Here is a 115929-nt window from a genome sequence, read left to right as displayed (position 1 = left end):
GGCTGATATCCAAACCATTTATTTGTATAACGTATGTATCCATAAACAATGTATAGTATTGTTTGTTTTTATTTACACAAATGCTATTCTGTACGTAATACTCCTGCAGGTTTCTTTCCTATGCACACAACATTGTTTCCAAGATAAATCTACCTTGATGCCTGTATATCTGGTTCAGTGTTTATCTGTCCTCCTAACAATATATTTTTAGGTTGTTTTCAGCTGTTGGCTATTTAAGCAATGTTGCATACACACTTCACAAGAGATTTTTGTTTTGTTCATGCTTACTTTTGAGTCCCTAGAAGTGTGCCTGGCACAAAGAAGTCGCTCAGTAAACCTGTGTTGAGTTAATGAATAAACGAACAGCCTCATACATGTTTCTAGGTTGCTCACATGCAGACTTTGCCCAGAATATACATATAAAAGTGAAGTGGCTGAATTTTCAGGTGAGCTCAGCATATTACTCTCCAAGGCTATTGTTCCATTTTATACATCCCCCAGCAAATCTGAGAGTTTTCATTTCCCCTTAGCTTCGCCAACCTTGGTATCTTGAGATTTGGTGTATATGTGCGTCCAACCTGATGTATATCAAATCATATCTTCTTGTGCTAATTTGCATTTCCCTAATTCCTTTCTGACTATCCCCCCACCTCCCGCCACCAATTGACTTCCTTTGTGGCTTCCAGGTTATCAGATTAGCAGAAGTAGGTTGGGGTGGATCTAGGGTCACTCTTAAACTCTCACGGGAGCAGCCTGACTCCTGAATGGGTCTGGACCTCTCCATGTATTTCCAGCCTCCTTCCTGTCCTGGAAGGTTTTGAATACATGTGCCAGATCCAGGACCTCGGGACTGAAGAGCAAAGTTGGAGACCCAGGGCACCCTCCCCACCCAGTCCCACCTTGAGCTCTGAAGCCTCCTGTGAGGGGTGGGAGAGGGCTCTCTGGGCGCCCATGCGGGTCTGTTATTCTCCAGGTCTCCAGCTGGAGAGTGTCAGCCAGGAGAGCCTGGGACCCAGGGTGCTCTGGCATTTGTAGCAGCCTTGATGCCTCTGAGGACCCTGCATGTTCCCGTGGTGGGAGCTGTCTTTGGCGTCCCTGGCACTACCCCTCCTGCGCACACACCTTGACCTCCACTTACAGGAGAATATGCCATTTGGTCTGTTTGGCTCCTCTGTATTTGACAAATTGAACACTATTTGGAGAAAAGAAGACAAGTTCAAAGGTAAGGGGATAGATGTAATGGGAGAGAGGGCTGGGGAGCAGGGGTGCAACTGAGGAGGAAAGTTTGAACTCACAGGGTACCCCTTGGCCTTGGGACAATAGGGAAAAATACTGGGCCGCTGGGCTGAATGTAGCACTGGGAGTCACCACCCCTGTAGGCCTTTGAACCGGATCAACAGCCCAAGGTGTAAAATGTGACACCAGTGGATCAGCCAGAACAGTGGGTGTGCAGGAGCCACTGCCAGCTGCCATTGGAAAGGCCCATATTTCTAGCATGTAGGGATGACACGCACTTGAGATCCTTTCCCATTTGAAAAGCATTAAAAAATCATAACCTGCAAGCCCAGAGAATGAGCACTCTGACTTAACAACCCTTTTACTTTCTTTTGCAAAGCATTAAAGTCATTAACTTCCAGCAAGCAGGGACAGGTTCTTACTTAACTCTTCTCTTCTGAAAAGTCTTAAAAATCAGCCGCGGTAAGACCTTGTCTCTCACTGGCAATGTTAAACCATAAAGCACTGTACTGCTGCTAAGTAATGGGGCCAATCTGTCTCTGTGTAACTTAAGAAAAATGGAATCTAGTGACATGTCTTCTGCTCAGAAGCCAGTGGTGACTCCACACTTTGGACCAGATATGATCCCATTGGTGTGAGGTTCTGCTGCCCTTTCACTGCCTTAATCTAACCATGTGTTTTCTGCTACCCACTGGATGAGGTTTTGCCCTCATCCATGCCAGCTGACTCCCTACATCTTTCCCTCTCCCTCACTGCCACCCATTCATCTTGCCCGTCTCTCTCTCTAAGCCCCCCTATGTGGACCTGACGTATAACATTCGTATTTTTAATAACATCCAAATTTGTATATTCCTTTAGGCTATCTGACCACACCCTCCACATCTCATTGAAGGTTCAACTTTGTGAATTCTACCAGATGCACTCCTCTTATCTTTTTAATCACTCCATCATTAAGTATTTATACATTGCATCTTTTCTAATTGTATGTGTCCATCTTTGCATGCACACTTAGGGGTGTACACGTGTAATGTATTCCCCACTATATTATACAACTCCAAAGCTTATTCTTTTCTTCCCATTTCTGCATCTATGTGCAGATACCCAGGCAGGTGACGGCATGTCAATTAGTCAGTTGCCACATGCTTATTGAGCACCCAGGGGCCAAGCATTGTGCTGGATGTTATGGGTATGGGCACAGTCCTTAGACTCTAGTAGGAAAGAGAAAAATTAAACAACTGTGTGAATTATTATAAGTGAGCAGAGAGCTGCAAAGTAGAAGGACAGATGCTTTGGTAATATGTATGAGTATATGTGGAGGTGGTTGGACGCCATTCCCCAGGAAATGATGTTAAACTGAGACCAATAGTAGGGGTAGAAGTTGGGAACTAGGCAGAGCTGGGGAACAAATCACTTCAGGCAAAGGGAATAGTATGGGTCCAGACTGCCATGCAGAGAGAGCACAAAGCATCTGGTAACATGCAGGAAAGGGTTAATTCAGCTGGCGTGGGTTGCCCCAAACTTGTACATTCCAAAGGTCTTCAGGACTGCCCCTGGACCTGCTCCTGCAAGATGGCCTCTGAGCTCTTGGAATATCCTGCCTGATAAGAATGCCTTTGTATATCTGAGACCTTGGGCCAGGTCAGATAGTCTATGCTAACAAACAGACATGGTGAATCCTTGTTTTTATATGCTGAGGCTGTTTGGGGCCTTCCATATCAATTTGAACTCTGTTGGGGCTGGAGACTGAGGAGATAAGGTCAGTTATACAGGTGTTGACTACATGATACATGATGACCCTCAACAAAAACCCCGGACACCACAGCCCGGGTGAACTACCCTGGTTGGCAATATTTCTTATGTGTTGTCATACATTGCTGCTGGGAGAATTAAGCACTGTCCATGCAACTCCACTCAGAGAGCGTAACTGGAAGCTTCCACCTGGTTTCTCCTGGACGCTACCCCACGTGCCCTTCTCCTTTGCTGACTGTAATTTGTATCCTTTCACTGCCTTAAACCATAATGGAGAGGATACCAGCTTTTCTGTGAGTCCCTCTAGCAAATCATCACAACCAAGGGTGGTCCCGGGGACTCCCAACACAGGTAGAGCAGAGAGAACAAGGGCTGTGGGGGGAGGGGAACGACTGAGGTGAGGAAAGAGATGGAGAAAGAGACTGGATTCCTCAGAGACTTATAGGTCATGATCGAGAATGACATGGTTCTGCCTGTGGGCTTGATTCCAGAGTGGTTACTTTATTTCATTCTATTCCATGGTCCTAGGCTGCTTCCAGCCCTACAGAAAACATGCCAATCAGTGAATTTGCTTGGTGTGGGGTTGGGGTGAGCCCAAGGGCACATAAAACCTACTGGAGGAGGTGAGCAGTGTCACCCGTCCGGATGGCTGCACCCATTATTTTCTGTATGGCTCACCTTGGGTTTGGAGCAGTTACTACTCAATATATATTGGTAAAGAAGAAACAGTGGTGTGTTTATTATAACAGCTTGGGGGAAAAAAACCCAGAACTGTTTTCCATACTGAATCCCACATAATGAAAACTCAGAGGTGACATCACCAATCTGTTTCATGATCACATATCCATGGTGACAGAATAAGTCAAGGGAAAAATAGGGTGAGAGAGTGGTTGAAGCGAAGTAAGCAATTTGTTGGCACAAAGGACTCAGTTATCAAGGTTGCAAATAAGTCATCAACTTCAGGCATGGACGGGCACCAAAGTGTTTCTCAAATTTCTGCTTGCTTGAACAAGCATGCTGCCTTCTCAAGAGTACGCCTTGAATCCTTAATAGCTGGAGAAAAATTTTAAAGTAATGGAAGAAGTACTTATGTAACTCATTTCTAAATCAACAGGGGACTATATTTTTGATGGTGCAGGAGGCTTGAGGCAGAAGCCTGTTAGGGATGATGCCGGTGCCTGCGGCCCAACACTCCCAGGTCAGAGCGCTGCGCCCGAGGCTTGGGGCAGCAGCAGGGGGTGGGGTAGCCGTGTGATCTCAGAGCCACACTGATGGCCCCGTAAGCCAAGTGCCTCGATTCTGGAGAACACAAGATGCTGTTATGCAATTTCTAATTACAACGAACTCTCTTCTTTCTGTTCGCAAGAGGGAAGGCAGTTTATACTTAAACACAAACCGAAGTTTGAACCCTGTTCTAGCTATGTAACTTTGGGTGTTATTTAAACTCTCTGGGCCTCAGTTTACTCATCTGTGCACTGGTCATTATAAGAAGACCTTGTTCATAGGGTTGAAGACTCGATGAGGTAATACCTATAAAGTACTTGGCACAGTGCCTGGCATGCATTAAGGGTTCAAACAACAACACCACAACCAGAAAGGACGTTAAGGTGTTTAGTAAGTCCTCAGACATAAAAAGACATTTTCGAGGGTTCGATGCCAGTCACGTGTGCCTCAAGATTGTCAGGCTGGCTGAGGACATCTACATGCTCTGAATTAGATACTAGTAGATGTGACAGACGTGCTCTAAGGAATCAGCTTTACTATGTTGTCCTTCAATGCTTGGGCAGCATTTTAAACAGCAGCCCGTAACTCAGGTGCTGCTGGCTTCAGGGTCGGATGCAGCGTTGTTCTTTGGCTTCCTAAGATGATGAAGAGAATGGATGTCGGAGGCTGTGCTGATAAAATGGCCCTCGAGGTAAGGTTCTGATCATGAAGACAGACCCCTGTGTAACTGGAACTAGGGGGAGGTCTTGGCAGGTGTGATGCCTGGTGGAAGGAGAATGAGTCTGGAGTTACCACTTGGGTTTGATCCCAGCTCCTTTACTACAAGTGTATGAAGCTCCTACACTGCAAGCATGAGGTGTTGGGCAAGTTACTACTGGTCTCTAAACCTCAGTCCCTTCATCTGCACAAAGGGGAAAATCCTTGACTTGCAGAGTGACTCTAAGGATAAATTGATACAGTGTAATGTATGTAAAACACCTGCTATCTGGTAGGCACTTCATAAATTATGATATAAGCAAGCAAAGTACAGTCACAGCAAAGCATGAAATGCATTAGTGGTAACTGATATTGTTTTGCGACAAAGCAATCCTGTGAGACCAAATTAGTTTCTTAGAAAGAACAGCAAGATACAGACAGCAGGGTTGATGTGAAGCTTGGCAGCTGAGGGCAGTTCATTCTGGGAAATGGCTTATGGTTTGGATCAAATCCCTGCCCCGGGTGACATGTTCATCACTGCCCTGGCAAGTATCTGGGGGATCATGGGGGACAGATGGAGAGGGTCTGCACGAGGACCAGACCTCTTAGCCAGTGACGAGCCGTCCTATAAGGATGATGACAAAGCACAGCTCCAAGAGAGGTGCGGGGAGCCGCAGTGAGTGTGCAGGATGTAGCCCTATCTCTGCAGCGGGAAGCTGTGTGCTGGGACACGTGGCCTGGAGGCAGTCATGGAGCTTGCCGCCCAGAGAGCAAGTGGATCCCAGTCCAGGTGCGCTGCCGGTGAAGTGGAGGTGGGGAAACAGGCCAGGGAGGAATGGTCTCAAAGAAGGGGTCCTCCTGTCCTGACACCAGTTGCTTCTGCATCAGAACAGTTTTCGGGGAGAGGGACCCAAGAGGTGACGAGGGCAGAACCCAAGTGATAAGGGGGATGTTTTCCACACAGAAAAGCCTCCATTCAGCAGGGAACTCAGATCACATGTCAGAGAATAAACATGAATGAAACTTTAAAAACACGGGGGTGGAAGCTGACACTACAGCTATGCCCACCAGCAACTCACTGAGAATAAAGCCCTCCTGCGTGTAGAAAGTTAATGGTGTCTATCACCCTCTTGGAAACCCAGCCTGGGGAGAGGAGAGGGACTGGGGACAGGTACCAGACACTGCTTGAAAAGGTAACGGTGTGTGATGGGGTTCGATTGGCCCTTTCTCCCCTATGAGGATGTGTGCGTCCACAGGTGAAATCCCCACGTACGCTCCCACCTCTACTCCCTTAGGAAATGAAAGCCTATGGTCGCATGTGGCGCTTGTTGGTCTGATGAAGTGGTTTTCAACTGGGGCCGATTTTGTCCTCCCAGGGGACGTCTGGCAATGTCCGGGGACACTTTTGGTTGTCACATTTTGGGGGGGGGCATGCTACTGGCATCTAATGGGTAGATGTCACGGATCCTGCTAACTACCTTACAGAGCACAGAATGGCCCCCACAGCAAAGAGTTACCCAGACCCTAGCGTCAGTAGTGCTGGCGTTGAGCAAACCTGGTCTGATGCGACGTGGAGGTTCTTTGTCAATGGAAGTGGCTTGTTCCTCTCACCTGTCATCTCAGTGTGGGGTAGAATGGGGAAGGGTCACAGCTAGTCTGCAATCCCTCTTTGGTGGCCATATACAGAGGAGGGTGTGGTGTGAAGGCAAAAATTTGGGGGTGGGGTGGGAATGAGCCCAAAGAGAGACTCAGGCTAACCTCTCAAGGTAGATGGAAGGCCAAGGGCAGAGTTTTTCATTTCAAGTCAACTCTTACTTATTTAAAAACCAATTTCCTTAAGCACATAATTGTACGTTTATTTCCCTGAGGAACTCTTGAGGCAGAGGAGACCTGCTGAAATTATGGGGATGGAGGCTGCACACAGGGTTTTAACGGGGTTAGAAAAAATTTTCCTCTCCTTTGAAAGAGGGTTGGGAGAAAGAGAAGGGCAGGTTCCTGTCCTGCAGGGCAGAGGATGTGGGGGGATGGAGTTAAGATAGGAACGGAGGGGCAGACAACGTGAGGAACGGTTGTGTGACCCCAGCGGGTTGGGATCAGAGACAGAACTCCGAGGTGCAGCTTCAAGCCTGCTTCTTCTCTCCCCCCACCCTGGTAATTGGAGGGAAGGGATCAAGGAAGTGGGCTGTTCATACCCTTCCTGCCCCACCACCTTCGCGTGTACACACAAACACGCACGCGCGCGCACACACACACACACAATCAAAATACTCCTTTGGAAGATGCTCTGGTTTGCATCAGGAAACAGAATGGGTCATGCTGTTGTGGGAGGAGCGGGTGGGTGGGCAGGGCAGAGGGGACTTTGACGAGCAGAGGGTAAGGGCTTCAGTGCTTCCCCTCTTCTGCTACTTCTCACTCCTCTGTTTTAGCCTGAATGCTTGGAACTGTAGGCTCTTCTCTTTGAGAGATGTCCTCGCCTGGGTAAGCTGGGTGGAGACCAAGGGAACAGAATGAAGGAACTGATTATCCAGATTCGACACACAGAGGAAAGGAGGAAGGGGCGGCGAGGGCACTTTACAGTCTTTCTCTCACTGCTAGATTGGCAAGACTCTGGCTCATACTCCTTTTTTTTTTCCTTTTGTGCGGTACGCGGGCCTCTCACTGTTGTGGCCTCTCCCAATGCGGAGCACAGGCTCCGGACGCGCAGGCTCAGCGGCCATGGCTCACAGGCCCAGCCGCTCCGCGGCATGTGGGATCTTCCCGGACCGGGGCACGAACCCGTGCCCCCTAGCATCGGCAGGCGAACTCTCAACCACTGCGCCACCAGGGAAGCCCAGGCTCATACTCCTTTTGTCTAAGAGGGTTGGAGGGGGGTTGAGTTGGGTGGGCGGCAGAGGAAGGAAGATGCAGTGAGGAGTGGGTGGCCTGGAGCTGGTGGTGGCCTGGGCTACAAAGGCTGGGGTCTGCAGGGGGACCCTTGCCTCCTCCCTCCATGTCTCCATTGGATGTGGAATGCATGTCTGCCATGGTACCTATTCTATGTGGTTGGACTCTGTTGGGCTCCCCACCTCCAGCAGGCTGTGAATCATGTCCCCTTCAGCTGGAGGGCCTCTGCATCTAACAAAGCCTGGTATACAGGCACTCAGTACACATTTCATGATGAATTCCTACCTTATCCATCCCGGCCTGCCATTACAGAAGAGAGGACAGGAATTCAGGCAGGAGTTATAGCAAAAAGAGTCCACCTGGCTAGTCTATCCCATTCATCCTATCTCTCGAAGCTGCAGGCGTGGTGGTGGTGCTGGTAGGATGGCATCCAATGGGGAAGTGAAGGTAACATCTGAGAAACATGGCCAAGGTTCACAGCCTTGAATGTCTTCATTTAATCATCAAATATCCTCTGCATACCTGCCCAGAGAGGCTGGGCTCTGGCATTCCTCAGCCTCAGGCTGTGGGGCAGCATAATGGGCTGGAGGTCACAGGTGAGCGGAGCAGCCTGAGGCTGGGGAGAGGCACCCAGCCCCTGGGAGATGGAGACAGTGATTATCCGTGAGCACAGCATCCAGGCCTTCTCTGTCTTAAGAGGGCTAAAGGGATGACACACGTGGGGCATGCGGGCCTGGACTGAGGACACAGGGGTCCTCCTGGCCTGCGAGCATCAGAGACCTTGGGCTGCCAGGGATTTGTTTCCTTTTCATTGACCAGCTCCCCAGAAGACACATCAAGTATTATTAGAGAGCAGATACATAAGAGTTTCAGCATCTTTAAAAGGCTGAAAATATGTGCCGTAGCCTTAGCCCATACTTCCACTTTCCAGAAGTGTAACCTTGCGCCTTTCTGAGCCTTGGCCGCCTCATCCAAAGAAGGGATGGCCCTTCTGTCTTCCTTTATTATGGGGCTATTGTGAGGCGCAAAAAAAGTCGCAAAGTGTGGGAGCACTTTGTAAACTTAAAGTGCTATGCAATGTGAGCTGGTTCTTTATTTATTCAAGGCAGTGGCAGAGGGACACCCCACATTGGTGCCTCTCCAGCCATCCTCCTACCAGGACCTGCCTGCAGGGAACGGCTACTTCTGTCTTTTGAGCCAGCCAAGCGAGCGCTGGAGGGCTTAGCACTTTTAGTTCACTTCCGCGTCTCTGGCCCCATCTAACACACAGGTCAGGGCCGCGGGGGGCCTGGCAGAAGAGTGCTGAGGTCCCTTATTTCCTTCGCTGGTAGAACTGGAAGACCGCCTTCTCTTGCTCATAGGTCTCGATGGAGCCGGGTCGAAGGCGCCGGATCTCAGCGATGGCGTCCCCTGCATCCAGGCCCCGCTCCTTCACCAGGTAACAAGCCAGCATGGTACCCGTGCGGCCAAAGCCCAGGGCACAGTGCACTCCCACCGCCTGCGAAGGGGGAGCTGGGTGGGGAGGGGCTCAACGCCCTCCCAACACTCTCCTGACCCTCACTTGTAAAATACAGCCAGGTTTTAAAGATGTAGGACAATGAAGAATATAAATATCTGGTTAAGAATTTATTTTATATTGCTTATGTGTTAAATGATATTTTGGAGTTACTGGGTTAAATTATATTATCAAGATGAATTTCTCCTGCTTCTTGTTGACCTTTTTAAAATGTGGCTCCATTACATTTGGACAGAACCTTGCTCTGGAGACTGCTCAATACCCCCTGACTTCAACCCCCATCTCTCCCAAGTCTGTTCACCCTTTCTCCTTCTCAACTCACAACATCAGCTGGTTCTTCGTTGCCTTTCCTCGAGCCCAATTCACACTGCAGGGCCTCTTCATACTCCTCCCCCTTGAACCCCCGCCCCGCCGCCCCGCCCCCCTTACCCCCGCCTCCGCCCCGCTTTGGCTTTCTGTTCTGGTTGCGATGGTCTCCTGGCCCCGCCGTCTTCCTCCAGTCTCTCTCCCGGAACCCAGCTAAGTTATTCCTGGCCCCGACCTCCCCAGCTCCGCTTGTCCCCGCTGACCCCTCCCAAGTCCCTCCCTCCCGGCGCTAACCCCGCCCACTGACCTCTCCCCGGGCGTTGGCCTCGTCGACGATCTTCACGAAGCGCTCGATCTGCTCTGGGCCCGGCGAGCAGAAGTCTGGGATACGCAGTCGGTGCAGGGTGAGGCCGGGGCAGCTGTCGCTGTGCGGGGGCCCGCGCTCCGTCAGTGACACCAGGTGCCGCACACCCTGGTCCAGCAGGAACTGGTAGTGGGCGGGGAGCCGGGGTAGGGCCAGCCCCGCCAGCCGGCCGGGGAGCACCCACGAGAAGTTGGGGGGCTGCACGCCCATGGCTGACGGAGGGCACAGAACAGCGGGTCACCGGGGGCGAGGCCGGCCCGTCCCGCTCCGCCCCCGGGCCGGGTAACCTTCCACCTACCTAGCACTGGCGCCTCCTGGGGCCACGTGGTCTTCGGGACACATCCTGGGTGTCGTCCTGCTCCGCCTCAGGGGATTGGCCGAGCCTCCTGGGGGCGGGGCTAGAACACCCAATTCTTGGCTCCCAGTGACTGTCGGAGCGTTCTGGTCCGGCCCCAAGCAGAACACTCGTTGATTGGTTGGATCGTCAATAATGGGCGGGATTACTGCAGCCGTGTGCACGGGGATTGGTGGACCACGCAAACAGCCAAGACAGAACACCTAGAAGGAATTAAGAATTCTTTTCTGTGGATGAAGCAACCCGGGTCGAGCTCTGCTGCTCCCTGGCGGTCGGTGGGAGTTATTGCATCACTGGCCAACTGCCCCTGCTGCCCAAGGGCCTGGCCTTGTCTTAACTTTCTTCACAATGGATGCCCAAGGATTTAAGAGATGGCAAATCTACATACGCTTTGGGGGAGGAATCTTCTGTACAATAACTCTAAGGCATTATCAGTGACTTTTTGAACTCGTCCAGTAAGTGGGAATCGCCACTGTACAGGGGACTATTCTTGTTTTTCCACTGCTGGAATTATTAAAAAAAAAACAGGGTTTCTGCCATCTGGTGCCCTGAAATCGTACCCGGGAGAGTAATTATGTAATAATAATAGCAACAACAAAAACAGCAATAACAACAACAATATAAGAATTAACAAATTGAGCATTTACTATGTGCCAGGTATTTTTCAAACTGATTTAATTGCCACAATAATCTTACGAGGCAGGTAATCTATTTAACTATCTTACAGATGAGAAAACCGAAGCTCTGGAGAGGTTCAGGAACTTGACCAAGAGATGACTGGTGGCGGGGGATTTGAAACCAAGCAGCCTGGCTCCAGAATCTTTAACAAAACGGTATTGTATTCTAAAGTTAAATAGAGGGTTACTGCCTCTTTACCTAACTATCCTCATGCCCCTCACCTGGGTTAAACAGTTGCAGGATTTGTTAATTTTTCTTCATATTTCCCGATTCTCAGGTTCTATGAGTCACCCTTCCCTGGGGAGGCTAGAGTTTCTCTGTGTCATTCATAGCAGGTGAGGAACTAGATCTGAATACAGTGTCATAACTGTGATCTGACTGGTTCATATCCTCATTTGAACAATGTGCTTCTAGTGATCACACTAATTATAATTATGAAAATAGTTAACCCTTATTGAATTTGCTTATGTACCAGGCACTGTGCCAGGTGCTTTCTGGAAGAGCCACACTGGGAAGGTTTTTTGTTTTGTTTTGTTTTGTTTTTTTTGCAGTACATGGGCCTCTCACTGTTGTGGCCTCTCCCGTTGCGGAGCACAGGCTCCGGACGCGCAGGCCCAGCGGCCATGGCTCACGGGCCTAGCTGCTTCGCGGCATGTGGGATCTTCCCGGACCGGGGCACGAACCCGTGTCCCCTGCATCGGCAGGCGGACTCTCAACCACTGTGCCACCAGGGAAGCCCCAGGAAGGTATTTTTATATCTCTTTTGCACATGAGTAATCTGAGGCTTAAAGAAGTTGGTTAACTTAGTCAAGCACACATAGCTAGTAAGTAGCTGGGCTGGTTGAGCCAAGGTCTCTCTCATTCCAAGCCCAGGGTACCTAGTCATGAAGATGTACTTCCCTCCTTCTGTCCCCATCTACCCCTGAAAAACACATTTGGTTCCAGCAAAATGAAAAGGAATTTTTCTTCCTCCAAAGATCAAAGCCTGCTCTGACCCTGTGGAAAATGCACTTACCATTTACCCCAGCAACTCTGAAGCATCGCCTCTGCCTACTCCGCCCCAGGTTCCAGGAGCTGCCAAATCTACCCTTTCCCTTTCTTCTGTACAATCACAGCCCTGATTAAGCCCTTCCTGTCTGCACTTCCATTTCCCACACAACTACCTATGACTCTTTCTAGCCCATCCCAATGTATTCCTATTGTGCCCTTCAGCCACCAGTCACCCCTTCTCCCCTCCCAGCAACTCCTCTCAATCCCTTGCTCAGGATTTCTGGCTGCACTGCCTCTGGAGACAAGACTCTAGCACTTGCTCCTTTCAGGTTGAACTTTTCTTAGTCCCTTTTCCTTGCTCTCTTTTCTTTGCTCCCTCACTCATAAGGGGAAGACTTCCCACATCTCTCTCCACTACCCTATACCCCTTCCTTGCCTCCTTGAGATCCAGCTCAAAGCCCATCTTCTTCAGAAAGAAGACATTTCTGGGGGGGAGACAGAGATTCCCACGTGGGTCTCTGCAGAGGTTGGAAGTGCATCCATCAACCCACCTGGGCTTCCTTTGTAGGAATTCCTCCCTCTTTACTGCTCTGCCTCTGGCTTCCAACAGGCCCCAGGTGAAGGGATCCCTGCCTTGGTCTGTGTCCCATTGTCAAGAATATTATTTAATTTTCTGTCTTGGGCCCAGGGGGCCTCACACTGAAAGAAAAACTCCTTTCTGATGGTTTCCTGGCTAGGATCCCTGCAACTAAACAATGTCAGCTGCCCGCACGTAGCCTCCAACCTCATGCAATACTGAGCTTCTTTTCCTTTCTCTTCTGTGTTACCTGACGTTCAGTAAGATTTAATCTCCATACTCCCATCTCATTTTATATAAATATGTACTCCTAGGATAGCAGTTACTTTATTGGATTGGGGTTATCTGTGTCAGAGCCAAGAAGGCATCATTCCATCTTCAGATTTCACACATCTAATACAGAGCCTGATACACAGTGCTCAAAATTGTTAAATGAATGAAAAAATAAGTAGAATGCATAGGCAAGACTGTGAAGGTACATTTCTGGGAGTGTAGGCGAGTCTCCAGGACTATGTGACAATGTGTGTTTATGTGTCTTTTTTTTTTTTTTTTTCCACCAGCAAAGTGAGTTTATTCAGGAATAGTAGAGAATTGCAATTCGGGACAAGCAAACTATGGCAAACCATAAACAGGTTCTGGGAACAGAGGAGAGGGGCTTGCTTTTATAGAGGAAAGGAAGAATTGAGGAGGACTGTGATGGTTCTTCATTGACTGCAGCCGGTGTCAGCTTGTTGTTGATGGGCCGGAAGGAAATCTTTCTTCCTGCTGGGGTGTTTGTGTGTCTTTTTAATTGCATGAGTTTGAAGACTATTTGAGTGTGGTGTAGCACCTTCTTGAGATGTACTTTGTACATGTGTGTGCTTTTAAGGAGAGAATGACTGTGTCAGTATGATCCTGGCTAAGTCTAATTACTGTTTTGTAAAAAGGGAAAAATAAGCCTTGCTCTTTGCAGAGCCCTGCTCCTGTTGTGTGCATGTATTTGATCTTGTGTGTATGTAAGTGTGTTGAGGGAGATATTTTCCTGGAGAACAATCTGTTGACACTGACGGTGGGCTGAGTGATAAGCTTAATTTCCCTGACTTCAAGGAATTTACAACATGCTGAGGGGGATTTAGACTCAAAAGTAATTGTTGTCGTAACATATAATAAAGTACTAAATTACTCATCAAAGACAATCAGATGATATATATTGAAAAGTTAATTGTGCAGTAAAAATAATAAGCACAAGAGAAATCAGTGGGGGAAAGATAAGTTTGGGTTGGAACCACCAGAAAAGTCTTATGAGGACAGCTGTCTTCGTTCCCTTTTGTTCTCTGCCCATTGTGAAATACTAGAAATAACATTATTTGAACGATCAACAGAACAGTTTTAGAGCTTCCTAGCTCCCCCTTCCCCAGCTGATAAGACTGTTTTGACCTAATTCTCTTTGATGTTGAGGCCCCAGTTCCTTGAGGGCTTGATGCCAGTGGCAGTTGGAGGTGAAACCAGAGACAGAGATTCCTTTCTCCAAGTAGGTCCCTGTGTCCCACCAAGGCAGAGGATTGCTTGGGTTTGGGTTCCTGTGGCCCTTGGACTGTAGTCAGAGCTCTCAGTGTCTTAAATGTTATGATCTTTTGTCTAAACACATTTCACACCTGGGACCCAATGATCTGGAAATTGAGTTACAGAAGGGATGGTGTGGTAGCCAACCTCAAAGACCATCTCATGTCTTTTCCACATTGATAGGGCTGGTTTAACAGCCCAGCTGCCATATTAGGAGGACACTCAAGGAGTCTAATGAGAGATCCATGTGGGGAGGCTTCATACCAATATCACGTACGAGAACTTGCTATTTTGGAAGTGGATCCTCTGGCCCCATCAAGACTTTAGATGACCTGCCCAACACCTTGACAATAACCTCACAGATTCCCTGAGCCAGAATCACCCAGGTAATCCTCCCTTGAATTTCTTACCCACAGAAACTATGAGATAATAAATATTGATTATTTTAAGCCATCAAATTTCGGGGTAATTTCTTATGCAGCAAATAGGAAACCAATACAGATGGGAATATTCAGATAAAAGGAAAAAAGAGAAATAATTTCTAATAAACTTAAGAAGCGAAATAAAATCAAGTTTATTTTTCAAAGAAAAAGTTATACTATAAGCAGTTGTAGTCTAAATGTGCGTGTGTGTTTTTGGGGGATAGGGTGTTGAGATAGGTCAGTGCAAATTTTCCACATCTGGAGAACCATGCTGTGTAGAGGAACCAAGCAGAATAGTTTGGGTGTGGGTTTTGGGTGTTAATGGTGTGGGAGGTATGGAGGTTTTATGTGGTATTTGTGTAGTTAGGGACAATATACAAATTATTTAATAACTGACCATGGCACAGGAGGCAAGCAATCAGAATGGACCCTCTACCAATCAGCACCATTGCCTACAAACAAATGGTGATGCTATCCTGCTGTCTACTGGATGCACATTGGTGTCAAGTGTAGAGGCTTTGACATGATCTGGGGTGTGGTCAGCTTCCCTTGGACATTTTAATATACGTCTTTCCACAAGATGGCACTGAAAGCCTGATAGCTTTTCCTTGTTTCGCTTGCTCTTTCTTTTTTTTTTTTGTATTTGTGATTTGTATACTGTTACAGAACATACCATGACTGATAGCTCACAATTTACTAGTTGATTTCTTGTACTTCTGACAATTCTATCACCTTCATGGCATTTAATATTATGTTTTTTCTTTAGACCATTCCAAGGGCACATTGAGACTTCCTGTTGGGATGTTAGGGGGGTGGTGCCTTATACTGGAAGCTATGATTAGGGGAGCTCGAGCTGGAGCTGGACTTGGGGGCTTTGGTTTCAGTTAGGTAAGAGACACCTTTGCGATGAGAACAGTTTTGATGAACTATCTCACTTCTAACATTCATGCTGCTACAAACTTTGCTTTGCCTTGGATCCGAAAGGAAGAAATTACTGAAAATCTTGGCATTGCAATTTTCACTGCATAATTGTAAAAATTGGAAAGGACCTCAGAGATCTTCGGGTTTAACCTCTCCATTTCTGGGTGAGGAAACTCACCTCATTGAGTTACTCAGTTGGTCTAGACTAAGACTCAATCCACACTATCAAATGTCACTGGGTCACTGAACTGTGTGACCTGGACCAAGTTACTTTAAATTTCTAGGTATCCGTTTCAGATGTCTATAATGATATAGATTATTAAGGATTATTGATATGGTTAAATAAGCTAGGAATATGTAAAGTGTGTAGCAAAGTGCTGGCACGTAATTGGTGCTCACAAATGGAAGCTACTTCTGCTATCACCATCATCATAGGATGATTTAGAGCCAGATGGGAATAAATGAAGAAATTACACTTATGTTGATATATCTCTAATGTGAAGTATTATCATAGGATGCTGTGGTTAGTGGAATTTTTTTTTTCACATCTTTATTGGAGTATAATTGCTTCACAATGTTGTGTTAGTTTCTGCTGTACAACAAAATGAACCAGCTATATGTAACATATATCCCCATGTCCCCTCCCTCTTGAGCCTCCCTCCCACCCTCCCTATCTCACCCCTGTAGGTCGTCACAAAGTATCAAGCTGATCTCCCTGTGCTATGCAGCCGCTTCCCACTAGCCATCCATTTTACATTTGGTAGTGTGTATATGTCAATTGTACTCTCTCACTTCATCCCAGCTTCCCCTTCCCCTCCTGTGTCCTCAAATGCATTCTCTACATCTGCATCTTTATTCCTGCCCCGCCACTAGGTTCATCAGTACCGTTTTTTTAGATTCCACATATGTGCATTAGTATACGGTATTTGTTTTTCTCTTTCTGACTTACTTCACTCTTAGTGGAATTCTAAGATGGGCCCAAATGACCTATACCCTTCGATGAGAGGCTATCACTCCCATGATTATGTCATGTTACACGGCAAAAGGGGGCCACTCAGTAAGGTGGCCCTGGGAGCGGAGAGTGATTCCCAGTTGACAGCTACTAAGAAAGCAGAAGCTTCAGTCCTACAACTGCAAGGAAGTGAATTCTGCCAAATGAATGAGCTCGGAGGAGGACCTGGGGCCTCCGATGAGAGTTGCAGCCTAGCTGGCATCTTCATTTCAGCCTGATAAGACCCTGAGCAGAGGATCCAGCTAACCTGTAACTGGACTTCTGACCTACAGAACTGTGAGATAGTAAATGGGTATTTTTGTAGCCACTAAGTTTGTGGCAATTGGTTACACAGTAATACACAGTAATAAAAAACTAATACAGATGCCTTATTTACTTGCTTTATTTTCTTATTTTTAATATGCTGGTTGCAATACTAGAGCTTTGAGCTTTCTAAAAGGCGGTCTTATTTCTTGTCTCTTTTCCCCTTTAAGTCTTCCAGTCTTCAAAACTCTAGACCACACAGGTCCGTTTTCCAGGGCAGATGCAATAAATACAGTGAATCCATGGAGCGCAGGAATTGTCACTATCTCATCCCCTCTAGGCACCTCCCCAACCTCCTGGCTTATCCTCCAACCACCTTTAGACCAGTGCTTCTCAAAGTGTGATCCACAGTTGAGCGGCATCGCATCACCTGGGAGCTTGTGAGAAATGCAGAATTTCAGACCCCATCCCAGACCTGTGGGATCCCAGGTGGTTCACATGCACACCTATGCCTGAGAAGTCCTGCTGTAAAAACTTTGTCCTGCAGCTCTGTTTTCCCTTTGCTGGACAGACATTGGTAGCACCTAAAACACAGCCTGATCACAAGAGGTGGTGCCTGATATCTCCAGGTGTCTTTGGCTGAGCAGGGCTGTAGGCAGAGGAGCACAGTGAGAAGCCTCAAAGAGACTTAACTGGCCTGGGTAAAAGCCTGAGGTCAATTACAAACACCCGACTGTCCCTGGTTGGAACAATCTACTGCTTTACCTACTGGTTAGGAAGTTATCCAAGAAAAATATGCTTACATGTACGTTGTGAATTTCCTGTTTTTGTTCCGAGAAAGGGCTTGGCTCCCAGATTTCCTTTCTGTAGGAACTCTTGAAACATCACTTTCCACTCTCTCCACCTTTAAAGTACGTTCCAACCATGACTGAAATTACCTGATTTATCATCCTTCAATTTAAGTGTGCCAGCCTCCCTCCAGTTTTGGGAAGAGGAGAAGGAGCCATTGGACCACCTCCCATCACATCCGCTCAACCACCCCAACAGAAATTCCTCCCACCCAGATTCCATCCTTCTGCAATCTCCTTAGGACCCATCACCTCCGTGGCTCTGTGGACTGGCCCCCATTATTCCTGCCATTACACATTTCCCTTCTGTGCAGTTACGGTGCCTTTCATAGAACACAGACCTTACTTTCTCAGCTCTTCCTATTGCCTTCAAGAAAAAAAAATCCCAACATTTGTAGACTGGCATAAAAAGCCCTCCAGGATGAGGCCTCTTGCTTCTCTCTTCAGCCTCATCTTACCTCATTCCTCTGCAACAATGTGTGTCTCCATCACACAAAGCAAAGAGTAGAGCCCTCTCTCATGCCTTTGCACATGCTATTCCCTTTACCTGTCCTGTTCTTACCTTTACCCTGCAGCAACTCCTCACCTCCCTCAAGATTCAGTTTGGAACACAGCACTCTCTCTAGGAAGCCTTTCCTGTGCCCTTACAATTTATGTTTTGTATCGTGCTTCTGTAGCATTTCTATGAAAACATTTATTACATCATATAATGAAAATATTTGAAAGCATTTATTGCTTTATTATACAAATATATTTTTATTTTAAAAGCATTAACATATATACACACAAAAAGAAAAAAAAAGATTACCTATTACCTATTTATATTAGTGTTCAAAGAAGACACTCTATGTTCTTCAAGTATGAAGGGAAGTGATATAAGAAATTAGAGGCTTACACACCTATTAGATGGACTGTTGTAGCAAAGGTCCCAGGGGATTTTAGCCTATGACATCTAAGTGACAGACTCTCAAAGACCTTGCCTGGAAGCCACTCCACTATAAAGCTCAAGAACTTCTAGAAAATTCCCACCAATTATCTCAGTCTGTAGCACTAATGTGGGGAATCCCAAGGCTGTTCTGAACCTCTCATCTGCTTATGCATTTGTTATCTCTGGAAAAAAATGGCTTCTCTGTTTTGGAAATATTGTTCCCCACATCTCCTCTGTGGTACAGAGGTCTTAATAATGAGGGGCATTGATGCTAAGTTTACAACAGACAATTCACCTAAAGATAACTACATTTGGGTGCACCACCTTTCATACGTATTTGTGTGTGTGTGTGTGTGTGTGTATAAGTGAATAATATATAATTCACTTAATATATAATTAATATATATTTTATATTAATTAATTAATATTAATTATATAATTAATAAATATAATTATTATTTTATATTATTATTCACTTAATATATATAATACATAATTCACAATAATATATAATTCAAAATAATATATAATTCACTGCGCTTCCCTGGTGGTGCAGTGGTTGAGAGTCCTCCTGCCGATGCAGGGGACACGGGTTCGTGCCCCGGTCCGGGAAAATCCCACACGCTGTGGAGCGGCTGGGCCCGTGAGCCATGGCCACTGGGCCTGTGCGTCCGGAGGCTGTGCTCCGCAACGGGAGAGGTCACAACAGTGAGAGGCCCGTGTACTGAAAAAAAAAAAAATTAAATAAAATTAAAATTAAATAAAATTAATTAATTTACATTAATTAATTTTATATTAATATATATAATAATAATATAAAACTCTCTCTTTACTATGTGCTATCTTTATACCTATATACATTTCTCCCCTCTGGCTCCTTGAAGCTCCTTGTTTCTCTACTTTTTAGAGCAAGGATTCCCAGCACTGGTTTGATGACACCCTGGAGTGTCTTCATTTATCTCAGGGGGTGCCTTGAAATTCACAAAGCAAGATTAATTTAAATTCATTTTCATTTAAAAAAGTAAACAGCCATTATATAGTAATTACAGGTACAAGTGTGTGTTGAAATCAAACTAATAAATGCTTGCCTCAGAGACATCAAGAAGATGGGGGTGGGGTTGGAAGGGACCAGAAAGGTGGTTTAGTTAGACTCTTTCTAAAAAATCCCCTCTAATACTTCCAGGTTGGTATTTCCCCCAAATTAATCATGTTTCTCAAATTGGAAGTCAGGGCTAAAGCTCCCCGTATGCAGGTCTATATTCTGTGCCTACCATGGAAACTGGCATGTGGTAGATCCTCAGGAAACAGGTTTTGATTGACTGTGTGTCCTCAGGACATAGTGTTGGAGGCTGAGGAGGGTGCACGTCTCATAAGGGTTCCAGCTCTGTGGGATTGGAGGCCGTGAGATATCTTCAGAGATAGTGGTCTGGGTACCAATCCCATTCAAGTTCCAGGAGAATGTAGATGCCCAGACAGGAAAGGATAAAAGAACCTAGGCTGAGATTCACTGGCCTTATATGACTGGCCAGAAGCTTCTATAATTGCCTTTCTTTTAAGAGCTTGTGCGGATCATCAGAAAGATAGATCAACTAACATCATGCATGTATAAATGTCAGTGACTTGGTGCTGAAGGTACAGTCCCAAGGTCCTAGATACAGGAAGGAATTTTGAACTCTGCATGAGACCAGATTCTTTGAAGCAATAGAGTTGATGGTGGGTTCAAATCCCGACTCAGCCAGTTAAAGCTATATAACCCCGAATAAATTGCTTTACACCTCAGTGCCCTCCTCTACAAAGAGATAGTCATAACACCTACCTCATAGGGTTGTGAGGATTAAATGAGTTAATCCATGTAAAGTTCTTTGAACAAGGCTTGGCACAGCGAGAGATCAATAAACGTTGGCTCTTGTTGTCATCATCATCACAGTAGGCTCTGTGTGCTTATCAGGACTAATTGGTAGTAGGTGTTTCAATTGGAGACTAAAAAGGATATCCATTCCTCTCTGCCCTCAGCTTGGAATGCTTTAGTGACCCCATCTGGTCCCAAAGAATAGGCTCAAGAATTCCTCCCGCTGTGCCCTAGATTGGGGTAGGAACATCATTTGCAGTGCTAGGACTGGAAACTTAGGCAGAGGGTTAAATAGTGTAACAAGCCAACAAGCAAACAAATGAAACAGAACAGAAAACCACCACATGCAAATAAGTCTCAGTGAATCCTCTTGTCATACTTTGATGGGATATTCTGCTTCATGGGGGAAAAATAGAGCAAACATATCTGGATTCTTAGAATCACAATTGGTAACAAGGGAAGAATGTGTCTTTTAGCACAGAGTTTTATGGCCTATCAATCCTTGAAGGCAAGGAATCATTAATCAAGAGAGTTTCAAAATGTGTTCGTCATTACCCACTACTATTATTTTTTTTGCGGTACGCGGGCCTCTCACTGTTATGGCCTCTCCCGTTGCAGAGCACAGGCTCTGGACGCGCAGGCTCAGCGGCCATGGCTCACGGGCCCAGCCACTCCGCGGCATGTGGGATCTTCCCGGACCAGGGCACGAACCCGTGTCCCTTGCATCGGCAGGCGGACTCTCAACCACTGCGCCACGAGGGAAGCCCTACCCACTACTATTGATGAAAAACCCCAACCTCTTCTGGAGAAAATGATTGATGGGAAGATAACTTTTGAGGCCATTAAAACACGTTCCTGATTCTCTTTATTTTGGTAAAAAACTAAATATACCTATATCCCCTCAGATGAGAAAGACAAGTCAAGTTTCATGTCTGATCTAAGGAAAATTCAAATACTGGGTTTGAAATGCCAATAATTCTATTCAATTTCTTTTCTCTTGTGCAAACACTGAGGAATATACACTATGTGATTATTCTGATGTTCACACAGTTGTTTAGGATCAGAAAATTTTCAGATACATATATAATTTATTTCTGGGATTGCTTATGACCATAATAGAAACAAGATTAATCAGTGAGCTTTATTTATTTGAAATTCATGACACTCTAAAGACCGTCTTTGGGCAGAAATATATTTGATTCACAAGAATGTGGAAAGATAGTGGGAAGAAATTTCTCTTAGTGGTTAGCTTTGTTTTATAGTATTTTGATCTCCAAGGATATAGTAGTCTTAGCCTTTCTGGTCCTTTTGTTTCCAAAACTCTGTGCCTCTTCAATTCAGTTAAACAAATATATACCAGATATGCCTAGGTAAACAAAATATATTGGGCTATACACTTGAATGAAGATACAGAGAAAAACCCCAAACTTACATTTTAGTGCTGTAGAAGATTGTTATAACCATGACCCCAATGAGTCATACCTACCAGTATCCACACCCTTATACATTCTTCTGTCACATTGACATTGGGCTCAGCCACGTGACTTGCTTTGGCCAATGGACATAAACAAATGTGATGGAGGCAGAGATTTGATAAGCACTTGCACATTGAGGCTTGTCCTCCTAGAACCCTGAGACCACCATGCAATGAAGAAGCCCAGAATTAAATACTATGTGGTAGGAGAGGCCAGTTAAGTCCAATAACCAAGGGCAACCCTCCCAGCTGAGTGCAGTTGCATCAGTGACGCAAGACATGACCAGCAGAAGAATGATCCAGCTAACGTGGAATAGTGATAATCATGAGGTCAAGTAAGTTTTGGAAGAGTTTGCTACCGAGATGGAAAACTGATATAAAAATTGATAATGCAGAAGTGGCACGTTGCTGTATTAAAAACCTAAACTATGTAGCATTGGCTTTGGGACTGAGGGTCTGGCAGAGGTTATAGGGACAGCAATTAGAGTGCTGGTGGAGACCAGAACACCTGAGAGGAAACTGTTACTGGAGGCTGATAAAGGGCACCCCATAGTATATAATAGTGACACAACTGGCAACACTGTTACCTCCAGTAATTGGAAGACAGAAAATGTACTTAATCAAGTTGTGGATGTGGCTTAAGATTTCCACTTAGAATGCTGAGGGGGTGAATTAACTTTTTAAAAGTTATATATAATAGAATATGAGGAGAGAGAAACTAAAGAAAGAACTGCTCCATTTGTAAGTAGAATTTAAAGTACATGTGGAGGGTCCAGGATATGCTGAGCTGGGAAATAAAACCATTTCACATTTCCAGTCTCTTCAACCTGCAAAAAATTCTCAAAGTAAGAAATGACCTCAGGGAAGATGGCGGAAGAGTAAGACGCGGAGATCACCTTCCTCCCCACAGATACATCAGAAATTCATCTACACGTGGAACAACTCCTACAGAACACCTACTGAACGCTGACAGAAGACCTCAGACCCCTCAAAAGGCAAGAAACTCCCCCATATACCTGGGTAGGACAAAAGAAAAAAGAATAAACAGAGACAAAAGGATAGGGACGGGACCTGCACCAGTGGGAGGGAGCCGTGAAGGAGGGAAGGTTTCTACACACTACAAGCCCCTTCGCGGGCGGAGACTGCAGGTGGCGGAGGGGGAAAGCTTCGGAGTAGCGGAGGAGAGCACAGCAACAGGGGTGTGGAGGGCAAAGCGGAGAGATTCCGCCACAGAGGATCGGTGCCCTCAGGCACTCACCAGCCCGAGAGGCTTGTCTGCTCGGCCGCCGTGGCGGGGGGGGGGGGGGGGGGGCTGGGAGCTGAGGCTCGGGTATCGGCTTTCAGTCAGAGCGCAGGGAGAGGACTGGGGCTGGCGGCAGGAAGAGAGCCTGAAGGGGTTAGTGCACCACGGCTAGCCCGGAGGGAGTCCGGGGAAAGGGTCTGGAGCTGCCGAAGAGGCAAGAGAGTTTTTTCCCTTTTGTTTCCTGGTGCGCGAGGAGAGGGCATTAAGAAGGCTGCTTAGGGAAGCGCCGGAGACAGGCGCGAGCCGCGGGTAAGGCGCGGACCTCGGAGACGGGCGTGGGCGGCCGCCGCCGCTGCCGCCGCCGCCGCCCGCGGCCCGCCGCCGCCGTCGCCGCGGCCCGCCGCCGCCGCGGCCCGCCGCCGACGCCGCCGACGCCGCCGCGGCCCGCCGCCGCCAACGCCGCGGCCCGCCGCCGACGCCGCCGCGGCCCGCCGCCGCCAACGCCGCCGCGGCCCGCCGCCGCCGCCGCTGCGGCCCGCCGCCGCCGCCGCCGACGCCGCGGCCTGCCGCCGCCGCCGCCGCCGCCGCCGCTGCGGCCCGCCGCCGACGCCGCCGACGCCGCGGCCCGCCGCCGCCGCCGCCGCCGCCGCCGCGGCCCGCCGCCAACGCCCGCCGCCGACGCCGCTGCCGACGCGGCCCGCCGCCGCCGCCGCTGCGGCCCGCCGACGACGCCGCCGACGCCGCCGCCCGCCGCCGCCGCCGCCAACGCCGCGGCCCGCCGCCGCCGCCCGCCGCCGCGGGGCCTGTGTGCGGGCGCAGGTCGCTGTCCGCCCCGCCTTCCGGGGGGCCTGTGCACCCCGCCACTGCCGGGGTCCCGAGACCCGGGGACGGCTTTCCCGGTAAAGCGCACGGAGCGCCACGGGCTGCTGCAACGTCACGCCGACCTCTGCCGCCGCAGGCCCGCCCCACACTGCGCGCCCCTCCCTCCCCTCTGCCTGAGTGAGCCAGAGCCCCCGAATCAGCGGCTCCTTTAAACCCGTCCTGTCTGAGCGAAGAACGGACGCCCTCCGGCGACCTACGCACAGAGGCGGGGCCGGGTCCAAGGCTGAGACCCGGGAGCTGTGAGAGCAGAGACAGGGGAATCTCTCTGTGCAGTCTTGGAGGCAGTGGATTAAAGCTCCACGGTCCATTTGATGTGCCCTGCGTCTGTGGAGTGCATGAATGGACAGCGAATCATCCCAAATTGAGGAAGTGGACTTTGAGGACAAGATTTAAGACTTTCCCCCCTTTTCCTCTTTTTACAACGAATTATTCCAAATTGAGGAGGTGGACTTGGAGAGCAAGATTTTTGATTTTTCCCCCTCCTGCTCTCTTTTTGTGAATGTGTATGTGTAATCTTCTGTGTAAGATTCTCTCTGTATAGCTTTGCTTCCACCATATGTCCCAGGGTTCTATCGGTCCGTTTTTTTTTTTTTTTCAATAATTACTTTCTAATTTTAATAACGCTACTATATTTCATACTTTATTCTAATTTACTTTACCTGCTCTTTCTTTTTTTCCTACCTTCCCTTCCTCCCTCCCTCCCTCCGCTCCTCCTTTCCTTCTTTCTTCTTTCCTCCCTCCCTCCCTCCCACCCTTCTTCTTTCCACTTTCTTTTTCTTTCCTTCCTCCCTCCCTCCCTCCTGTCTTTCTTTCTTTCTTTCCTTCCTCCCTCCCTCCCTCCCTTCTTCCATTCACTCTTCCTTTTGCTTTCATTCCTCCCTCCCTTCCTCCTTTCTTTCCTTCTTTCTTTCCATCCTTCCTCCCTCCCTCCTTTCTTTCTTCCTTCCTTCCTTCCTTTCTTCCCTTCTTCCTTTCTTTCCCTCTCTCTTTCTTTCTTCTACTAATTCTTTCTCTCTACCTTTTCTCCCTGTTATTCTGAGCCGGGTGGATGAAAGGCTTTTGGTGCTGCAGCCAGGAGCCAGTGCTGTGCCTCTGAAGTGGGAGAGCCAACTTCAGGACACGGGTCCACAAGAGACCTCCCAGCTCCACATAATATCAAGCAGCGAAAATCTCCCAGAGATCTCCATCCCAACACCAGCACCCAGCTTCAGTCAACGACCAGCAAGCTACAGTGCTGGTCACCCTATGCAAAGCAACTAGCAAGGCAGGAACACAACCCCACCCATTAGCAGAGAGGCTACCTAAAAACATAATAAGGCAATAGGCACCCCAAAACACACCACCAGACGTGGACCTGTCCCCCAGAAAGACAAGATCGAGCCTCAACCACCAGAACACAGGCTCTAGTACCCCCCACCAGGAAGCCTACACAACCTACTGAAACAACCTTAGCCACTGGGGTCAGACACCAAAAACAACGGGAACTACGAATCTACAGCCTGCAAAAAGGAGACCCCAAACACAGTAACATAAGCAAAATGAGAAGACAGAAAAACACACAGCAGGTGAAGGAGCAAGATAAAAACCTCCCAGACCTAACAAATGAAGAGGTAATAGGCAGTCTACCTGAAAAAGAATTCAGAATAATGATAGTAAAGCTGATCCAAGATTCTATTTCCAAGATCCATAATCTTGGAAATAGAATAGACAAAATGCAAGAAACAGTTAACAAGGACCTAGAAGAACTAAAGATGAATCAAGCATCGATTAAAAACACAATAAATGAAATGAAAAATACTCTAGATGGGATCAATAGCAGAATAACTGAGGCAGAAGAACGGATAAGTGAGGTGGAAGATAAAATAGTGGAAATAACTGATGCAGAGCAAAATAAAGAAAAAAGAATGAAAAGAACAGAGGACAGTCTCAGAGACCTCTGGGACAACATTAAACGCACCAACATTCGAATTATAGGGGTTCCAGAAGAAGAAGAGAAAAAGAAAGGGACTGAGAAAATATTTGAAGAGATTATAGTTGAAAACTTCCCCAATATGGGAAAGGAAATAGTTAATCAAGTCCAGGAGGCACAGAGAGTCCCATACAGAATAAATCCAAGGAGAAATACACCAAGACACATATTAATCAAACTGTCAAAAATTAAACACAAAGAAATCATATTAAAAGCAGCAAGGCAAAAACAACAAATAACACACAAGGGAATCCCCATCAGGATAACAGCTGATCTCTCAGCAGAAACTCTACAAGCCAGAAGGGAGTGGCAGGACATAATTAAAGTGATGAAGGAGAGAAACCTGCAACCAAGATTACTCTACCCAGCAAGGATCTCATTCAGATTTGATGGAGAAATTAAAACGTTTACAGACAAGCAAAAGCTGAGAGAGTTCAGCACCACCAAACCAGCTCTACAACAAATGCTAAAGGAACTTCTCTAGGCAAGAAGCACAACAGAAGGAATATACCTACAATAACAACCCAAAGCAATTAAGGAAATGGGAATAGGAACATACATATCAATAATTACCTTAAATGTAAATGGACTAAATGCTCCCACCAAAAGACACAGAGTGGCTGAATGGATACAAAAACAAGACCCATATATATGCTGTCTACAAGAGACCCACTTCAGACCTCGAGACACATACAGATTGAAAGTAAGGGGATGGAAAAAGATATTCCATGCAAATGGAAATCAAAAGAAAGCTGGAGTAGCAATTCTCATATCAGACAAAATAGACTTTAAAATAAAGACTATTAGAAGAGACAAAGAAGGACACTACATAACGATAAAGGGATCGATCCAAGAAGAAGATATAACAATTGTAAATATTTATGCACCCAACATAGGAGCACCTCAATACATACGGCAAATACTAACAGCCATAAAAGGGGAAATCGACAGTAACACAATCATAGTAGGGGACTTTAACACCCCACTTTCACCAATGGACAGATCATCCAAAATGAAAATAAATAAGGAAACACAAGCTTTAAATGATACATTAAACAAGATGGACTTAGTTGATATTTATAGGACATTCCATCCAAAAACAACAGAATACACATTTTTCTCAAGTGCTCATGGAACATTCTCCAGGATAGATCATATCTTGGGTCACAAATCAAGCCTTGGTAAATTTAGGAAAATTGAAATTGTATCAAGTATCTTTTCCGACCACAATGCTATGAGACTAGACATCAATTACAGGAAAAGATCTGTAAAAAATACAAACACATGGAGGCTAAACAATACACTACTCAATAACGAAGTGATCACTGAAGAAATCAAAGAGGAAATTAAAAAATACCTAGAAACAAATGACAATGGAGACACGACGACCCAAAACCTATGGGACGCAGCAAAAGCAGTTCTAAGGGGGAAGTTTATAGCAATACAATCCCACCTTAAGAAACAGGAAACATTTCGAGTAAACAACCTGACCCTGCACCTAAAGCAATTAGAGAAAGAAGAACAAAAAACCCCCAAAGCTAGCAGAAGGAAAGAAATCATAAAGATCAGATCAGAAATAAATGAAAAAGAAATGAAGGAAACGATAGCAAAGATCAACCAAACTAAAAGCTGGTTCTTTGAGAAGATAAACAAAATTGACAAACCATTAGCCAGACTCATCAAGAAAAGAAGGGAGAAGACTCAAATCAATAGAATTAGAAATGAAAAAGGAGAAGTAACAACTGACACTGCAGAAATACAAAAGATCATGAGAGATTACTATAAGCAACTCTATGCCAATAAAATGGACAACCTGGAAGAAATGGACAAATTCTTAGAAATGCACAACCTGCCAAGACTGACTCAGGAAGAAATAGAAAATATGAATAGACCAATCACAAGCACTGAAATTGAAACTGTGATTAAAAATCTTCCATCAAACAAAAGCCCAGGACCAGATGGCTTCACAGGCGAATTCTATCAAACATTTAGAGAAGAGCTAACACCTATCCTTCTCAAACTCTTCCAAACAATATCAGAGGAAGGAACACTCCCAAACTCATTCTACGAGGCCACCATCACCTTGATACCAAAACCAGGCAAGGATGTCACAAAGAAAGAAAACTACAGGCCAATATCACTGATGAACATAGATGCAAAAATCCTCAATAAAATACTAGCAAACAGAATCCAACAGCATATTAAAAGGATCATACACCATCATCAAGTGGGGTTTATTCCAGGAATGCAAGGATTCTTCAATATACGCAAATCAATCAATGTGATACACCATATTAACAAGTTGAAGGAGAAAAACCATATGATCATCTCAATAGATGCAGAGAAAGCTTTCGACAAAATTCAACACCCATTTATGATAAAAACCCTGCAGAAAGTAGGCATAGAGGGATCTTTCCTCAACATAATAAAGGCCATATATGACAAACCCACAGCCAACATTGTCCTCAATGGTGAAAAACTGAAACCATTTCCACTAAGATCAGGAACAAGACAAGGTTGCCCACTCTCACCACTCTTATTCAACATAGTTTTGGAAGTTTTAGCCACAGCAATCAAAGAAGAAAAGGAAATAAAAGGAATCCAAATCGGAAAAGAAGAAGTAAAGCTCTCACTGTTTGCAGATGACATGATACTGTACATAGAGAATCCTAAAGATGCTACCGAAAAACTACTAGAGCTAATCAATGAATTTGGTAAAGTAGCAGGATACAAAATTAATGTACAGAAATCTCTGGCATTCCTGTACACTAATGATGAAAAATCTGAAAATGAAATCAAGAAAACACTCCCATTTACCATTGCAACAAAAAGAATAAAATATCTAGGAATAAACCTACCTAAGGAGACAAAAGACCTGTATGCAGAAAATTATAAGACACTGATGAAAGAAATTAAAGATGATACAAATAGATGGAGAGATATACCATGCTCCTGGATTGGAAGAATCAATATTGTGAAAATGACTCTACTACCCAAAGCAATCTACAGATTCAATGCAATCCCTATCAAACTACCACTGGCATTTTTCACAGAACTAGAACAAAAAATTTCAAAATTTGTTTGGAAAAACAAAAGACCCCGAATAGCCAAAGCAATCTTGAGAACGAAAAACGGAGCTGGAGGAATCAGGCTCCCTGACTTCAGACTATACTACAAAGCTACAGTAATTAAGACAGTGTGGTACTGGCATAAAAACAGAAAGATAGATCAGTGGATCAGGATAGAAAGCCCAGAGATAAACCCATGCACATATGGCCAACTTATCTTTGATAAAGGAGGCAGGAATGTACAGTGGAGAAAGGACAGCCTCTTCAATAAGTGGTGCTGGGAAAACTGGACAAGGACATGTAAAAGTCTGAGATTAGATCATTCCCTAACACCATACACAAAAATAAGCTCAAAATGGATTAAAGACTTAAATGTAAGGCCAGAAACTATCAAACTCTTAGAGGAAAACATAGGTAGAACACTCTATGACATAAATCACAGCAAGATCCTTTTGGACCCACCTCCTAGAGAAATGGAAATAAAAACAAAGATAAACAAATGGGACCTAATGAAACTTCAAAGCTTTTGCACAGCAAAGGAAACCATAAACAAGACCAAAAGACAACCCTCAGAATGGGAGAAAATATTTGCAAATGAAGCAACTGACAAAGGATTAATCTCCAAAATTTATAAACAGCTCATGCAGCTCAATAGCAAAAAAACAAACAACCCAATCCAAAAATGGGCAGAAGACTTAAATAGGCATTTCTCCAAAGAAGATATACAGACTGCCAACAAACACATGAAAGAATGCTCAACATCATTAATCATCAGAGAAATGCAAATCAAAACTACAATGAGATATCATCTCACACCAGTCAGAATGGCCATCATCAAGAAATCTAGAAACAATAAATGCTGGAGAGGGTGTGGAGAAAAGGGAACACTCTTGCACTGCTGGTGGGAATGTGAATTGGTACAGCCACTATGGAGAACAGTATGGAGGTTCCTTAAAAAACTACAAATAGAACTACCATATGACCCAGCAATCCCACTACTAGGCATATACCCTGAGAAAACCATAATTCAAAAAGAGACATGTACCAAAATGTTCACTGCAGCTCTATTCACAATAGCCCGGAGCTGGAAACAACCTAAGTGTCCATCATCGGATGAATGGATAAAGAAGATGTGGCACATATATACAATGGAATATTACTCAGCCATAAAAAGAAACGAAACTGAGCTATTTGTAATGAGGTGGCTAGACCTAGAGTCTGTCATACAGAGTGAAGTAAGTCAGAAAGAGAAAGACAAATACCGTATGCTAACACACATATACGGAATTTAAAAAAAAAAATGGCATGAAGAACCTAGGGGTAAAACGGGAATAAAGACACAGACCTACTTGAGAATGGACTTGAGGATATGGGGAGGGGGAAGGGTAAGCTGTGACAAAGCGAAAGAGAGGCATGGACATATATACACTACCAAACGTGGGGTAGATAGATGGTGGGAAGCGGCCGCATGGCACGGGGAGATCAGCTCGGTGCTTTGTGACCGCCTGGAGGGGTGGGATGGGGAGGGTGGGAGGGAGGGAGATGCATGAGGGAAGGGATGTGGGAACAGATGTATGTGTATGACTGATTCACTTTGTTATAAAGCAGAAACTAATAAAAAATTAAAAAAAAAAAAAAAAAAAAGAAATGACCTCAGGATACAGATCAAATCAAGAGTGTGGCTATAAGACTCTGTGAAGACCACAGTAAGATTTTAAATGGTGTCTACCAGACTCTCTTAGCTAGATAAAAGGGCTTCCAAGAATCTTAAGGGCATTTTTCCCGTAGCACCTTGACATGCTGAGCAAAGTAGAGGCCCATCTTAAAAATAATTATTAGTATAGCTTTTGTCTAATGAAATGAACTATAACCTGGTGTGTGGAAAGTCCACAGAGTTTATAAAGGAACTGGGCCAGTTTAGACCAAAGCATGCAGGAAGCAAGCTGAGAAAGTTACTCAGCTGCAAACAAAGGCTATTTCTTATTGAAAAAGAAGACCGCTTCAGAGGGCAGAGCTAACCACTTCCAGCGAATAAAACTAGGCTCTAGCAAAGAACCATTTCCCATACTCAGAGTAGGAGGCTCTGCAACATTTGTCTGGCTGGATTTCAGAATTGCTATGGACCAGTGGCTGCTATGTGGCTCCCTGTTCCTCCCCCTTATAAATGGCAGTGCCTATTGGATATTCCATTCTCACAGTTGTATGCTGGGTATGTGTAGAGCAGATAGATTGTTTTTTCTGTCCATGAGTCCCTGAATGGTGAGAAACCACACCTGAGAAGCTGCATGAGGAATTGCCCTTGAGGAGCCTCAACCACATCTGGACCTGAGCCAGATCAGGAGATCCTGGACTTGAAGTTTGATGCCATGATTGGATGAGCTCTTGATAGTTTCAAATAAGAGGGATGTGAATCACTAGGTCCAGGGAGAAGACTGTGGTACCTTGTTATAGTAATAACCCTCAATATATTATGCCCTATGGTATCCATGCCCCTGGCTATACAATGACTCTATGCTTGGCTATAAGACTTGCTTTGGTCAATGGGACATCAGCACATGTGATGCAAGTAGAGGCTTGAAAAGTGCTTTTGCACTGGGCCTTGTCCTCTTGGAAGCTGCCCTGAGATCACCATGCTGTGAAGAAGTCTGATGAAAGACCACATGGAGAGAGTGGCCCTGTCACCTCAAATTGTCCCAATTTAACCCTGTACCCAACCAATCCATCAGCTAAATATGGCTTCATCAGTGGGCCCAGGCAAGACTAATAAAGAATGGTCCCAAAATTCATAGAATCATGTGATATAATAAATTGTTGTTTTAAGCCACTAATTTGGGGATTTTTTTTTTTTTTTTTTTGGTATGCGTGCCTCTCACTGTTGTGGCCTTTCCCATTGCGGAGCACAGGCTTCAGATGCGCAGGCTCAGCGGCCATGGCTCACGGGCCCAGCTGCTCTGCGGCATGTGGGATCTTCCCGGACTGGGGCACGAACCCGTGTCCCCTGCATCAGCAGGCAGACTCTCAAACACTGCGCCACCAGGGAAGCCCCAAGGGATGGTTTATTATGCAGCAATAGATGGCCAGTACAGGTGTCTGTTACTAAGCATCCAGTTATATCTAGTAAATTGTAGAAAGGGAGGATGACATTGTGTTACATGGATTTCTGAAAGTCATTGATGCTCTCTTGATAGCTTTGTGTACAACTTGAAGAACTGATGATGGAATGAAGATAATGTGTTATAGATATGTAACACATTATCTTCTCACCTGTATGTAAAGATGCTGAATAATGGATGAAGTCCTTGATGAACATGTGGTAGAATAGAGGAATGAGATTGGGTTCTGAAACAGGGAGATTTGGTGCAATTGCAGTTCTAAAACTGAACTTTGGGCAAGTTACCTAACTTCTCAGAGTCTTTGTTTCTGTACCTGTGAAATAGGATTATATTGTCTATTTTATGCTATTACTATCAGGATTAACTGAGATAATATGTATAAAAATATGCTATGCAATGCCTGGCACATGGTAGGTGTTCATTATATGTTGATTCCTTTCTACTTGAGTTCACTCTGTTCACCATGCAGCATTTCACTGAGGAATTCACTGGGACCTTGGCCTTGGGATCATGGAACAGCAACTCCAGGGTTAGGAAAACTGGGAAAATTGGGTCTATGATTGCAGGGTTAGGGATCTGTAAGCCAACTCCAGTGATAGGACAGAATTTCTGAATTGATCTGTCTTCAGGGTTCTTTCATATGTGCTTTCATTGATTTTTGTAACACATTGTGCACTGGCTCAGTCTCTGGAATACTCTTCCTCTCTCAGTTGTCAAAATAATCTGTTCTTACTCCCATTTCCCAGGATCCTGCTGAAGTACCTCTTTGTCTTACAAATTGCTCTTAAAATATGAATTCCATCCAGAAGTAGAGTCAGTAACCTGTCTCTGACATAACCCAAGACATACAAAGGAAGATATGCTTTTTGTGAGAAAATGATGATCTTGCTTTTGGGTCAAGGATGTTGTCAACCCAGGCAAAGGCAATGTTTCATCACTCAGATGGTAATGGTCTCAAAAAATGAAGAAGAGAACCCAGTTGGGCGCTACATTTAGGACATTTCTAAAACAAGGTACCAGAGGAACTCTTGGGCAATTGGAAGGGCACCACAACTACTAGTGAGTTGCCTACTTCAGTCTAGTACCCATTTGATCCTGCTGGCCTCCAGGATAGTTTGTGATAGCAAGAAATGATCACTATGGTACACTGGGAAAAAAAAAGTTAGTTAACCTCAAAACATAAAATGGTGGAAGAAGAAAAAAGGTAGAAGCTCTTTCAGGATGGGGAATGAGAATAGTCCTTAGGTGACTATTCCCTACAGTCCCTTTGAGAAGGGAATTCATCTATTACAAAGGTCCTCAAAATATTCATGATACATGGGAGACTGGGGGTGGGTGGGTGGATACATTATCAACAACCTATTTCTTCCCATTTTTAGTTTTTTTTTTCCTGATCCACTTGCTGATTTTCAGGCTGATCTTGGGTTATAAGTCTTTGGTTTCCTTTTGTTGGTTTTGTCTTTGAATTTCCATTTGTTGAGCAACTTTAATGCATCAGACGCTGTGCTAGGTACTTAATATGTATTTTTCTATATGGTCGTCCCAACTACCCTACAATGGAGATACTGTTTTCCCTACTTTATAAATGATTTGACTTGGAAAGGTTTGAAGGCAGTTCTGCCTGATTGTGAGGATTTTGTTCATTCACTGCACCATGGTGGTGGTGGGTAGGGCAGCTGCAAGGCCTTTAACTCAAGAATGATTGCACTAATCTTTGGGAGAGCAAGTCTCTTCACCATTTAGATTCTGGTTATACTTCCTCATGTAGTACTTACTTACAAAGTGGTTTCTGAAGACTTTTCACTACCAGAACTGCTCAAATTCTGCTGTGATTGGGAGCTAATTTGTTTACTCTCATTAATTTTATCTGGTTGAAGTCTTCCTTCCCCTGCTTTTTTAAAAAAGACAGTATTTCTCTATCAAATCATAGAGCAGTTATTTTGGTGGGCTTTTCATATAAATGTTGTGCTCGTTTTGTCTTTCATAAATTATAGTTCTGGATTTTTTTCTGACTAATATTTTCTATGAAGAACAGGTTGGGCTTAGGTAAAATATTCCATCATTAACCATGCTATCATGTGTTGGAAAAATCTTCAAGAATAGATTTAAGATGGCTTATAAATGTAATTGATCTTGTTTTGGTCTTTGTCCATAAAAACTAGTAATGGACTGGTGTATCAGTCATGGCTTGTAAGGAAAGAGATGTCCATACAAACTGAATAACTAAAGAGAAGTTGAGAAAGGAACTATATACAAAGGTATGGGCAAGGTTGAGGAAAACCTACAAAGGTTGGTATAGTACCTTGGAAACATTGCAACTCACAAGCCTGAATGATCAAAGGAAGTGAGGGCTTACTGGAATTCGAAGAGTACAGCTATATGGAGAGGGGTGCCTGACATTAGGTATAGCCTTTGTTTAGGGAATGAAACCAACCCATGGTGGCCAGGCAGGGAAGAAACTAGGGGGACAGATAGTCTAACCTTTCTATCTTCTTATCCTCTCATCTCCTGCTAATGCCTCTCATTGACTGAACTCCTCTAGAAGTGAGAGGGAAAGGGAGCTTGCTGATGCAGCCCATACAGTTCAGCCTTCTGGCAACACAGAGCGGTGGGGAGAAGTGTGGAGAGGGGATGGAGAAGGCCAAACAGAAGACATTCAACACAGCTGGGATGCAAGATCTGATAACTAATGTTCGTGTTCAACCTGAACTTTCGACCACAGCAAATAGTCATGAGAACAGTCTCCTAAAAGATCAGATAATAATTTCAGTCTTTAAAAAATGAGACTGTGTTCAGCTTCTGCTTCTTCCAACCTTTCTTTTTAATTTGTTTCTTAACGATTTGAAACAATTTGTGCATGTTCTAGCTGCATATACCCCTATTATGAAAAGTATAAAAGTAACTATTCTCTATGCTGGTGATATAATTTTATTGTCACTAACCAGAAATGGCCTCTCTATCTTACTGGAAAACAGAGTGGCTTGAATTCAACTTTTCTAAATCCCAAATCATCACTTTTGGCAGATAGTATATTCAATCTAAATGCCTTATATCTAATGTTTGTATATCGCCAGCCAACTTTCTCAGCTACTTAAGGGTCATTTTGCAACCATTTTTCTCCAGTGGTCTCACTAGAAAATTATGCTACTTAAAAGTAGATATTTCTCGACTGCATTACTGATATTTGTTTCTGGGGCCCAGGAGATTGGCGAAATCTATTTTGAAATTGTTTTCAGATACAAGGTGTAGCATCCATGCCTGTTCAGTAAATTCTGGTTGAGTGAAAGAGTGAGGTAATTAACTTTGTAACTTTGATTTTTATCTTTCTTTCCCACTGTTTTTAGGAAACAGTTTTTAGAAAACATCTTGAGGAAAATTGTAGTCTTGCTGGTAGATCCTTCACTGAAAATCCCCACATGGAGGTTGGGGTAGCCAGCTATTTGGGTCTTGGTTAGGAGTCTTCATTTACTTTAAAGGAAGTGAAATGTCTCCTGCCCTGTTGATTGTTAAGGTGTATGGGACTCTCCTTCACTAGCATTACAGATTTCATGCAGCTCATACTCATGTCAAATGTTAAAATTTGGACATTTCTGTTGCCCAATGCCTACCAAGAGCTTAATTAGATGGGTGAGCAGTTCTGATAGACAGCTAAAGAATATACAGTTCTTTCATTATTCTAGATCAACACTGTCCAATAGAACTTTCTGCAATGATGGAAATGTTCTATCATTGTGCTGTACAATGTAATAGTCACTAGCCATGTGTGGCTATTAAAATTTAAAATACAGCTGTCAAGACTGAAGAATGTCATTTAAAATTTTTAATTTAATTTGAATTAATTTAAATTTAAAATCAACTATACTTTGGGAATTCCCTGGCAGTCCACTGGTTAGGACTCTGCGTGCTTTCACTGCTGAGGGTGTGGGTTCAATCCCTGGTTGGGGAACTAAGTTCCTGCAAACGTGCGGTGTGGTCAAAATAAATAAATAAATAAATAAATAAATAAATAAATAAAAGAAAATAAACTATACTTCGATTTAAAAAAGTATCCTAAGGGGAACAACATAAAATTAAAACTGAAAAAAAAAAGAATTTACAATGTGCCAGGCTCTGCTCTATCTCAATTAATCCTCATAATAATCCTCTTAAAGAAGTACTACAATCAGCATTTACAAATAATTTGTTTTTCACTAATCATGGCTAAAATTGACAAGAGTAAAATTACACCAAATGTTTTGAGTAACTGATTTCAGAAATGATTTTAGCACTTCTTAAATGCTTTGCTGCTCAGTTTTTGCTTTCTTTCTATTTCAACTTCCAGATGTATTTTTTGAGAAAATCAAAAAATTCAAAATAAACTTAATGACCCACTAAAATAAATAAATAAATAATTCAATCTATCTATTTATTTATTTAAATAGCCATTCAGGCCAGGGGCTACCATCTTGGGCAGCACCACTCTACATATTCTAGATTTTATCCCTGGGTCATGTCTGACTATCCTTTGGCTTTCAAAAGGATAGCATTTATCAAATTACAAATTTCTATTTTGTCATTAATGGTGGTTTTAAAACATGTTTTCATATTCTTGGACATTCCTCCAAGAACATGGATACAAATTACCCTTCCCTTGAATGTGGGCCAGCTTTGGTGACTTGCTTCTGGCCAATAGAATGTGGAAGAACTGATAATACATGACTTTTGAGGCTGGTTTATGATAGGTGATACACCCTGCCTGGCTCTTTCCTTCTCAACCTGAGCTCCCACATAAGGATTCTGGCTGCTCTCATGCTACCATCCTGAAGTCACATGGAGAGACCACCTACAGATATCTGAAGAGGACTAGCTATTCCAGCCCCCAGCTTAGAGAACTGCTTAGCCGACTCCAGTCAGTCCCCAGTGAGACAGTAATAAATGATCACTATCGTTTTAAGTCACTATTTTGAGGTTGTTGTGCAGCAAGAGATAACTGGAACAGTCTTGATAGGAAACAGTGCAACAGAAAACTGTTCTATTAAACTCCTTACACAATTCATTGTTGGGTTGTTTTGAGGACAAAGTCTACGACATCAATTTCTTGTAGACTTTTTTTTTTTGTCTCGTGGATCTTAATATCAGGAAGAGCTGCACCTTCTTGAATAACTAAAATCTTTTACTTTAATACCTTTTTGCTTTGGTTGCTAGGAAACTCAAAGCTGAATTCATGCCCCACCTTTGTAACTAAATAGGACTGTACTTTTCCTTTGGCCCCATCCTACTATTCCCTTACCTTTTTTTCTTTTTAAAACCCCAATTCAGTATATACATTATCAAACCACTCCAAAAAAATGAGTGTTAGTAATGTTGGGCCTTTGCTGAATCAATGTGAGCTACAAGATCATCCAGTAGATTGATAATGGTGGCTGGGAGAGCGCTGGAATTGTGTGACTCTCAAATGGCCTTATTTTCAGGAAGGAAATAAGGCCCTGAGAAGTAAAGTAACTTCTGGCTCTGAGGTATACAGAACTAGTGAGTAGCAAAATTTCAGCCCAGGTGAAGGTGCATCTTACCGTCCATTCTCCCACATGGCACCCATTGGTCAGATGTTGGTTCTTTACTCTGGGGATGGGATAGTGGTACAAAGATAAGTAAGACCTTGCTCAGGGGTTGACTCTCAAGATATGCCAGGTGGGGATAGTACATGTGTTTAAACATAAAGTGATATACCGCTGGGGACTTCCCTGGTGGTCCAGTGGTTAGGGCTCTGCACTTCCACTGCCGGTGGCACAGGTTCAATCTCTGATTGGGGAATTAAGATCCTGCAAGCCATGTGGTGCAGCCAAAATAAATAAATAAATAAAATAAAGTAAAAAACAGTTGACCCTTGAACAACTGGGGATTAGGGTTGCAGGCTCTCTGCACAGCAAAAAAATCCACTTATAATTTATAGTCAGCCCACCACATACACAGTCCCTTATATCCACAGTTCCACATTCATGTATTCAACCAACTGTGGATCGTGTAGTACTGTAGTATTTACTATTGAAAAAAATTCACATACAAGTGGACCCATGCAGTTCAAACCCATGTTGTTCAAGGGTCAGCTGTACATCATAAAAGAGGTACAAATTAAACTTTGTAAATGTTCAGAGGAATGAGACATCACTTCCAAGTGGAGGTTCATAGAAGGTGTCACGAAAGAGTGATACTAAGCTAGGCCTGGAGAGACGGATGTGATTCATATGTGCAGACATTGGAGCGAGGATGGGGTGGAAGATGGAGCAGTCTAGCAGCAGTGAGTTCAATGCTGGGAATTCTAGTCTCTGTGGCATTTGGTGGGGAAGATATTTTTGGAAGGGGGCTGTGACACATCTCAAATTATACTATGTGAGTACTTGCTTACTCTTCTGTTTGTGGTACCAGCCCTGTCCAGGGGCATGTGACCTGTACATGTGGATGGGATCAACTCAGGAAGAGAGACTAATGCTGATGTAAGTTTCCACGTAGCTGACTGCTTAGAAAACTCAACACTTGGGACTACGTTCTGAGGTAACTGCTTAAAACCTTTTAACAACAAATTGCTTTTAGACTTCATTATGGAAAAGAAAATACTGGAAGAGATTCTATAGCATTGTTCAGCCCTGCAAACAGGGGCATTTCAGGACACTTGCGAGGAACCCAGAAACATGCTCAGCTTCTTCTTAGACTGCCTTACATTTCTTGCAGCCTCGTATGATCATAGGAGCCTGGTATTCTGTGGACAGTAAGCCCAGCAAAGCTACAGAGTGGATCTCTGTAGGGACAGAGCTGCAGTTCTTTCCAGAGTTTGATTGATTTGTTACAATTAGTAACAGGCAGCTCTCCTGAAATTCCACAATTGCCTCTTGAAATAGGAAAATCCCAGGAGACATGGGTAGGAAATTGCTAATGGAGTGAAAACTTTTCCAGACCATTAAAACAAGATCCTGCCACTTGCCTGTAAGTGAAAGTTTAAACAAACCTCTTTTCTTTTTTTTTTTTAAATTTACTTATTTTATTTATTTATTTTTGGCTGCGCTGGGTCTTTGTTGCTGCGTGCGGGCTTTCTCTAGCTGCGGCGAGCGAGGGCTACTCTTTGTTGTTTCGGTGGCTTCTCTTGCTGTGGAGCATGGGCACTAGGTGAGCGGGATCCAGTAGTTGTGGCATGTGGGCTCAGTAGTTTGGCTCGTGGGCTCTAGAGCACAGGCTCAGTAGTTGTGGCTCATGGGCCTAGCTGCTCTGCGGCATGTGGGATATTCCCGGGCCAGGGCTCGAATCCATGTCACCTGCATTGGCAGGCAGATTCTTAACCACTGTGCCACCAGGGAAGCCCCAAACCTCTTTTCTTGATTAGGAAAACCAAAGTCAATATCTGATTACAGCAAAATTCAATGCCATCCTGCTGGATTCTTCCGGGTCTATAAAACCCAAAAGGACAGCAGCCCAGGTGGATGACTCACAAGTGTTCTGACTCAGATTCCAGGTTCTTGGGGTGCTTTCCATAAAATACTTCCAAAGGTGTTAAACCACCAATAATCATAGTTGCCGTATTGACTTTGCACAAAACTGTACAGCCTATAAATCATTTTCATATACGGTATTTCATCTAATCCTCCCAAAAACTCGATGAGGTGTATATCACTCTTCTACTTTTGCAAAAGAGAAAACTGAGGCCCAGGTAACTTAAGCAAATTATCCTAAATCTCAGGGTGAATATGTATCAGTGGAAAGGTTTACATCTAGTCTTAGGAATCTATTTGTGCGTTTGAGCAAAAAGGTCCGAGGATGAGAGACAAGGTTGGGAACTGTAGTTGGAAGAGTGGATGCAGAGGTCCCTTGGGCCAACATCTGATCATCTAGGAATATGCTGTCCCCAGACAGGGACAAACTTTTTCCAGCCTTCTCTCTGCCTGGGAAGGTAATCAGTTAGTGTTAGAGACCCCCTAGATCTGGAAGTGACCAAAGTTATGATGTAGTTCAAATCCCTCGCCCAGAGAAGTTCAGTGTCTTGCAAAAACTTACGCAGATAACTGGTGACAAAGCTGGGATTGGTACCCAGTTTTCTGGATGTTACAGGAATTTCTCCTGCTACAACTGAATGCTTTTCCTCCTACATGCTCTCTCCTTTTCACTAGGTAGAAATGTGTTTACAATGAAAGATGATTGGGCACTCCTTAGATAACTGAGCTAATATTAACAATTGCTACTATTCATCCAACACCAGCGATGTGCCAGGTTCTGTGCTAGATCTTTCACATACATTATTTTGAATCTTCACAAGAACGCTGCAAAGCATATATTATTATCTCTGTGAGGAGACGGAGACCAGGGTTGAGGATGGATTTGCCAAGACAATACTGAGTTGACGTTCTTCCCACTGTGCAGTGCACAGAGTAAGAGTTTCTCTCTTGTCCTAAAAAACAGAAATGTCTGAACTTTTTAATATGGTCAAGTATTGTTTTTGGAAAATCATTAAAATTCAAATTGTATTTATTCCTAGAATGATATCTGAGTGCGATAAGGGAGATGAATCAGTTATGCATCTGATTCCTGACTGTTCATTTGGCTTGAGTCCTATTGGCTTTTCCCATCCCAAGCCCCTACCTGTGATTCTTAGATTTGTTTTCTGCCTGGCTTCCCACCCTGGCTCTGGGATCTGATAATCCTCATCAGCACCAGTTCTGACTCAGTAGGGAGATTCAATCTCATTGAGCAGCCAGGTAAACAAGAGGACGGTGGAAGGAGTTGATAATCTCTCATCATCATCCAGCATCTGGCACGAATCTCATAGTCTTTTTGATCATGGGGTTGCTTTTACATGTTATAAGAGTTCAAAGAATGCTTGAACAGAAGAAATCTTTTGTAATCAAGGGGCAATAATTGTTATTCTTTCCAGTTGTTGAGTTAGCTATGCCTCTATAAATTGTAACATACTGTTCCAAGTTTTATTGAGTTCCTGCGGTGTCCTGAAATTAGGGTCAGTTCCTGTCTCCAAGGAAGACCAGATCCATTCCTGTGATGCAGGGTATTTGATAGAGTTCATGGGTGATAATTTCTACTGCTCCTCCCTCATTCTAAAAGTGAACAAAAGTCGGTTTCCCCACAGAGCCTAGATTTTTGAAATAACTTTACCTGTGTAAAATCCCAACTTATCTCGATAGGATATTATTAAAGGAAGGAGAATTTCCCATCCAAGATAACTAACCCAAATCAAGGTCCTTGGGTGGGAAACAAAACTTAATATCTGATCCCAACAAAGCTCTGGTATTTTGTCTTGCAGGTTTATTGAGAGTATATAACCATGGATAATTTCTTGGGCAAATTAACCCAAGATTAATTTCTCACCATTTTCTGGAAATACATTGAAACATTTGCAAATGAAGGTATGATGGGCTCTCAAATAGGGATTCTTTTAGATCACTGTTCTTAAGAACTCACATTAAGCTTATTTCTAAAATTATAACTGACTATGACAGATAAGTTGATGAGTCAATGTCATCTCTTAGAGTTCATGGTAATTTTAAGGGCATGTTGTCAACCACATTTCTAACCAAAATCAAGCAATTTTGGGTGTGGCTCTTAAAATAGTTTTCTACAATGTCATACTTTACCCTGTACTTGTAGTTGCTTTCTGAGCTGTAGGGTTTGGCGGGGCTGGGAATGCTGACCTCAGGAAGGATTTGGGACAGTGCTTGGCAATCCCATGACACATCAGTTGTCCTTTCCCGTCATCTATCTGGCATTGACTGGATCAAAAACAGAGCACTATTCCTGGTTTATGTTGAAATTCTCTGTTGTCCTTTGAAATCCCAAGTAAAGATTTCCTCCTATTGTGTAACTCAAGAGGTTTGATAAAGTATTATGTTTGGCATTCTGTTTCTGGAAATCTTTCTTTACAGAGGCCACCTAGAGGTGTTCTAGAGTAGCTTGAATGACAATTAGTGCTGGATGATGCAATAGAGGCCACAAGCCAAGTCCATGTGGCAATAAAACACATCCTATAGGAACAGAGACAGAGATAAGCAGAGGCCATTCTAAGAGGGATGCAGCAACAACTCAAAGGATCTATCACTCAGACAACCAAGATAGAGGAGAGCAGAATAGGAACACCAAGAAAACAGTCTCTGATAAACCAGTGCAGTAATTGGAAGTGTTTCTGGTGATGTGAAGGAGGACTCTGGAGGCCTCCAGGGTGAGATAAGTCAAGCAATCAACATGTCAAGGTAATTTGTTAGCAGTTCAGGCTTTGGGTCAAGGTGTGTAAACCTGCCCACTATGATATATGAAGCCTGCTAACCTGAGGAGACTTGGCTGTAGAAAGACAACAGAAAAGTGGAGCCTGCTTGGAACTGACAAGAGGGGCCACTTGTACCTGTTAATGTAACATCTGTCCCAGTGAAGGCAGACCCTGATTGCAAACCACTGATATAGTTAGAGGGGTAAGCATGGCCTCCATGAGGACAGCAGGGTTCCCACATTTCCCTGATCTTGCTGAGTAGTTTTTATGGACCGATGCTCTCACACAGCTGTGAAATGGGAATAAAGACTTTAGTGATGGTTCCTCAATATAGGCCAAACAGACGTTAACTATAACTGTTGGAACCCACACCACCTGTACACAGCCCTCACCATCTCGCTGAGCCCACACAGATTATATACTGCTCACCCCATTGTTAATCTCACATCTGACTCTGTACGTTTCTCACTGACCTACTAAGCTCACACCAACCACACACACCCTTCACCATCTCAGTGATTTGACATCCACCCTACACTGCGCTCAGATGAGATCACACAAACAGCTGGCTGACTTCACACAGATTATACATTGCTGTGAAAGCTCTTCCTTTTTGCCCACTCAATACCTATTTTCCCATTTTTTCCGAGAAATAAACCTTGGTTTTATTCAAGATGGTGCTGTGTGCAGCTAGGAGACCACATTTCTCAGCCTCCCTTGCAGTTACATTTGATTACATAACTGAGTCTGACCAGGGAGACTTAAACAAAACATTTTGGGTAGGACTCCTGGGAAGGCTTCTTGAAAGGGGACAGAATGCTGGGGCATAATCTTTTGCCCTTAGTCTTTATATTTTTTCCCCCAGTGTTGAAAACAGATGTGATGGTCAGATCTCATCAGTTGTCTTGTGACTTTGAGAATAGAAGCCACCTAATGAGAATGGTTTGTTTGTAAGTTAGAGGATACCTGGGTCCTTGATAACTTTGTGAAACTACAGTATCATCTCTGGGCCTTCTATCTTTTAATTTCTTTTACGTGAGAAAGTGAACCCTTAGTTTCGCATAAACCACTGTATCTGGGTCTCTGTTACTTCGGCTGAAGGCGGTTCTTACAGACACAACCCTTCACCATTCTTCTGGGCTCACGCTGACTATGCATATACTTACCGTCCCCCTTGGTCAATGTGTACTCTGTATATTATCATTTGACTATGATGCATAAGTGGAACAGCTGTCTTTTTTTTTTAATGCCTAGATGACTCTGCATTTTCCTTTTGGCTTGTCCAGTTGCATAAAGCAGAATGGACCAGAATCTCTGAGGTACATACACCTCATTCTATAAATCTTAATGGAGAGAGGCTAAACCATTACAACACAGTTGTACTAACACCAATGGTTAGGTGGTGCAGAGAGATTTGAGATCAGTGGCTCTTCCTGTTCTGAGTCAGCACCAAATCATGTCATAGCATTACTTCTGCATCACAGAGGCTAGCATGGTGTCCTCAAGGGCAAACTTTATGATTTCCTAGCGTAAAGCTGAGTCACACCCACTACACTTCCCGAAGGGCTACATTGGAAAAAAAAATGCACATTAATTTCTTTACCTTGCCTTGCCCCTTTCCCCCTAAAAAACCCGAAGAAACAAAACTCAAGATAGGGAGATCACAAGTGGAAAGCAGGAAAGAGAGATGGGCCTGTACCAGTGCGGCCCAATAAAGGGATACCATGTGAATGGTGCCCCCTGCAGGGGTACAAAACAGTGACCCTGGCTCATTCCCACCTCTGCTCTCTCAGCGGCTATCAGAGTCCTTGGGGACTGGCTGTGGTGAAACTCTTGTTCTGGTTCTGTTTCTCCTTTTTCTTTTGGCAAAAGCCCCTTCCCCAGGTTTTAGCATGGTGGAACAGTGGGAGGGGTCCTCTGAGAGGACAAGTATTCAGGTGAATGAATTTTCCACCAAGGATTCTTCAGGCTGTAAAGAGTAAGATTGAGGAGGGTGGGATTGAAATCTCAAGACAGGAAGTGGTTACCTTGGTGTAACAATGTTACACCTTTGCCTGTTCCATCAGAACTAGGAATCATGAGTTAAAACTTTAAAGCAGTATGTGTAGTATAAAAGTGAAAAGAGGGGCTTCCGTGGTGGCACAGTGGTTGAGAGTCTGCCTGCCGATGCAGGGGACACGGGTTCGTGCCCCGGTCCGGGAAGATCCCACATGCCGCGGAGCGGCTGGGCCCGTGAGCCATGGCCGCTGAGCCTGCGCGTCCGGAGCCTGTGCTCCGCAACGGGAGAGGCCACAACAGTGAGAGGCCCGCGTACTGCAAAAAAAAAAAAAGAAAGAAAAAAAAAGACACAAGCTAATCAGTGGCAGAGTCCAGGCCTCCTGATGCTTCTCCTCACGTCTTTTCCCATGACAACAGTAACTCCCAGCTTGTTGTGAAAATCAGATTAGGTGATGTGCTGAAAGGCATTTTATGCTCTGAGAAGTGACATGAAGAGCTCTGTGATTATTGTTAGGGATTTGGTCTCCCTAACAATCCTAGTGACAGAGTGAGGCCCTTGCTCTTAGAGAAAATTACTTTCCTTCACTGTTTTGTTTCTCCCACAAACCTCAAGGGAATGGATTTTAAGCTTTTTAAAGAGTCAGCTAATACTTATGAGGTTTTAAACTACAGTTGAGGAAGCTTCCATTGGCTCTTCCCAGTGTCTGAGTCCTCTCTGCTCTCACTGTAAGCTAGAGTTAGCTCTCCCCTCTGCCTCTAGAGACCACGGTCATAATGTCATCCCTTTTAGATGTACTATCTAAAAGGGATGTGTGTGTGTGTGTGTCCCTGCCAAGAGTCACAAGGATCCCTCCTGTGTCCCTATTTTACATCTATGTGACTCAGAGCCAAGCTCAGATTTTGTTGGGTTCTGTGCAGATAAAAACCCTCTAGTGAGGAAGATTCTGAAGAAATAACATTATTTGTTTCAGAATTTTTTTAAAAAAATAAATTTATTTATCTATTTTTGGCTGCGTTGGGTCTTTGGTGCTGTACACAGGCTTTCTCTAGTTGCTGCCAGTGAGGGTTACTCTTTGTTGCAGCACACGGGCTTCTCGTTGCGGTGGCTTCTCTTGTTGCGGAGCATGGGCTCAAGGCACGCGGGCTTCAATAGTTGCAGCACGTGGGCTCAGTAGTTGTGGCTCACGGGCTCTAGAGCACAGGCTCAGTAGCTGTGGTGCACAGGCTTAGTTGCTCAGCAGCATGTGGGATCTTCCCGGACCAGGGCTTGAACCCGTCCCCTGCATTGGCAGGTGGATTCTTAACCACTGCGCCACCAGGGAAGTCCCAGAAAGAACATATTGAGGAGACAGAGGCAAAGATGATCTTAGAGCAGGAGCAGGGTGCCTTTGGTGGGACTTTGTTAAGAACCAGTCTTTGGAGGGAGATAAAGGAGGTACAAAGATGGAATCATTTTTGTCCCTGAAGGGATTAACACTGGCCATGGTGGTGGGGACTTTAGTCCTTACATCCCGGACTGGCTGGCGCTGATGTAGGAGACACACGGCAGTGTTCCCAGCTGTGGTCCTGGGCCCTGGTCCTCAGAGGACCGGGTCCTTCTGGTGCTGCTGGTAATGGCTCTTCCCACTTCTGTCTCAGGGTCTGGTGCCATCCCACTGGCGTCCACACTGAGGGGCTGGCTCTTCCTTTTCTCTATCTGACCCAAGAACACTTCAGAGGGTCTTAGTGAGTTCTTGAGAAGAATCAGCTTCTTTAAGAGGGTTTGGTCACCAGAAATAATAGAATTGTAGGATTTTGAAAACCAAAGAGGGTCTCAGAAACCTTACAATTCAAGGCTCTTATTTTATAGGTGAGGATACTGAGACCCAGAGAGGTTAAGTGATTTGTTCAAGCTTTTATAGCACAATAGTCTCTGTGTTAGGATGATAATGCAGGTTTCTTGATTTCTAATTAAATGCTCTTTTCTACTGAATCTTTTGTAATCAGGAAGAAGACACTCTTTTGGTAAATAACAATAGGAGGGTTAGGGCAGATTCAAGAATTACTTGATTTATTATCTGGCAGTTGTAGCCATTCTAAGAGAAAATGGCTCTGAATTAGATTAAGAAACTATCAGGGTCACAAAAATGCATGAATAAGCAATAATGTCCCTGTCCACACTTCCCAGTGCTCTTCGTTTCTCTTTCTGTTTATTGTCCCAACTTCTAGTGTCTTCTATCCTAATAAACTAAAGGGTGCAGGAGGTACCAAGAGGAGCCCACATAGCATGTTTATCTTTTAAAAAATGTATTATGTTTTTGTTCACTAACATGGGATTTACGAAAGCCCAGAAAGGAAGACAATAGGAAGGGCACATTTCCTTCATCTTGATCTCCACTGACTGATTTCCCTTGCGACCCAAGAATGTGGGCCTGGGCTTATTTCCAAGGCTATGTGTAACCAAGAACTGGAAATGGAAAACTTAGCAATGAAGTTCAGCAGTTTTCTTCTTCTGTTTTTAAATAAAATATACTTCAAAATGTGATTTAAATAAATTCACCTAGCATGTAAAGTTATAAAATAGTGTATGTTCTCACCCAGTGATGTGTTAGAGCTGACCCCTACTAGATCACGAGAATGGATTGTTATTCAGGAATTATTGTGAGCCTGTTGTGAAGTCATTGGCAACTTGAAATCAGTCACGATGGGAATATTTACACCAAGGAGATCAGCAAATTCTATAAATCAGGGCTTTTTTTTTTTTTTTTAATCAGAGAGTCACTTTGCTAACACAACAATAGCACGTGAGAAGTTCCACTATTCAGAAGTAATCATTGTTAATTTTCTTATGTAAAACATCCAAAAAATGATTATTCATATGCTAGCACATATGCATGTATTATTTGCATTCATTTATAGAATGAAAATAATATTTTATGAAATTTTCCTGAGATTTTTCATATCAACACATATAGATCTAACAACTCACTATTTTAAATTATAATATGTTATTATACGGCTGTACCATAGTTTATTTAACCAATCTCCTTTTTTTTGTTTTGTTTTGTAAGTCTTTTTTATTGAAGTATAGTTGATTTATAATGTTGTGTTAATTTCTGCTGTACAGCGAAGTGATTCAGTTATACATACATATACATTCTTTTTTATATTCTTTAACCAATCTCATAATGATGGGTGTCCTTGTTTTGTTTTCTCCAAAAGTAGACCCTGAGACGTGAGGTTGGGTGCAGATGGTTTATTTGTCAGGTGACTGAGGAAGCGCATGTGAGACAGTAGGCAAAGTGGGACAGGGAAAATCACGTTCTCTCAAGAGTACAAACTATGGACATGATCTGTGGCTGTGATGTTGACTTTCACCAACTCGCAGAGGTAGTGGTTGTCAGGTTTCTCCACCATAAAGTTACTCTCCCCACCCTGCCTCCACACTTGCACACTTTATATTGCAGCCCACACTTAAGGGGTGGGGGTTACCCTCCTCCTCCTTGCTTACTCCCCACTCCTTGAGGGTGGAGTATGTATATAAAATGATTTGGAATTCTTTGGCATGAGATCTTGGTTTCTTCCTGCATATTTTTTTTACTCAATCATTTACTTATCTCAATATGGGACTCATAGGGCTTCCCTGATGACGCAGTGGTTGGGAGTCCGCCTGCCGATGCAGGAGACGTGGGTTCGTGCCCCGGTCATGGAGGATCCCACGTGCTGTGGAGCGGCTGGGCCCGTGAGCCATGGCCGCTGGGCCTGCGCGTCCGGAGCCTGTGCTCCGCGATGGGAGGGGCCGCGGCAGTGGGAGGCCCGCGTACCGCAAAACAAACAAACAAACAAACAAACAAAATGGGACTCATAGATATTTATTTTATACTTTAGACTATAATCCAATGTTACTTTATTTTGTTGTCCAAATCATTCCAGCTTTCAGTTGGCTCCTGTGTCCCTTTGATATACCCCTATCATTGAGGGTTATTATTTATTGATTTTGAGCACTTCCTTAGTTTCTGGGCTCCACTGGTTTTCTTTCTTTTTTTTTATTGCCTGCGTTGGGTCTTTGTTGCTGTGTGCGGGCTTTCTCTAGTTGCGGCGAGAGGGGGGCTAGTCTTTGTTGCACTGTGCGGGCTTCTCATTGCAGTGGCTTCTCTTGTTGCAGAGCATGGGCTCTAGGCACGCAGGCTTCAGTAGTTGTGGCACGCAGGCTCAATAGTTGTGGCTCATGGGATCTAGAGCACAGGCTAAGTAGTTGTGGCGCACGGGCGTAGTTGCTCCACAGCATGTGGGATCTTCCCGGACCAGGGCTTGAATCCATGTCCCCTGCATTGGCAGGCAGATTCTTAACCACTGCACCATCAGGGAAGTCCTTCCAAGGTTTTTAAGGAATAGAAGCTTACTCCATTTACCTCAAGTTTTGAGTGGGGAGATTACATTTTATGGCCGGAAGTACATAAAGATTTACTCTCCTTTTCCTAATCTAATGAAATGTGATAGCTAGTTTTGCCTGACTTCTGAAACCACTGGGGTCAACACCCTACCCTGCCATGTCCCCCTTTAAAAGATTCTTCATTTAGTAATTGTTAATTGAGGCTTCCAGTCTTTTTGCCTTTGGTCTTTCTTTTCTAACCAAGGCTAAATTTTTAAAAAATGTATGGCTTATGCTTTTCTGTTTCTGTAACTACTTCAGTGAGGATGTAGACCTAAGTTGATCTTGGTGTTATGTGTACTTGTGTGTACGGTGTGTGGGTGGAGGGTGAGGGGGTGGTCTCAGTTCCTGTTCCACAGCTATGTACAAATAGTGTTGTCTCCTGTCCCTGAAGCCAAGATTTGGGCAACTAAGATAACCACACACCCTTATTATCCTCTGACTTTTCTTCTTCTTTTTATCTTGTCTCTTCAGACTTCCTTTGCTTTTTTTGTAGTTCAACTGTGCATTTTAAAATATGTTTGTTATATTTTACCCAGAATTTCTAAAGCTTTTATATTTAAAGCTTTTTAAGTCTGTTATGTTGCCAGAAATGGAAGTCCTACTCTTTACTTCCTCTTTTTTTAATCTTTTTTTTTATTTTGAGAAATTAAAACCATTAAAAACTACAAGGTATTATTTCAAATATATCTTAATCTTCACCCAGAAATGGAAATTCTTTCATTTATTCCATGAATATTTATGTGCAAGACACTGTCCTAAGAATTTGGGATAAATCAGTGAACAAAACAAAAATCTCTCTCCCCATGGAGCTTACATTCTAGTGGGAGATGCAGGGAATGAATAATAAACGTAATATACAATGATATTGCCTGATATTTAGAAGGGGATAGTGCTCTGAAAAAAACAAAACAAAGAAAAACAAAACAAAACAAAAAACCCAAAACAACTAGAGCAGGGCTTGGAAATTAAGAGTGTAGGAAGTTAGACTCTTTTTTTTTTTTGTCTTTTAACGTAAGGTGGTTCTAGCAAGCCCCATTGAAAAGATGACATTTGAAGGAGTCTTGAAGGAGATGAGGAGCTGGCCAGGTAGAATTCTGGGGGAAGAGCATTTCAGGCAGAGGGAACAGCCAAGGCAAAGGTCTTAAGGTGGGAGTGTGACTGATGTGTTTGAGGAAAAGCAAGAAAGCCTGTGTGGCTGGAGCCAAGTGCATAAGGGGAACCTTGTGTGAGATGAGGTTCAACTAGAGGGGAGGGGTAGGTCATAAATGGACTTACTGGTCATTTGAAGAACTTTGTTTTTTCTCTGAGTTAACATGGGGTCCATTGAAGGTGGTTCTTCCCCCACTCCCCAAACTAATAGAAAGAACTTTTTGTTTTTCCCAACCATTTGAGAGTAAGTTGCCAACGTAAAGCCCTATTACCTGCCCCCCATTCTTTAATGTATAATTCCTACAAACAAGGACATTCTCCTCTATAACTATACAGCCATCAAAACCAAGAAACTAGCATTGATACTGTACTGCCATTCTATCCTCAGACCCTCTTCAAATTTCACCAATTGTTTCAAATATGTCCTTTTTATAGCAAAAGCATCCAGTCTAGATCTCACATCACTTTTAACTGTCAGGTTGCTTTAGTATGCTTTAGTCTGAAAGAGTTCTTTGCACTTACTTGACTTCACGGCATTGGCACTTTTGCAGATTACAAGCTAATTACTTCGTACAATGTCCTCCTGTTGGGTTTTGTTACTTGTTTCCTCATGATTAGAATTAGATTTTTTTTTGGCAATAATATCACCAAATAGGTGTTTTTTTCCCCCTCACTTCATGTAGTCATGAGTACACAATTTGAATTTGTCCGTTACTAGTGCTGAAAACTTTGATCACTTAACTAATGTGATGTCAACCAGGTATCTCCCCTGTAGAGTTACTTACAGTCTTTGTAATTATTATAGTAAGTATTTTGGGGAAAGGTCACTTAAGACTACGTAAATATCTTTTTCCTAATCAAATGTTCACTGACTAGTTTTATTCTTTTTTTTCCCCAAATAGTTTATATATCTGAATATAAATATTACTTACAGCAATGATGAGCTGGTTTCAACATCAGTTCTACCCCCCACCTCCCCCCACCTTCTAAAATGTACTCTTTGAGAAATCTTGTTCACATAAATAGAGCTCAGAACAAGTTTTATACTTGCACGTTGGCTTAATCCTTTGAATTCCTTCCAAGCTATATGCAAATCACAAATTCTCTATCATAAAAATTACACACAATGCTCTATAAGCTGATTACATTATCCTTAAGTTTGTTGAAAACAAAAAAAGTTTTAAACCTACCTTGCAAAAGGATTTGTTTCTTAATTTTCAATTTCTCTGAATTACACAGGAAAGACTTATTAAGACTTATCAGTGACACTTCATTTTATCTATTGCCTTTTAGAAGTGTCTGTTTTACTTGATATACTTAGAAAGGTTTAGAATATTTTGAATATTAATTTAAATTTTATAATATTTTGATAACATACATTTATGATGCACTTTTGGTGGGGGTAAAAGATATTGGCTCTGGAAATTTAACTCAGTCAATTTATGGAAATGATCCGCCATCAAACGTAATGATGGTGGGCTACTAATTATCATGCCAGGACAACAGGCGTAAATAACCGCCTGAGCAAACTGAGACATATGTTTATGTTATCTAATGAACAGAGCCATGATCCACTGTCAAACCATTCAGCCAAATCAACTTCTTTTCTGTCAGAAAAAGTATGACTTCATATTCAATCCAAATAAACATGCTATTATGTATCCCCATGACAACCAGCTCACTTCTAAATACAGCGACTAGCTGGGGATAAGATGATCCCATTTCCTCACACATCAATTTAAAAAGATACAGGCTTAACTCCCTTGATTTTACAATATTTACAATTTAAATAGCAACATCCAATACTCCCTGCAAGTCAGAACTCCATTTTTTGCAACCAAAACTTGTTTATTAATAAAATCATGTTCTCAAGCTAAAGCAAATTTTAAAGCATGGATAAAAAAATACATAAAACAATTTCTGTGTAGTCATTGTAACAATCAGGACAAGTTACATAATTTGCAGGGCCCAGTGCTAAGTGAAAATGTGGGGCCCCTTGTTCAAAAAATTAAATATTTCAAGATGGGACCATTAGAGCCTTAAAGCCAGCACTGGCTCTCATAATATGGGGCCCTTCTAAAGGCAGGTCACAGACCCAGGAAGCTGGCTGGGACAATAGTTTTGTTCTTAGAGACTCTTATGTCCCTAGTATAAGCTGAATCAATGTGAATAAAAGTTTCTAAATTTTAAAAATAGTATCACTGGTCACCCTGTGCATGCATTTTCTGCTCCATAAAAGTGGACACAATTTATTAACTGAAAACACCTGTGGATTTTCCTATCTGAAAGGCATGGGAAATCTGTCTATCACAATCTTTACCATAATCCAGTGAACAATTTCTCAGTGCCTCAGTTTCCTCATCTGTAAAATGGGGATAATGTACCTACCCTGAATTGTGAGGACTAATTGTGTTAATATGGGAATGCACTTAGAACAGTGTATGGCATATAGTAGAACTGTAGCTATAGTAGAACAGAGTTGCAGAACTGTTTTCTATTATCACTATTATTATTATTATTATTTTTTAAAACACTATTTATTTTATTTTATTTTTTAACAAAGTTAATCAGTTATACATATACATATGTTCCCATATCCCCTCCCTTTTGCGTCTCCCTCCCACCCTCCCTATCCCACCCCTCCAGGTGGTCACAAAGCACCGAGATGATCTCCCTGTGCTATGCAGCTGCTTCCCACTAGCTATCTACCTTACGTTTGGTAGTGTATATATGTCCATGCCGCTCTTTGGCTTTGTCACAGCTTACCCTTCCCCCTCCCTGTATCCTCAAGTCCATTCTCTAGTAGATCTGTGTCTTTATTCCTATCTTACTCCTATGTTCTTCATGACATTTTTTTCTTAAATTCCATATATATGTGTCAGCATATAGTATTTGTCTTTCTCTTTCTGACTTACTTCACTCTGTATGACAGACTCTAGGTCTATCCACCTCATTACAAATAGCTCAATTTCGTTTCTTTTTATGGCTGAGTAATATTCCATTGTATATATGTGCCACATCTTCTTTATCCATTCATCCGATGATGGACACTTAGGTTGTTTCCATCTCCGGGCTATTGTAATCTATTATCACTATTATTATTATTACTAATATTATTCAGTAATTTCATTCACTATACAAATTACAATAATGTCAGAATAGGAATTGATTTAATGGCAATGACAGACTTGGTATGTAAAATCTTTCTACCTATCAAAGGTGAACCAGGTATTATAACCTTTTCCACGTTTATGTAAGATTTTCTATTTTTCACTATAAAAATAGTGACCTAGGGCTTCCCTGGTGGCGCAGTGGTTGAGAGTCCGCCTGCCGATGCAGGGGACACAGGTTCATGCCCCGGTCTGGGAAGATCCCACATGCCGCGGAGCGGCTGGGCCCGTGAGCCATGGCCACTGAGCCTGCGTGTCTGGAGCCTGTGCTCTGCAACGGAAGAGGCCACAACAGTGAGAGGTCCGCGTAAAGCTAAAAAAAAAAAAAAAAAAAAAGATGTTAAAAAAAAAAAAGTGACCTAATGAGCAATGCTAATTCTGATGTTGCTCTCTAATTAGCAATGCTAATTCTTATGATGCTCTCCAAGCCAAGCATGTTTAAATGTTAAGCTTAGTGATAATTTTACCAGTGCCCTTAGCTTCCTTCACAAAAAATTAACTGATTTAATTTTAAAGTCTGAACGTTCTGTAAATTATTATTGCACATTGCATTAGAGATATTTTTCATACTATTGTTTTATAATTTTTTTTATGATGATCACAATGCAGAACTGTTTTTAGAAAGAAATTCATGGTATATGTAAGATTTATTATGTTTAGTTTTGGTGTTTTGCTTTTAGTTCATCTTTGGTAGTTCTTGGAATGTTCATTGAAAAACTTCTGTTGTGTTTTTTTAGAGCTTTGGTCTCTTGTAAAAACCCCCAAACTGTTGGTTTAATATGTCCAAGGAAATCCTCAGTCTGCTTTCTTCAACACTCTGATTCTTAGCCACAGACTGGCAAATTTACAAAAAAAATTAAATGATCTAGATTTATTTTACTAGAAAGCAACAGTACAATTCAAAATGGAAATCCCATTTGTATAAAACACATCTGTATTAGTTTCCTAGGGGTGCTGTAACAAAGTACCATGACCTGGAGGGCTTAAAACAACAGAAATTTACTGTCTAACAGTTCTGGAGGCTAGAAATCTGAAATCAAGGTGTCAGCAGGGCTATGCTTCCTCTGAAACCTGCAAGGGAATCCATTGCCTCTTCCCACGTTTGGTGATTTGCCAGCAGTCCTTGGCGTTCCTTAGTTTGCAGCTGCATCCCTCCAATCTCTGTGTTTTGTCACAGGGCGTCCTCCCCATGTGTCTCTATCTTCATATTGCTGTCTTCCTATAAGGACACCAGTCATATTGAATGGGGGCTCATTCTACTTCAGTATGATCCCATCCTAATGTAACTAATTACATCTGCAACAACCCTATTTCCCAATAAAATCACATTCTGAGATACTGAGGTGTTAGGAATTCAATATTTATCTTTTAGAGGGACACAATTCAACCCATCACAACATCCAATTAAAATTTTTTAATATCAAAGGGTGAAATTTTACTTCAGAGTTTAAATAATATTAATTTATTCAGATATTGGAAAATTTGCATCACAAGATTTTCCATTAGAACATACAACCAAATAAATATACAACAAAATTCTAATTTTATATGTCAATACAATGTACCTTTTGTTTATGAGTAATTATATATTTTCATGGAATACATCTAACTACTTAGATTTATATTTCCTAAGACTATTATAAAAACATAATAAATAAATTATGGAAAGAATCTTGTGATATAGATTACTCAAATCAGTAAGGTTCAGATTAAAATGATGTAGAGTGAATATGATTATCCATTTTTATAAAAATTATATATAATAAATTATAAAAATCAGATAACCTATCAATTGTGCTCATTCTCGTTACTTAATCTGTAATAATCTAATGTAGTGTGAAGCTAAAATTTTATGAAACAATGCCGTAAAAGGCATGGTATTTCTTCTGCAAATATGTGTGAACACATATCAAATTCTGGGGTTTGGCTTTTGGAGGTAAGTTAGAGCCATGTATTAATATCAGAAATCATTCCATTAACTTTATTAGACATCATGACTAAACTTTGTGCGTACATGTGAAGAAGGAGAAAGACGTATACCTTAAAAGTCAATCAGCCTGTGCTTTTCATTTGTAAATGTGAAACAGGAGGTAGGAAAGGACAACCTATGAGATGCCTCAAGAACAAATGTGTGCTCAGAGGGCTCAGTTCCAGGAACGACTCACATGGAAGTTGAGGATTTGCAAGTTGATTCCCTTGGAAAGTCTTTGTGCCTCCAAATTGTGAGTGTTACTGCTTGGCGAAGCTTATGTCACATGGAGAACTTTAGCAGCGAATGATCTGGGAAATATAGCTTTTAACTTTCCAAGTAGGATAGGTTAGGAAGGTAAGCTAGGATGTGGGTCTTGAGTGAACCAAACTAGTTTACAAAATTTACCACTGTGGCCTTCAGTAGAAATTACCAACAGTGTTGCCCTGAACTTCATGCTGAACAGACTTAACACTAAATCTCTGTGTGTGTGTGTGTGTGTGTGTACCTTATATTTAACATTGCAGTCTAAGAATCTCCTGGAAACTGTAGTAGCTGGCCCACAGGTACATAGTCCTGTCCTTGTGAAGGGAGGTAAGATGATTCTTGAGTCCTGTAGCCAGAGATGAAGTGACTTTATTGGTGAGTGCAGACTAACTCATAAAACTATAAAGAACAACGCCTGCAAAGGAAGAACCTGGAAAGAATCTAGATAACTTTTTCTATGAGTGCTTTATCAGATTTCATCCAACGTCTCATGCTAGTTATTTTTATATCCTTACATCTGTTTCGTTACTGTTTATGGTAGCAAACAAAAACAAAATCTAAAGCAAAAAGTCTGTAAATTTACATGGAGGGGGAATAGCAAATAAATGGAGTAGAACTGTTGAGAGACATTGATTCTGTAGCAAATCAAGTGAGAAGCCCAAGAGACTGAGTAGGTCTTTGAAGATGTAAAAATAAAATAATCCCCTAAGGAAAAGTAAAAATAAGAGGAATCCCCTGTGGAAGGAACATAGAAATGGACCCAGTGTGGCTAACAGGGACCCAAAGTAAAACGGAACCAGGCAGTCATGACAGATCTGGGGTTCAATCACATACTTTGTGTTCTTAGAAAAACCACAGACAAACAACTATAAGGACTTCTGATTCTGCGAAGGGTCCTACCTGGAAAAGCCCCCAATGAGAAACTCCAGTGACAGCCAATCACAGAAGACTTGCAGTCAGACTGAGCACTTGCTGTCAGGCTGCAAGGGCCATCCAGTCCCCTTTGCAAGTCCCCCAACTGTGACATCTGCAGGTTTTGCTTCTGAAAATCCCTCACCTCTTTCACCCTCCAGGGACGTACGTTGGGCGCATATCCCCAGTTTGCAAACCTTGCAAACGATAAACCTTGTCTTTTGCTTTAAGACAATGCTGACTCTTTTCTGGGTTTTATTTATGATTTAGGACAACAAAGAACAGATGAAACAAGCTGAATCCACAGAGCTCATGAGAAGGATGTAAGAGCTGTTGGGACCTTAGGGTCCTCAATTATAAAGGAAGAGCTTTGGGCAAGGTGGTTGCACAACAAGGGTACTTTCAAGTCTGCTATTCATCAGTGAACATTCCCAAGGAGGTCCCATCATCACCGTTCCTGGCTCTTGGCCTGAATATGGACAGGGTTTCTGCCCTTCCAGGTCCTCCCAGTAGGACAGGGGAAAGGCAATAGCACTGGACCAGTGAGGAACACCAGGCTGTGTGGTTTCAAACAAGTCACCCAATATCTCTGAGGTGTCGGGGCTGGATAACCTCTAAAGTTCTTTCTAGCTCTGTTGTTCAAATGTGTTTCCCCCTGAAGCATGGGCTCTCTGTTCAGGTTGTTCCCTGGAGACCTAGGAGTGGAGAAATGGGGAGCAGGATGGGAACTCAGGCCATAATATGGAGACAGAGACATCCTTTTGTCCCATCCCAATACATTTCGCCTCCCTTGACTTTGAATCTGTACCTCTTGGAACAGGAGCTCTGCAGTCACAGGAATCTCTAATATGTAACCCACATAGACTTCCCTGTTGGGGATGATTTTCCTTCCTTTTCTGATAAAACTTTGAATCTTGGCCCTATAATGCAGTTTTGAAACATTCTTTGCACTAGTAATCGTTCCCTTCCACACCTCTGCAGGGTCTATATCCAGGTTGCCCCTGTCACAGCCCTTGGTGAAGGGAGACATGTCTATTCCATAAAATGGAAGTGAAGACTATTCCTTTTGGCTCAGCTTTTCCCTCCCTAGGCCTCCAAGAGGGGCCACATGGGCAGAGAGTAGCCGAGCCTGGGAAGACACAACTGGCTTCCCCTAATTACCCAGGTTTCCGATAATTTTCTCAGAGTTGGAACTCCAGCACAATGCAACCCTAATCGATGTCCCTTTTTTGGAATGATTCTGCTACCTTTAGCCCTGGAGCCCTGACTCCTGGTCCCAAGGGGGCAAGTCTGGGAAATCATTCACACACCAACATTGATGCCCCCCTCCGCCCCCCATGCTGTGGATATAAGCCCAGAAAGGAGTAGGTCTTGAGAGGTGGCATCTGAGTCATCGAGGCCCTGGACATCAGCCTCCCACATCCTCTTCATGGACGTGTCCTCAAGACCTGATTGTACTCAGCCGGCACAGTGAGCAGACATGGTGAAGCTGTTGCCATGTTTCCTGGTGCTCATCAACCCTCAGTGTTCTTTGCTCAGGAAGGTAGAGTTTGGCGAAGGCTGTGCCTGTGGTCTAGCCTGAGGGAACTGAGGTTGCTCAAAGCTGGTCCAGGGAACTCTTAGCATGGAGAAGGGTTAAGGGAGAGAGTGAGGTATGTGGTCTCCTAATTTTATGGAGAAGTGAGAGAAGAGATCTTTGTGTTCCAGGTTGTCTAACTTCTTTCCTCTATCTCCTTTTCTCTCCAACATACAGGAGAAGGGTAGCCTTTGTGTTCCCCATCGAGTCACATGATTCCTTTGCTGCACTGGAGATGGAGCCCATCAAGGCCTGGAACACAGTATATGATAGATTCTATGCTAACCTCACCCATGAAATAGTCTCTAGGCATATAACAACCTGGAGCAAGAAAATGAGGTCCTCCTCTTTAAAGAAAAGATTGAAGTGTGTAGGGGGTTTGTGAGTGGTTCTGATACATTTTCCAAGATCCCATAGAGCTCTCCTGGTCCAAAGCACCTCTATGTGGGCTGGGAGTCTGCCCCAGGGATTGCAGAGCTCTAGGACGATGGGAATCCCACAGTGAGGAGGAGTCTGGAGAAGGAAGGGATTCGCTATGGGGACAAAGGCAAGCATTTCCAGGGGCAGGAGCAGGATTCCTTTGGCGGTGACTTTGATAAGAATCAGTCTTTGGTGGGAGATGTTGGAGATGTGAACTTGTGGGACTGCTGTCACCAGTTGAGATTAACAGTGTCTATCATGGTGAGACTTTCGGTCCTAATGTCCTGACCTTGGAGGGCACCAATGGCTGAGGTGCATGGCGAAGTGTTCACCAAGCCCTGGGTGTAGCTCTAAGGTTCTTTCAGCTCCTCTCAGTGTTCAGGTCCTGAAGGGCAAACCTCGGAGATTAAACCTCTCTCTCCCCATGTGTCCGGCTCTTCAGTATTTCTTTGCTGCACGTTTTGGAACCTTGCCTAAGCTCTGTTGGGACTGCTCTCCCTCCCACCACGCCCCCACGGCTTGTGGGATCTTAATTCCCCTACCAGGGATTGAACCCACACCCTTAGCAGTGAAAGCGCAGAGTCCTAACCGCTGGACCGCCGGGGAATTTCCCCCTCCCTCTTCAATGCACCATCACCTGATGGGAGTGTTTGTTAGTAGGCAGCCTATTGAAGCAGTAATCACTGGGGATCAGAACTGAGGAAGTTTTTGAGCTTAGAGGTACCTTAGAGACCACATGGAATCATGGTTTTCATACATTTTTTTGAAAACTTGAGACCAAATAATACTTTATGGCAACACCCCCCCCCTCAAAAAAAACCAACAACAACAAACAAAAACTGGTAGAAGCAATGTATATCTTTCTAAGCCGTTTAAATCTTCACTATTTTTTGGAAGGTGTTAGCTGTGGGTGAAATCCCTAATTCTTTCCCAGAGACCTTCTTTCCAAGTAACACAATATGAAAAGTGATGCTTTAGACCAAAGCCCTTATGACACAGAGTTTGAGGACCTAGAGAGGAAAGGAATGGCTGCAAAAGTAATAGCCTAGCTCAGAGTGGAAATGAAATGCAGGTCTTCTGATTCCCTACATAGTGGATGTATTCTGGCTTTGGTCCCAGCCCCTTTCTTCCCATAACTAAGCCTCCACTCCACATCCAAGAGTGGGTTTTGGCAACTGTGTTTCCATTATGTGCTCTTAAATCACTGACTATACTTGATTTGGACCAATGGTGATCTCCTGACCCAGACTGGACTAGGTGGATTATTCCTCTATTCATACTTTTGAATTAAGAGTGAGAGATTCTCCTTCAGTTTGAGCAGAGTTGAAAGGTGGAGAGAGATAATTTCCTGGATTCCTTGTTCTTGTTCCTGATAAAAGTGCTTTCAGTAAATCCTTTCAGATTCATGCTACCTGCTACTGGAAAAGTCTTTACTGAAGACCCCTACACAGTTTCTTCATAATTTTCTACCATCAAGAGACTTAAATTAGCAGGTTTCAGGTGAACAGCTGTTTGTTGTTGATTTCCAGGAGCCCAAACTTTTTTTTTTCCCCTGTATAGACTTTCTACATTGTCAGAATTTGGTTTAAGTATTTGGCCCAATCTTAAAAATAGAAAATCCCATATAAATTATCTCATATGATATTCAGCCTCTCTGTGAATATTTCTCAATGTTGACATTTATGCTGTAATACAATATATCATGGAGAAAATTTGTTCTTTAGAATTATATCCTAAAAAGCAATAGGGATTATGGGGGGAAATATGGTTTAGGGCATAACATCAAAAACTTATGCAATAATGTAATTGGCTCAATGTCAAAAACAGTGACTATTCCAATAAAACTATTATCATTCATATATCAAGTTACAATAACCAAATAGTGGACTTTACCTTAAAAAAAACCCCAGATAAATCTAACTTGATAGAAAGGTGTATAAGTAAATGTTGAGTAGTGGAGATAAAGGCAAAATGCACCAAGATGAGAGACAGCACAGAAGGTACTTCTAAGACAGAGCACATGCCCAGGTGGACCGAGGAAGAATATTTGTTTCTGCATTCCTCCAGTTTGCTGTATTCCCTTGTTTTGGTATACTTTGTGATAGCTGCTGTTACTTGGTGGTGGAAAATAGTAACTGGCTGAGAAAAAAACAATGATGCAACATCTGTATTACACTGATATCATTCCCTCACTTATCAGTCACACCTGAATTAGTTCTTGTCCCAAAGCAAGATCTGTAGCTGAACAGAGTGTACTAAAGACCAGTGGTGGTGGTGCTGGAATTTCTGTATTCAAGGGGCTTAGGAGTGGCAGTCTAGTTGAAAAGGGGTACTAGGGGGTACTATATTGAAGCTACATTTGAATAGCAAGCATATTTTATTATTTATTTTTTACCTAAGTCACATCATCTCCTCCAAAGTTGGCTCTGGCTTTGTTAATTACATAAGAAAATGATGTGGCAGAAAGAATGCTGTTCAGAGATGGCCTGGAGCATCGAAAGCTCATGCAGTGATTTTTTTTGTTTTTTTAATTTATTTAGTTTTGGCTGTGTTGGGTCTTTCCTGCTGCGTGCGGGCTTTCTCTAGTTGCGGCGAGTGGGGGCTACTCTTCGTTGTGGTGCGTGGGCTTCTCATTGCAGTGGCTTCTCTTGTTGCAGAGCACAGGCTCTAGGCCCGTGAGCTTCAGTAGTTGTGGCATGCGGGCCCAGTAGTTGTGGCTCGCTGGCTCAGTAGTCGTGGCTCACTGGCTGTAGAGCACAGGCTCAGTAATTGTGGCACATGGGCTTAGTTGCTCCATGGCATGTGGGATCTTCCTGGACCAGGGATAGAACCCGTGTCCCCTGCACTGGCAGGCAGATTCTTAACCACTGAGCCACCAGGGAACTCCCGACGTGATTTCTTAAGTAGTGTATTTGGCCCCACGGGCTGAGATTCAGAAGCATCAACAACCATTTCAGTTCAGAGATCTGCTTAGGGTGATAACCAAGATGAAACAAAAGGGAGGACAGGAGAGAGACCTTTCCCAATTGTACTTTACCAGCCTGAACAGTTCTTCAGGAAGAGGCCATGACAGCAGCTTCTGGGGCCCAGAACCAAACATTCCTGCCCTGAATGTACTTCTGAGGCTGTGCCATTAGGTGGGAGCTCCCAGGGGGTGTCAGAAACAGGAGATGTCAAAAACATAAGGCTCAAAGGGATGGATGGGAATCAAGAGTATTTGATTACACAGAAAGAAAAAGGAAGATGTATCAATTGAGACATGGTGATGGGCATTGCCAACATCCTAGATTACTAAACTGTTCAAAAGGTTTCCAATGTCCCCAGTGCTGCTCTCAGAGTGAACAGAAGTAGAATTCTCTCCCAGCAGGGGTAAATCCATGGACTTCAGATTAATCTCTCAAGGGATTGCTCCCAAATGAGTTTATATATTGACTCAGGACAATCGACGTCAGTTCACTGGTGTCTTGTGAAACCAAACCAAAATTTTCTTCAACTATTTTCATTCTCTCAACCATTACAGAGTTTCTATTATTGCCTTTGGCAACACTGAGTCCTGGGTTTGGAGAAAATAATTTTGCCTGGGATATCTGATTTAGTAGCTGTGGTAGTAGCTTGTTTTCTACATTTTGTAGGTGGAAGTCAATGCTGTGGTAATCTTGTGTGCTCTGTTGAACTCTTTGAACTGTTTAAAGAAAGAGCTCATTCAACTTTGCAGGGCTTGTAGGAGCCATGCTTCTCTTGGTGGAAGAAGCCCAGGCTGCAGATGCTGAGGGAATGTGACTCTGCAGTGTGACGCTGGCTGAGACAAAACAAAATTAGAAGTTGGGGAGAATGAATTTAAAGTCTAATTTCTTTGGATTTTTAACTCACAAGGTGAAAAAATTTGACTTTGGACTTTACTTACGAGGGAATGTAATTTTTGGACTTTAATCTCTCCCTGGAAATTTAATGATGAAGAGTTTTGTATTTAGATTTGGGACATTATATGTTGTGGGCAATTATTACTGAAACACATTAATGCTGTCATTGAATTTCACTGCAGAACTTTTGACGGAACCATATTTGGATTATATGACTAGAAATAATTTGAACTGGGAGCAGTAGGGAGTTAATTTTAGACTTGGTTGTAGCATGGCCTCAGAGTTAATTTAATTATTCTATTATTCTGACTATTATTCCGCCAGCAGTCATAGGAGAATTTATAAAGTAGCACTGGGGATAGTTACATCTCTGGTTGGTCAAAAATATATTAATTGAGCCACTTTAGATTAAAAGAACAAAAGATTGAGGTATTTTTGAATGAAATATTTGCTCCCCATTCCTGATGTTTCCTTCCACCGGATGGAAGCAGCATTAGAGGAATGTCCCTGACCTCACTTCCCTTATCCTCATTCATCTCCAGGGGAGAAGTCAGTCATGTCCTGCAGCTGGCTAACACAGGCTTGGTACACTTCTTCCCAACTCTGCATTCAGTGACATCACATTGGTAGTTTGAAATCAGCCCTAGTGGGAGTATTTAAAGCATAGAACCAGCAAACACTACAAATCAGGGCTTTTTGTTCCAGATAACCAATTTACCAGCAGTATATCTGTCATTTACTCTGAAAGGAGCGACTTGTCCTATTATTGACTTTGGAATAAGGAACTGAGCATATGTATGTCAGTCCTTTTCTCTTCCCTCCATATGTGTGTGTGTGTGTGTGTGTGTGTGTGTGTGTTGGGACCTACCTGTCTGCAAGTAGCACTTGTTTGGGTCTACTCTCAGCTATTTGGCGACTTTGACAGTAAATACTCTTCACCCATAAGGAGTAATCTGTCTGGTCTAGCACCACCTGGGACTGGGTGAGTAAAGCTCTTTATATCTGGGGATTGGTATTAAGTCATCTTCACCAACCAAGTCCCCCAGCCCCTTCAGTTTTAAAGTCAATGTTTTGAACTCTGTCTGCCTTCTTAATTTCTATCAATTGGTTCAAAACTCAGTTGGAAAGGAGAGTAGAATTTATAAGCATCCTTATACCTCAACACTTGCATTTTCTCTCTTGAGTTTTTTGGAAGTTGTATGTATATACATTCTTCTACTGGTTATTTTTAACTTAAAAATATTCCGGTTTTTTTTTCTAAATTATATTTTTTATTTTGAGAAATGACCCTACCAAGAGCTGGAAATTTGCATCAGAATTTTTAAAACTAAAACTCAAATAATTTAAAGAAAACTTTACCCTCTGTCCCAGATGCAAGCACAGTAATGAAATTATGCTGTCTTTCTTACATATTTTTTCAATGAGTCAAAATTTTTAAAATAGACTTTTAATTTTGAAATAACTTTATATTTATAAATAAGTTGCAAAAATAAGGCAGAGAATTCCTTTATGCCCTTTACCCAATTTCCTCTAATTTTAACATCTTGCATTACAGGTACATTTGTCCAAACTAAGAAAATCAGCATTGGTCCATTACTATAAATTGAACTCCAGTTTTCATTCAGATTTCCCTGGTTTTTATACTAATGTCCTTTTTCTGTTTAAGGATTCCAGCCAGGACATGACGTTACCTTTAGTCATCATGTGTCCTGAGCCTCACTGGTCTGTGACAATTTCTGGGTCTTTCCTTGTGTTTCACAACCTTGACAGTTCTGAAGAGTACTGGTCAGGTATTTTGTAGGAAGTCCCTCAATTTGAGGTTATCTGATGTTTCCCTCCTTATTAGACTGGAGTTGTGGGTTTTTAGCATAAATGATTTATTAAAAAATACTTTATAAACACAATAGACATGTAGATATTTATATACATTATATAATATTATCTTGAATTCTAAAAGCTGAGTAATAGATAACATTTAAGTAGCTTTTATAACTTGCCTTTTTCATTCAACTTTGTCTTAAGAGTCAGCCCTTTTGAAATACAGGCTTTTTTTTTTTGCTATAATGTGATATGTGCATTTCTGAAAACCCTCATGCTCAGCATAATTGTGCACTAAAAATAGCAGGGCTTGTGGGATAACTAAACCATAGATAATTAAGGACAGACGACTCAAAACCCATGCATGGGAGACCTTCAAGATGGCAGAGGAGTAAGACGTGGAGATCACCTTCTTCCCCACAAATACATCTACATGTGGAACAACTCCTACAGAACACCTAGTGAACGCTGGCAGAAGACCTCAGACTTCCCAAAAGGCAAGAACCTCCGCAAGTGCCTGGGTAGGGCAAAAGAAAAAAGAAAAAACAGAGACAAAAGAATAGGGATGGGACCTGCACCTCTGGGAGGGGGCTGTGAAGAAGGAAAGGTTTCCACACACTATGAAGCCCCTTCACTGGCGGAGATTGGGGGGTGGCGGAGGGGAAGCTTTGGAGCCGCGGAGGAGAGTGCAGCAACGGGGGTGCAGAAGGCAAAGCAGAGAGATTCCCGCACAGAGGATCGGTGTCAACCAGCACTCACCAGCCTGAGAGGCTTGTCTGCTACCCTCTGGGACGGAGTTGGGCTGGGAGCTGAGGCTTGGGCTTTGGAGGTCAGATCCCAGGGAGAGGACTGGGGTTGGCTGCGTGAACAAAGCCTGAGGGGGCTAGTGCACCACAGCTAACTGGGAGGGAGTCCAGGAAAAAGTCTGGAACTGCCTAAGAGGCAAGAGACAATTGTTTCGTGGTGCATGGGGAGAGGGGATTCAGAGCACCGCCTAAACGGGCTCCAGAGACGGACACGAGCTGTGGTTGTCAGCGCAGACACCAGAGACTGGCGTGAAATTCTAAGGCTGCTGCTGCAGCCACCAAGAAGCCTGTGTGGTGATCCAGGGACAACTTCCCCAGGAGAACACATGGTGCGCCTCAGGCTATTGCAACATCACACCGGCCTCTGCCACCGCAGGCTTGCCCCACATCCGTACCCCTCCCTCCCCCCCGGCCTGAGTGAGCCAGAGCCCCTGAATCAGCTGCTACTTTAACCCCGACCTGTCTGAGCGAAGAACAGACGCCCTCAGGCAACCTACAGGCAGAGGCAGGGCCAAATCCAAAGCTGAACCCAAGGAGCTGTGCGAACAAAGAAGAGAAAGGGAAATTTCTCCCAGCAGCCTCAGGAGCAGCAGCTTAAATCTCCACAGTCAACTTGATGTACCCTGTATCTGTGGAATACCTGAATAGACAACAAATCATACCAAGATTAAGGCGGTGGACATTGGGAGCAACTGTAAACTTGGTTTTTTTCTTTTTTTCTGTATCTAAGTTGTTTCTGGTCTTATGCTTATCTTAGTTTAGTATTTAGAGTTTATTTTCATTAGTAGATTTGTTTATTGATTTGGTTGCTCTCTTTTTTTCTTATATATAGATATATATATATTTTTTCATTTTTCTCTTTTTGTGGGTGTGTATGTGTATGCTTCTTTGTGTGATTTTGTCTGTAAAGCTTTGCTTTTACCATTTGTTCTAGGGTTTTTTTTTTTTAGTATTTTTTAGTGCTTGTTATCATTGGTGGATTTGTTTTTTTGGTTTGGTTACTCTCTTATTTCTTTTCTTTTTTTCATTTTTTTCTCTTTTTTATTACTTTATTATTTTTAATAATTTTTTTATTTTAATTATTTTATCTTCTTCTTATTTTTTCCTTCTTTCTTCTTTCTCCCTTTTCTTCTGAGCCATGTGGCTGACAGGGTCTTTTGCTCCAGCCGGGTGTGAGGCCTGTGCCTCTGAGGTGAGAGAGCTGAGTTCAGGACACTGGTCCACGAGAGACCTCCCAGCTCCATGTAATATATAACAGCACAAGCTCTCCCAGAGATCTCCATCTCAATGCTAAGACCCAGATCCACTCAATGACCAACAAGCTACAGTGCTGGACACACTATGCCAAACAACTAACAAGACAGGAACACAACCCCACTCATCAACAGAGAGGCTCCCTGAAATCATAATAAGGTCACAGGCACCCCAAAACACACCATCAGACGTGGACCTGCCCACTAGAAAGACAAGATCCAGCCTCATCCACCAGAACACAGACACCAGCCCGCTCCACCAGGAAGCCTATACAACGCACTGAACCAACCTTAGCCACTGGGGGAAGACACCAAAAGCAACGGGAACAACGAGCCTGCAGCCTGCAAAAGGAAACCCTAAACACAGTAAGTTAAGGAAAATGAGAAGACAGAGAGACACATAGCTGATGAAGGAGCAAGGTAAAAACCCACCAGACCAATAAATGAAGAGGAAATAGGCAGTTTACCTGAAAAATAATTCAGAGTAATGATAGGAAAGATGATCCAAAACTTTGGAAATAAAATGGAAAAAATACAAGAAATGTTTAACAAGGACCTAGAAGAACTAAAGAACAACAAACAATGATGAATAACACAATAAATGAAATTAAAAATTCTCTAGAAGGAATCAGTAGAAGAATAACTGAGGCAGAAGAGCAGATAAGTGACCTGGAAGATAAAATAGTGGAAATAACTACTGCACAGCAGAATAAAAAAAAAAAGAATGAAAAGATTTGAGGACAGTCTCAGAGACCTCTGGGCCAACATTAAATGCACCAGCATTCGAATTATAGGGGTCCCAGAAGAAGAAGAGAAAAAGAAAGGGACTGAGAAAATATTTGAAGAGATTATAGTTGAAAACTACCCTAATATGGGAAAGGAAATAGTCAATCAAGTCCAGGAAGTGGAGAGCCTCATACTGGATAAATCCAAGGAGAAACATGCTAAGACACATATTAATAAAACTGTCAAAAATTAAATACAAAAAAAAATATTAGAAGCAGCAAGGGAAAAACAACAAATAACATACAAGGGAATCCTCATAAGGTTAGCAGCTGATCTTTCAGCAGAAACTCTGCAAGCCAGAAGGGAGTGGCAGGACATATTTAAAGTGATGAAAGGCAAAAACCTACAACCAAGATTACTCTACCCAGCAAGGATCTCATTCAGATTTGACAGAGAAATTATAACCTTTACAGACAAGCAAAAGCTAAGAGAATTCAGGACCACCAAGCCACCTTTACAACAATTGCTAAAGGAACTTGTCTAGGGAGCAAACACAAGAGAAGGAAAAGACCTACAACAACAAACCCAAAATAATTAAGAAAATGGTAATAAGAACATACATATCAATAACTACCTGAATGTAAATGGCTTAAATGCTCCAACCAAAAGACATAGACTGGCTGAAGGCATACAAAAAAAAAAAGACCCATATACATGCTGTCTACAAGAGATCCACTTCAGACCTAGCAACACAAACAGACTGAAAGTAAGAGGATGGAAAAAGATATTCCATGCATATGGAAATCAAAAGAAAGCTGGAGTAGCTATTCTCATATCAGACAAAATAGACTTTAAAATAAAGACTATTAGAAGAGACAAAGAAGGACACTACATAATGACCAAGGGGTCAATCCAAGAAGAAGATATAAAAATTGTAAATATTTATGCACCCAACATAGGAGCACCTCAATACATAAGCAAATGCTAACAACCATAAAAGGGGAAATTGACAGTAACACAATCATAGTAGTGGACTTTATTTAACACCCCACTTTCACCAATGGACATATCATCCAAAATAAAAATGAATAAGGAAACACAAGCTTTAAATGATACATTAAACAAGAGGAACTTAATTGATATTTATAAGACATTCCATCCAAAAACAACAGAATACACTATCTTCTCAAGTGCTCATGGAACATTCCCCAGGATAGATCATATCTAGGGTCACAAATCAAGCCTTGGTAAATTTTTTTTTTTTTAAAGAAGATGTTGGGGGTAGGAGTTAATTAATTAATTAATTCATTTTTGCTGCGTTAGGTCTTCATTTCTGTGCGAGGGCTTCCCCTAGTTGTGGCAAGCAGGGACCACTCTTCATTGCAGTGCACAGGCCTCTGACTTTCGCAGCCTCTCTTGTTGTGGAACACAAGTTCCAGACGTGCAGGCTCACTAACTGTGGCTCACGGGCCTAGTTGCTCCGTGGCATGTGGGATCTTCCCAGACCAGGGCTCGAACCCGTGTCCCCTGCATTGGCAGGCAGATTCTCAACAACTGCGCCACCAGGGAAGCCCAAGCCTTGGTAAATTTAAGAAAACTGAAGTCGTATCAAGTATCTTTTCTGACCCCAACCCTAAGAGACTAGGTGTCAATTACAGGAAAAAAAAATCTGTAAAAAATACAAATACATGGAAGTTAAACTACACACTGCTAAATAACCAAGAGATCATGAGAGAAATCAAAGAGAAATAAAAAAATATCTTTAAACAAATGACAATGAAAACACGATGACACAAAACCTATGGAATGCAGCAAAAGAAGTTCTAAGAGGGAAGTTTATAGCAATACAATCCTACCTCAAGAAACAAGAAACATCTCAAATAAACAACCTAACCTTACACCTAAAGCAATTAGAGAATGAAGAACAACAACAAAAAATACCCCAAAATTAGTAGAAGGAAAGAAATCATAAAGATCAGATCAGAAATAAATGAAAAAAGAAATGAAGGAAACAATAGCAAAGGTCAATAAAACTAAAAACTAAGTCTTTAAGAAGATAAAAAAATTGATAAACCATTAGCCAGATTCATCAAGAAAAAAGGGAGAAGACTCAAATCAACAGAATTAGAAATGAAAAAGGAGAAGTAACACTGACACCACAGAAATACAAAGGATCATGAGAGATTACTACAAGCAACTATATGCCAATCAAATGGACAACCTGGAAGAAATGGACCAATCCTTAGAAAAGCACAACCTTCCGAGACTGAACCAGAAAGAAATAAAATATAAACTGACCAATCACAAGCACTGAAATTGAGACTGTGATTAAAAATCTTCCAACAAACAAAAGTCCAGGACCAGATGGCTTCACAGGCAAAGTCTATCAAATATTTACAGAAGAGCTAACACCTATCCTTCTGAAACTCTTCCAAAATATAGCCAGGGGAGGAACACTCCCAAACTCATTCTACGAGGCCACCATCACCCTGCTACGAAAACCAGACAAAGATGTCACAAAGAAAGAAAACTACAGGTCAATATCACTGATGAACATAGCTACAAAAATCCTCAACAAAATACTAGCAAACAGAATCCAACTGCACATTAAAAGGATCATACACCATGATCAAGTGGGGTTTATCCCAGGAATGCAAGCATTCTTCAATATATGCAAATCAATCAATGTGATAAACCATATTAACACACTGAAGGAGAAAAACCATATGATCATCTCAATAGATGCAGAGAAAGCTTTTGACAAAATTCAACACCCATTTATGATAAAAACCCTCCAGAAGTAGGCATAGAGGGAACTTACCTCAACATAATAAAGGCCATATATGACAAACCCATAGCCAACATCTTCCTCAATGGTGAATAACTGAAACCATTTCCACTAAGATCAGGAACAAGAAAAGGTTGCCCACTCTCACCACTGTTATTCAACATGGTGTTGGAAGTTTTAGCCACAGCAATCAGAGAAGAAAAAGAAATAAAAGGAATCCAAATTAGAAAAGAAGAAGTAAAGCTGTCATTGTTTGCAGATGACATGATACTATACATAGAGAATCCTAAAGATGCTACCAGAAAACTACTAGATTGAATCAATGAATTTGGTAACGTAGCAGGATACAAAAATAATGCACAAAAATCTCTTGCATGCCTATACACTAATGATGAAAAATCTGAAAGAGAAATTAAGGAAACACTCCCATTTACCATTGCAACAAAAAGAATTAAATACCTAGGAATAAACCTACCTAAGGAGACAAAAGACCTGTATGCAGAAAACTATAAGACACTGTTGAAAGAAATCAAAGGTGATACAAACAGATGGAGAGATATACCCTGTTCTTGGATTGGAAGAATCAACATTGTGAAAATGACGATGCTACCCAAAGCAATCTACAGATTCAGTGCAATCCCTATCAAACTACCAATGGCATTTTCCACAGAACTAGAAGAAAAAAATTCACTATTTGTATGGAAACACAAAAGACCCTGAATAGCCAAAGCAATCTTGAGAAAGAAAAATGGAGCTGGAGGAATCAGGCTCCCTGACCTCAGACTATACTACAAAGCTACAGTAATCAAGACAGTATGGTACTGTCACAAAAACAGAAATATAGATCAATGATACAGGATAGAAAGCCTAGAGATAAATTCACGCACCTATGGTCACCTAAGATATGACAAAGGAGTCAAGAATATACAATGGAGAAAAGACAGCCTCTTCAAAATTGCTGCTGGGAAAACTGGACAGCTACATGTAAAAGAATGAAATTAGAACACTCCCTAACACCATACACAAAAATAAACCCAAAATGGATTAAAGACCTAAATGTAAGTCCAGACCCTATAAAACTCTTAGAGGAAAACATAAGCAGTACACTCTATGACGTAAATCACAGCAAGATCCTTTTTGACCCACCTCCTAGAGAAATGGAAATAAAAAAAAAATAAACAAATGGGACCTAAGGAAACTTAAAAGCTTTTGCCCAGCAAAGGAAACCATAAACAAGACAAAAAGATAACCTTCAGAATGGAGAAAATATTTGCAAATGAAGCAACTGACAAAGGATTAATCTCCAAAATTTACAAGCCGCTCACACAGCTCAATATCAAAAAAACAAACAACCCAATCCAAACATGGACAGAAGACCTAAATAGACATTTCTCCAAAGAAGATATACAGATTGCCAGCAAACACATGAAAGGAGGCTCAACATCACTAATCATTAGAGGAATGCAAATCAAAACTACAATGAGGTATCACCTCACACTGGTCAGAATGGGCATCATCAAAAAATCTACAAACAATAAATGTTGGAGAGGGTGTGGAGAAAAGGGAACACTCTTGCACTGTTGGTGGGAATGTAAGTTGATACAGCCACTATGGAGAACAGTATGGAGGTTCCTTAAAAAACTAAAAATAGAAGTATCATACGACCCAGAAATCCCACTACTGGGCATATACCCAGAGAAAACCATAATTCAAAAAGAGTCATGTACTACAATGGTCATTTCAGCTCTATTTGCAGTAGCCAGGACATGGAAGCAACCTAAGTGTCCATCGACAGTTGAATGGTTAAAGAAGATGTGGCACATATATACAATGGAATATTGCTCAGCCATAAAAAGAAACGAAATTGAGTTATTTGTAGTGAGGTGGATGGACCTTGATTCTGTCATACAGAGTGAAATAAGTCAGAAAGGGGAAAACAAATACCATATGCTAACATATATACATGGAATCTAAAAAAAAAGAAAAGAAAAAAATGGTTCTGAAGAACCTAGGGGCAGGACAGGAATAAAGACACAGATGTAAAGAATGGACTTGAGGACACAGGGAGGGGGAAGGGTTAGCTGGGATGAAGTGAGTGAGTGGCATGGACATATATACACTACCAGATGTAAAATAGATAGCTAGTGGTAATCAGCTGCCTAGCACAGGGAGATCAGCTCGGTGCTTTGTGACCACCTAGAGGGTTGGGATAGGGTGGGTGGGAGGGAGACACAAGAGGGAGGAGATATGGGGATATATGTATATGTATAGCTGATACACTTTGTTATACAGTAGCAACTAATACAGCATTGTAAAGAAAGTATACTCCAACAAAGATATTGAAAAGAAAAAAAAAAAAAAAGAAAAACGTATACACTAACACACCAGAGCACTAACATGAACAGTAACAATCCCAATCAAATTATTAGCATGGTGGAGGCTTTTCATACACTTTCAGCAGTCTCACAATTAGTCACGCTTTTGCAGCCTTCAGCCCAGTACTCACACGACCTCCTTTTAGATGCATGATTTGAGGGCAATCACCTCCAATAGATATTGGCTTCATCAAAGTTTAAAATCTGATCCCTAGTGTAGTTTTAATCATCAAAAAATGGTTTCTTTTAAAGGCTGAAGAGAAATATCTTGGCAGCTTGTTCATCAGCACAAGCAGTACCACAATATAGCTTAATGCTATGAAATGCACGGCATTTTTTGAAGCCACTAAACCACCTACTGCGTGCACTAATGGCACTTAGAAAGAACTTGCAGCCTTTTCATTAAGATCTCCATATCTTACTAAGTATTTTCTTTAATGGTGAGAAAGTGGGGTCTTTATTGCTTCACAACATTAACTTGTTAAGGAAGATGGCATACAAATGGATATAACTTCTATATTATCCTGACACTGTTCTTTCAGTTACCAATCATATATGTCCTAATTTGCAGCCAGACACTTCTATTTTTTGCAGAGAAGAGTGTATACTTATCTATTTCATTCTTTTTAACTGACGTATACCGCTTCTTCATATGAATATGCATTTCCCAACTGGTGGACATTTGGATTCCTTCTATTTTTTTCCCCAATTACAAGCAATGCTGCAAAAAATTTCCTTGCACATGTCTCTGAGAAAGTTTTTATAGGTTATGTTCCTAGAAGTATTATCGGGTCATAGTACATGAACATATTTAATGGAACATATACAGTAATTTGGGGAGCATTAGCATCATCATGATATTGGGTCAATTGAAGGGTATAACTTAACTATCAATTTATTCATTTTTATGTCCTTTAATAATATTTTATAATTTTTTAAATAAAAGAGTTGCACATTTCCATTGCGCTTACTTCCAGGTATTGTATGGGTTTTATTGCTATTGTGACTGGGATCTTTTTTTTTTTTTTTTTTTTTTTTTTTTTGCGGTACGCGGGCCTCTCACTGTTGTGGCCTCTCCCGTTGCAGAGCACAGGCTCCGGACGCGCAGGCTCAGCGGCCATGGCTCATGGGCCTAGTCTCTCCGTGGCATGTGGGATCTTCCCGGACCGGGGCACGAACCCGTGTCCGCTGCATCGGCAGGCGGACTCTCAACCACTGCGCCACCAGGGAAGCCCGTGACTGGGATCTTTTATAAGTCATATTTTCTAATTGATTTCTGCTGTGGGAACCATTTTTAATGTGCTTAATTGTTATCCTATATCAGCACAAATGTTGAGCTCCTATTGATTCTAATAGTTTATTTGCAGGTTTTGCAGGATTTTAAATATAAACAATCATGTGTAAATCACTGTACATCTTTCTTTTCTGATCATCAGATCACTTTTTTTCTTGTCTTGCTGCTTTGGATTGGACAGTGCAGTGAGTTGATAGTAGGCAACTTGCCATTTCACTGACCCTAAAGGAAAGCTTCTAAAATTTCATTTTTAAGAGTGATATTTGCTCTAGGTTTTTAGTATCTACTCTTACTTACGATTGATAAATGATAATTTGTCTAAATTTTCTGGTATCTATTGAAATAATCTTATGATGTCATCATTTAAGTCTGTCAAGGTGGTATAAATTATATTGATTGGTTGTCCTAATTTCAAACTATCCCTGAATTTCTGAAGAAAACCTCTGAGAGGTAAGTGTTAATTATTTTACTGTGTTCAAGATGACCCTCTGCAACTGGCTACCCAGAAAAGGTTCTGGCCAATGTAAATCCCCATGGAAACAACTCAGGCACCAATCCTTGTCAGCTGCAAGGCTTGAACACCTACCTTTCAGTCATACCAGCATGGTCTCACCGTGAATGTATATATGGCTCATCCTTTCTAAGCTTGAGTTAGAGTTGTTTAGCTGCGACTACAAGGCTTGGACTTCAGCCCCCAACCACACCAGGGGAAAAGCAAGGCCCACCCCAGCCATGAATGCTCAGTTGTCATGCCATATTGCCATTGTGTCACTGACTCTTATTGCTCAGGGAAGAAGCCAGTACTTCTCTAATCATGCAGCCTCACAACCCAAGGGTAGGGGGTCCCTCTTTAGAGTCTGATGTTTTGCCCTATTAGGTCTCTGAGCGTTGCTCTAGAATGTGATTGTTTATGAGCGCACAGCTGTGATGGTGAGTGTCCCCAGTAAATGGTGCTTCAGCAGGCGGGAATATTTGCCATTTGCTCTTGTTTGCTTACCAACTCTACTTAGTCATGATGTTTAAAGCTTTCTTTTAAATTAAAAAAATTATTCATTTATTTATTCATTTTTGGCTGCGTTGGGTCTTCATTGCTGTGTGGGCTTTTTTAGTTGTGGCGAGTGGATCTACCCTTCATTGCGGTGCATGGCCTTCTCATTGCAGTGGATTCTCTTGTTGCAGAGCACAGGCCCTAGGTGAACAGATTTCAGTAGTTGTGGCATGCAGGTTTCAGTAGTTGTGGCTCACAGGCTCTAGAGCACAGGCTCAGTAGCTGTGGCACATGGGCTTAGTTGCTCTGCGGCATGTGGTATCTTCCTGAACCAGAGCTCGAACCCATGTCCCCTGCATTTGCATGTGGATTCTTAACCACCGTGCCACCAGGGAATCCCTAAAACATTTTTTATGTAGTTTAATTTGACTTGCATAAATTTTATGTAAGATTTTTACTTCTATGTTCATAGATGAGATTAACTTCTCATTTTCTTTTCTTGAACTATTTTTATTTGGGTTGTCATGTCAACTTGTTAAAATAAGTTAGATAGCTTTCTCTTTTTCAAAATTCTCTATCTTTTTCTTCATAGTTTTCTCCCTTCCTCCCTCCCTCCCTCCTGTCCATTTTCTTTCTTTCTCTTTCTTTCTTTCTTTCTTTCTTTCTTTCTTTCTTTCTTTCTTTCTTTCTTTCTTTCCTTCCTTCCTTCCTTCCTTCCTTCCTTCCTTCCTTCCTTCCTTCCTTTCTTTCTTTCTTTCTTTCTTTCTTTCTTTCTTTCTTTTCTTTCTTCTTTCTTTCCATCTATGCTTTATATGCTCTGATTATCTTTTTTTTTTAATTGTACTTTTATTATTATTTTTTAAATTTATCTTATTTATTTATTTTTGGCTGCATTGGGTCTTCATTGCTGTGTGCAGGCTTTCTCCATTTGTGGCGAGCAGGTGCTACTCTTTGTTGCAGTGTGCAGCCTTCTCATTGTGGTGGCTTCTCTCGTTGTGGAGCATGGGCTCTAGGTGTGTGGACTTCAGTAGTTGTGGCTCATGGGCTCTAGAGTGCAGGCTCAGTAGTTGTAGCACATGGGCTTAGTTGCTCCATGGCATGTGAGATCTTCCCAGACCAGGTCTCAAATCTGTGTCCCTTGCATTGGCAGGAGAATTCTTAACCACTACGCCACCAGGGAAGCCCTGCTCTGAGTGTCTTAATTATATTTCTCAACAAATAACTTCTCAACTGCTCTTAAATTCTGTTTCCTAAGGTGACTGTTCCTATGCTTGTGGAATGGGGTGCCCCCTTTTCATGGCATTAATTCTTCCAGCTTGTCTGTAGATGCTGTTACTGTTTTCTGTAGCTTGTCTCCAGGGATTTTGAGGAATGAGCAAGAAGTGCTGGCAGGGTGTACCAGTAATTTCTCTTCTGGATGTGGGAGTTTAGAATTTCCTTGTAGGTGTCTCCAGCCTCATGGATGCCTTACTTCCCAGGCAAAAGTATTCTCACTGCCCAGGTTGAGGTCAATGACCTCTGATACTTAATGCTTGACTAAAGAAGGCAAGGGATGGCAACAGTGACTCAATCAATCTCTCCACTACTTTGTTCTGCCACTTGCTTCCATTGTCCTTTACTTTGGAGTACTCTCAGAAGCACCTCAAATTTTCAGAACAGCCCTCCCCAGCATATATTTTGGGTTATACTTTTCTTCTATCTATGTGATTTACCTGTTTTTTGTCTTTCAGACAGCTCCCACATTTCTTTCTGCCCGTGGAACTCTTTCTTTTATTCTTTTAAAAATGTTCTCTATCATTTGTATGAATTCAGATGGGAAGAAGATATTTGTGCTTGAGTTCTGTCCACCATTGATTACATTTAGCATCTAGGCTTTTTTCCCTCCAGTTCCTTCCTACATTCCCTCATTATTTCTTCATCTATTATCCCACAACACTACTGAGCTCCAACTCTGTGTCAGGTTCTGCAATAGGCTGCCTTTTAAGAAGGTGATGCCATTGCCCATAAATAATAGAGTATGAACTTTCTCTCGTTTTCCTAACAGAGATGCTGCGGCTGTACCAATCTATGTGCACAGTTTTTCTTGACCCCGGGATCATCTTTCTTAGATGCCTACCAAGGTTAAAATTGTAGTGTTTGACCACTGAGTAAGTGAAACCAACTGGTCCATGTACTAACAATCAAGTCACCTTGACCCATTCACAGAGCGTTTGCCATAAGAGAATTAGCTAAATATCTTTGAACACTGCTCTCTATAGCTTCATATTTGATCAATTTTTCATTCCTATCAATTTTCCTGCTGACCTGCTTCTCAAATCTCTCCCTTCTCTGCAGTCTTAATGCTTCTGCCGTAGTTTTGACCCCTATTATCTTTAGCATAATTGTGATGCTATGATTTGTAGTAAGAAGTATGTATTTGGTCTTTGTCCCTATTTCTGCCATAGAGCTCCTAAAACCCTTGGAGAGTGACAAAAGTCTTTTGTTATGTGAATGAAGTGACTTTTGGACTACACCTAAGGATGGAGGCTGGTTACCAGGAGAAATAACCATATGATTAGAGGGTTGGAACTGTCAGTCCCACCCTCCACCTCCAGGAAGAAGAGAGGGACTGGAGATTGAGTTCAATCACTAATGACCAATGATTTAATCAATCATGTCTATGTAATGAAGCCTCCATAAATACCCAAAAGGACAGTGTTCAGAGCTTCCATGTTGGTGAACATGTGGAGATGTGGAGAGAGTGGTGTTCTCAGAGAGGGCATAGAATCTCTGCACCTTTTCCCCATACGTTGGCCTATGCATATCCTCCATCTGGCTGTTCCTGAGTTATATTCTTTCATAACTAAGGGGTAATCTAGTAAGTAAAATGTTTCCCTGAGTTCTGTGAGCCACTCTAGCAAATTAATCGAACCCAAGGAGGAGGAGGTCATAGGAACCTCCAATCTATAACCAATAGGTCAGTAGCACAGGTGGCAACCTGGGCTTGCAATTGGCATCTGAAAGGGAAGTTGGGGAGGCAGTCTTGTAAGACTGAACCCTTAACCTGTGGAATCTAACACTGTCTCCAGGGAGATAGTGTCAGAATTAAATTGTAAGACACCCAGCTGATGCTGAAGCATTGTTTAGTGGTGTGAACACACACACACACACACACACACACACACACACACACACCCTGCCCTGTCACATTGGAATTGGGTCCAGAACCATTTTAACAACTTTCTAGTTAACTGGCTTAGTGCCTGATCCCTGGTAAATGCTCCTAGCATGTGTCTTGGTGAACTAATGAACTAAGACCCACTAAGTGGTCTCCCTATGTATAGTCTTTCTAATTCCAATACATCCTTCATCTTGCTGCCAAGGAAAATTTCAAAAACAGGTCTGACTATTATTTCCTTGTTCAAGAAGCCTCCAAAGCCTCTCACTTACTTTGAAAGAGCTTAGGCCCCAATTTTCTATAGATTGTTTCATTAAGAAGTTTTTATAAATAGTGGCAACAGAGAAGGACAATAATACTTTACAAATACAACTGGAATTATTTTGCTGGTAAAGCAGAACAGCAATACTAATAGTGATTAGGAAGTAGGAAACACCAGGTAGAGAAGCTACACTTATGAAGCACTTTAAAGAGTAAACAAAAGAGTGAATTGGTACAATCTGTGGAATAAGGATATCTCAGAATTTTGTCTTGCAAACCAATAAAATGTGGGGGCTCAAAAGACATTGACTCACTAAAATGGACTATCATGAATAGAGAGGTTCAAGCAAGCTTTTTGGGGTTTGTGAATGAAACAGTAGAAAATGAAGTTTGTGGTGACCATTGCTTGCATTATTCTCTTAGTCTAAAACTCTCACTTCCCTTTTTGTGGCTTAGCTTAAATGCTGCCCCTTCCGTACAAAACTTATGCTTCTCTGGAGTGGTGGGGGAGATTCCTGTGGCAAGTATGCCAGTGGATGTTTCATTTCAGGGCAAGTAATAACCAGTTTGGACACACAATACCTTGGATTCAGGGTATTGTCAGGGAGGTATTTCTATTTGTCAAAATTCGTTCAAATGTAAGTATCATAAAACAAACTGAAATAAGTAAAAAGAGTGTTTATTGGCTAATAGATTTCAGAAAACCTGAGGTGGTACTAGTGTCAGGTGAGACTTGATTCAATGACTCAAATAATGTCCTTGGAGGCTCTGCCATCTCTCAGCTCCCCTTGGGAATCAAGGATGGAGAGAAGTGGAAGGGAGAACCACTTCTTTTAGGTATAGGGCTTTAAAACTATTTCACTTTTTAAAAAACGATGTGAAGGGCTTCCCTGGTGGCGCAGTGGTTCGGAGTCCGCCTGCCAATGCAGGGGACATGGGTTCGTTCCCCGGTCCGGGAAGATCCCACATGCCGTGGAGCGGCTGAGCCCATGAGCCATGGCTGCTGAGCCTGCGCGTCCGGAGCCTGTGCTCCGCAACGGGAGAGGCCACAACAGTGAGAGGCCCGCATACCGCAAAAAAAAAAAAAAAGAAAAAAAAAAGAAAAAAAAAAAAAGAAATGGGACTGAGCCTGATGGAAATGGATTTGGAGTACCAGTTGACAAATTAGGTAGAATGGTAAGTCTGTGATTTTTTTTCCCTATGTTTTTCACTATCACTAAGTTTGATCTCCACGGAAGCAAGGATTGACCAAAAAAAAAAAAAAAAAAAAGCAAATAACTCCAGATCATTAAAACAACAACACCAACAATAAAAATACCCAGGGAATTTCCTGGTGGTTGACCTGGGTTCAATTCCTAGTTGGGGAACTAAGATCCTGTGAGCCATGTGGCCAAAAAGAAAAAAAAAGAAAACGCAAATCAGGTTTCAAAAGCATAGATTTCTGATCCTTAGACTCCCAGGGAAAGAAGAGAAGTGCTGTGTTGATTTCTAAATAACTTTATCCTAAGATAACCAACCTCTAGTCTCAGGTGAGTTGACAAAACTTGCCTGTATGCCTTCCTTGCTGTTCTCCGCCTCCATCTTATCTATGCATCTTTTCATTTCTCCTGTAACAGAAAGTGGATTAAGTGGCCTCGCTAGCCTTCTTCTTCAGAAAATGCAGATTCCTAGCTCAAATTTCCTAGATTGCCTGGTCCAGTGATTCTTAAATTGTGGGCTGCTTAATACAAGCATCTTCATCACCTAAGGTGTTTATTGTAGATTCATTGACCTCAGACCTATCAGATTAGAGTCTCTGGATATAGAGCCCAGGAATCTGCAATTCACAAGCTCTTTTGCCCAATATATTTTTAGAACCATCACTTTAGTGTCTTCCTGGCAGCTCAGATGTCTTATCTGGAAGACATGCCTGACTCCCAATAAGCTTGAAGGCAGGTGGTGATCTTTAAAGAAGGATCTAGCACATCTTGAGTCAGGTTATCTATCTCCTTGCCCTGCCTCTGGTGCATTATCTGAAGACTCATTCAGTTTCATCCCTCTACCCCATGTCCTTTAATACACACAGATAAGTAATCTTGTAAGTTTCCACTACCACTCCCAGGATGGTAATTGCTTAAGCACACAGGGCAGATCACAAACAGCCTTAAAAACACCTTACACATACTGAGCTCTTACCATATTCCATGCACTGCTCTAAAGTCCTTTAGGTATATTTATTTGTTTAATGACAACCTATGAGGCAAGTACTGTTTTATAGTGCTCATTTTACAGATGAGGAAACTGAGGTCCAGAGAGGTTAATTAACTTGCCCAGAGTTGGGATTGAACCTAGGCAGTCTCACTACAGAGCCCCATGCTTCTAACCACTGTTTTCTACTGCCGCATGCAGTAAAAGTTCATACGCTGTACTTACATCCCTAGTGGAGTAGAGAGGGTATGGGGATGCATGCATGTTTTCTCATGGAGAAGCCATTCCAGGATGCCATATATCCAGCATGTAAACTACCTTTTTTGGGGCACTGGCAATCTCCCAACTTTTCATTTTGTTATTTTATGTTTGGGAGAATGGATTGCACATAAAAATCCTATTCAGCTTTGGCATCAACATAACATTAGGCAAACTATGCCCTTGACACACTATCAAAGTTCTTTGACTTGGAAGCCCCTACCTTTTCCACTGTTAGGTGTGCCCTTAGACATCATTTCATATTCTAGGAAGCATTCGTCAAGGGTACGGAATCATATGAGAAATTCTTTAGGACAATGATTCTCAAATTTAGGTGCTAATATTATAATCATTTGGGGAGCTTTTAAAAATCCAGTTTTCCAGGTCACACCCCAGATTATTACAGCAGATTCTCTGCTGGTGAGATCCAGGCATCAGTATATCTTTTTTAATTTTATTTTTTAATTGCAGTGTAGTTGATTTACAATGTTGTGCAAATCTCTCCTGTACAGCAAAGTGACTCGGTTACACACATAGAGACATTCTATTTTTTAATTATTATTTTCCATTATGGTTTATCACAGGATATTGAATATAATTCCCTGTGCTATACAGAAGGACCTTGTTCTTTATTCATCCTATATATAATGGTTTACATCTGCTAATCCCAAACCTCCAGTCTTTCCCTCTCCTTTGGCAACCACAAGTATGTTCTCTGTGTCTGAGTCTTTTTCTGTTTTATAGATAGGTTCATTTGTGGCATATTTTAGATTCCACATATAAGTGATATCATATGGTATTTGTCTTTCTCTTTCTGACTTACTTCACTTAGTATGATAATCTCTAGTTGCATCCATGTTGCTGCAAATGGCATTATTTCATTCTTTTTTATGGCTGAGTAATATTCCATTGTATATACGTACCACATCTTCATCCATTCATCTGTTGATGGACATTTAGGTTGTTTCCATGTTTTGGCTTCTGTGAATAGTGCTGCTATGAATATATGGGTGCACATATCTTTTTGAATTATTGTTTTGTCTGGGTATATGGGCATCAGTATTTTTAAAGCTCCTTAGTTAATTGCAATGTGCAGCCGAGTCTCCAACAGTGGGGGCTGGAGAACCACTGTTCTAGGCTGAGTGATAGCTTTGAAAAGACTACTGTTGTCTCTGACTGGATGTGTTGTTTCTGACTGACATGTCCGTTGCTTCCTCTTTTCCCCATGTTATAGTGGTTCCAGATTGAACTGTGAAAGCATACCAAACTTGCTGTTAGGCACTGGAGTCTAGAGTTGTAGGTACTTGAGGATTAAATAAAATGATATCTCTATATGTACCATGCTCTTATTTATTCATTAGAACTTCACTGTGATAAAAATATAACAAATATTGTCTTGCAATGTTTTTCTTTATCCCAAGTCAATACTTGAGGTCTCTACAATTGAAATGTTTTTCTGATCTACTGGGGCTTTAAACCAGGGAGAAACCGAAGTGCCAAGATGTCTAGAAAAGCTGAAATATTTAAGTATTTTTACAGGGACATCATGAACTGTAAAAGGAAGAGAGGAGAAGCCTCCCAAACATATGTGAGCAGGGAAAACGTCACATGGCAAACTGATCTATTACACCTCTCTTTTGGTAAAGTTCACCCAAGGCTCTGTCATACGGCATGAGTGGTTACAGTGCTGCCTTGGCAGATTACTGGAACCAGGGGTTCCTTGTGAAACGGTTCACCCAGAAGGTCTTTCAAATTCTCTCTTCCCTTTTCTCTCTCTTCTCTTTCTATTGCTTTAGCTCTCACTCTCCCTATCTCTATGTCTCTCTGCCTCTCTCTCTTTTTCAATTTTAAGCTGTGTTCAGAATATCCATTATGGACATAGATCTGATAATGTGATGGGCTCCTTGAAATCAATAACATTTCCAAAGAGTCAACCCATCATACTCGTAGGTGCCTTCTTTTGACTTACCTGGGGAGCCCAATGCTAATGAGAAGGCAGTTTGGGTACTGGTAAAACACCTTCCTTCTTTGTCCCAATCTTTTACCTATTATATATATTTTGTTCTGTTCAAATTATGCATATATCTTTAATTGGGCAAATGGTTACAGTAAGAAGAGAAAAATTTTTTCAGCAATTACTTTAAGTCAGTCTTATCTTTTAAAAAATAAGATGCAAAGAGTTTGGGAAAGGGTAATTTAAAAGAAAATTTAACTATATACCATTAGAAAACAAACATTTTCAGAAATGTATCAATACTATCATTTGCAATAGTTCTTTTCTCTTGTGTGTTTAGAATATACTATCCACATGTCAGTTAGTTCTTCCAGTCAAATAATAAATAATGTCTATTATCAATTTCTCATTGAATGTCAATGGGATAACTCATGATGAATAAGCTCAAGATTCTTTTTACATGAAATTATAATGTTTTGGGATTAAAGCCAAAAGCCACAGACTGGGTGTCCTATTCATAAAACGAAACAGTAGCTTTTGGAGCTTCAAGGACTACTTATCTTTATTCTATTCTCTCTTTCCTTGCTTCTTAATTACACACACACACACACACACACACACACACACTTTATTTTATGAGCAATATAACTACATTATGGAAATGTTGTTAATGAGAGAAAAATATCCTTTATACAATAATTTCATTACCGTGATAAGGACACTTACTTTTTTGGGGGTATCCCTAATAGATTTTTTTCTAAGCTAGTTACTTCATTTAAAAAATAGTGTATAGGGCTTCCCTGGTGATGCAGTGGTTGAGAGTCCGCCTGCCAATGCAGGGGACACGGGTTCATGCCCCGGTCTGGGAGGATCCCACATGCCGCGGAGCGGCTGGGCCCGTGAGCCATGGCCGCTAGGCCTACGCATCCGGAGCCTGTGCTCCGCAACGGGAGAGGCCACAACAGTGAGAGGCCCGCGTACCGCAAAAAAAAAAAAAAAAAAAATAGTGTATAAACAAATTTATGCTATTTTTTCCATATTATACTATTATAAGCATTTTTCATGTTGTAGCATAAAATTCACAACCAACCAATAGTTTAAAGGACTATCCATTCTATTTAGTGGATGTAGATGTATCCAGTTTCCTTAAACATGCCCCAGTTTTCTAATTTTTCACTATCCTAAGTGGTGTTATGGTTGCCTTTGTGAGTAAAATGTCTCCCCCACCCCCAAACTTTTAACAGCATTTCTCTAGAATGGATTCACAGGGTGTGACTGTTTTAATTCACACAGCACTGCCACACAGAGCTGTTGGAGCACCAGTAGGCACCATGGAGTCTCTAATAAATGACCCAGATTGATCTCTTGTTTTGTGATTTGTCTTGGTTTGTTTGCTCTTAGAGCTTTGATTTATGGCTCCAAGGAGCGATTTTGGAAAATCATTTACCCATCAGCTGAGACAATCTGACTATTGCACTTATAAGGTCAAAGTGGAGCAGACCTGAGTCAGAGGGATTTCAGGCATCCAAGCCCCAGATAGCCCAGCCGCTGCTACTCTTTCCAGGAGAATATCCTAGATTCTGGGCACAGTGACTGCAGGGAGGGAACATGGAGAAGCTGTCACTGTATTTCCTGGACATCATTAGCCTTCCTAGTGCTTTTTCCCAGACAGGTAGGCACTGCTTCAGGTGGGCGCTGGGCTCTTGTATCAGGGCTACCTATGCAAAGCCAAGTTAGGGAAAATAGTCAGAGTGGGGGAGGGGTTGTGTTCTGGGAAAGAGGGTAGTCTGTGGTTTCTAAATCCAATCTCTCTATACATAGTGAGAGAATACGTGTTTGTGGCCTAACAAGGTTAGAAAAGAGACAACAGGCCCCAAACGGAGTCACTTGTGTTAAGTCCCACATCAGCAAACCAAGACCTAATAACTAACCTAATTGCAGCTTCAGCCTCTCCCCAAAATGTGACCTTTCACCAGTCAATATGAAATTACTTGGTTAAGACTAGAGGTAACCCACCCGATAAGACCCTTTCCTTCCCCCATAGAAAGGTGATCTTGCCTGAAATAATCTACTCTTCATTAGAAACTTCCTCTTCCTACCCCTTTCATTTGGTACAGCTCTTTGAAATTCCTTTCTGTCTGCTAGATGGCTGGCTGCCTGCTTCATGAATCATTGAATTAAAGCCAATTAGATCTTTAAATGTACTCAGTTGAATCTGACTTAATTTAGCAGATTTGATGTCAGCGATGGAATCCACAGAGCCCTTCCAAGATCTTCTAAAACAAGAAACACGGGCGTTGTACCCTCAGACCTTTTGGAGTTCTGTCCTTTTCAGAAGGGCCCTGGGTAAGCTGCTCTATGTTCTGAGCTCTGCTCTCTTTGCATCAAGTTCCTGATCTAATTGGCTTGCCTGTCAGTTCCCTATTTGATTGGAAACCTCAGCCCTTGGTTCTGCCCCCAGATTTGATGTTGGGAATGACCGATGGCTCAGTCTGGAGTTCTCTGTTGTGTGGAACCCCAGTCTGCAGTCCCTATTCTTGGGGGTCTGCTGATTCAGTCCTTTCCCCAACCCCCAAATTCCACATTGGGAACTGCTGGTTGTTACCAGCTGAAAAACTGGACTGGGTTTCAGATCATACTGGGTTCTACTTAAGCTAGACTGAGTCTAGTAAATAAAAGTTATTGCTAATGGGATTCATAGAAGTAAAAAAGAAAAAAAAAACCCACAAAATTGGTGAGCATGGCTAAGGCACTTAAAAGCTGTTAGAGTGCTCACCACATAACTAAACTCCCGTGTTAGGATAAGTTGGTCATGGGACAGTTTATATTGACACTAGATTACCTGCCAACCTCAAGAAAATTTCCATGCTAGAAGGTACACTGTAAAACACCACACAATCCCCAACCCAGTGGCACATCCCTCTTAGATATTAGTTTGCTTCTGAGAGACCCAAAATCTTAACTAAAAAAAAAAAAAAAAAAAAAAGAGAATCCTTTAATTCAAAAGAGTTGAGCACACTGCCTTCCAGCACACCTGCTTGCTTTATGTCTATGAACTATACTGCTAAAAGAGATAAATACCTACAAAAATGGCAAAACCTTACTAAAAACAATCTAGAATTACAGTGGCCATTATGGGGAATGTTCCAATTAGATATGATTATTTAAGAAGTGCACCTGAAAGTAAGGGTTCCCAAATCAAACAAATAGAATAAGATACCAGTTTTAATCAGCATGCAGAAGTCTCCAAAAGGCTTCAAAATTCCAAACTAGCTTCATTGAAAAATGCCTTGCAAAAGGCTAATGAAAAAGGTACAAAAAGTACCTAATATAAAAGTCTAAGATTGATGTGACTCCTACTATTCCTCTTTAGCTCCTTTAATTGAGTCTCAGAGTCTACTGATCCTCTGTCTGAATTGTCTTTACACTACTGTAAACCAAAGTGGCCTTACAGACCCCATGTCTACCTTCAGTGGAGGGCCCCATATGGGTCCCTTCCAGAGTTGATGAGACTCTGAGGGATTTTTCTGGTAAACTGCTATGTTATTCCCTTAAACATCCAAAGGGAAACTAAATTAAAATTAATTAAAAACTTTGCCAAATTCTGATAGATACTGGAGCTTGCAGAGGGGATCTTGGGAAAACTGGCAGAAGCCAGCAAAAGGTAAAAATTCTTATCAGAGCCAGCTCTCCAGGATCTCTGTGGAGAGGGGAATAAAATATCTTTTGCAACCTCTTTGGGGGACACCTCTTGGACACATCCAAGAGGTGTTCAATACTGCCAGAAATAAAACTATGTACCTGGGAGGGAAGGGGAGCAAACTGAAGATAATATGGCTAGATGGGAGGATTAGCCCCTTGGTATTTTTTAGGCTGCAACCCAATTCTTTGAGGAATTAAGAGCAATTGCCCTTATCTTCTCTAGAAACAGTTCAAAGCTCACCTGTTCTTTTTTTTACCAATCCTGAAACTTCCCATATTTATCTCAAATAAATATTGTAAAAATTCTGGCTTTAAGAAGCAAAGTTCTTCTCAGAGGAACTTGCATTCCTTCCCTGTACCTCTGAGGTGTAAATGTCCTACCTGGTCTGCTCCAGGAATTATTTTCTAGGCCAATCTCTTTAAACTACAAACTCCAGGGAGGTAATACTTATTAGGGGGAAAACAAAAGAGGAAGAGGTCATTTAAAACTTAGGTGAATGAAAAATCTTTTAAGTGTCTTCTCCACAAATATTATTAAAAATTTTAGCCATCTGAGCAGGTAACCTTAACTTATTCTATCTACCATAACAACTTAAATCCAGCTTTTTTATAACTAGTGAACTGTGTATTATTGTACCTGAATAGTAGCAATAATATTAAAATGAAAGCTATAAAGACTCTGTTTGCCTCTGTCACTTATGTGTGTCTCTCTATATATTTGTGTTGTAGATGTATGGTATTTTTCTACCTATGGATAATATTGCCAAAAATTAATCTTTAAAAGAGCACTATTTAATTGGCTTAAAGAAAATTAGGCACTTAAATAAAGTGTTTCTAAAATTTTCAGTAATATAATAGAAACTGACGCAAATGCTTTTCAAGTTCACACAATCTGGGAAAATATTGAATACTAATGATAATTCGAGCTTGTTGGTTTAATTAAAATGTCTACAGAGTTTTATCTTCAGAGTTACCAACACTAAAAATAATGCAAACATACAACTTTTATTCTACCTGGGTTTACTAGTCAAATAAGTTCATGTCACCTCTGTTTCAAAATTTGTCAGCAAGAGAAATAACTTGGTATGATGAAATTTTCGTGAGTAAACAAATTGTTGAGAACAAGTGAATTAAATAGATGTAAGTGGGAAAAAATTTTTAGGTGAACACTTAAAATAGTTTTCCCCACAAAAATTTTTTTAAAAATAAAAAAAAAAAGTTAAAAATACCCAAAAAAAATTTTTTTAAGAAAAATAAAATCATTTCCCCAAATCTTTTTGGTAAACTAACACCTTAAAGTTTTGCTAGGTTAAACTAAATTATGGACAGTCATTAAATATTTAGATCATTTCCAAATAAGATAAAATACTGAAACATTAATTACTGAACATAGGCTTATCCACTTTTGGCTTCCTTTTACAGAGGAGCTAAAGATGTTTGGTTCTATTAATAAACATGTTTTGTGCCACACTGAGAAATTTACTATGAAAAAGCAGATATTTCTAAAAACAATAAAAAGTATTTATACATTTGCCAAGCCACAAAATGCTAAAGTAAAAGACAGTTCACAACTATTTACTTCTTTATTTCACTAAATCTTAAATTTTCTAAGGGTTAAAAACAGAAATAATGAGATGAATATCGCCATATGTAAAGAAAATAAGATGTGTGTTTTCAGTAAAAGAAGGTATGGGGAATGAAAAAGCATTTTGTTGAATGAAAATGAAGTAATTTTGTCCTAAAGAGAGACTGCTTATTTCAGAATGGGAGAGAGAAAAAACAGGACAAAATATGAATGTAAAGAAGAAAGTTGTAGAAGGTTTGTGGAAAAGTAATCTTTGGTAAGGGATTTATGCATGGTCAAGACTGGCTAAGATGGAAATGAATTTAATTGAGTGAATAAATTTTAATATTAAAAGGAAGCAGGTACAAAATTAGAATCTGCTTTTCTCTCTGTGAAAACAATGAAGTTTTATTGAACTATTGGTGTGCTCTTGATGAGAGATTGTGAAAGTTTTTTTTTTCTTCCTCTTAAGTAATTTGCCTAGAAAGCAAAGATTTTGTGTCTTGTCAAAATAATTTCCTGTGCTATCTTTATCGTGTCTTTTGATTAGTTAAGAAAGTTGAGTCTTCTCTATTGAAAGAGCTACATTTTCCTTTACAACTATTTAACTTTCTGTATTTGCCTTTGAAGTCTTTAATTGTCATTATGGTTAAATGGATAACTAAGTATTGTTTTGCAGTGACCTATGATCCTATTTGACCAAGGGCTTTACAATCTTTTAATATTTTTGACAAACTTCCCGCAAATCAAATTCTAAATGAAGTCATTTTGACCTCAAAGTAGCTTTGAGATATTCCAGAAGACCCCTGGAAAATCTCAAAACACTTGTTCTCTCTCCTTATAAAAAGGAGATGTTAAACAAATTAGGCTTATTTGATATATTAAGTTATATTGGAAGCATTGTCAAAGAAGAAGTAATACTGAGCCTTCTTTGTGTTGTATTTGCATATGCTATAAATTTTATAAAATTTTGAGAATCCCTAGAAATCTGACATATCCTGGTGTAATGATTATCAGTCATAATTCCAGTCTTATCTTAAAACATTGTATGTCACAGAAATAAACAAATTTCCTTGTCAATTCCATTATAATGAGCTCTCAACAGATCTTTAACGATGGGCATTTTAAAGATTTTGTCATTTACAGACAGTTATTTTTTTACTCAGATGCTTTTGCAAAAGTGTTTCTGCAAATGTGCTTCATCTTCAAAAAGATTATTGGAAAGGACTTTGACAAGTGCAGGTTTCTTATAGCTTTAACATCATAAAAGTAAATTGAGTAAAAATTTACAGAACTAATGGAAAAACTGGATTCAAGTAAACAAATATTAATTACACGGGACTGAAGGAATTAAGGAAAATTATTATAATTGTTTTGTTTGAAATATTGCTGTTTCTTAAATATTTTTTCTCCAGATTTCAGGAAACCTTTTTTTCTTAAGCTATCTATGACTTAAAGCAATTTGGCAAAGTATACCTTTGTAAACAGAGATGAAACATTTACTTTTTCTCTCTACCTGATTTCTCCCAAATTTGAAAATTCTTAAATATTCTTTTCATGGCATTATGGTTAGTCATTTACATAAATTCAATAAGAATCTGTTCTCCTTGTAACAGTATACAATTTGAAACACTGGTTATACTACTGAGGCTTTGACAGAAATGTCATATTTGAGGGAGATGTGCATAGACTCGGATATGACCAGACACATTTAAGGAACTAAGGTTGACTTTCTGGAGTCAGTAAAGCCCCTCAGAAAAATTGGCTTGTTACTTTACTTACAAGGTTCCAACGGAGCAGTCTTCCAAAGAGCTTATATGGTCAATCACTTTTCTTGCTGCATTTATGTAAATAATCAGGCCAAGTTTAATGCAAATAAATTAGTTTCACTGTGGTTATCTTTGATTTTTTAAAATGGGGTGATTTTAGAGAGAAAAGTTTTGTGTGCACCTTTGTAGATATTAAATTCTAATCCTGTTGATTGTCCTTGAGGTTTGTTATATATCCACAAATTGGACTGGGTGCTGAATTCTTCTATTTTCCTTAAGAATTTGGCTATGAATCTCCAAATGAATGTTCCAATTTTCTCCCATTCTGATTTGGAATCACTAAGAACAAAGACTGCCCTTGAATCTCTTTGGAAGGGACTCATGGTCCTCCTCCCTACCCAAATGGCAGCCAAAATCCAGGAAGTTGAACCTTAGGTACACGTCTCACAGTTGAAGAAGACTCCATTTGTCTTCTGGTCCTGAACACCAGCTGGAGATATCTCAGGTTGATCAAAAGGGGGGAATCGTTTAAAAAAAGAGACAACTGACCTAAAATGGAGTCACTTGTGTCAAGTGCCATGTTAGCAAGCCAAGATGCAATACCTAACCTAATTGCAGTTTCACCTCTCCCAGGAATGTGACTTTTAACCTGTCAGTGTGGAATTACCTGGCCTCTCTAATGAGGTAATCCACCCAATAAGACCCCTTTCTTTCCCTATAGGAAGGTGACCTTGCCTGAAATAATCCACTCTTTGCTAGGAACTTCCTCTTCCTACCCTCTTCTGTCTATAAAAGTCTTTCATTTTGTACAGCTCTTCAAAGTTCCTTTCTATCTGCTAGACGGGATGCTGCCCATTTCATGAATCATTGAATAACAACAATTAGATCTTTAAATTTACGCAGTTGAGTTTTGTTTTTTTTAAAAAAAACTCTGCTACTGACATTTCCCCTCTCTGTTTTTTTACCCTACAGATATGCACACAAAGGTCTTTGTGTTCCCCAAAGAGTTGGATAATTCCTTTGTGACGCTGACTGCTCAGCTAACAAAGCCACTTAAGGCCTTGACCGTGTGCCTGCATGTCTATACCGATCTGACCCGCGACTATAGCCTCTTGTCTTATGCCGCAAGGCAACAATATAATGAGATCCTCCTCTTCAAGGGAAAGACTGGTGTATACAGTGTATCCGTGGGTGGAGCTGATGTCTTTATCAAGCCTCCTAAGAGTTCTCCTGCACCAATGCACTTCTGTGTGACCTGGGAGTCTACCTCAGGGATTACAGAGCTCTGGGTGGATGGGAAGTCCATGGTGAGGTGGAGTATGAAGAGGGGATACTCTTTGGGGACAGAGGCAAGCATCATCCTGGGACAGGAGCAGGATGCATTTGCTGGGGGCTTTAATAAAAACCAGTCTTCGGTGGGAGACATTGGAGATGTGAACATGTGGGACTATGTGTTATCACCAGAAGAGATTAGCACTGTCTATGCTGGTGGGAACTTCAGTCCTAATGTCCTGGACTGGCAGGCGCTGAAGTATAAAACACATGGTGAGGGACTTCCCTGGTGGCGCAGTGGTTAAATATCCACCTGCCAGTGCATGGGACATGGGTTCGAGCCCTGGTCTGGGAAGGTCCCACATGCTGCAGAGCAACTCAGCCTGTGCACCACATCTACTGAGCCTGTGCTCTAGAGCCCGTGAGCCACAACTACTGAGCCCACGTGCCACAACTACTGAAGCCCACGTGCCTAGAGCCCATGCTCCTCAACAAGAGAAGCCACCACAATGAGAAGCCCACACACCGCAATGAACAGTAGCCCTCGCTCGCCACTAAAGAAAGCCCACGTGCTACAACAAAGACCCAATGCAGCCAAAAGCAAACCAACAAATAAATAAAGAAATTTATAAAAAAATAAAATAAAAATAAATAAAACACATGGTGAGGTGTTCGTCAAACGACAGCTATGGCCCTGAGGCCCTTTTGTGAATCCTGAAGTTGCCTTTTGGGGATTACACCTTACATTTCCCTTGTCTCTGGCTCTGATGTTTTACTGCCCTACACACTGGGCTCTTGTGCCCTGGGAGGAGTGTATTTCCATCTCCTTTCACCACTCTATTTCCATCAGCACATGGGACAGTGCCAAGCAGAGGGTCTTATACATTTCTCCACATTAGAATTACCAGGTCACACCCCAAGCCAATTAAATCTGATTTTGGGTGCGTGGGACCCAAGGATCAATGTTTTTTAAAGCTCTCCAAGTAATTCCAGTGTTCAGCTGAGGTTGAGAGCCATTGCATTTTAATGAGTGTTTAAGAAAACGTGAGCCGACTTTTTTTCACCTAAAAGACTGCATGTGTCTAACTGTAGTCCTGCCAACATTTTCATTTCCCTTTATAGGAACACCCACCCCATTTACTGTGTTTTATTGAATTATCTAAAGAATACAGGAATAGGGCTTCCCTGGTGGTGCAGTGGTTAAGAACCCACCTGCCAATGCAGGGGACATGGGTTCAAGCCCTGGTCTGGGAAGATCTCACATGCCGTGGAGCAACTAAGCCCATGCACCACAACTACTGAGCCTGTGCTCTAGAGCCTGTGAGCCACAGCTACTGAGCCCATGTGTCACAAGTACTGAAGCCTGCGCACCTAGAGCCCGTGCTCCACAACAAGAGAAGCCACTGCAATGAGAAGCCCGCTCACCGCAAAGAAGAGTAGCCCCTGCTCATCGCAACTAGAGAAAGCCCATGCACAGCAACTTACCCAATGCAACCAAAAATAAATAATAAATAAATTAATTAATAAAAAGAAAAATAATACAGGAATAGAATTTTTCCAGCACTCTGCCCCCACCATCAGGATGAGGTCATTACATATTAGAATTATCTTTAATTCTTTAATCCTTTCAATTTGAATATTCAAAATTGAAAAAAATGTTCTGTTGTTTCTGTTTAATTTGTTCTATTTTTTTCTTCAGGATCACCAATTTTTATTGTGTGAAATTTCAATTATTTTTTCTTCTCATTTATCATCATCCAGATCACTTTTATCTGTGTCCTTTATCCTTATATTTTGAGCTTTTATTTTTTCAAACCTATCCTTCATATTAGTGTTAGGGAGGAAGAAATTTTCCTCTACCCTTCTAAGTTCTTCTGGCTGATCTAAGAATTAAATTGACATGAGACAGATTAACAGGAGAAAATCAAACAAAATTTAATAACATGTATACATGGGAGGAACTCAGAAAAATTGAGTAACTTGCCAAAATGGCCAAAATCCTCACTTTATCATCTTCAGCTAAAGACAAAAGAGGATGTTGGGGGTAGTGGTTTGGGACTTCAGAAGGGAGGAAGGCAATTCACACGGAGATGGAAAAGCAAACGTTTGGTAAATAAATGTTTGCTGGACCACCAGAGACAATGGGACACAGAGTGGACTCTGACCTCTAGGACCTGCAGTTTCCTCCACCAGCCCTAGCCCATATTCTTTGCAAGTATCTCTGGTGATAGCTATATTCTGGAAACAGTCCTTGTATCTAAATCCTTTTAGGCAGTTAGGGGGAAGGTCAATGTTTCTTCCTGAGTCTTTTGGGCCTTGATTGTTTTCAGCCTGAAATAATCCACATGCCAAAGAAACATTTTGGGTTGGCAGATTTTGCTCCTCTACAAGTGACTTGTTTTTCTCTTTAGCGTATTGGGATCCTTACTATTTCTAATGTCATTTAAAATTCTACAATGCTTTGAGTTGTCTTAAATTCTTTCTTGGATTTAGTGTGTTTTCTTTTCTTCAACGTTCATCTTTCATCAAGTCTCTGCTTTTCTTCAATTTGCTTGAGAGTTTAATGCAGTCGCTGCCTAAAATTTTCTAAATTTCCTGTGATTAATCTTTTATGAAGTAAATCTTTTACATGCTTTAAATAATTTTCTTTTATATTTTAGTAATTTTCAGTCCTCCTATTTGTTCTAATATAGTGTGAGAAGTGAGTTCTCTGAGTCCCCTTCCTGCTTACCTGGACACGATTAGATTCCCTAATAATTTAAATTAGCTAGCTGGTGGACTACTAACTATCTTAGTAGTTTCTAGTCATGCATATCCAGCCCTGACATCCTGCAACTCCCATTTTAAATGACCCTCACCTCTACCAATTTCTGCCAACGGTCCCAGACTCACATAGGTGCATTTTTAAAGATATTTGTGTCTTCATTTCTCTCTCAGTGGAATGACCTGGAGTGCTGAAGAGGACACCTTTGATAATAGCATCATAATGGGAAAGATGAGGTCTCTGGTTCTTTTGTAGAGGGTCATAGGCTAGGGAAAATCTTACATCCCTCTGACTGGCTCCTCCCCTTGGAATGAAGAAAGACTCATCATGCTGGTACCATTTCCCAAGTCTAACATCCATGGGTCCACAGCTCAGGGATCAAATTTCATATGCACATGATAACCTCTGGGGCTCTGGGATCCTTTGCTCTCCACCATGTGTGGAGATTCTTGTTGCTGCTTGTGAAATAAAATTCATATTTTATGACAAGACAAGAAAAATTTAAATATAAAAATTCTTCTCTGTCTGTTGGCCTTCCTCCACTCTGCATGGTGTATCTGCATCATGCATTGACCAAACCTCCCCCATCAGCAGGAATACCTGCTCAACCATAAAGAGCACCATTCTCCTAGCATCAACAAGACAACTCCTTAAAAGATAATATTCCTTCTTGATCTTGTAAGAGATCATGTGACCTACCACAATGACACTTAGATATGGATTATGTAAACTGTCGACAATAAGACGTCATTTGATGTTCAGCCCCCGTCTCAAAAAACTTATATAACTGTGCCTTGACTTCTAATGAGTGGAACAGTCCTCAGAGCTTTCTGAGATGCTCTTCCTTGATTATAATCCTCAAATTTGGCTTGAATAAAATTTTCCATTTCTTTCTTAGATTGATTAATTTTCATTGACATGTTCTGTCCTAAAACTTAGATCTGGAGAGGGAAAGTTTCAGGAAGACCTTTCTTACTTTAGGTCTAAGCTGCATTCTCTAGTGGACCAAAATTTGCCTCCCCAAAGTTTATATCTTTGGCAGGAGGATTATTTTAAGCTGATTATTTTTAAGAAACTGAAGACTCAGAAAGTGTTTCTTTTTACCTCCCCCTTAACTGCCTAAAAGAATTTAGATAAAGGACCTGGTCCAGAAAGAGCACTCTCACCAGAGATACCTGCAAAGACTACGAGCTAGGTGTGGTAGGGGGAACTTGGTAGGGCCTGGAGACCAAAGCCCTCTCTGTGTCCCCTTGTCTCTGTATGGCATAGCAAACATTTGTTTACCAAACATTTGTTTTTCCATCTCTATGTGAGTTGCCTTTCTCCCCTTTGAAGGCTCAAACCCCTACCTCATTCTCCTCCTTTCAGTGGCATATAAGTCTCAATTCCCTAACTTATCCTTGTGTCTCACGTTGATCTCGGAGAGGGAGCAGTGAGTGGTGGCGTGAAGCAAGATATTAATTCCCTGCCCAGGAATTGAACCTGGGTAGCCTGGGTGAAAACCAGGAATCCTAGCCACCAGACAAGCAAGGGCTAGAGGCTAGAAGCTACTTTTCCCTGGCTCTTGCCTCCAGTGAAAAATGTATTTCTCATGGAGGTATATAAAATATAAAAACAGGTACAAAGTTTATTATGAGAGATATAGCACAATAACAAGTGTGACAGCACACAGAGAAACAGTTTGTTTAGCAAGGCAGAGATGCACACCCAGAGAGAAAGAGCGTGGGCATCCTCCCTAATGAGGAGGAGAGCAGAAAAGAGGTGGTTAAACAATTTATAAAGGGCAGTTCTTCCAAGTCTTTGTTTACCTTTGGCCAATTATCTGGTTTCTTTTTCCACACCTAACCTGCCCTAGGACCCTCCCCAACATGCGTGTGCTACTTTTTTTGTAGATGGATTCCAGCCCAGAGCCCTATGGGGTGGCCTTAGCATCACATATTATGGGGTGGTTCCCCCTCTTTTTTGACACCCCAGGAGCCTTTCTGCACATGTGCAATTTCTCCCTTGCCCCAAGGAGGGGAAATATGTGACCTCTTGAGCCTTTACTCAAACAAGGATTAGCCCCTCTCTGTGCTTGTCATGACTGTTATCTTAAGGTGTCCAAAGGAGACAAAGCCTGGCTATTTACCCTGTCGCTGTCATTGCTTCCATTTCCGAGAGCAAACAGGAGGCTGGTTGTAAATATCTAACCTGGAGCCCACATATCTCCTGTCCCAGGAAATGCAAACAGGAGGCTAGTTGTAAGTGTCTGGCCTGAACCCATATTTTTTTCACCCCAAGAAGTGCAAACAGGAGACCAGTTTTAAATGCCTAGCCTGGAGCCCATCTATCTCCTGCCTCAATTTTTCTTATGGGACCTCCATTCATATGTAATTAAATTTGGTTTTCTCCTGTTAATCTGTCTCATGTCAATTTAATTCTTAGACCAGGCAGAAGAACCTAAAAAGGGTAGAGGGAAATTTTTTCCCTTCCCCAGCACGAGGCACAAAGCTAATATTGTGATCTTTCCTGAGTCCTATGTCTATTGCTCAGTTCCTTTAGAGCCTACAGGGTGAGACTGTCCCTTCAGAGGTGAAGAGGTAAGATTGTCCCTTCAGAGTGCTAACTGGAGCATGAAGACAGACAGAAGCTTCTGTATTGAGAGATCTATATTTTGTGGTTCCCCACCTACAAGCAACAGGAAGGAGGGCTGAGCAGACTTCAGGCATGTTAGTGCAACAACAGAGTAGTGGACAACCTATCACAGACAGCACAGAGGGTCTGCTATCGTTAGGGACAGGGCTGAAGCTGAATCTGGCCTCTGTACCCTGACACCGAATTAAATCTCGGAGACAGAGTTTTGGGTGAAGTAGAAAAGAATAGCTTTATTGTTTTGCCAGGCAAAGAGGGACACGGTGGGCTTGTGTCCCTCAAGACTGTGTGTCCAACTCAGGAGGATTTGGTGAGGAGTTTTACAGCAATGGTTCAAGGGCAGAGCTGCTGATAAGAATTAGGCTGTGTGCAGGGCTTGCACTCTTTTAATCTGGCCTCAGGTGGTCTTTTGATGAGCTTCTCAAAGTTATCAAATTGTGATATCCTCTGGAATGAAGAATGGTAACACCTTCCATTTGTTGGTGGTTTTAGTTCTGTAGAAGAGCTCAAAGATGTGTTATATGTATCCCTTGAGGCAGAACCGGGACCCTGCCCCAAGGCTGCACTATTGTTTCTTGGCTGCTCCTCCCTTGTCTCTTCATCCCCTCCCTTCCCTGATTAGCAACTGTTTGAAACACTTCTGTGCCCAGGAGCCACACAGGGTCCTGCTCAATTTCAAGCTGGATCACAGCTGTGGATTTCAAAGACCCAGGCTCTGGATCAGAGACCCAATAGGTTGAAGGTATTCATCATCAAATGAAGACTCTGACTCTGTGAACAGTGTGTTAGCTTGCGGTGGAGAAAAAAAAATATGGAAATTATCACAAACTTAAGGAACAAGGGGAACATTTGAAAGGTCTGTGCCTGGGACGCTTGTGGCTACAGGGAACGGGTTTGCTCTGCCGCAGAATGAGGATGACAGTGCAGGGTGAGGAGGCTTCAGAATTTGGCATGTGGTCAGAAATTTTGGATTTTTAGGAGAATATCAGAAACTCAGAGAGAAATGAAATCAACTTAAAGGGCAGGCTTTATTCTACAGTCAAAACAACAGGAAGTGGGAAAGGAACAGGAGATACTGTGATCTGGTCCGTGTTGGTCCTACAGGGAATAAAAGGAACGAGATCAGTGTGGGCAGTTGGCTGCAGCTTTCACAGCTCAGCAGCGGGTTGGCTTCAAAAGAACAGAGAGAAAGGAAGTGGGATGTTAGAGGAAGAAACATCAGATCAAAGTTCTGAGGAAAAGAAGGTAGAAAGAAAGGTTTTTGTACCATTGAATAGCCCAAGTCACTAGGGGACTGGACACTCTAAATCTGAAGGAAGGTGGTGGCTGGGGCGGAGCTGGGCTGGAGGACAAGGGGGTCACCGCTGAACTTCTGTGAGAGCAAGGCTTTGCAAGCACTAACTACACAGCACAAATTCAGAGTCCTCCAACCTCTTGCTGGGAGGTCAGGCTCAAAGAGGAAGCATTGCCACACAGGCAGAAGCTGTGAGAATGATCTCTTCAAATGTACATAAGACCAAGTCCCCTTCTGAGGAAAAACCTGAAAAGGTTTCCCATTGCACTTAGAATAATTTACAACCCTTTACCTGGTGCTCAGGGCTCTGTGATTTCTGACTTCTGCTCCCCTCAGTCACAGCCTTACACATCTCTCCCTCACTCTGGGATCCCAGCCCTTCGGCCATATTGTCTGTTCATTTCTTCCACAAATATACATCGAATGCCTGTGATGTGACAGACACGGGCTTGGGATAAGCAGTAAAACCACTGAAATAACCACAACCACACACGCAATAGACAAAATCACCATCATCTGGGACTTATGTTATAGTGAGTTTAAATATGCTTGATTTGTTTCCACAAAGTTTCTGCATTTGCCCTTTTTCCAGATCCTCTTGTGGCTGGTTCCACATCATTTTGTCTCTGATCAGATGTCCTCTCCTTAGAAAGGACCTTCCCCAGTCATCTTTAGCATCTCTTATTGTTTTCTAAGCAGATACCATTATCTGAAAAAAAAAGGGGGGGAGTTCTTTTTTATTGTTTCCTCCCCTAGTAGATTGTAAATTCCATGAGATCTGAGACATTATTCCCTATTGTATTCCCAGGCTCTAGAATGGTATGGCTCATAGTATTTTCTCAATAAATATTTGATGAATTAATTAATTCTGGAGAAGGCAGCAGCAGCAAAGAAATGCTTTGGATGCTGCTGAAGATGAAGAAATACTTAAAGAGCAAGAAATTGTAAAACTGTAATTTTGCTCACAGAATGGCCTGTTATAAATGTATGATAGCTTGCTTCTTAGAGGAGGGAGGGAATGGCCACAGAGTATGCATTTGATTCAGCAATATGCTTCTGGGAATAAAACAGGAAAGGAAATGGAAATTTAAAAATTACTAACAATAAATGGAGTAGATAGAGGGATCAAGTAACTTCAGGAGAAATCTGCCAATTGCAAACCAACTCATATCTATAAATTTTTCAGAGACAGAAGTATTCCAAATGCTAGTCTCCATAACAAGAGGCAGGATACATACTAGTGAATTTTTCTCAAGGATATGGAAACTATTGTAGTACAATGAACTGCTTGATAGGAGGGAGATTTCTCCCAAGTGTGTGTGTGTGTGTGTGTGTGTGTGTGTGTGTGTGTGTGTATTTAAGGCTTGTGCTGACGTATTGATGTTTAACTGCCTTTTGAGGCCAGAGGTAGTTGGGCCCCCCCAGGGTAAACAACTGGAGATTCATTCCCTGTGGACTGATACTCCAAGATTAGAACAGACGGACAACTGAGAGAGGAGGCTGGGCCCTGCCCAGATAGAAGATAAGAGACCACATATTTCTCATTCTCGAAGTCAAGGAAACCTTCCCGACTAGAAAGCTCTTTGGAGGTCAAAAAAGGGAGAGGGCGCCAACCCCATAGTAGGTGATGTCAACTACCCATAGACCTCTTTGGTGGAATCCATCTTGGCTGAGAGATGTGTGCACACATGAGAGGATACTGAGGTATACCAAATACAGACTCTGAACCAGGCAAATCAAAATGATTGACCAATGGAAACCCAGAAGAAATGCCCCATATAAGTGATTTAAACTACCATGGGGGCGTGACTTTCTCTCTCTCTCTGAGTCCGCCTGTGTGTCTATCCAGAAGTACTGTACTCTTTTTTTTCTCCTAATAAACACTTTACTTGTTTCACTACTTTTTGTCTTTGTGGGAATTCTCTTCTGCAAAGCCGAAGAGCCAGGGCCTTGTCTCTGACCACTGGTCTAGCAGCTAGGATTTGGTGCTTTCACTGCTGTGACACAACCTTAATCTCTGGCCAGGAACCAAAACCCTGCTTTAAGCCACTGCAGGCCAAGGGCACCTGAGATCACTTTGGGGAGGGGAACAGAATATGCCACCCTAAATTATGCCTCTTTGGTAACTTAATTATTTTCATTTAGCTATTTTAAGAAATAGCAGAGGAGCTCTGAAAACTGAGTAGAAGTTACCCTTTCATAAGAGACATTTACCTGTATAAGGGAAATCTCCATGTGTAAGGGTGTCTCCTCTGTACCAGGAAGAGAAGGATGACTCTAAATTCTCTAGAAACTTATCTGTGGAGAAGGGAATGACTTAAATCTGCATCACAGATTTACTCTTGTTTACTGTGCTTTTCCTGGCAACTTCCCACAACTCTCCCCTGCTCCCAACATCTTTCTTTTGTCCTTAGCTGAAGATGGTATTCAAGGCGGTGGCTTGGACCATTTTGGTGAGTTACTCAATTTTCATGGGTCTCTCCCATGTATCCCTGTTATTTATACTTTTGTTTGATTTTCTCCTGTTAATCTGTCTCATGTCAATTTAATTCTTAGACCAGCCAGAAGAACCTGGAAAAGTAGAGGAAGGTGTCTTCCTCCCTGACAACATGATGCCCTGTCACTCTGGAATACTTCAAAGTAAAATTCATGCAAACAAAGACCTCTTTCATAACCACAATGCAACGATCAAAATCAGGAAATACCGATGTATTACTATTATCTAATTTACCAATCCCATTCAAGTTTCACCGATTGTCCCAATCATGTCCTGTATAGGATTGACTGAAGGAAAAACACACAACATGAAAGTTGTGAATTAAGTTTTATTCAGGGACATTACTGGGGACTATAGCCTGGGAGACAGCCTCTCACTAGCTCTGAGAAACTGCTCTGAAGAGGTAGGGGAGGAGCCAGCTTAGGTATGATTTATTTATTTTTTGGCTAGGGAATAGTGCAGTCAAGCATACATCTTGGTAAAAATTACTGCTCATCACAAAGAACAGACACCTCAAGTTCATGGTTTTAGTGCTTTTCTATGTATGAGAAGGTGCAAGAATCTGGGGTCATTGAAATTCTTCCTGCACTGTGCATCTAACTATCTAAGGGCCTGTTTATCCAAAGCACAGAGAGCCTGGTCCTGTTTTTTTACATCCTGATTTCCCCTCAGGGCTGACTGTCAGTGGGCATTGGCAGAGGGTTGCAACTTAACCCTTTGAATAGCTGGATGATGAGTGACAGTCTTTGTTGTTTGTTTGTTGTTTTTGTTAACAATAGCAAACCATTCCAGTCCAGGATCAGTGTTGCATTTGTTTTCTTGTCTCTTTAGTCTCCTTCAATATCTGGAGCATTTCCTATTCTTTTCAGTCTTTTTTAAACTTTCATAACCTTAACACTTGAAGGTTACAGGCCAGAATATTTCTCAATTTGGGTTTACCTGGTATTTTCTAATGATTAGATTCAGGTTATAAACTTTTGGCAGAAGTATCTCAGAATTGAGACTGTATATTTCTCACTGCATTCCAACAAGAGGAACACATTTTGATTTGTCCCATTACTTGATCATTTGGTTAAAGTGGTTTCATTTTGTTTTCTCCATTTAAAGTTACTCTTTTTCTCTTTTCATTTCATAAATACATTGTGAGGAAATACTTCAAGACTATGTAAATATACCTTTCCCCATCAAACTTTCACTCACTAGCTTTAACATCCATCAATGTTTCTTAGTTGAATTATTACTGTGATAATTTATCAAATGGTGATTTTCTAATTCCATCATTCCTTCTAGTTTATTAATGACATTCCACTGTAAAGGAAAAAGTCGCTCTTCTCTTCATTAATTCATTCCTTTATTTATATCAGTATAGACTCATATATTATTTTTGGTTTCATTCTACTGTGTAGCACTTTCACTTGAATGAAAATGGTAATTGTCACCATCCAGTTTTTTCCTAACCTCAAGGGGAATGTTTTCAATAATTTGTGATTAAGTATGATGTTTGCTCTGTGTGTGTGTGTATGTGTGTGTGTGTGTGTGTGTGTGTTTAAATATCCTTGAATCTTCTTATGGCTAAAGAGAAAGTCCAGCCTTGCAAGCAGACGGTTCTAAGTATAACAGTCTCAGACTTATTATGCTAACATTTTTCTGTGCAAGCTCATATTCTTTTGGAGCTATCAACTATCTTGACAGGTAACATGTACTTTGATGGAAGGATAAGATCCTCTGCCCTGGCTTGTTGTCCTATTAGTGACTTTGAGACGGGGGATGGGGTATATCCTAGAGTAGAGAGCTTCTAGTTCTGTAATATGGTCTCAACCATTTCCCGTTTACTTCATTCCACTCACCAGACGACCTTGTCTTTCATGAACCCCACCCACTTAATATCTCTATCCCAAGTACTTCTGTTTTCCAGAGGCTGTCTTCTATCGTGATTGATGTTATCATAGAGTGAGATAGAGGGGGAGGATGTGGAAGGGAATGCTTAGTGATTGACCAGACTACGTGCACTTCTGGTTATCAACTCTGCACTCAGAGTCACCCTGCTGTGAGTCTGCCACTTAGGGCTGGTGCTATTACTGGGCTGGTGATGTGTTTTCTCACCAAGCCATTGTGAAGGGATGAGCAATAGTCCTCCCAGGGCAATGTGGGTGAGAGAATAAAAGGCCCAATTAGACAACTGCTTCCCATCACTCCCCCAGTCATGGGGCATGGCTTCCTTTTGCCTGAACCTTCTTCCCTTTCACATTGGGGCTCAGTCAACTCATCTTCCCAACCACTTCTTCCATTATATTTTGTACTGGGATCCAGCAACCTCCCTCTCACTTCAGTGGCTTCTCCAGAGTTTCGTTCAAGGGAAGGAAGCATGAATCCATGCTAGTTTGTTATATTCTGTAAGAACTGTCAATCTCTTAAGGAAGAACCTTAATAGAAGCCACAAGGTCTATATGAAGGAAAAGAAGTGTTATTGAAGTACAAGACATGAATAAATTGGAAAGACATGTCATATATATATTCCATTATATTATAAACTCTCAATCATTCCAAGGATGTCAATCATTAAATTAATCATGAAATTAATATGTAAACTTAATTTAATTTGAATAAAATTTCCAGCTTATTTTAATAAAAGGAAATAAATCTGAAATTGACCCTGAAGAATAAATATGTTACAAATGGCAAGAAATGTTTCAAAATGAAAAAAATAGTAAGGGGAACTGCTTTTTAAGTAGATTCCAGAGCTTACTATCTATAAAGCAGCATAATCAAATCAATATAGCATTTGAATAGGAATTGGACAATAGACCAGTGAAACACAAATAAAAACTCAGAGACAGATCCAGGTATATGCGGAGTAAAACAATTAATTTCAATGGAGGAAAGGATGGCTTAGACAATGGTTGGTATTGGGACAATTATCTATCCATTAGAACTAAGATAAAGTTAAATGTTAATTTTATACAACACAATCAATTAAAAATTTGGTGGGTTAACCTTTTAGTTATAAACAACAAAACCCCCAAAAAATATTTAAAAATTTAGAAAAATATTTGTAAAATATCAAGGTCACAGAGCCTTTTCTGAACAACACAGTAAACAAATGGCTACATGAAAAACTTGCTACAGCAAAAGTCAATATAAATTACAACAAATAGCAAACAATAAACTGGGAGAATAGTCTCTTTCCTCTCTTACTGTGTGTGTGTGAGAGACAGACAGATGGACCGACAAAGGGATAATATCTTTAATATACTAAAAATACTAACAAATAGATACGAAAATTAATTCAATGGGCAGAGGGTACATGTGAAAGGACAGTCATAGCACATAAATTGCAGACGGCCAGTAAAAATCTGAAATGACACTCAATTTTACTTGTAATCCAAGAAATGCAATTTAAAGATGATAGTATGCCACTTTTTAAACGTTATTAGATTGGCCAGAAAAAGTCATTAATATCCAGTTATAACCAGGTTATGGAGATATAAGCAGTTTCACGCATTTGTGCCAGGAGTGTAAATTTGTAGATGCTTATTGGAATTTAATTTGACAGTGTCTATTTAAATTTTGAAATGCTTATATTCTTTGACCCAGTAATTCTGCTTATAGAATCTATCCTACATCAGTAAAATCAAAGCTCTCAAGGAAATATGTAAAAAGATATTCATTACAGCATTCTCACAGCAAACATTTGGAAAAACACAAGTGTTCATCAGTGGGGGAATTTTTGGATTTGTTGAATAATTATGCTACAACCATACTGTAGAACATTGTGTAGCTATTAAAAAATAATGAGATATATCCACATGTACCATTCAGGAAAGCGGTTCAGGGGGAAAAAAGCAAGTTGCAGACCAGCACGTGCAACATATTTCCATTTCACAACACAAGACATTTTTATGTGTATGGATATACAGATGATAGGTACATAGGCAGATAGATAGATCAAAGGTAGGCAGATATATTGGTAAAGATTATGTTCATGTTACAATAAATAAGCAGAGGTGGGAATTCTCTACTATTACTTTATTATAAAATTTTTAGTGTGTTGGGATTGTGTCAGTCAGAGTTCCATGTAGTAAAGAGAAACTATTCTAAATATTTTAAGTGGGGAATGATTTAATACAGGGAATTAAGTGTTTGCAATATCATTGGAAGAACTGAAAAAGTAGGTTCTTAGATGGATTTTGGGAATGAAATGACTCCTAGATCAATCAAAAAGTGACATACCAGGATCTCCTTTGAGGTCACCACTGGCACTCCAAGTTCAAGAACACAATCCCTCCCAACACCTGTTAGAATGTCTATCATCAAAAAGACAAGAGATAACAAATGTTGACAGGAACATGGAAATGTTGGCAAGAACATGCACAAGAACACTTGTACACTGTTGGTGGGAACGTAAATTGGTGCAGGCAATTGCAAAACAATATGCAGTTTCCTCAAAAAACTAAAAATAGAACCATCATATGATCCAGCAATTCCACTTCTGGTTATATATCCAAAGGAGATAAATTATAAATATAAATATAAATAAATAAATAAATAGTGAAATATTATGCAGCCATAAAAAGAAGGGAATCCTGCCATTTGTAACAACATGGATGGACCTCTATACTAAGTGAAATAAATCAGACAGAGAAAGGTATAATTTCACTTATATGTGGAGTCTAAAAACCCCCCAAACTCATAGAAACAGAACAGATTGGTGATTATCAGAAGTGGGGATTTGAGGGAAATAGATGAAGGTAGTTGAAGGGTATAAGCTTCTAGTTATAAGATAATTAAGCTCTGGGGATCTAATGTACAGCATGGTAACTATAGTTAAGAATACTGCATTGTATATTTGAAAGTTGCCCGGAGACCTTAAAAGTTCTCATCATAAGAAAATAAAATTATAACTATGTGAGGTGATAGATATTAATGAAACATTGTGAAATCATTTCTCAGTATATACATATATCAAATCATTATGTTGAGCACCTTAGACCAATACAACGTTATATGTCAAATATAACTCAATAAAATTGGCAAACCAACTACGAAGCAAAAACCAAAAAAACCCCCCACAATCCCATAGTTACCAACCCAGGGTCAGAGAGTTAGAATCAAGATATAGTGGCAGCTGTTTCTCAATGCCCAGATTGCTGAATAATGGGCACTGGAACACGGTCCCCAAGGAAATCTCATGTCTCCATGATTTTGTTAGGCAGCAAAAACTACCTGAAAGAGGGGAGCAAAAAGGTTTCCTTCGGAGTCCCATCTTCAAATTTCGTGTAAGTTCACTGAATTGGCAGAACCTTATTCACATCCAGAATCTGAGCTGCAAGGGAGCCTGGGAAATGTAGTGTGTACCTTATCATCATTCCAAAGAGAGACTGACTGGAGAAATGCACAGGATCCACCAAGGGGATTATGAATAAAGCTTACTTTATTGTGTTTTAAAATATTTTGATATGAACATATGCCCACAATGCATCTTAATTTAAAAGAATGAATATTGATACCCATATTTTCCCATTTTTTACTAAGGAAAGCAAACACATCCACACATATGTGTGTATAGGCTTAGCAAAATACAACAAGGATTCAAACTAAGGTGTTCAAAGTGGTTTTCTTGGAGGGGAAGAGATTACAGGTAGTTGAAAAAATCATTGGCATTTCCTGGAATAAATATATCCTGCTTTCTAAAAATTAATAATCTTTATTTTTTAAAGCAGCTTTAGATTTGTAGCAAAACTGAGCCAAAGGTACAGAGTTTCCATTTATTCCATGCCCCACACATGAGCAACCTCCTCCACTATTAATATCCTGAATCAGAGTGGTACATTTGTTATAAGTGATGAACCTACATTGACACATCATTATCACTCAAAGTCTGTAGTTTACATTAAAGTTCACTCGGTGTACATTCTACGGCTTTGGATAATTGTATAACGATATGTATCCATCATTATAGTATCACACAGAATAGTTTCATTGCCTTAAAAATCCTCTGTGCTCTGCTTACTCATCCCTCCCTCCAAACTCCAGTCTCTGGCAACCACTGATCTTTTTACTGTCTTCATAGTTTTCCCTTTTCCAGAATGTCATACAGTTGGAATCATCCAATATGTAGCCTTTGCATACTGGCATCTTTTACTTCATAATATGCATTTAAGTTTTATCTTGCTTTTAAAAAAGTGAAATAAACATTAAATATGAACTAAACAGAGAAGATGACAGAACTACCCCTTGTCATAATGAATGAACTGTCACTAAACAGCAGCATCCAAATTAAAAGCTTTAGGATGTTCTTGGAAACATATTCAAATACAGGATTTATTATGTTTAAATGTGAATGAAAGAAATAAAGAAAAAAAAGAAAGAAAAAACTGTGAATGAGCATAAAACATTTTTTTCTTGTATGATAAAATTTGTTCCCTCTTAACTTTTGGAGGTTTCATTCAAAATCTTAGGAAGAATATTCACATGTATTCACCTCCCCAAATATAATTTTTTCCTGTAAAAATTTGAAATAATTTATATAATTTTGCTTTCAAAATTATTTAACTAAAAGTAACTTATTTAATTTAGGTTTGGCTGTATTTTTTGCACAGTCATTTGTGGTACTTGGGAAATTTTTGGAAGGGAAAAATTATCCCTCCACATAATTAACTTAAATTTTAAAAATATAGTTAAATTTTCAGTTTTTAATAAAAGTTATATTCTAAGGGAAATTTATTATGAAGAGGGAAATAGTTTTGAAAGTATATTTTTTCCTACCAGCCATATAGATTCATACTAAATTCTTTTTTCTCCAAGATTTTATTTCATTTATTTTTTTATTCAGCAGGTTCTTATTAGTTATCCATTTTAAACACATTAGTGTATATATGTCAATCCCAATCTCCCAATTCAATTTGGAGAAGATGTTGGTGAGAGTTTACAAATTGAAGATTGATTTATTACTTAACTGTACAGAAAAAAGATGTCTTCTGAATGGATAAGTATCTAGACAGGGTGAACTGATTAAATTCTTATCTTAATCATTGATAGAGGGGCCACAAATTTGACTTATTTAGCAATTTGTAAGAGCCTGAATACTCTTAATAAATAAGTATAAGGCAAAACTATTTAAGGTTTTTATGGCATATAACAAACATACTGAAATGAAGATGATCTTTGAGATTGATTGAAGAAAGTTGAATGTGGAGTCTGAATCATTTGAAATTCTTTATTCATGTGTATGTGATGAAAATTACAACTTTGGTGGTAAAACAAGGAGCAGCATCATTACCATCTTTCTTTGTTGGAGACAAATTACTTTGGCAAGTATTTTCCCAAAATGGTAAAATAAACTGTCCAGTGGACCAGCAGGTGTTTTAACTGAACAAATGACAAAAGCTACTTGATTTCTCAGTAAGAAAATATGCTGATCAAAATTTCCACCAATTACAAGTTGTACATGTTGGCACATTATTGGCAGATTTCTGGTATCTCATCTAGGTGATCACTCTGACATAATAATCAAACATTAAAACAAACAAACAAACAGCCTCTTTCCTCACAAAACCACCACCACCAAAAGCTGATTCTATTTGTATCTATATGAGTGAGTCCAGACTCTTGAAATATTATGATACCCAGACAGAGAAGAGCAATCGCCTGGTTGCTGAATTTGATTTATCAAGTGCCAGTTCAGTTCAATTCAGTCCAGATATTAAAAGTGACATGCTTAGTACATCAACTTCTTACCTGCAGGGCAGTAAGACAGGTGGGACCTGGTTGGGTTGTTTAATGTGATTTTGAGTAATTTTAAACCTAAAATGAATATAAAAAAATAATAGAAATTAGGGTGCAAAATATGCACTCATTTTACAAGAAAACAAAACTGGTATGACATTTCATGTTTACAGCAGGCTTGCTTCATGATACAATCCAGGGTCTCCTGAGGGATGTTTACTTTTATCTATTTTAAGGCTTGTGTGTGTGTGTGTGCATGTACTAGCAAAGTGCTCTGGGTTAGGTGTTCTGAAGTCAAAGCTGAGAAAACTAGTCTGAGGCAAGTCCACAGTCAAGGGGCAAGGGACATATAAGAAGTAAGATTAACGGCCAAAAGAAGGGAAATAGAATAACATGCTGGGATGGAGAAGCAGCCCACAGGAGCTGACAGTGTAAGGAAAATATCCTCCCCTATTGCCCTCACCCTATGCTTATTTCTTGTCCTAAGCTTGGGCTATTATTATGTTGGGAGTTTGGGCCCATAGATAAGGATCACAAAAGTAGGATCTTGATTCTCTCACAAGATGTCTAGATATTTCCAGTGTTGATTATTATGGGAAGAGGATATCTTAATTCACAGGAAGATGAAGGTGGAGCTTAGCAGGAAGCAGAGGGAACTCATTCCTGTGTTAGGCCCTTGCTCATAGGGCCTAGACTTGGGAGAGGATACAAAAGTGTCAGGGTATTCCTCGGCTCTTGCCTCAGGGCATCCCTTGAGTTAGGAGATCTGTCTGGGTTCCTAGACCCAATTCCAGTGTGTGTGTGTGTGTGTCGGGGGGTATAGTGGGTGGTTCCCACACCAACAAGCAATGCTCTGGACTCCAGCTGGGTGTCCCACAATTCAACCCAATTCTGCTCAAGTCTGAAGTTTATCTACCTGGAGATAGCAAAAGATACTACAGGTTAGGGGAACAGTCCTACAAGACTTCCCCCACTCCCTTCAGATGCCAAACACAGGCTATTACCTGTGTTTCTGACCAATTGGCTATAAATCAGAGGTTCCCATGTCCACCTCCTTGAATTTGATTAATTTGTTAGAGTGGCTGACAGAACTCAAAGAAACATTTTATTGTTTTGTTTTGTTTTTGTTTTTGCGGTACGCGGGCCTCTCACTGCTGTGGCTTCTCCCGTTGTGGAGCACAGGCTCCGGACGCGCAGGCTCAGCAGCCATGGCTCACGGGCCCAGCCGCTCCGCGGCATGTGGGATCTTCCCAGACCGGGGCACGAACCCGTGTCCCCTGCATTGGCAGGCGGACTCTCAACCACTGCGCCACCAGGGAAGCCCCTCAAAGAAACATTTTAATTACCAGTTCACTGGTAAAAGGATATAACTCAGGAACAGCCAATTGGAAGAGATGCACAGGGAAGGGTATGCAGAAGGGGCATTGAGCACCAGGCATGACACTAGCCCCAATCTCCACGTGGTCACCAGCCCAGAAGCTCTCTAAACCCAATCCTTTTGGGTTTTTATGGAGGCTTCATTACATAGGCATGATTGACTAAATCATTGGCCATTGGTGAGTGAACTGAAGCCCAAGCCCCTTTCCCCTCCCCTGCTCAGGGTGTGGGACTGGAAGTTACAATCCTCCAATGACACCCTTGGCTCCACTGGCAACCAGCCCCCATCACTGGGTGGGGTCCAAAAGTCACCTCATTAACATAAAAAAAGAACATTTACTGTTCTTGTCAGGAAATTCCAATGGTCTTAGGAGCTCTGTTCCAGAAACAGGATGAAACCAAATATATACTTATTATAAATCACAGTATCACAGGAGAGAAGTAGGCTGAGGCTGTCCAAGCAGCATAAGCCAGAGCCTTAGGCTCTGAGACTTGTCATACCAGGAAACATATCTAAGAAATATAACAGTATGGGCTTTGTTGTGCTATGGAGAATTGGGGGAAGGATTTATGTCCATTTTGAGGGGTTCGCTCAAAAGGGGGAGAGAGGAACCTCTGAGACCATTAGGCAGTGATGACAGAGAGCCTCTCAGGAATGTGAATTTCAGGGAACCAGAGGTGGAGTTACCAAATACAGTGTCCTTTCATATAAATCTTTTATTTGTTTGTTTTTGTTTTTGTAGTCTTTTACTCTAAGGGATTTGAAGAGATGAGAAGCATGATAGACTGACAGAACAACCTAAAGTGTCACAGCAGAAGTATTAGAAAGAAGCAACCAAAGAATGGAAAGTCGTTTTTTGGAGGCTTTGGGAAATTATTTATTTCTTATTTGAACATTTCTTCCTCTTTTCTCAGGCAAAAACTAGTCATTTAATGTCTCTTGAGCTAGAGGACTAATATAGTGAATGGCACATAGTGAAACAAGATATATGTTGAATACATGAATGATTGAATAAATGAATGAATGAAGATGATGTAGCCTCAGTTTTTGTAGCTCACAGATGACAAAAACATACAAAAACAACTATATTCCGATGAGATATGTATTGTAACAAATTAATAAAGAATGAACTACAGGAGTTAAGAACTAATAGAGTGATTTATTTTTCCTTTGAAATGAGGGAGGAGAAGATTGTGGATGGAATGAGGGTCAAGAAACTATTCAAGGGTGGTGAGATTTTGAATGGAATTTGAGGACAAACACATTTTTTCCTGGAGGGGAGTATTTTAGAAAAAGTTATAATGAGCAGGACATGACTTCTTAAAATAAATGAGTCAATATTTTGTGATCAATTTATAGTGAAAGTTTTGAGGTTCTGAGATGTAATTTTTAGATCACTTCGCTTTGTCCAGTTGTGTATAGAGGACAAGAGAAAGGCCCATTTGACAGCTTTAGAATTTTCCACAGGAATGTTAGATGATAGAAAACCACACACACTCTGCAAATCTTAACTAAAGCTTTATGTAAATCTTAGGGGATCCTGGTTGTCAGAGAAGACATCTTGCTTTTGTGTCTATGGTTTAGAAATAGGCAGGGATAGATGGCTGGGACTAGGGAAATAAAAATAAGTGGTCTACCATAAAATTAGAGTGAGTTATAGCTTTCTTATATAGCAGAGACTGTAAAATGGGATTAGGACATGTCTAATGAAATAGAGGAAGAACCAGGAGGAATTAATTTGCCTAAGGACTTTTGGTCCTACAGAGAAGAGATGGTATTTGTTTGGGACATTTGGGGAAAAACTGGAGATGGGAGGATAGCTTAAGGTGTATATCTTAGATCCATTTCCTTGTTGGGCCCCATTAATCCATTCTTGAGCATTTTGGAGATTTGGGGTGATAGGTAGAAACCAAATAAGCTGTAGTTTTGAAAGACTCAGACACATAGAGAGGACAATGAAAGCAGATTTGATTCTCTATTGAGCTGGGGAGATATCAATTCCCCCTACTTCATGGGGAAAGGTAGCAAAACTTTGCTGCCTTGAGGACGGAAGAGAGAGCACCCAGCCTTGGCACCTGGTAAGGGCAGCCTTGGAAGCCCTCGCATCCCTGGAATAAATATAGGGATTCTCACAGAGGGCAGTGTTTGCAGCGAGAAGGAGAGAGGTTTTGTTAGTTTCAGAAAAGTGAAAGACAGTAAAAGTCCAAGAGGGGACTAAACTCCTATGAGCACCACTAGGACCCTCAGAAATAACTGAGTGTATCTGGGGCTAGGGAAAGGGTCATGAAGGGCTTTCAGTTAATGTGATTCAATTCTCTTTCCCAGATTGATGAGGTCTGGGAAAGGTCAGATGTTTCAGAAAAATCAATAGAGAACAAGCACTGCCAGGCTTTATTTTGAGCAGGTGCATAAGCACATACTGAGACTTGATTATCAAGTCATCAGAACAAAGAAGTAGATCAAATTGTATGGGGTTTTGGAATATCAGGGGACTCAAGAAAGAGCATCTAGATGTGACCAGAACAGACACTAGTTCATTATCTTTCAGGGATTAAGGGTTCTCTTATTCTTCAGTGAGGTGAAACAGAAGAGGCAAATCATTACCCATGGTCTAACCTGAAAGGCCAAGTAGTTATAACCAATAAACTTATTGTTCTCATTACAGAATGAAAGTTGTCACTCTCAATGGATCCATCTGCTATTTTTCTGAAGATTTTTGATGAAGATCTTTCAGGTATTCTTGTATTGAGAGAGCTTGACAGAATGGATTCAGATTTTTAGGTTAAAATAATGGTATCCAGAGAGAATAAAACCAGGTAATAAACACCATGTATAGAACTTTGTCACTGTGAGGCTTATTTCTCTCTGGGTATGCCACTGTTAGTTTGAATGACTGCTTATTTTTTCATCCATCACATGTATGTAGTATAAATCATCAAACTATTCATTTATGTAGGGAATATAAATCTTATTCAATAAACTCAGGTGAGTAAGAAATGCCACATCTCTATTTGCTTTATATAAAGTTAAATAAGTCTCTGGGGGCTTCCCTGGTGGCGCAGTGGTTAAGAATCCACCTGCCAATGCAGGGGACATGGGTTCAAGCCCTGGGCTGGGAAGATCCCACATGCCAAGGAACAACTAAGCCCGTGCGCCACAACTACTTAGCCTGCGTTCTAAAGCCCGTGTGCCTAGAGCCCGTGCTCTGCAACAAGAGAAGCCACCACAATGAGAAGCCTGCACACCATAACGAAGAGTAGCCCCCACGTGCAGCAACAAAGACCCAACTCAACCAAAAAAAAAAAAAAGTCTCTGGGCTTATGTCCCATAGAGTTATTGAACACTCTAACTTAGTCATTATTGGGGTTCCCTTTCCAATGACCCAAGGTCAGCTAAAGGTTCCAAGAGTCTAACATTAACACTCAAATATCAGGAAGGTCCACTGAGTACTGTAGAGTTGCCTAATGTTCAAGCTTGCCTGGATGCCCGAAGTCTGCAGCTCTGCTACTTCTGCCAAATAGATCACAGGCACCTTGGTCTAGGTTGGGAGTCCTAAGGATCTAGATGTACACATTGCATCCATCCTCTCAAAGATGCTGCTCCCTCCCCAGAGGGCTGGCAGATAGTGGAGCCAGGATCCCTGATACACACAAGACCTGTCAGTTTCTACCCTTCTCCTAGCCTGGGGTTCTCTTCATTCTCCTTGATGCCTCCATGTGTCTACCTCTCTCAGCTCCCAGTAGAAGCTCTGCAACAGCTCAGGGTTTTGATGAACACATGTTCAATAGGAGACTATCTCCAGCAGTGTTGGTTGGTTGCTTGCTGTTATGAACCTCCTCCTGACATGAGGAAGCTTTATGCTACTTGCTTAGAATAGGATATATTCAGCAACAGCAATAGCAAATTACTACCTCAGAGGGTATCCCTGCATTATTTATTCAATAGTGATCTACCCCTAACTATGTGACAGTCTCTGGACTAGGCACTGAGAACATAATAGTGCTCATGACAGAACCTTATCACCATCTTCAAGGATGTTGTCATAGTGGACAACATGAACAAGCCAACAGCTAAAGACAACACAGCTGATAAATTTGGGAGAGTCACCTTATTGAGAATTGGGAGGTGCAGAAATCATTCTTGGAGGATGTTTCATTTAAGTTGAAAACGGAAAAAGAGCGAGCATTAGCTGGTCAAATGAGGTTGTGAGTCAGAACGAACAACATGTGCAAACATCGTGGTTAAGAGAGACACCAGTGGACTTCCTTGGTGGTGCAGTGGTTAAGAATCCACCTGCCAATGCAGGAGACAAGGGTTTGATCCCTGGCCCGGGAAGATCCCACATGCTGCAGAGCAGCTAAGCCCGTGCTCCACAACTACAGAGCCTGCGCTCTAGAGCCCGTGAACCACAACTACTGAGCCCATGTGCCACAACTACTGAAGCCTGCGGGCCTAGAGCCCGTGCTCCACAAGAGAATCCACCACAATGAGAAGCGCACGCAATGCAAAGAAGAGTAGACCCTGCTCACCGCAACTAGAAAAAGCCCATGCACAGCAACAAAGACCCAATGCAGCCCAAATAAATAAATAAATAAGTGTTCCTTTAAAAATACAAAAGAGAGGGATACCAGCATGTTTTAAGAACTGAAAGACCAACGCCCCTTGGATGCTGGGGTTCAAGGCAGGGTGTGGAGAGAAATGAAGCTAGAGGATTAAAGAGAGCTCTGATTGGTGAGGAGCTTGTAATGCATGCTAAGCTTCTTAGAGTTAAGGGGGTTGGCTCACTTAACACCCATCCCAAGCTCATTTTTTCTTGCCTTATTTTTCTGTTATGACTGGAAAATTAAAATACAGGGAGCTAATAATATGTTTTAATTCTCATTTTATTTATTTATTTATTTATTTTTACATCTTTATTGGAGTATAATTTCTTAACAATGGTGTGTTAGTTTCTGCTTTATAACAAATTTAATCAGTTATACATATACATATGTTCCCATATCCCCTCCCTCTTGCGTCTCCCTCCCACTCTCCCTATCCCACCCCTCCAGGCGGTCACAAAGCACCGAGCTGATCTCCCTGTGCTATGCGGCTGCTTCCCACTAGCTATCTACCTTACGTTTGGTAGTGTATATATGTCCATGCCTCTCTTTCGCTTTGTCACAGCTTACTCTTCCCCCTCCCCATAACCTCAAGTCCATTCTCTAGTAGGTCTGTGTCTTTATTCCTGTCTTACCCCTATGTTCTTCATGACATTTTTTTTCTTAAATTCCATAAATATGTTTTAATTGACAGAGTTGATGTTGTTGTTTTAGAATGATTGTTCCAGCTCCTTTGTGAAGACTGCTTTGGAGGGGGATGAGAATAGCTGTGAGGACAATAAGAGGGTTGTTGGAAATCCAGGTGGGAGTTGATGGCAACTGGTATAGGTCAAAGGCAGTCATGTTGGAGAGACCCAGATAGATCTGAGTAGTGCTTAAGGGGGAATGTTAACTGGAGGTTAGAAACACAAAGCAATTGAGAGGTTTCTGGTTTGAATCAGTGAGCAGAATGAATATTTGGTCTATTTCTATGTGTTTACCTCTCTAAATAATACTGGTGTTAAGAAAAACATTTTCATATTTTGAATAATTTCCTTAAACTGGTAGAAAGAATGAATTTTTCCCAAGTTTTCAAGCATGACTATAGAGACTTGAAGCTGCAGGAATGCCTGAAATCTCTAATAAATTGCTTGTCATTTTCCCAACTTGGGAATGATCCTGTTCCCTTTGCTCCAAAAGAAGGCCTTCAGAGGTAGTTTTGGAAAATGTTTCACACATTAGCTAATATCTGGAGTTGAGGTTGTGTAAGACATCTAGGTCCTAAGAACTCAGCCACTAACATCCTCACTGTTCAGAACAACAACAGGAAGAGTGAAGCTGGCAAAGCTCTCAGTTTCCTAGTCCTCATCAGCCCCCTGGGCCGCTGCCCAGCAGTCTGTTTGCAGCCCCAGCCTATGCCTGAGCTCTGGTCTACTGGGCTGTGACTTTGAAAAGCTTTGTGTGGGCTCAGGAGAGGGTGAATGGAGCTGAGAATACACAGAATTGTGGAGAAGAGGCAGAGTAAATCTCTAGTTTCCAATATTTTCCTTGATAAATATAATAATATATATATAATATAATTCAACTTTTTTTTGGATAATTCAGTTTCTTATTTATTCCTTTTTTTTACTTCCACAGACATAAGCACAAAAGGCTTTTGTGTTTTCCAGAGAGAGAGAGAAATCCTATGTAACCAGATAAGCACAGATAAAGAAACCAATGGTCTTCATCAGTTAATCCAGGTCTACACTGCCTGCCTGGGGGTGCAGCCTCTTTTTGTGATGCCTGGGCCCAAGCTAATAAGACTCCCTCATAAGGGAAAGACTGATGCCTATGGCACTCATTGAGTGGGGTGGCAGCCCTCTTCTGGGTCTCCAGGCCATTCTTGCTTTGCTGCACATCTGGGAGTTGAGAGTAGCTTTGGGAATTGTTGAGCTCTGGGTGGATGGGAAGCCCATGCTGAGGAGGAGTCTGGAGAAGGGGCACTTTATGGGGACAGAGGCAAGCATCATTCTGTGGCAGAAGCAGATCTCTTTTTTTGGGGGAAGAGTGGTCTTTGATAAGAACCAGTCCTTGGTGGGAGACACTGGAGATGTGAACATGTGGGAATTTGTGATGTCACCAGAAGAGATTAACAATGCTTATCATTGTTAAGGCCCACCACTGAAGGTGGACCTTCAGCCCTGATGTCCTGGGTTGGGGGTGGGGGGCGTGCCAATGTATGGGGTTCACGGTGGAGTGTTCACCAAGCCCCAGCTGCCATCCTGGGGCTGTGATCCTATCCGACAGCAGCAGTCCTGAGCAAGCCCACTGGAGATGACACCTCACCAGTATCGTGTCTCAGACTGAGGAATTTTCACCTTTATACCCTGGAGTGCTGCAGAGTGGACACTGGACTTCCCCTCTCTGCTCTTCATTAACATCAATGAATGAACATTTCTTCTTAAGTGAAAAGCAATCTATATGTTGTGCTTTTCTCAGAAGGAATGAAAATTATGGAATTTATGTTTTACATTGAAAATGACTTTAGACATAATCCAGCATCCTTATTGTATTGGTTTTCTATCACTGCTGTAACAAATTATCACAAATCTATTGGCTTTACACAGCACCAACACAAATTTAATATTTTACAGCTCTGGAGGTCAGAAGTCTAAAATGGGTGTGTCCACAGGGCTGTGTTCTTTCTGGAGATTCTAGGGGTTAATTGATTTCCTTGCCTTTTCTAGCACCTAGAGGCTGCCTACATTCCTTGGCTTGTGGCTCCTTCCTCCATCTCCAAAGGTGATGGCACAGCATTTTCTTTTCCCTCTGACCTCCTGCCTTCCTCT

The 115929-nt window shown here is 41.6% G+C and overlaps 2 protein-coding genes and 1 long non-coding RNA gene across 13 annotated transcripts; 1 reads left to right on the top strand and 2 right to left on the bottom strand.

Moving 5' to 3' along the window:
• Positions 1-7939: 7939 nt before the first annotated feature.
• Positions 7940-10329, bottom strand: DUSP23 (dual specificity phosphatase 23). The gene is made up of 3 exons (XM_082614990.1): positions 10273-10329; positions 9918-10186; positions 7940-9286 (listed from the first exon to the last, which is right to left on the bottom strand). The coding sequence occupies exons 2-3, from the start codon at positions 10182-10184 to the stop codon at positions 9101-9103; spliced, it is 453 nt and encodes a 150-aa protein (XP_082471116.1). The 5' UTR covers positions 10185-10186; positions 10273-10329; the 3' UTR covers positions 7940-9100.
• Positions 9938-91163, top strand: CRP (C-reactive protein). Of its 11 annotated transcripts, none has more exons than XM_082614981.1 (4): positions 9938-10014; positions 11057-11162; positions 84155-84268; positions 89930-91163. In XM_082614981.1, the coding sequence occupies exons 3-4, from the start codon at positions 84160-84162 to the stop codon at positions 90532-90534; spliced, it is 714 nt and encodes a 237-aa protein (XP_082471107.1). In that variant the 5' UTR covers positions 9938-10014; positions 11057-11162; positions 84155-84159; the 3' UTR covers positions 90535-91163. The 11 variants fall into 11 exon arrangements, with proteins under 11 accessions (XP_082471107.1, XP_082471106.1, XP_082471105.1 ...); XM_082614980.1 differs by having other exon boundaries at positions 84152-84268; XM_082614979.1 differs by having other exon boundaries at positions 9951-10070.
• LOC309800692 lies at positions 21673-32106 on the bottom strand. The gene is made up of 2 exons (XR_014293495.1): positions 30628-32106; positions 21673-22670 (listed from the first exon to the last, which is right to left on the bottom strand). It is a non-coding gene; the product is annotated as an uncharacterized lncRNA (long non-coding RNA).
• Positions 91164-115929: the final 24766 nt, after the last annotated feature.

Source organism: Mesoplodon mirus (genome assembly GCF_964341445.2).
Source record: "Mesoplodon mirus genome assembly, chromosome: 3".
Classification (NCBI taxonomy): Eukaryota; Metazoa; Chordata; class Mammalia; order Artiodactyla; family Ziphiidae; genus Mesoplodon; species Mesoplodon mirus.
Note: the sequence above shows the minus strand (reverse complement) of the source record. Positions and strands in the feature narration are given on the sequence as shown.

What these genes read in the sequence shown, in the direction of transcription:
- DUSP23 (XM_082614990.1), bottom strand. Translation starts at nt 10,184, where the DNA reads ATGGGCGTGCAGCCCCCCAACTTCTCGTGGGTGCTCCCCGGCCGGCTG. An exon ending in AGGCCAACGCCCGGGGAGAG is followed by an intron (nt 9,287 to 9,917) that starts GTCAGTGGGCGG and finishes CCCCCTTCGCAG; the next exon opens with GCGGTGGGAGTGCACTGTGC.
- CRP (XM_082614981.1), top strand. Translation starts at nt 84,160, where the DNA reads ATGTCAGCGATGGAATCCACAGAGCCCTTCCAAGATCTTCTAAAACAA. An exon ending in CCTTTTCAGAAGGGCCCTGG is followed by an intron (nt 84,269 to 89,929) that starts GTAAGCTGCTCT and finishes TTTACCCTACAG; the next exon opens with ATATGCACACAAAGGTCTTT.